The sequence below is a fragment of the Phascolarctos cinereus genome, unplaced genomic scaffold (genome assembly GCF_003287225.1).
Source record: "Phascolarctos cinereus isolate Bilbo 61053 unplaced genomic scaffold, phaCin_HiC Scaffold_4;HRSCAF=312, whole genome shotgun sequence".
NCBI classification, from domain to species: Eukaryota; Metazoa; Chordata; class Mammalia; order Diprotodontia; family Phascolarctidae; genus Phascolarctos; species Phascolarctos cinereus.
Window position 1 is genome coordinate 717,452,895 of NW_027555847.1, and position 127,632 is coordinate 717,580,526.

General features: G+C 49.2%; 3 protein-coding genes across 10 annotated transcripts; 2 read left to right on the forward strand and 1 right to left on the reverse strand.

The window, feature by feature from the left end:
- Positions 1-4,650: 4,650 nt before the first annotated feature.
- On the forward strand, positions 4,651-67,052 carry EMID1 (EMI domain containing 1). 3 transcript variants are annotated; one of them, XM_020996471.2, is made up of 16 exons: positions 4,651-5,017; positions 19,984-20,097; positions 22,839-22,942; positions 36,239-36,316; positions 37,546-37,607; positions 42,886-43,027; positions 43,431-43,481; positions 43,661-43,768; positions 44,950-45,069; positions 50,933-51,022; positions 51,275-51,327; positions 51,720-51,782; positions 52,594-52,638; positions 52,918-52,962; positions 59,102-59,186; positions 64,747-67,052. In XM_020996471.2, exons 1-16 carry the CDS (start codon positions 4,818-4,820, stop codon positions 64,884-64,886), a joined length of 1,500 nt encoding a protein of 499 aa, XP_020852130.1. In that variant the 5' UTR covers positions 4,651-4,817; the 3' UTR covers positions 64,887-67,052. The 3 variants fall into 3 exon arrangements, with proteins under 3 accessions (XP_020852130.1, XP_020852129.1, XP_020852132.1); XM_020996470.2 differs by lacking the exon at positions 59,102-59,186 and adding an exon at positions 61,440-61,533; XM_020996473.1 differs by lacking the exon at positions 64,747-67,052 and adding an exon at positions 61,440-61,527.
- Positions 67,027-83,081, reverse strand: RHBDD3 (rhomboid domain containing 3). Of its 3 annotated transcripts, none has more exons than XM_078154401.1 (6): positions 83,059-83,081; positions 81,343-81,593; positions 68,600-68,977; positions 67,957-68,119; positions 67,564-67,833; positions 67,027-67,480 (listed from the first exon to the last, which is right to left on the reverse strand). In XM_078154401.1, exons 2-6 carry the CDS (start codon positions 81,500-81,502, stop codon positions 67,276-67,278), a joined length of 1,176 nt encoding a protein of 391 aa, XP_078010527.1. In that variant the 5' UTR covers positions 81,503-81,593; positions 83,059-83,081; the 3' UTR covers positions 67,027-67,275. The 3 variants fall into 3 exon arrangements, with proteins under 3 accessions (XP_078010527.1, XP_020852134.1, XP_020852133.1); XM_020996475.2 differs by lacking the exon at positions 83,059-83,081 and adding an exon at positions 82,511-82,637; XM_020996474.2 differs by lacking the exon at positions 83,059-83,081 and adding an exon at positions 82,511-82,637 and having other exon boundaries at positions 81,343-81,596.
- Positions 83,082-90,153: 7,072 nt separating this feature from the next.
- Positions 90,154-117,894, forward strand: EWSR1 (EWS RNA binding protein 1). 4 transcript variants are annotated; one of them, XM_020996354.2, is made up of 17 exons: positions 90,155-90,260; positions 96,079-96,115; positions 96,266-96,317; positions 98,550-98,673; positions 103,555-103,741; positions 105,919-106,086; positions 107,493-107,704; positions 108,671-108,860; positions 111,715-111,752; positions 112,292-112,324; positions 112,673-112,791; positions 113,574-113,703; positions 114,400-114,522; positions 115,020-115,182; positions 116,610-116,707; positions 117,043-117,295; positions 117,489-117,894. In XM_020996354.2, exons 1-17 carry the CDS (start codon positions 90,248-90,250, stop codon positions 117,526-117,528), a joined length of 1,980 nt encoding a protein of 659 aa, XP_020852013.1. In that variant the 5' UTR covers positions 90,155-90,247; the 3' UTR covers positions 117,529-117,894. The 4 variants fall into 4 exon arrangements, with proteins under 4 accessions (XP_020852015.1, XP_020852016.1, XP_020852013.1 ...); XM_020996355.2 differs by having other exon boundaries at positions 111,718-111,752; XM_020996356.2 differs by lacking the exons at positions 111,715-111,752; positions 113,574-113,703; positions 114,400-114,522; ... (2 more) ...; positions 117,043-117,295; positions 117,489-117,894 and having other exon boundaries at positions 90,154-90,260; positions 112,673-112,794.
- The last annotated feature ends 9,738 nt before the right edge of the window (positions 117,895-127,632 follow it).

Consider the following 127,632-nt stretch of genomic DNA (forward strand, 5'->3'; position numbering starts at 1 on the left):
CTCGCTGTCTTCCATCATAGCAAATACCTTTGTTGACCAGACTCTCTGCATTTTATGCCTCACCTGAGGTTTATGAGCAAAGGGCTGAGGAACAACGTTATTTCTGTTGTTTCATCTTTCAAAGGAATTTCAACTAGATTTGAGGAAGCTGGTGGTGTTGAGGATAGAATGTTAGTCTTGGGGTTGGAAGGACTCAAATTCCAATCCTGCCTCAAATGCTTACCAGCTGTGGGATCTTGGGGAAGTTACTTAATCCCTCTGTGCCTCCATTTTCTCTCCTATAAAATGGACTCAATGGCCTCTGCGGTCCCTTTCAGCTCAAAATCAGTGATCCTGTGATGTATGAATGGGAGGCACTTTGTTGTAAAATAGCCTGTAAAAGCATGTAGTTCTACCACGAGAAATGCTTTTTCACGATCAAAATATAAGAAAAAGAAGAAGAAAGAAGAAAAGGAAGAAGGAGGAAGAGGAAGAAGAAAGAAGAGAAGAAGAAAAAGAAAGAAAAAGGAGGAGAAGAATAAAGAAAAAGGAAGAAGGAAAAAGAAAGGAGAAGAAGAAGAAGAAGAAGAAGATGATGATGATGATGATCTCTGCATCTTTGAGTTGATTGTGAAAAGATGGTAAAGAAGTGGTCCCTGGTGGTTCTGCAGAAGCCTGCTTGTTCTGCCCTCCCAGAGGACATCCTTGGCCTGGAGCAGAAAGAAGAGAAGAGGCAACAGGTGGGAGCCATCGTGGGCATTTCCTCCTTCCCCTCTCTTTCCCTTCCCTCCTCCCCTCCCTTTCCTTTCCTCCTGCCCCCTCCCTCCCTCCTCTCTTTCTCTCCTCCCTCCTCCCTCCTCCTTTCCTTCTCCCTTCCTCCCTCTCTCCTTTCCTTCTCCCTTCCTCCCTCCTCTGCCTCTGGTATTAATGAGGTTTGAGATGTTTTCCATGATTTTGGTGTCATCTCCTACCAAAGTTGTAGTCCCAATTCTACCATCTTTGTGACCTGTTAATTAGGAAAACTTGTAGAACAGCCTTTTGGCTCACCCAGCTACCTTATTTAACTTGAAAAGGCTATAAGCCAAGAGTAAAGTGGAGGGACAGTTGGTGCATGACTTTTTGTTTGCAGATGATTGTGCACTCAATGCATTCTCTGAAGCTGAGATGCAACACAGTATGGATCACTTCTCTGCTGCTTGTGCTAATTTGGACCTAACAATTAACACCAAGAAAACACAGTTACAAAAATGGAGGAGTTTTGAATGCTGTGGATAAGTTTTGCTTATCTTGGCAGCGCACTTTCCAAGGATGTATACATTGATAATGAGGCTGACGCACTCATTTCCACAGCTGGCTCAGTGTTTGGGACTTTCCGAAGGAAAATTTAGGAGAGAAGGGGTAGGTATTAGACTGACTAGCAAATTGAAGCTCTACAAAGACTTCGTGCTGACCTCATTGTGAAACCTGGACAGTCTACCAGTGCCATGCCAGGAAACTGAATCTCTTCCATTTGAATTGTCTTAGGAAGATTCTGAAGATCACCTGGCAGGAGAAGATAGCAGATACTGAGGTCCTTTCCCTAGCTAACCTGCCAAGCATTCAGACTCTGCTTCAGAGAGCGCGACTCCAACGGGCTGGCCACATTGTTTAAATGCCAAGACTATTTCACAGGGCGCTCACCAGGACAAGTGTTCATACAGAGGTCAGAAATGCGATACAAGGACACTCTCAAGGTCTCTCTGTAGAACTCTGGAATCAATGATGAGATGTTGGAGACACTGGCACAGAACCACCCAGCATCGTGTACCCACATCAAAGAAGGCTCTGTGCTCCATGAGCAAAGTAGAATTGCAGTAGCTCAAAACAAACATCAGATGTACAAATTTAGAGCCATCTGCACTCCAAATGTGACTGACCTGTGGTAAAGCTTTCTAAGCCTGTATTGGTCTGCTCAGCCCAGTGGGTACCTTAACCCCAACACAGTGATGCCATTTTGGTCCTTTTAGAGAATGAAGAGCAACCAGCCAACCACCCAGCCTCCACGGAGCATCCCAAGCCCCTGCTGCCATGCCCCACCCTCACATCTTCAGCTTTTACAGCCCGGGTCTGTCCTTCATTCAAAGGTCCTTGTCGACTCTAACATCCTCTGTTCTGAGACCCCGCTGTGGAAAGGAATGGGAAGGGAGGCCTTGAGTGAAGTGCTGGGACACAACTGTACACAACCCACATGGTCCCTCCCGTCAGGTACCTTACATTCTAATGGGGGACCTGGATTTGTTTTCTGTTCTCAGAGTTAGCACAGGAGAGGTGGGGATTGGGGGCAGAGGGAAGGAAACACTATGGTGGCTTCCTGAAGACGAGCAGAGAATGGGGGGCTTGATTGGATCTGCCTCCCTATGGTGAATACTCACATCTACAAGCTGAGTGTGGGATAGGTTAGACATGTAATACTGTAATATTCTCTGCTTTAAATAGGGCCCTCCCAGCCCTGACATCCCCTGTTCCCAGGCCCCTCCAGCCCTGACATCCCCTGTTCCCAGGCCCCTCCCAGCTCTGACATCCCCTGTTCCCAGGCCCCTCCAGCCCTGACATCCCCTGTTCTAAGGTCTCCCCCAGTTCTGACCCTGGGATCTGATGAAGCAACAAGGAGAAAGCTGGGATTAAGACCCTTGCTCACACTCTGGGGAGAGGGGTGTGTTTGAAATCAGGCTGAGGATAAGATTACACAATCAATCAATCAACAAACATTTATTCTGTGCCTGCTGGGTCCAAGGATCTGGAGAGGAGGAGGAGGAGGCTGGGAGGGAAAATATATACATGAGAAGACAGCATGCCATACAAGGCAATATATGATGAGAGGCTGTACGAGAGCTTGGATGTGTGTGTATGTGTGTGTGTGTGTGTGTGTGTGTGTGTGTGTGTGTGTGTGAGAGAGAGAGAGAGAGAGAGACACACACACACACACACACACACACACACACACACACACGGCTAAATATAGAAGGAGGTGGGATTTTAGCTGGGCCTTGCAGGATGGGGAGGGCTCAAGAAGGCAAATAGAAAGAAAGATCAGGGGAGCCGCACATGGACGATTAGAGGGACAGTTAGTTCCCTTGACAGGGAAACAGAGAAGTCCTAGGGTGATGTGACCCACTAGGGCTGCCCTGGACCTGCCACTGCTGCTCCCTTCTCATAATTCCCTAGCTCGGAAAGACCTGAGTTCAAATCCTCAGAGGCTTACTGTGTGGCTCTGGGCAAGTCACTTAACCTGCCTGCCTCAGTTTCTTCATCTGCAAAATGGGGATAATACTAGCACCTACCTCCCAGGATTGTTGCGAGCTGCAAATGAGATACATGAAAAGTGCTTTGAAAACCTTAATTCACTACAGAAATACTATCATTATTAATATTGTTATTATTGCTATTACTACTGTATCTCTCCCCAAGGAGGACTTGGGGAGGAGCCAAGAGTGTGTGGTGGAGGGAAGATGCTAACTCCTCCCTCATGATCTTGCCTTTGGGGTTGCCAGGGCAGGGAACATTCATTCTGCTTATGAGGATGCTGCCAGCATCTGGGGGACGGGGAGGTGGACAGAGTGTCTGCCGGTCATATCTACCTCCAGACCTGTTCTGGACCTGGAGAACCCAGTCTGAATTAGGGAGTCCTAGCAGGGACCTTCTGGTGTGGAAGTCTGCCTTCTGCCTTTCTTCCCTGAAGAACACTTGGGAGAGATGTCAGAGAAGGACCACAGGCACTTAACTCTAGACTCAGAAGGGACCTCAGAGGCCATTTTAATACAACCCCCTCCTTTTACAAAAGAGGAAACTGAGGCAAAGAGGGCAAGGCATAGGAAAGGGCCCTGGATTTGGAATCAGAGGACTCAGTAGACGACAGATGCATGGTGGAGAGGGTGCTGGGCTTGGAGTTGGGAAGACCTGGGTTCAAATCCTGTCTCACACACTTCCTAGCTGTGTGGTCCTGGGTAAGTCATCTCTACGTGCCTCAGTTTCCTCCTCTAGATGGTCTCTGTTGTCCTTTCCAACCCTAAATCTACCATCCTTTAAACCACTCAGTGCCTCAGTTTCCTCCTCTGAGGTCCCGGTCTGCTCTAGCTCTTGAGCCCTAAAATGTGGGTTCAATTCTCAGCTCTGCTGCTTATTGAGAGACCTTCACGGATCGTGTCAACCTCTCGAGGCCTCAGTTTACTCGTCTGCAACAGGCTTGGGGTTAGAGGAGAGGATCTTGCAGGTCCAGGTGCAGAGCCTGTGATAAGCTCCAAGGTCCGACCCAGCTCTTGATGCCAAGACTAAAAGGTCGAGGAGCAGGGCACTGGGTGACTGGAGCTTCCTTACCACCCCAAGCCTCAGTTTCCTCCTAGGTAAAACAGGAGGATGGGGGATGTGCACGGTTCCTTCCAGCCCCGAATGCCCTCACCGCTTCTCGTCTCCGCTCTCCCGGGGCAGCTCAGGCTCCGCCCCGCCTCTGGGCGCCGCGGGGGTCCCCCCAGCCTGTGCCAGCCCCCACCCCCAGGCCTGGGAGTCGGCCGCCCCTCGGAGCTCCCCTTCCGGGTTGGGGCGGCCCCGGCGGCGCTGGGGGGCGGGGGTGGGCAGTGCCGAGGGGGCCGTCCCCCTGGTTCGTCCCCTCCCCCCGGAGCTGCCCGCCCCCTCCGGGCTCCGGGGGGCTGGGAAGATGAAATCGGGCCACGTCCGGGGGAGAGGAAGGGGCTGAGGCTGCGAGCGAGGCAGGGAGCCAGGCAGGCGGCGTCGGGAAGCTGGGCAGGAGGGCAGCGGGGCCGCGGCGGCCAGAGGAGGGCTCGCTCCTGCATCCCGCGCCCCACATGCCCCCCGCGCGGGCAGCAGCAGCAGCGGCAGCGGCGGTGGCGGCCGCGGGCACGGGCACCATGAGGAGTGGGCGGCATCAGCCTGCCTTGGGAGCAGCCGCCTGGGGGTGGGCACTGCTCTGCCTCTGCGCCCTGCTCCCCGGGGGCCACGGCACCTCTTGGAGCTTCGGAGGAGCCGCCCAGTTCTCCCGCCGCAGGTAAAGCCCGCCCCCCACCCTTTCTTTCCCCGGAGGGAGAGCTCGGAGCCCCTACTCACCCCACTCTCGCAGGGCTGGAGCTGCAGCGTGAGAACGGAAGGAGCCCCGGGCAGGGAGAGGAGGGAGCGGGGCAGATCCCCTTCAAAAATAAATGGGGCTCCTGACCAATGGGGGCTCTCAAAGTGGGGATTAGCCCACCCCTCAAAAACCCCAGTCACCAGCCTGAGACTTGCGGCTGATCAAGAGATTCCCCAGCCTTACTTTCTGCCCCTCTGGGGAAAAGAACGGACCTCCCCTCCCCCAGCTAACTGGGGAGGGAAATTGATGCTCCAGCAGTGATGGGGTTAAAGGGACCCTACTTGTCACACTAGCTCCATGGGTGACTGACTGCCCTCGGCACACCCTCAGACTCCCCACTGTCTGATCGAATGCTGGGACTAGAGAAGAGGGATTTTGAGCAGGTGACTTAGGGAGAAGGTGACCTCCCCCACCCCACCAGGGGCACAGACAGACGCCCTATAGGTTCTCAGACATGGGCTGGGGGAGGAAGGCCCCGAAATGGGTCAGTTCCCCTGGAAGTGGAAGGAGAGAGGGGTTGGTGGGGCCCCTGCCTCCAACGTCCAGCTGCTCCCCTGCATCGTGGGAAATGTCTGGTAGTGACCTCCCCATGAGGCCACCTCCCCTGGGTCCTATCGGCTCCCTCCTCCCCTTGCAAGGCCCCTGGACCTTCCCTTAGTGCCCTCCTCCTCTGGGGTTTTGCTGTTATTTTAAACTTTGGACAGAGGGATTTCTTCCCCAGAGAAGTGGAACCAGGACCAGGGGTCACAGGTCATTAGAGCTTAGCCAGGACCTCAGAGACGTCTAGTCCATCCCCCTCTTTCTTCAGTTGAGGAGACTGAGGCTGGGACAGGGGATATGCCCAAGACCCAACACTGGTAGAGGCTGGAAGCAAACCCCAGTCTCCTGCCTCCCCTTGTTAGAAGCCCCGTCTCCTCCCATCCAGTCAAGACACTGAGCCACGAGAGGAGGGGATGGGAGACCCTCTGATCTTCTTGGGAAATGCGCTTTTCCCAGGAAAGGGGTGGGGGGGGATAGATTAAGAGCCTTCCCTGACTCTCTAGAATCATGCCCCCCTCCCCTGCCCCTGCTTTCTTTTCCTCCTGGTAGGTGCCAGAGAGTATTTTCAATTTCTGAGCTGCCCACCTGGCCTCTATCCCTGATTTGAAGAGGATGTACATTTAGAAACAGAAGAGACAATTAGAGGCTGCTTGGGCCAACCCTCTCATTTTAGACAGCAGGGCAACTCCCTTCCCAAGAAGTTGGCTGATTTGTCTGGGGTTCCACCAGACATTCATGACTGAACCAGGATTTGAACTCGGATCCCCTGACTCCCAATCCAGTGTAATTACCATTGCACAGTACAGCCTCTCAGTACACATCTGCACTTTTAAATACATGTGCGGAAGTGTTAAAAAAAATTACCAACATGTACATGTGTGGTGTTAACAAAAAAAAACCCAAAACCTAACCAACCCTGCCATACTGGAGGGCACTACGATTCCATGGGCTGCAGCTCAGTCATGTAAAGAGTCAAGGTGGCTTAGAGAATAGAAATACGGAATGCGCGTGGACAAGGGCAGTGTGGAGTAGTGGCTACAGGCTTGGACTCAGGAAGACCTGGGCTCTGGCACACACTGGCTTTGGGACCCTGGGCAAGTAGGTCACTTAACCTTTCTGTGGCCCCAGGCAACAGTGTGAGGCTGTAAGGTGTCAGTCTCCTTGGGGAAAGGAAGCTCCCTCCCTTACCAACGGAGTCACAGGTTCAGCCCCCGCCCCACCCCCAAAAAGCATGGTGCATACAAATGGCTCTAATAAAATGCTTGTGGAATGAAGTACAATCCTACTCCTGGTTGGATGACCCCAGGAAAGTCCCTCCCTGTCTCTGGGCCTCAGTTTCCTTTTTTGTAAAATGGTTGGACTTGATAAGCTACAGGGTTCCTCAGTCCTAAATGAAATCTTACATCCTCCACTAAAGCCCTCTGAGTGTGGGATTGAGCTCAGGTTCTCCGAGGTTGGACAGACTGAGGCAGGATGATGCAGTAGAGAGAATGCTGGCTCAGCAGTGAGAGGACCAGGCCTCTGATGAATCCATATGACCTTGGGCAAGGCCCTCTGCCTCCCTCAGCCTCAGTTTCCTCATCTGTAAAATAAAGCAATTGAACTTGCTAGCCTTTGATGTCCTTCCAGGTCTGGTTCTGGGACTTTTACAATTGGGAAAGGCAAAGAAGAGCATTAAATATGCAGTGAGCAGGGACACTGGGATAATAAAAATTTGCACAAGTCTGAGTCTAGAGGGGTACTGGGGTACAGGAGAGACATCTAAGAATCCCAGCTGACTCCTAGGAACTACACTTTTCCCATGCTGACGTTGGGACTGAATTGGGAGGTAAGATTAGGTGACCCCAAATTCAAAGCCCTCTCTCTCTGGGTCCCCAGGAGAGCCAGGTGATCCTCAGCCTACAAGGCCCCCTGGGAACCGGTATCTTGTCTTTTGTAGAATCTGTCGGCCAGGATTCCAACTTGAATCCAGCCCAGGAGGCCCTAACCAGACCCCTGGCTTCTCACAAGATTCTAGCTTCAGAGCTGAAAGGGACCTTAGAAATTATGGAGTCTAAACCTCTCATTTTACAGATAAGGAAACTGAGGCTTATGTGGTGGGGCCAGGATTTAAATCCAGGTCTTTTGGATGACTGAGCCAGGACTCTTTCCAAGGAGCCCAGCCTGATCTTGGAAGACTAAACTGAGACATTCCTTGAGATGTAGTTAGAGCTTATCAAAGCTGGGACCACTTTGCACATCTTTTGGCCCAACCCCTGTGCTCCTTTCCCCAAGGAAGGCTGTTATGACAGGCCTGGCCCTGTGGTCCGGAAAGGGGAGAAAGATAATCTCTCAGAGAACTCTGGCCTTGCTTCTTTATCTCTGGGGTCTCCATGCCTCTCACCTGCTCTCCCCTCTCAAGGGGCCCCTTACAGCCACCTAGACAATGAGGCTGACCCTCTTCCCAGCTTTTTCATCCCCTAGTCAAAGAGTCCGGCCGTGGCCTTCCCACCCCCCACAGATTCTATTCTCTTCTCCTTTTCAAAGGAAGGCCTTTCCCTTGCAAGCAGGCAGGGGCCCACTCTTCAAGATCTGTTAGAGACGGAGGGGAATACGGAGGAGGAATGAGTGATCATGGGAAAGGGAAGGGTATGTAGGAGGTTTCTGTCCACCCCATATGGTGTGAGGGGGGCATAAGGCCTCCTCCTTCTGGACAGGAGGAATAGATGCTGCTGAGAACATGTACGATGGTCACACTTCAGAGCTGGAAAGGGCACCAAGGTCATCTCTTCTTTTTACAGAAGAGCAAACTGTGGCCAAGTGATGGGGAATGAATTGGCCAAGATCACACAGCAAGTGACCTGGTCACCAAGTCAGAGCCAAGACTCAAATCCAGGCTGTCAGCTTATAAAAGGGACCTTCGAGGTTATCTAGTCCTTACCGACAGACTGAGGCCTGGTCATAACATGACTCAAATGATTTCCAGTGGAGTCAGAGGAGCTGAGTTCAAATCCTGTTTCTTTCTTTCTTTCTTTTTTACTTTTTTTGGGGGGGCATTTGGGGTTAAGTGACTTGCCCAGGGTCACACAGCTAGTAAGTGTCAAGTGTGTGGTCTGAGGCTGGATTTGAACTCAGGTCCTCCTGACTTCAGGGCCGGTGCTCTATCCACTGCCCCTCAAATTCTGTTTCTGACACTTCCTAGTGGGCAAGTCACTCGCTGCCTCAGTTTCCAGAGGTCTAAAATTACTTGATGGTCTATAAGGTCACCCCTGGTCATTGGGGTGTGATTCCGGATGTTTATTTGTTTATTTTTAAACTATATCCTATGGTCTCTCAGCTTCCAGAGTCCTTTTCTCACAGTAGCCTGTGAGAGAAGGAGTGGAAACATTATTACCCCCATTTTACAGATGGGGAAGCTCAAGGCCAGTCATGGGATACAGGGCTGGAAGGGACCCTAGAAGTCAATGAGTCCAGTCTCTTTCTTTGTGAGTTGGAACTGCCTCTCTGATATGAACGTATCTGGGGAAAACAACAGTGGGTGGCTGGAGGTAGTTAGCCATCCTGAGGGTATCTGGGTACTTTGTTCAATTTGGAAGAATGGTTTTCTGGGGGTCAAGCTGCCGACCTGGAGCCAGGCAGTCCCAGGCTACTAGACCTATTGCTCAGTGACCCCTGGGTCTCGGGCTCCTCCACTTTGGTCTTGGACAGAAGAAATGGACCCAGTGGCAGGCCAGACTTGAGTTTACTTCTTGTTTCTGACACTGGTGGTGGGTAAGTGACTTAATTTCTCCTGTCCTCAGTTTCCTCTACTGTAAAATGGGGTCATACCTACCCACTGAGCTGGTATGAGGCTGAAATGAAATAAAAAATTGTTAAATAAATAAAATAAATAAAAACTGTTAAAAATATCAGCTACTTTATTTTACATGTGGGGAAACTGAGGCTCGGAGAAAATAGTGATTTGGCCAAAGTCACACAGTTGGTAAGTGGCAGAGGGAGGATTTGAACCCAGGTCTCTTGAGTTCCAGCTCAGTGCTCTTTTCACCTGTCTCCCCCAGGGGTTGTGAGGATCATGTCACATAATAATTGGTAAACTGCTTTGCACAGTGCCTGGCATGCGGTAGGCGAGATAGAAACGTTAGCTATTATCCTTATTATTTTCAGTCCCCTCCACTGCCTCCTAGTCAGCTTCCTTTTCTGGAAGAAAGCTTGAATTTCAGTCATTCACTGTCAGAGGCTGGCATTCCCAGGCTGGCACATTCAGAGGAATGGCCCATCAGCCCCTTCTTCCACCTCCAAACTCGCAGCCTGAGGCCCCCATTTCTGAGTGGAAGGAGGAGCATGGGGTCCTCACCTCCACTTCCCCCCTCTTCCGGCCCCTCCCACACACCCCCAGGGCCCCGAGGTTCTGTCGGTTGGCAAGATAAGGGGCATAAAGGAAGCTTTGTACAAGGGGAGGGGGAGGCCTGGGAGCAGCTCCAGCAGCCCAGAGGGGCCGTGCCCCCTGCCCCAGGAGTATGCCGGGAATGTGAGAACCATAACGGTAGGCCCCAGCCCCTGACGGTGCCAGATCCCCTGTGGGCAGAACCAGAATGAATACCAGTGGGAGGTGAGAACCCCAAAAGCTGCTCTGTCCCTGCCCACCACCCCTGCAAGGTTGACCAACTGCAGCCTTGTTTAAACTGCCCACTCAGGCCTTCCGTCAGTGGCCTCTGAAGGACTTTCTGCGTTCTCCTAGGCAGAAATGCTCATGGGTATTTCCGAGATGGAAGGAACCTCAGAACCGTCCCATCCACCCTGTGCCCTAAAAGCGAGTGACTAGTGGGCTTCCAGCCTCTGCAGCCTCTGGAGGCAGCCTGGCCCCTTTGGGATGAGCTCTCATTGTTGGTGGGTTTTTTCTAGACATGAAGCCTAAACCTGCCTCGTTCCCACTTCCGCCCATTCCTGGGACCAATGAGTCCAGAAGAAAGCTCGTCCTTCCTTGTGACAGCTCTACAGAGCATTGGAGAGAGCAAACGTGTTCCCTCCCCTCAAATCTTCTCTCCTCCAGGCTAACGGATCCTTCACCAGATCCTTGGGGGGCCCGTGGATATCCTGGTGTGCTAGGGTGGAAATTGAAGATTTGGAGTAAGAGAACATAGTTGAAATCCCACCTTGGTCATGAACTACCTGGGGGACTTTTGGGTATTGCTTCCCTTCTCTGGGCCTCAGTTTCCCCATATGTAAAATGAGGGAGTTTGACTATTTGACCTCTGAGGTCCCTTCCTTTCATGGTCCTAAATCCATGAAAATGTGATTCCTCTGACGTCTTCCCTAAAATGTGAATGCAGAACTCCAGGTGTGATCCACCCAGAGGAGAGGCCCACAGCTCTCTCACCTCCCTCACCCAGGACCCTCTCACCATGCACCCAAGAGCACGCTAGCTTTCTTGAATGTCATTCCTGAGCTCATGAATCCTCACAGAACCCTTTGAGGGAGGGCAGGGTGATTAGCCCGGTTTGAGAGTGAGGAAACTGAAGAGCAGAGAGGTCACTTTGCCCAGCCTGGGTGAGGCAAGGAGAGGATTTTAGGTCTCCTGACTTGTAGTCCAGGAAGGTCTTTCCACTTCAGCATGTGGGGAATCTTCATTGTTCCCTGGGGGCCTCTGGGAACTGGGTAAGGAGGCAGGGCCAGGAAGAGGTCTCTGCTACCTGGAGGAGGAGGTTGCTGCTGCCCAGCACATTTTTACAAGCTGGGGAACTGGCCATGGTCAGAACCTATGGCTCCACTCCTCAGCCGATGGCCTGGACTTTCTGAGGCCCCCTCTGATTCTGGCCACCTCTGACTCCGAGTTAGCCCAGAATAGCAGAAAAAGGGGATCTGGACTTCCTGCCTCTTTCCAGCTGTGTGATCTTAAGCACCCTCAAGTTCTCTGGGCCTGTGTCCTGCTCTGTAAAATAAGGATTTGGACTGGGTGACCTCTCAGGTCTGTCCCGCCTCTGAGTCTAACCGTCATCTGAATGCTCTGTCAATGGGCAGGGTGGGTTTGTCTCCCCTCTCCCCCAACTTTGCACTCAGCTTCTCCAACTCTTGTCTCTCGCTCATAATGGGTTTTGGCCCCCAGCCCCATTGGCTGCCTCCCTCTGCTCTTAGCTCATATCCATGCTCCAGATCTCAGCTCCGGGCCAGGCCTCTGTTGGGATCCCGTTCCCAAGGGTCCCAGGAGAGACAGGTCTTCTCTTGCCAACATCCTATGTGCCACTCATTCCAGGGGAGGTGGGCAGGAGAGCTGCCAGGTGGCACGTGGATACCAGGCCAACTGGTCCTTCCAGTCTTATCAGCCGCCATCACTAGCCTCTGGTATAGGAGCGGGAGGCCCTGAGAAAGGGGCTGGGGTTGGCTCTGACACCCTGATCTGGCCCAGCCCTGGTCCCCCTCTGCCTTGTTGCAAAGGAATCTTCCTCCCGCCTCCCCTCTCCAGGGGGGCTCTGTGCCCTGGCGCATCCCCAAAGGCTCGTACTGTGCTCATAGGGCAGCTCAACTCAGCAAGGCTCTCCAAGACGCTACCTCACTTGGCGTCCCCCCCACCAGCCCTGGCTCAAGGGAGCGATGGGTGATACCAAGGTGCCAGGATGCAGGCTGATGGGATGATCCTCTCCAACCCACCGAGATCAAAGACCTAGCTCAGCTCCCCAGCTCTGGGTGGGAAGCAGATGCTATTCCACAGGCAGGATGTCTAGGAACATCTGGGGGACCCACCACCACCACTGTAACCTTGGCACATCTGTTCATACAGCTGTCTGCTCCCAAGGCAGGGTGGGGTGGGGTAGAGGGGTTCTCTCCCCATAACTCACAGTGAGAAACGGGCTTCATATCCTGGCTCTAAAATCTCCTCCCTGTGAAACCTTGGGGCAATTCCCTTAACCTCTCTGGGCCTCAGTTTCCTCATCTGTAAAATGAAGGGGTGGGATGAGCTGGTCCTCTGAGGTCCCTTCTAGTCCTAAGTCTGAGCTTATGAGCATCTGATCCAGGCGCTCAACCTGTTTTGAGTCAGGGACCACTCTAGCAACGTGGTGAAGCCTAGAAACTTCTTCTTCTAAAAATTTTCTGAATAATTAAAAAAAAAAGCTTCTGAGGCCAGAAACAAATGCCCTGCTCCCGTCACTTCCTGACAGGGAAGCTGGGTGCCAGCAGGCGCCACCCTGGGGACTTGACTGGCCTGTGCTCTAAGCCAAGCTCTCTCTGGGGGATGAACTAACATGGTTTCCCTAGGTGTCCGCTATGTGCCCTTGAAGTACCTCGGGAGGTCTGCTAGGGTGGAAACGGCCCTGGCTCTGGAGCTGGACCTCTCTGGGCCTCTGTAAAATGGGGAGGTTGAGCCTGCTGACGTCTGGGGCCCCTCCTGGGTCCTGATCTGCGGTCCTAAGAATAGCAGGGATTCCTGCCCTGCAGAAGCTTACGGTCTAGCAGGGGAACGAATGCTGATGCTTATTCACCTACTGAGAACTTGTTAAGCTCCAGGCCTTACCCTGGGCGCTGGGGATACAAGGTCAGAAATGAAATATTGCAGGGGGGGCTGGGTGGCGCAGCGGCTAGAGCCCCGGCCCTGAAGTCAGGAGGACCTGAGTTCACATCCGGCCTCAGACCAAACACTTGACACTAGCTGTGTGACCCTGGGCAAGTCACTTAACCCCAATTGCCTAAAAGTTAAAAAAAAATATTGCCTGTCTTCAAGAAGTTTACTATCTACAGGGGGGAAATACCATGAACACATAGGAGTAAATATAAATACCTACCAAGTAATGAGCAAAATGTCCAAAATACAAATACCTGCTGAGTGAGGGGGCAGCAAGGTGGCACCATAGTGGATAGAGTACTGGGCCTGGAGTCAGGAAGACCTGAGTTCACATCCGGCCTCAGACCAAACACTTGACACTAGCTGTGTGACCCTGGGCAAGTCACCTAACCCCAATTGCCTAAAAGTTAAAAAAAAATATTGCCTGTCTTCAAGAAGTTTACTATCTACAGGGGGGAAATACCATGAACACACAGGAGTAAATATAAATACCTACCAAGTAATGAGCAAAATGTCCAAAATACAAATACCTGCTGAGTGAGGGGGCAGCGAGGTGGCACCATAGTGGATAGAGTACTGGGCCTGGAGTCAGGAAGACCTGGGTTCAAATCCAGCCTCTGACACTTTCTAGCGGTGTGACCCTGGGCAACTCATTTCACCCTGTTTACCTCAGTTTCCTCATCTGTAAAGTGAGCTGCAGAAGGAAGTGGCAAACCACTGCAGTATCTTTACCAAGAAAACCCCAGATGGGGTCAGGGAGAGTCAGACACGACAGAAGAAAAGCCCAACTGAGTAATCTGGGGAGGGCTGAGCTGGGAAGAACCCAGACACTGGGGAAATCAGGCAATGCCTCACATTTAAGGGTTACGAAGTGCTTTTTACTGTGTGACTTTGGACAAGTCCCTTACCATCTGGGAACCTCAGTTTCCTCTTTTGTTAAAAGAGGGGAGCACCAGGGATAGCACAATGATCTTGTAGTCAGGAAGACTTGAGTTCAAATCTATCACTGACTAGCCTGTGTGACCCTGGACGAGTCACAATTTCTGCTTGCTTCTGTTCCCTCGACTCTACAGTGGGGATAATAATAGAGCCTGAACCTCCCAGCGTTGTGGTGAGGATCAAATGAGATAATATTTGTAAAGTGCTTAGCCCCTAATTGGCCCCTGATCAATGCTTGCTTCCTCTGAGGTCACTTATAGCGCCTCTGAGCCTTGTCTGCCCTCTCCGCTACAGCCATCCTAGTCTTGATATTTCTCATTTTTGACTCCCCATCTCCCACCTCCACGCTTTTGTACGGGCTGCCCCCCCAAGCCTGGAATGCCATCCCTCCTCATGTCCAACTCTTGTAGTCCCTGGTTTCCTCCAGGACTCACCTTAGGTGCTGCCTGTCTCAGTGAATGAATGAATGAATGAATGAATGAATGAATGAATGAATGAATAGCAAACTATTTAAGTACTTTTTTTGTGCCAAGCCCTCTCCTAAGGCCTGGGGATACAGATACAAAAAGCAGACAGCCCTTCCCTACATGAAGCTCACGCTTTAGGCCCTTCTCTGTCCCCCACCTGCCAGGGCCCTCATTCCCCAAAAGGGGACCAGGGTTGGGCCAGATCAGGGTGTCAGAGCCAACCCCAGCCCTCACTTGTTTGTGAATATTTGTATGTGTTTGTCTATGGACATCTTGTTTTACCTGATAGAGTGTAAGCTTCTTGAGGGCAGCCATGATTCAGGGAGGGGTTTTTGCCTTTGTATTCCCAGTGCCTAAATACCTAACACAATGCCTGGCACATAGTAGGTGCTTAATAAATGCTCATTGATTGATTACTTGGTTCAAGAGAAGAGAACATTTGAATAACTCATTTCCAGTGACCTCTAAGGGTGATAGCACAAAGATTGTTATCTCTCTTGCAGGTGGGGAAACTGAGGCCCAGTTGACCTCCATCCCCAGCTGGTAAATGTCAGCAGAGAGGTTTGAACTAGATCCCTCTTGGCCCCTGAGATACTCTCAGTTAAATTGTCATGTTATCCTGGGTGAAACCCAATTGTAATCAAAGCAGCCCCAAAATTGGAATCTCAAGACCCAAGTTCAGATCCCATCTGTGATACTTCCCCTCCATGCAGGACTTTGAATAAACGATTTAAGCTCTTCTAGTCTTAGGTTCCTCATCTGTAAAATGAAGCAGTTGAGCTAGACCACCTGAGGCCCCTCTAGCTGTGGATCTGGGAGGCTCCAGGGCTCCCCACCCCCAGCCCGGCCCCGAGCTCGCTTCAGTGTCTGCCTCCCAGCCACTCTGGTCTCCAGGAGGTCGATGGCTTGGGATTCTCTGCCCAGACAGCCAGGCCCTGCTCTGGTCCCAAAGAGTAGATCTCAAGTCCTGGCTCACCAAAAAATAAACAGGGCAGCCGCAGGCCTGGGCGGCACAGTGGGTATGATTTTAATTACAGAAGAAAAGATGGGAGAAATGTTTTCTCCTCCCCTCTGGTAAAGAGAGAACATGCCACAGTGGAAATTCTGAATAGACACGCACGCCCACCGAGCCAGCTGCTGGAGACCCAGGAAGAGTGTGTGTGTGTGTGTGTGTGTGTGTGTGTGTGTGTGTGTGTGCGTGCGCGCATGCGCTAGAGTGCGGGTGCATGCATGCATGCAGTCACACCTGAGAATGGGACCGGGAGGTGTGTATATGCACAAGCGTGGGCTGCCCTGTGCATGAATGAGTCACAGTGTACATGGGATGGCATCCATGGGTATGTGGGTGTGTCATCTAAGAGAACAAGGAGCCAAGCCAATAGAGCCCTGCCTAGGAACTAGCCATGTGACCTTGGGCAAGTCCCTTCCTATGACAAGGAGCCAGTTCTTCCCTCAGCTGTAAAATGAGGAAGTTGGACCAGACCCATCTTTTTTCCTTTATTATTTAAATTTTTTTTATTCTGACCTTAAACACCAAAGACAGAGCACATTTCCATAAGCGCAGCAGAACATGAAGAGGATTGTACATGAACCGCAATCTCTGGTTCCCATTCCACACACTCACTACTTTCAAAAGGATCCTGCTTGTTTGGGTGCTGTTCCGAGCTTTCTTTTGTCCCCTTCTGTGGACTTCTAAGAATGGTTCCACGGCACTCGCCCTCTCCCTCTCCCTCTCTCTCTCTCTCTCTCTCTCTCTCTCTCTCTCTCTCTTCTCTCTCTCTTCTCTCTCTCTCTCTCTCTTTCCCTCCCTCCCTCTCTCTGTCTCTCTCCCTCTCTCTTTCGGTATCATTATTGTCAATTTTCCCTCAACCCCTTCCGGTAAAAACTAAGAGAAAGAAGGGGGGAAACCCCTTGTGCCTAATAAGGTGTGTCTCCTCCCACCCTTGAGTCCATCGCCTCTTTGTCCAAATGTGTCCCATCATGGGTCCTCTGGAGATGAGGTTGACCATTGCATTGATCAGAGTACAAGTCTTTCAAAGCTGTTTTTCTTTATGATTTTGTTGTCCTTGTATAAACTGCCCTCCTGGTTCTGCTCCATCCACTCTGCATCAGTTCATGCTACCCAGGGTTCTCTGTAGTCATCTCCTGTCGAGTCTTATGGTGCAATAATATTCCATTGTATTCCTGGGTCACAATTTGCTCAGCCATTCCCCAGTGGATGGACACTCCCTCACATTCTAGTTCTTTGCTTTGCTCTTTTCCCCCATTTTAATCCCTGCTTCAAGACCAGAAAGTTTATTTTCCTTCTGGCTGTTCCCTCCCTAGTATCATCCTTCCCCTTAACCTCCCTTCCCCATCCCTGGTTGCTTCTTTGCTGAGTTTGATGTATTTCTGCACCCAACTATTTGTGCACACGTGTACTCAACCTTCTTTTGTCTATTTCAGATAAGAACGAGTGTCATCTGATGCCTACTCCCCCACCCCTTCATCCATGTTTGTATATTCTTCTCACATACCTCAGTTATGAAAAATAGTAAATTCCACCTCTTTCTTCCTTCCCATACAAGAGTATTCCTCTTACCCTCCCTTCTTGTTCTCCTCTTAAAACCTCAAAACAGAACCAATTTGTCCCCAGGTCCTCTGTTTTAATATTTAATTCCCTCAGTACCCTTTGAAAACCCCAAAGTTCTGAAGAGACACATTTCTTTTTTCTCTACAAGACTTATTAGCCCTGCAATATCATACAACCCTTTCCAATTACTCAAATAAATTTACCTTTCTGGATTTCTCTTAATTCCTATGTTTGCACTTCAAAGTTTCTATATAATTATGGTCTTTTCATTAGAAATAATCGAAAGTCTTCTATTCCACTAAAGATCCATTTTCTTCCTATAAGACTCAGCTTTACAGGGTAAGTTAATCTTGATTGTAAGCCTATATCTTTTGCCTTCTGGAATACTGCATTCCAAGATCTCCTCTCTTTTTAAGTACAAGTTGCCAGCTCTTATGTGATCCTGTCCTTGGGTCCTCGGTACTTGAATTACTTCTTTCTGGATCCTTGCAGCATTTTTTCTTTGATGTAGCAGTTCTAGATTTTGACTCACATTCTTGTGACTTTTTCTTTAGAGGATTTGTTAGGAGGTTAGTGATGGACTCTTTCCATCTTTGTATTTCTCTGTGGTTCTAAATAGATTTGGGTAGTTTTCACTTGTGATTTCTTGAAATAGAGGTTTTTTTTAAAAAAAACTTAGGTTTTTAGGGAATCTGATGATCCTTAAATTATCTCTCCTGGACCTTGTTTTTAGGGTCTTACATTTTCTTCTACTTTTTTCAATTTTTTAATTTCATTCTACTATTTCTGGCTGTCTCATGGAGTCACTGATTTCTGTTTGTTTCTAATCTATTTTTCATTTACTTGGGTAATGTTTACAACTATTTCTTCTGAATTATTTGTTCTACTTCCAGGGCTTCTCTTCATAACTTTTCTTTCATTTTTTATCCCTTGCTCATTTCTTCTAGGTAACAATGTTTTCCTTCTGGAATATCCGTTCATTTTTTTCCTCCTTTGCGTCTCTGCTTGCAGTTGTTAATGGAGTTGTTTGCTCTTTCTTTGGTGGGGAATTCTTTGTTGTTCAAGTTTTTCAATTGTGTCCAATCTTTGTGACTCCATTTGGGGTTTTCCTGATAAGGACACAGGAGTGGTCTGCCATTTCCCTCTCCAGCACATTTTACAGATGAGGAAACTGAGGCAAATAGGGTTCAGTGACTTGCCCAGGGTCACATAGCTGGTAAGTGTCTGAGGCCAGATTTGAATTCAGGAAGTTGAGACTTCCTGAGTCCAGACCCAGCACTCTCTCTACTGTGCCCCCTGGCTGCCCTAGGGTGATCTCTGGCTCTTCAAAATTTTGGTACTGGTCAGTGTTTTCTTTAGTTTACTCATCTCTGCAGCATTAGTCCCTAATTGGGGCTTTGTAACAGGGCACCAGGCTCTGCTGTCTGCTGCGCTTTGGGGTGGAGTGATGGGTCTTGCTTGGTCTTTCCCTGGGTCTCCTGGTCCACTCTGATCTTCATTTCCAGGGGTTATGCCCCTTTGGGTCTTTGAGATTCAGAGGTCTGGGTCATCAGGGCTTCTCTGGTGTCTCAAGACAGAGTGCTAGGGACCCTGGCTCCCCTGGACCTGAACTGAAAGGGTCTGAGAGCCGCCGCCTTGCTCTAGAACCGGTCATTATCACTTAGTGAAGATTCCAAGGTTCCCCCATCCTCTGGGGTTTTCTCAGAAGGCCCTCAGCTCCTTGGGAGAAAACCCTGCAGCCTAAGTTGGCTTCAGTAGTAACCCAGCTTCCTAGTGCCTGTGGGCTTGGGAAGACCTTTGTGTACAGTTTTGGGGTGGAAGATGCCACTAGCTCCACTTTCTCTTTGGATTTCTTGATCATTATTTGGTCTTGCACAAATTTCAGGGTTTCGCTGGAGTTGTCATGGCCAGAAATCCACAGTGATTGTTAGGGTTCTCAGTTCTGACATTCTCTGTTCTAAAGCCCCTCCCAGTCTGACATTCCATGTTCTAGGTTCCAAAGCCCCTCCCACCTTAGACATTCCATGTTCTATCATTCCAGAATCTCTGACTTCCTTGGCCATGCCCCTGGGTCCAGCCCTGGCCTCCTTGTCACAGTAATATCCCCTTTTGGTTTTTTTTTCATATTCTTTTCAAGTCTCTCTCTCCTCCCATTCAATCCTCATAATGACCCTTGAGGGAAAGGCATACTCATTCCTATACCACTGATAAGGTCCAGAACAGGGCAGTGACTTTCCCCAAGGCTACCTGGGTGGTCAGTGGGTGCTGCTGGACCGTAGGTCAGTGTGGACCTGTCCATCTTCCAACCCACTACTGCCCCAGGCTAGTGCAGGGCTGAGGGCTACCCTCCCAATGGCCAACTGAGTGTCTGTGTCCTGGTAAGCTGTATCAGGACATTCCTAGCGCTCAATGAACCTCAACCTTCTCTGAGTCAGGGGGCCCTGCCCTGTTCACTGGAGGAGGGAGGGAAGATGAGCGCTGAGCCTCCCACCCCTCAGGCCCAGCCCAGCTGGCCTTCATGAGAGCGAGGACCTTACTCTGAGGAGTAGACAGTAGAGAGAAGGCTGCTGGCCCAAGAGCCTCTGCGTGTCCACATCCATGGCATTCTGGGGATCGGGGTGTTGTCCTCTCTGGGAAATTCCACTTCTGCCCCCAAGGAGTTGTGGGAATCCAAGCCAGACTCAGAAAACCCATGTGAGATGGGGGAAGGGCTGGGCATTCTCAGAGGGGATGGAGGTGCCTGTGGTGGACGGAGCAGGGCCCTGCAGGGACGCTGAGGCCCTGGGGTGGGGGCAGGGAACGGGACCTGAAGCTTCTGCTGTGGTCTATTTTTCAGAAACTGGTGCTCATACATAGTGAGCCGGACTGTTTCCTGCCACGTCCACAATGGCACCTACCTGCAAAGGGTCCTACAGAGCTGCCGGTGGCCCATGAGCTGCCCTGGGAACAGGTAAGAGAAGCGGGATCCTCGGACCCTGACACGGCTCAACCTAACCCAGAAATCACTTACTAATCTCCTGCTGCATGCACATTGGACTGACCGAGGCACTGGAGATACAGAGCCTCCCCCAGCCACCCAGCTTAGTGTGGACACTGCTTCCTCTCCACCATCATCCTGGTCACCCAGGCTCACAGCCTAGATGTTGGTCCTCAATGCCGCTTTCCTCTGCCTCTCCTCTACCCCATATCCAATCAGTGCTTGAGGCCTGTCCGGTTTACCTTCAAACATTCTCTCCTATAGTCATTCATTCATTCATTCATTCACAGTGCTGGTGCATTCATTCAGCAAGTCATAAAAGATACATTCATTTATTCACAAGGAAATAGATGCCTTCAGCCAGGGCACCCATTGTCAATAAACATTTGATCAGCCCTCGCTGTTCCCCCAATGCCATCCTGGTCATTGTGAGGGAGATAGATGATTCCTGTCCTCAAGACACTTCCAGTCTCTTTGGTGAGGTGATATGTAGACCTGGAAAGAGCTCTGCATTCAGTAGGTGCTTAATACCTGTTTAGTGATTAGATGATTGTTACAAGTTAAATAACAATTAGAGAAAGTAGGTATACAGAATGTAAGCATGTTAAGGTCAGGGACCAGCTCATTTTTGTATGTCCAGGGCACGTAGCAAGCAGGAAGGAAATGTTTGTTGAGTACAGTGATAATGATAACTGACATTTCTATGGTTTCTATAGTCTTCTAGTATACTGTTGTATATAATAGTTGTGTATACTGTCTTATATAGTCTAACCAGAGGTATCTAGTTCTATAGGTTTACATGGTGAGTGTATAAATTCTCTCCCTTGATTTCAGTTCTCCAGTGAGTGGCACAGACAGCGAGTATGATGGGAGTTCAGAGGAAGCGGTTCAGGGTGGTAGTGAGAGAGGGCTTCCCAGGGGAGGTAGGACTGTATGGTGAACCTTAAAGAACAGGCAGATGGCTGGGCAAGAGGAGGAGGTGGACGGAGAATCTTTCAGGGGGTTGGGGAGGGTCAGCACCCAGTCCATTCAGGGATGGCCAACACACCAGTCCAGCTTCAGAAGGAAGGGTCTTAGATGAGGGAACCAGGTATATGTAAGTGCAGAGTTGGGCTGGGTCTGATCCCCCTGGACGAGTGTGGTCCTCCCCCCTCTCATCTTCTTCCTCAAGCCACGTCTCTCCTTTGCCTGTCGCCAGCTGCTCTGGGATCCATGTGGGCACCAATAGTCAACTCCTTCCCCCACCCCCCACCCCCCACTCCGGTGATCACAAGCCCTTCTTGAGGCCAACGTCATGGGCAGTTTTTATATTGGTAACCCCAGCATCTGGCATGGGGTCTTGACCACAGGAGGCCCTGAATAAATGTTTGTCAGACTGAATTGAAGCCAGATTGTGGCAAGCCTTGAATGCCCTCATGTAACATGTGAAACAGAAGCTGGACTTTCTCCAGCATCCATACAGGTCGGTTTGGGTGTCTGGACACAGATAGAAGCAAACAACAAGGCTCCTGGAAGCCATTTCCCCTTCCCCTTGCCCCCAAATTTCTCTCATCTTTCTCCCCTCTCTCTGTCTCTGTCTCTCTCCCTTTTCTCTTTCTCATCTCTCTCCTCTCTCTCATCTGTCTCTTTTCTTTCTTCTCTCTGTCTGTGTCTCTTTCTCTCTCTCTCTCTGTCTCTTTCTTCTTCTCTCCCTCTCTTTCTGTCTCTCTGATTCTCTGTCTCTCCCAGTACACACGCGCACATGCACACACACACACACACACACACACACACACACACACACACACGCGCGCGCGCGCGCGCGCGCACACACTAAGCCCAGGAGAATAAAGTGCCGTCAGCATGTGTTTATTAAGCACCGCTGGTGGGCTGAGTGCTGGGAATGCCAGAATGGGTGAGCCCTGGTCCCTGCCCCGTGGGAGCTCCCCATCTCGTGGAGGGGCCAGGACACAGAGGAAGGCAGATAATGCTCAGGACCAGATGAGGGATCCAGGCTTGAAAGGAGCTCCGGACTTGGAGCCAGGTGAGACCTGAGTTCTAACCCCATCTCTATTACAGGCCACTTACCCTCTGAGCCTCAGTATTATCATCTGTAATATGGGGATAACAGTCCCTGCAGATCTTTTTTTTTTCAGAGTTGTCAGGATCCAGATGAACTAGGGCCTGTAAGCTGCCTTGCAAACCTTAGATCTCTGCGGATATCAGCTGTTATAGCAACAACGGTTGACGCAGAACTCTCAGGTTTGTAAAGCGCCCTAACAGGAGCATTTCCTAAAACATCCTGATCAGGATCTTTTGATCCTGACAAAAATTCTGAAAGGAAAGCCTGCAGGAATTATTACCCTCATTTTGCAAATGAGGAAACTGAGGCCCATAAAGGTTAAGTGACTTGGCAGTCGACAGCCAGTAAGTTTCTAAGGGAGGAGGATCTGAACTAGTCTTCCTGACTCCCAGCCTGGGGCTCTCTCCACTGAGCCTCTGTTTCCTCTGAGGATGACACTGAAGGTGGGGGTGAGGACCCAGGGCACAGGAGGGTGGCGGTTATCTGGGATTGGGGCCCATCACTATGGGTTGGGCACAAGGAGCTGTCATTCTCTTGGCCTGTGATGGAGTGGTTACTGACCAAACAGCACAGGGCAGTGGTCGCTGACCAGAGAGGAGGTTCCTGAACCCTTCCGAGCTAAGCCACGTTGGGTTCCATGACTGTGTTGCAGCTACAGAACGGTGGTGAGACCGACATACAGGGTTGTGTACAAGACAGTGACCTCTCTGGAGTGGAAGTGCTGTCCGGGTCATTCAGGCACCAACTGTGAAGAAGGTAGGACCCCCAGCTAGCTCCCCTCCCCCGATGCCCTGGCCCTCCTCGGCTCCAGAGCCGTCAGCTGAGGGGAGGAAGGGGTTTGGAGTGGGTGGGAGGCTGCTGCCTCAGAGAAGAGCAAAGTCCAAAGAAGGGAAGGGAAGGGAAGGGAAGGGAAGGGAAGGGAGGGGAGGGGAGGGGAGGGGAGGGGAGGGGAGGGGAGGGAGGGGAGGGGAGGGAGGGGAGGGGAGGGAAGGGAAGGAGGGAAGGGAAGGGAAGGGAGGGGAGGGGAAGGGAACAAACATTTCTTAAATGAGACAATATTTGTAAAGCCCTTAGTGCAGTGCCTGACACACAGTAGGCACTTAATAAATGCTTGTTCCCTTCTGAGGGGAGCAGGGCTGAAGAACAGAAGGCAAGCTGCTGGGGCTGGGATCCAGACCTAGAATTTCTAGCTCACTGGACAGCTCACTGGTTCTGAAGTCAGAGGCTTGGGTTCACATGCCAGCTCTGCCATGTGTGTGACCTTGGGAAAGTCATTTCTCCTTGAGCTCCTGTAAAAGCAGGAGATTGAATTAGCCTCCAAGGTCCTTCCAGCCCTGGATCTGGGGTCCTAAGATCTTTAATCTGCTCTGAATTGGCCTGTTGATGTAGAACCTGGAAAGAATGGTAGAGCTGAGTTCCACTCTTGGCTGTGCCCCTGACTAGTGGCCTGACCTTGGGCCGTATCCCTTCTTTCCTCAGCTTTCCCATCTGTAAAATGGGGTTTCTAATGCCTGTCCATTAGTACAACTCCTCTCGCAGGGTCAATTGAGGTGGCATGTTTATAGTTACAGTAACAAATACTAATTATTGCCCCCCAGTATTTTATTGGGTAAAAGATGAGAAGCAGTGGAAAGAGCACCAGATCTGAGATCAGACAACTTGGGTTCAAATCCTCCTACCTAACAACCTGTGTGACCTTGGGCTAGTCCCTTCCCTTATGCCTCATATTCCTTATCTGTAAAATGGGGGATTGGTTCTGGATCTAGGATACTCCTCCAGGCCTCAGTTTCCCAATCTGTAAAATGAGGCACTCTCCCTCTCAACCCATGATCCTCCATGACCTATCTGGGTTCCCCATCTGTAAAATGAAGGGACTGGATTAGATAATTCCTGAAGTCCATTGTAGCTTTTGATCTAGGGTCCCTCTCTGGGTCTCAGGTTCTTAATCTGTAAAATGGAGGGGCAGGACTAAATGAGCTGCCCTCTGCTCCAGGGGCCTCCAAGGTTCCTCCCAGGTCTCCAGATGGAAGCCCTGATCCCTGGAGGGATGAAGGATGGGGGGGGAGAAGGGGGAAGAAATGGGGTGGGTGGATGTGCCATGTAAGAGGGCCCCTGAGGAGGGGTGAGGCTCAGAGAGAGAGCTAGAGAATTGTGTAAATGAGCCTCAAGCCCTTCCTGGCCCTAGGCTCTCCAAGGACCAGCCCTGCCTTTAAGCCTGACCTCCAGGGACCCGAGCCAGACCAGGAGCCAGTGAGAAGGAGAAGGGTGAGGAGGAGGAAGGACAGGGCAGAACAGGGGAGCGCTGGGCTCTGCGCAGAAGGCCAAGGAGGGCAGGAACCCTCCCCCTCTCAAATATCCTTCTTCTCTCCCTGGCCACTCCCCATAAGGGACAGGAAGGGACCTTGGGGAGGGAGGGAAGGAAGGCAGAGAGGCCTGTGGAGACGGCTCACCTCACATTCAGTGCCCAGCTCCCAGGGGCCAGCATGCCTAGATGCCTAAGGGATGGACTGGGGAGCCACACCAGACTGGGGGTGGGGCTGGGGCTGAGGAAGGTAGGAGGGGTTGGCAGTGAGCAAGGTGGGGAGAAGTAGCTGGGGGAGGGAGAGGAGAGGGGATAGGGGTTGGGGGGCAGGGGAAGGGAAAATCCTTGGAGACTTAATGGGCTGCCCCCCCCAACAGTGCCTCCATGCCCTGGGGGGACAGGGAAGGCCCAGCCATGGCTGTTCTCCAGGCCTGTCTTGTGATCTCCTTCAAGGATCCGACCTCCTTGGAAGGGGAGGAGAGGGGGAGGTGGGTCAGACTGAAGAGGGGGTAGCCAGATGGGAAGGGTCCTTCCCTCCTCCCCTCCCTCTCCCAAGGTTCTCCCCCTCTTCCTGTCTGGCTGGACCAGAGCTGGTGGAGAGGCCACGGGGCCAGGGCAAGCCTGGTGTAGGGAGGACTGGGGAGATCAGAGCCTGGAGCTGGACAAGCCTGGCCCCGAGTCCCCTCCCCCCCACAAAGCCCACTGCAAACTGAGCAGAGAGGCCTGGGAAAGGGAGAAGGGGCCAACCCCTTGTTCTCATGGCAACCCGGCTGGGGACTGGACCCAGGAGTCCTAGCAGGGTGGCCCAGGAGCTGGGTTCAAATCCTGCCTCTGAGGATGGAGGAGGAGGATGGGGAGGAGGAGAAGGAGGAGGAGGAGGATGGGCTGGAGGAGGAGGAGGAGGAGGAGGAGGAGAAGTGGGGAGGAGGAAGAGGAGAAGGAGGAGGAGGAAGAAGAGGTAGAGAAGGGGGGAGGAGGAGGAAGAGGAGGAGAAAGGGGGTAGGACGAAAGCCACAGTCTGCCCATGGCATTTTCCCTCTCTCCCTCCTGCACCTGACTGCCCTATGGTCTCACTGAGCTCAGATAGGGCCCCCCTCCAGCTGCATCCCAGATAAGCAGTCTCCAGGTGGCCCCCACAGCCCAGCCCTGCATCCTGCCCCCTACACTTCAAAGGCCCCTGACCCGCCTCACAGGGGAAGGAGGGTGCCTGACAGTGATGGCACAGCTTAGGACATCCCATTACAGCCTCGCATCCTGCGGCCATCCCCACCCCAGTCCACGAGCTCTATGAAATGTCCATCACATCAGGACTTGGCTTCCCAACAGGGTCCTACATCTAGGACCAGGGAGGACCTCAGAGGCTGTCCAGTTGGACCCTCTCATTTTAGAGATGAGGAAACAGGCCCAGGTCTTACCCAAGGTCACACAGGTAACAATTATGAGAGGCAGGATTTGAACCCAGGTCCTCTGACTCCAGAGGGGACTTTTCTCACTGTACCATAGGAACAAGGTTCTACAGCCAGCAGGGACCCCTTCATTTTACAGAAAAGTGAAGCCTCAGCTTCTCAAGTGATCTGTAACTGACAGGTAGCTCAGTGGTCACTGAAGGCCTTCAGTGAGAGGAAGCCCTCTCCCATTCTCCTGTGACCCAGCTCTAATGATGGAGCTTCAATGGGCCTCCTCTGCACCAGCCTCCCACCGTCCCTGGTTCTGCCCTCCAGCCAAGTAGAGGAAACTGAGCCTGACCTCCCAGGATGGCAGAAGTTTGAAGAGGAAGGGCTGACTGCTGTGAGCCAAGTTCTAAGGCCCACTGAACCCTCAGCCATCAGGGCCACCTCTGGGAGTCTGAGCACTCTCAGTTCTGTCTGGTCTCAGATGAGATCCCCATGGGAAGAAGCTGTGGAATAGGGGGCCCACGGTCAAGGCCACTCACAGCTGTCTCAACATGGTTTCCTCATCTGTAAAATGGGGAGAATAATTCTCATTTTTCTACTGACTTGGCCTTGGCCTCAATTTCCTTGTCTGTAAAATGACAGGGTTAGACCAGGTAGTCTTTCTGGGGTCCTTTCTAGCTCTTGAGCTATGACCCCATTATCTGAAACTGTTCTTTTTCTTACTGCGTCTAAGCCTTTGAGACTAGAGTCTTCGAGAAGATGGAAGGGATAAACCAAGATGGACTGGGCTGGGCTGGGCTGGGCTGGCCTGGGCTCTCTCTAGACCTTAGCCTGGGAGGACAGTCAGAGTCGGAAGAGGAAGGAGGGAAGGTCCAGCCCCTCTCACCTGGGCTGGGGCCCCATCTCTCTCAGGAAACAATGGCTCCGGGGCCTCCAGTGCCAAGAATGTGGGGCGTGGGTAGGCTGCCCAAGGGGAAGGGCGGGGAGCTGCCAACAATGGGCTTTGGCAGGGGCTGGGGTGGGGGCAGGGGGCTGGGTGGCCCTTGCCAGGCTAGGAGAGGGGGAGACTAACTCTGAGGATCCAGTTCCCTAAGGCTCCCTCCAACCCCAACCTAAGCACTTAACCCTTTAGTCTCCTGCTCATTAAACAGGCAGGCAAGATCCTAGAATTATAGCTGGAAGAGGCCTCAGAGGCCATGTAATGCACCCCCCTCGTGCAGATAGGGAAACTGAGTCTCAGAGAGATTGTCATTGGGATCGCAAATTTTGCTCTGGAAGGGACCTCAAAAGGAGTGCAGGGGTCACTGAAACCAGTGCTCCAAGGCCAGATCTGGGCCTTTTTGTTTGCGGGCCCCTGATCTAGTCGAATCCTCTCACTTTACAGGTGAGAAAACTGAGATTTAGGGAGGGGAAGCCTTTTGCCCAAGATCATGCAGGTAATAAGAAGATGAATAGGATTTGAACCCAGCTCTTCTTACTAACAATCCCCAAGTCTTACTAACTTTGGTTTTGCTAGGGTGGTGTGGAAATGAGTTCAAACACCAGGGCTGTGGACAGGATAGAAGTATTTGCGATATCAACCACCTTTTCTGGAGTTAAGTGCTTCCCACTGCCTGTGTCAGGGCTAAGTATAGGACAGGTGGCAGCATTCTGGGCTGCAGCCTGAGCCTCCCAGCTCCCTGGGGCCTGCCCCTGGAGCTCTGTTCCTCGAGCTTGCCTTGTGGCCTAGAAACCCTGTCTCCAAGCCCTCTCCTCCTTCATCCAGCTGTGATGCGGCCCCTATCTCTTCCCTTCTCTCAGGCCAACCTCAGCCCCCTCCCCCCCCAGGTGACACATCAGGGAACCATAAATCCCCCCTGTGTTTATTGAATCCTTCCTGCTTGGGTCAACAGGGCAGATTCCCTTTCCCCCTTGCCCCCACCTCCCTGCTGGACCAGCTATTCTCAAAGGAAGTGCTCCCCCCACCCCTAAATCAGGGCCCTCCTCAGAGGCCTAGGGTACACTGGGGCTAGGCCTAGCTGAACTGGGCTGAGCTGGCTGGGGCTGGGCTCTGAACAGACCTGGGCCAGGTCTACTTTGGGGAGACTTCACCTTGTTTTACCCTGGACCCCTTTGGAAATGAGTCTGGTGAGGCCCACATACCCCTACCCAGATTGATGCCAATTATATTGAAATACATTTATTAAAATATTGTTCCATCGGGGTTCACTTGGAGTCTGAGGTTAAGAACCCCTGAACTGGAGTCTGGATTGAACAATAGCACCAGGCTCTGAGGTAGGCTTGTGGCCCAGGGTCACACAGGTAGGTCAAATTTGAACCCAGGTCCTTCTGACTCTAAGGCCAATGCCATACCCATTGCACCGCCCTACCTCTGTCTTTGGTGTCGTTGCATGGTGGTGAGTCCAAGAATATCCTACTCTCTGAAGATGTGCAAATGAGGACATTGGCAAGGTCTTTGGTGGGTGTGAGTAGACCTTAATATGGAACAAAGAGATTACGTATAGAAGTCTAAGGTGTCATTAGGGAAATATGTACAGGAAGAAGGAGGAGGAAGAGAAGAAGAAGAAGAAAGAGGAGGAGGAGGAGGAGGAGGAAGAGGAGGAGGAGGAGAAGGAGAAAAAGATAGAAAGAAAAGGAAAGGAAGGAAGGAAGAAAGAAAGAAAGAAGGAAGGAAGGAAGGCAGGAAGGAAGGAAGGAAGGAAGGAAGGAAGGAAGGAAGGAAGGCAGGAAGGAAGGAAGGAAGGAAGGAAGGAAGGAAGGAAGGAAGGAAGGAAGGAAGGAAGGAAGGAAGGAAGGAAGGAAGGAAGGAAGGAAGGAGAGAGAGAAAGAAAGAAAGGAAGGAAGAGAGAGGAAGGAAGGAAGGCAGGAAGGAAGGAAAAAGAAAGAAAGGAAGGAAAGAAGGAAGAAAGAAAAGAAAAAGAGAGAGGGCAAGGGGTAACCAATGGATAGCCCCAGTTTGATGCTGGTATCCTTTCCAGGTTGGAAGAAAGCAAGGGAAGCCCCCTACCATATTGGGTAGACTCTTTGCCCTTGGGTGAATCTATAGGAGGATTGAACAAAAGTGGCCCAGGACAGGTAGACAAGGCTGGGGCACAATCTTCATCATTGGAGGAAACGTCCATAAGTAGAAATAGCAGATCCATGGGGATCCTTGTGTACCTCTAGAACTTAACACAAGGCCTTAGATGAATCAAAGGTTAAAGAATTGAATTGAACTGTTACAATGGGCAGCTGAGGTGGTAAAGTATGGGGAGCACAGGGCTTGCAGTCAGAAAGACCTGAGTTCAAATCCAGGCTCAGACACTGACTAGCTTTGTGACTCTGTGCAAATCATTTAACCGCTGTCTGCCTCAGTTTCCCTGTCTGTAAAATGGAGATAACAATAGCACCTACCCCTCAGGGTTGTTATGAAGATCAGATGAGATAATATTTGTAAAGCTTTACTGTATTATAGAAATGCTAGCTATTATTATTATTACATGTGTCAGCCAAAATTGCAGGTGGGATCCAGAGCTCCCAGGTAAAAGGAGGTGTCCTCTACCTTGGTCAGACCACAGCTAGAACCCTGGGTTCGGTTCCATGTGCCACATTTTAGGAAGGACTTGGACAAGTAGGAAAATGATGCCAAGATTGGAATCCCCAGGGACTCCTGCCCCTTGGGTCCACCAACCTGAATGTTGCTCCCCACCCTCCTCATACTACCCTTTTATATTACCTTAGAGATCTGGTGTGGACTAGAGGTGTTGGTCTAGGTTTTGCTTTGGGTTGGGCTGGTCTAGACTTTGGCCTGACTGATCTAGATTGTTCTGGGCCAAACTTTTGGTTTAGTCAAGCTGGGTTTTGGGTCGAGCTGCTAGTCAAGCTGGGTTTTGGGTCGAGCTGGCCTAAACTTTGGGTAAGGCTTGGCTGGACTTTGAGTCAGACTGGCCTAGATTCTGGGCTGAGCTGTCCTTCTTCTGAGTTTCCCCTCTAGTCTTCCTGACTGGACTAGAGTCCAGAGCCGAGTTCTACCTCCCCATCCTGACCCATGACCCCGAGATCCACGAGCTGTAAATATTTACATTTGTAAAGTAAACTCCTGGCTGGAGACACATAGGCCTTTGGAGGGTTGGGGTGGAGGAGGGTCATGGGGAAGATCGGAGTCCAAGGAGCCAGGCCCCTGTGATCGCTGACCTGAGCTGACCTCGGTCAGAGCAGCAGGAGGGGGAGGGGCCAGGTTTCCATGACTGTGGGAGCTGCCCTCATCCTGCCCACGCTGGCTGGGGTGGCTGCCTGGGCGAGGACTGGAATTAACCCCTCAGCAGCCAGACTGGCGCTACACGGGGGAGGGGAGATCCATTCCATTCAGTCCAACCAACAGAAATGCTGGGCTACAATTGGAGCTTCTAGGAAAGAAGTCTAGAAAAGACGGGCCCCAGTGAACCACCCTGTCTTCTTTGTAGAGGCGAGGGACAATGGGTACAGAATACCGCATACACTCATTCTCTGTCAGGGGCTGGCAGGTTCTGCTGCTCTGCTTTGGTCTTCTTCAGTCTTTGGTCAGCAGGAAGGACCCTGTGTAGGGCAGGGAGGGCTGTGCCTGAAAACGAGCTGAGCTCTGTCACTGGCGTGAGGAACTCCCTGAGGAGGGGACTCCCTCCTCCAGCGCAGGTCAACACTCTTCATCCACTGACTTGATCAGGGTCACGCGGTCAGGAATTATCAGGGGCAGAACTTGAACCCAGATCTTTCTGGCTATCAGACCATCTCTCTGATGCCATGATGCCTCTCTTTTTATAACATGGGTTAGAATTCAGCAGGCATCCCTAGGGTTAAACATTTTAAAAACAAGTTCGTGGATCTCATGTTAAGAGTCCCTGGACTAGGTGATTGTAATTTCTATTGTAATTTCTCCCAGCTCTGACATCGCCTATTCCAAGGCCCTCCCAGCCCTGACATCCCTAGCTCTAAAGCCCCTCTGACATTCCCTGTTCTAAGGCCCTCTCAGCCCTAACATCCCCTGTTCTAAGGTCTCTCCCCGCCTTTTGTATTACTTTTATTACAATTGATTCCCTTCTCTCCTCCCCTCCTCCCATCTTATAGACCCCCTCCAGGCAGGGTCAGTAAGGGTTTGTTGAGTAGAAGGTAGTGACCAGGACCTGAGGACCCTGAGCTTTGAAGTCTCCCCACTGGAAATGTTCTATCCATTTTTGTGTTTCCAGGCAAGTGTTCTGTCCAGCACCAAAGCCAGGAGAGGGGCCTGGGGCTTCCCTCTGGTCTTGGTTTTTACCTCCCCAGAGGAGTTCCTAGGTGGGAGAGGGGATGGATCAGGGACAGCTTCCTGGAGGAGGCAGCAGCTGAAGCTTCATCTCTCCTCCTGCCCTGTATGCAGCAGGTGGTTAATCGGTGTGAGTGGAAAGATTAAGAAGGAATGGGCTTGAGCTGGACTTTGAACGGTAGCTAGGATTTCAGCAGGTGGCAGTCAATCAACTAAGCAATTATTAAGCTCCTACCATATCTCAGGTGTCAAGAACAGATATATTCAAGTATCCTAAGCAAGGTTATGGAGGCATAAAACCATGGGAGGTTACAGAGGGTGACAAATGGGGTGTACCGAGGGTGCTGCAAAGGGGGCTGCTCCTGGGCACCCTGATATGAAGGGGGAGGGAACAGCACTTTTAATTCTTCAGTAGCTTAGAAACCACTTTTCTTAGCATTGGGCTGGGGAGAATAATTCACTGAACTAGGAAGCCACCCCGTGGTACCTCTCTATCTCTCTTCCCGGCCTCCACAACAATAGCTGTACAGTAGCTCACGTCTCTGCCAGCTAACCTAAAGGCTGGTTTCAGGCCATGTGTCCCAGGCCAAAAACAACATCGGCCAACAGCTCAGTGTCAGATACGTCTGCGAAGGTCAGGGCCTGATTGTGAAGGGCCTTGAATGCCCAAGTGAAAGCGTTTGACCTGGACAGATCAGAGGGTGACCTGGGTTTAAATGCAAGCTGTTCTTCTTACCACCTCTACGGTCTTCCTCTCTGCTGGCCTCAGTTTCCTGATCTGTACTGCAGGGGGTGGTTAGATGGACATCCAAGATCCTTCCAATTTTAAGTCCCATGTTCTGAGGAAATGTGTTTAATAGACAATAGTGAGTGAGTGGCTCTCTTTGCTAAAGGCAGTCCCTGCCCTCAAGGAGCTTACAATCTAATGGATTTACCATTAGGCCTTCAAGACTCCCAGTCTGGCTTTCTGCCCACCAGGCTGCTTCGGTGTGTCAAAGAGATGGGTGTTGAAGGAGAATGCCCTGTTCCTGGTTTCCAAGCCTGTTCTCCATGGAGCCATGATGACTTGAGAGGCAGGATAGTACAGTGGAGAGGATGCTGGACTTATAGTCAGGAAGACCTGGGTTCAGATCCCACCTCGGACCCTTACTAGCCCTCTGATGTTGGCCAAGCAATTTAATTCTTCTGGGTTTTGGGACCATCCTTTCCCCGGCCTTCAGTGTTCTATCATAGGGTGAAGGCATAGACTTGGCTAGATGCTGAACATGTGTGCCCCATCTGGAAGGCAGAGTCAGTTTTACAGTTCGCTGAGCCTTCCATGTTCAGGGAAGGGGGGGGTGGTCTCCTTGAGGATAGGGGAAGGACAAGGGCAGAGGAGTTGGGATTTAGCTTTTCTTCCTTCCCCATGAGCCAACTGTGGGAGCCCCCTCCAAGACAGGGCCTGGATTTGTTTGGGGGTTTTCTGGTTCTTGTGATCAGTGAGGGGTGGGGGCTTTGCATGGCTGAGCACTCCCTCCCATCCCCAGCTGACTCTGTGGAAAGGGACCTCAGAAGGCAAATGAGAGCAAGAGATAAGAGCCAAGTTGGGTAGTTTAGCCCCTGGGGTGATGGAGGGGCCCCCAGGGCAGTCAGCACTGAGGAGTCTGGGGACAGAGAGCCCTCTCCCAAATGAAGCCCAGAGCTGAACTCTCGGGGTCCTCCCTAGCCCAGGAACCTGGGATGCTGGGGGTGGGGGGAGTCTTCTAGCTCCAAAATCTCAGTCTAGGACAAGAGACAGCTGGGGCTGGAGAGCGGGGTGGGTCTTTCCCATTAACAGCTGGAAGCAGATGGGCGTTCTTGTCTGTGTCCCCCTGCCAGACCAGCTCTCCAGGCCTGTGGGTTCAGATTTTGTAAACACCCTCCCCTGGCTTCCCTCCGTGCCCTGCTCCTTCCCCCAGTCCATCCGTGTCCTCAACTCATCTCCTTAGCATCCCCACCCCTCTGGTCTCCCCATTCCCTGGGGTGTCTTTCCACCACCTCTGACCTGGACTTTGGTCTCAGCAGGCTGACAAAATAATAATAGTAATAACAAGCTATATTTATATAATAACAATAATAACAGCTAGCATTTATACAACACCTTAAGGTTTCCAAAGTGCCTTACAAATATTTCGTTTGGTCCTTATAGCAACCCTTGAAGGTAAGGGCTGATTATTTATCCCCATCGTACAGATGAGAAATCGGAGGCAGCCAGTTATGTCCCTTGCCCAGGGTCACACAGCAAGCAAGTGCCTGAGGCTTGATTTCAATCCGGATCTTCCAGACTCCAGGCCCAGTGCTGTCCACTGAATTCCCCCTTAAGGGGCTCACCCCATGCACCTGGAAACTGAGAACTCCATTTCCTCTGTCCGTTCCCCATTCCTTCCCAAGCATGGCTACAGCAGCAGCCTGTGGTGATGGAAAGAACACTGGCCTGCAACATATTCTCCACGTGACCTTGGGTTAGTCACCTGTACAACGAGTGGATAGAGTTAGATGACCAGAAGATCCCAAGCTCGCAGTTCCGATGCTCTGCTCTAGAGATCCTAGTCACTTGCCCTCAGTTTTCCCATCTGAAAAATGGGAATGATAATCAGGCGGCAGTGTGTCATAGTGGAAAGTGCTAGAAGGACTTGCATTCAAATATTGCTTCTGACCATTACTACCCGTGTAATCTTGGGGAAGTCACTTGTCCCCCGAGTCTCAGATTCCCTTTCTGTAAAACAAGAGGGTTAGAGTAGGTGACTGTTCAGGAACCTTCCGGCTCTCAGTCCGGCTCTGCTTCTTCCTGGTTGTATGGCCATGGACAAGTCACTTTGCCTGTCAGAGACTCAGTTTCCTTATCTGTGTGATAGGACTTGCAGTACCTTGTTGTGGTGTGGTGGGGAAAAGCATTTTGCAAACTTTAAAACTTGATAGAAATTTGAATTATTTTTTCCATGCAAGGTCTTCCACTTTACGGCCTTGGGCAAATCATTTCCTTTCTCCAGGCCTCAGTTTCCCCATCTGTAAAATGAGGTTGGGCTGTCTGATTTATGACATCCTACCATATTCTTGGCCTTGTGTGTTTGGGGGGTGCGGGGGGTGGGAGGGAGTCGGTACACTTTTTCTAGATAATCTATACCTTATCTAGGCAATTCATACCACATCCAGGCAATTCCCACATTGGCAGGAAATTTCTACCTTCTCCAGGTAATTCACACCTCATCCTGACATTTACACCATATTCAGACAATTCCCACATCATCCAGGGAAGTTCCAACTTCTCCAGGTAATTCACGCCTCATCCTGACATTTACACCATATTCAGACAATTCCCACATTGGCCAGGGAAGTGCCACCTTCTCCCGGTAATTTACGCCTCATCCTGACATTTATACCATATTCAGACAATTCCCACATCATCCAGGGAAGTGCCACCTTCTCCAGGTAATTTATGCCTCATCCTGACATTTACACCATATTCAGACAATTCCCACATCATCCAGGGAAGTTCTACCTTCTCCAGGTAATTCACGCCTCATCCTGACATTTACACCATACTCAGACAATTCCCACATCGGCCAGGGAAGTTCCACCTTCTCCAGGTAATTCACACCTCATCCTGACATTTACACCATACTCAGACAATTCCCACATTGGCCAGGGAATTCATACCTTATTCAGAGAATTTATATCTTACTGAAGAAATGGTAAAAAGGGAGGGATTTACCTCAGCATGCCTAGCATTCCCATAGTGGGCTTCCAGGCTTCACTTGAAGCCCCCTAATGATGGAGGACCCACTATCTCCTATTCCATATTCCTCAGATGAAAAAGCCACAGTCTGCCACAAAGAGTTTGGGAACAGACAATGCCAATAGTTAAATATAAACAGAGCCCAAGAAGTGACTCCAGGCACCACGTGCTAAGTGTCAAGATTAGACACAGGCATTAAACTCACTGAGCTGGTCCTCGGAAGGATGGGCAGGACACAGACCTCTGCTCCACCCAGCTCGGGCCCTACCCCCACCTCCTTCCAGCCAACTCCTTCCAGGCCCCAACTTCTGTCACCCACCCCAACTCTGGGAGCCTGATCCAGCTGGGCACCTGCCTTGCTGGCCCTGGCTCCGTCCAGCTGTGGCCTTCGGCCACATGAAGGGGTAAGGTGGCCAAGTCTAGGCCTCCCCTGAGTGTGGTCTGGGCTCTTCAGGGATGTGGGGCCCAGATGGCATGGCCTGGGAGGAGGGCTGGGGCACGTGCCAGGCTTGAATCTCTCTTCACTCTGGCCCCGCCCCAGTGCCAGCTGGTGAGAAGGCTACCAGCCCCTGCCCAAAATTGGCTCTTGCTTTCATGTGAAAACCTTGACTCTGGGTTCACCAACAGTCACTTCCTCCCAAGAAACCCAGTTCTGGGCAAGGCTGTTTACGGCTGGAGGTGTTCGAGAAGAGTCTGGGTGACCCTGTGTCGGGGTGTGGGAGAGGGACGGTCTTGTGCAGGTCTGGGTGGGGCTGCGTGGCGGCTGAGGTGATGACGATGATGATGATGATGGTGAAGATAATAACAAGAGCTGACATATGGCACCTACGAAGTGCCAGGAGCTGTCCTAAGCGCCTTACAAATATCATCTCACAGCCTTGGGCATGAGGTGCTATTATTATCTCCATTTTACAGAGAAGAAAACTGAGGCAGACAGAGATGAAGTGACTTGCTCAGCTAGTGTCTGAGGCAGGATTTGAACTCAGATCTTCCTGACTCCAGGCCCAGCACTACCCACTGTGCTACATAGCTGAGATTCCTTCTAGATCTGAGGCTCTGTGATTTTGTTACCATGTGTCTCGGCCCTTCCCAAGGGATACCTCAGGGACAAATCGACAGAACCACGGAGGGGTCCTTGATGAGGCCCAGACAATTCCCAGCCCAGCCGACAATGTGGCATGAGATTTTGGGGCCTCTCTGGGACTCAACATCCCCATGGGTAAAAGAGGACAACTTCCTCCTGAGTGCTTGCATAGCAGGAAGAAGCGGGGCTGCTAGAGGCTCCTGGCTCCTGGGGTGGGGGCAGCGGAGTCTGCTGCTTAGGATGACGCATTTCTGATCACAGATGTCATCAGTTCCCTGGAGCCCGGCTGGCACGGCCCCTCGTTACGACGAATGGCCCTTCATCCCACGGCGTCTTCAGGTGAGTCCCCCCAGCCCCTGGTGCAGCAGGGCAGGGGACAGGGACGGCCTCTGTCCTACCTCTGTGGGAGCCTTCCTCGGGAGGGGAGAGTGGGGCAAAGGTGCCTCAGGCCTTCAGGCAGGAGGGGGCCTCTGAAGCAACACTAGACTTTCAGTGATTCCATGCATGCCCAGGTAGGCTGGGGAAGGTAGCGATACAGGCAGACCCCTCCTTGTCCTGGTGGGAGCCCTGGAAGGGGCTAGAGGAAGCCGAGAGATCCCTTGGAAAGGACAGCCCTGCCCAGACCCTCTCCACCCTGAGAGGAAGGTGGCAGAAGGAGGATTCATGTGCCCATTGCACAGAGGGGAAAGCTGAGGCATAGAAGGGAGGAATTAAAGCAGCCTGGCCAATAAGATCTCAGAAACAGGGCATGAAACACAAACCTGGAACCCGGAGCTTGGAGGGGGGGGGTTGTGGTTTGGCCAGGACGACAGAAACAATGGGGTCTTCCTTCCCCATCCAAGCGAGGGGAGGGTCAGCCAAGGCCAGGGGTGGGGAGGAAGACTTTGCATCTTTACAAGGGCTCACACAGCCTGGTATAACCATGGAGACCCGGCAGCTTCAGCAACAGGAGTGTTTCTGTGGGTCTGGAGGAGAAGCAATTAACCCCCAGTTACCACTGGGAAGTCCGAGGGCTCCTGGTCCCGAGAGTGGCGGGCCTCCAGCTCAGGCCCAGTCTTCCAGCCAGCCCCCACCCCCAGCCCCAGCTGCTGGCCTGGAAGGCAGGCAGCCTTTTCTGTCCTTGGAGCTGGAGAAGGTTCGCTCCATCGCTTCCCCTCTTTCAGACCCAGATCCGAGAGCCCAGTGAGACTCTGGGGAGGCTCCCTCAGACAAGGAGGGCCCTGGGGTCGTTGGTCAGAACACGAGTAGATTTGGCCAGGGAAAGGAGGGCAGCTCTAGGCCAGGGCAGCCAGCCAGCCACAGGAAATGGCAGAGGTGGGGGATGTAGGGGAAAGAGCCATGGTCAGGGAGGCCTTGCCTGGCTCTGCCACTGACTCACCGCATGACCCTAGCTCAGTCACATCCCCTCTCTGGGCCTCAGTTTTCTCATCAGTAAAATGGGAAAGAATGTCACAGGGAGCCAAGGGGAGAAAAAATGGGGAAGGCTCCCCCTTACCTCACCCCCGGGAACAGAGAAAAGGTGGTGGGGTCTGAGCAAAAGCTCAGCCCATGTCCTTGTCCCCCCTCAGGTTGTTTGAACTGCAGCAAGGTAGCTGAGCTGACGGAAAGGCTAAAGGTGCTGGAGGACAAGGTCAGTGCCCCACCCCAGAAGCAGCTGCCACAGTCTCCCAACTATCCCTCAGGTGCCGCTTGAATACCACCTGTGACGGGCAGCTCATTATCTTTCCTCACTTCCTGCACCCCAGGCTTCCCCTTTGCTCCTCCCTCAGCCTGTCTCATTGGTTACTTAAAGGTGAGGAAGGTCTTCCTTATGCTGAACTAAAATCTTCGATGTGAATACCACTCTACCTTGTGAGTTGGGGGTCTGCCAATGCAGATTAAGTCTGCACCTGCTCTGCAGGTTACAGACCAGAGCACTTCGGGGTTATGTGATTTGCCGTCATCGGTCAGAGGCAGGGACTCGAACCCAGGTCTTCCTGGCTCCAGTGCCAGGTCTCATCCACGACACCATTCAGCTGGCTTTTCTTTTTTTTTTTTTTTTTTGGCTAGGCAATGGAGTTAAGTGACTTGCCCAGGATTACTCTGCTCACTTTTATGTCTTGGAATATAAGCTCCTTGGAGCAGCTAGGTGGTGCAATGGATAGAGCACCGGCCCTGAAATCAGGAGGACCTGAGTTCAAATCTGGCCTCAGACCAACCATTTGATACTTACTAGCTGTGTGACCCTGGGCAAGTCACTTAACCCCAATTGCCGTAAAAAAAAAAATTTAAAAAACCGAACCAAGAATATGAGCTCCTTGAGGACAGCACTGGCCTTGCTTCTCTTATGTTGGTATTGCCAGCACTGAGCACAGAGCCTGGCACAGAGTAAGCCCTTAGTAAACATGGGTTGACTTGTCGGTTCACTTCTTGATAGCCACACAGACATTTGGAGAGACCAATTGTGTTCCAAGTTCAGTATTTAAGTATCTGATTCCCTGTTCTGGTCATCTGGGCAGTTTATATTTGGTCGCTATCGATCCATCAGTGCAGGGTCGAGACCCACAGTGTAAGAAGTGCTGAAGGGGTCACGAGTGGAAAACGTTTAAGCCCTGGACTAGATTGTCAGTTTTATTACCATGTAATTGGGCAAACCAGCTCCTAACAGTCACCTTTATTACTTTTATTTCATCTTCATTGCTTGTGAATTCACTCTTTTCATATTCGATACTAATAACTTAGTACTATTACCAATAACCGTCGCCGTCATCCTGACTTCTGTCTTGCCACTGGCCTTCAATGACCCAGGAGGAGAGAGTGAGGCTGATGACTGTGCCCTGCACAGCCCTGCCTCACTTCAATCCAATTCACTCACGAGTCAATACATCACCCATCACACCGGGATGTCTTTGGCCTTCTTTGGGAGCAAAGGACAAACAGCCAGTTATTTGGATTTCTTCCTTCTCTTCGTAGCTGCCTCTTTCAAAGCTTCGAGCGGGGAAAGGAAAGAGAGATAGACATAGGTGGATGGTAGGATCAAGTGTGGACTTTTTCAAATATGGGGATGAGCTGGGTTTAATGGTAGGCGGTTGGAAACAGCCAATGGAAAGAGAGAAGCTAAATGAGAGCGTGGGGGATGCTATAGGAGGCAATCTGCTGGAGAGGATGGGATGGAAGAGGATTGCACGTGGACATATTGCCTCGGCAAAATTCTCTTCATCAGAAAATGGAATTAAGGAGATTTTGTTGTGCAGTCATTTCCAACTCTGTGCCCTCATCTGGGGTTTTCTTGGCAGAGATACTGGAGCGCTTTGCCATTTCCTTCTCTACTCATTTTATAGATGAGGAAACTGAGGCAAACAAGGTGAAGGGACTTGCCCAGGGTCACACAGCTGGTTGTTGATGACCCTGGAAGAGAGAGTGAGGCCGATGCAGCTGATGCAGCTTTGTGCAGCTCTGCCTCACCTAAATGCAATTCATGGGCAAGTCAACACATCACCCTGTGATGTCATTGGTCCACTTAGAAAATGAAAGACAACAGCACATCAGAGGCAGGATTTGAACTCAGGTCCTCCTGACTCCCGGCCTGGCACTCTGTCCACTGTGCCACCTAGATGCTAAGGAGGAGATAGTGGTGGGTTGTTTCTGAGTGATGTGAGATTGGGAGAAGGGGAGCTCTTTGCCAATGGATGGCCAAATGAATTAGGAGGTGAGAAAGGGGAGGAAAGGTAGGAAGGAGTCAGCCAGATTAAAGACAGCTGTAAATGCCGAGTTCTAGTAACTGTATTTTTGTTAGCGTGGCCCAAGAGCCAGCGGCCTTCCTCACAGAAGTCTTGCCACTCGCTACCTGTCTTACCTTGGGCAAATTGCTTTTCTCTGGGTCTCAGTTTCCCCCTCTGTCCAATGAGGGAAGTTGATCTGATGACCTACAAGGTTCCTTCTGGCTCTAGACCCATCATTCTCTGAATTCATTTAATCTCTCTGGACCTCGTTTTCATTAGCCGTAAAATAAGGAGATTCAATTAAATGACCACTGAGCTTCCCCCAGTTCTAAACTGATGATTCTCTGACTCCTCCAACACATCAGTGTCTTTACTAAAAGTCTGAAGCACAAGGGATTAATATTTGAGCATCCCATGCCCTCTCTGTCATGCCCTTCTTTATCAAGAGTAGCCCAGTGGGCAGGCCAAGTCATCAACTCTGGACTCTTGGAGTTGAGTCCCATGGTTCTCAAACTTAAAAATCGTTGGGAATCCTCCAGAGATCTGTTGTTTGTGTGGGTTCTAGCCATGAATATTTATTTTATTAGAAATTAAAATATCTTACTATGGTTATTAAAATCATTTTGAGCCTGCAGGCTCCCTGAAGGGTCTGGGGACCTCCGAGGATCCCAAGACTGCACTTGGAGAACCAGTGCCTAAGTCTATGGCCCTCCCCCTTGCCCTCCCTTGGGTAGGGCTGACATTGCTGAAATATCCTTTGCCAAGGAGAATGACCTTTGCACTGGAAAAAAGCAGAGCAAAAATGGCAAAGAGGGATCAAATACCCCAAATAAGTAAGAAATAAAGTTAGATGGAATATATGCTTTTAATTTTTAGCAAGCGTCTGCAGCAGCAGCACTTAAGCCTAGGTCTTCTGGCCAAGGTGAATTATAGCATCTAAGACAAAGAACTGGTAAATATGAAGACTGAGCTGCTGTCAGGGAGATCATGGAGCACCAAGAGTGGTGATGCTCACCTGCCTTCAGGCCCCACTACCAGGGAGGCTGAGGCTGGGGGAACTCCTAGGCTCAGGCAGTCACCTGTCTACACTAAGTCTGACACCAATCCGATGAGCCCCATGGAGGAGGGAGCTAGTGTGTTGCCTTAGGAGGGGTAAATCAGTCTGGAAACTGAGCAGGTCAAAGCTCCTATGCTTGTCTGTAAGGGGCATTCCCATGAATAGTTCCTCTACTTCCAGTCTGGGTGAGATGGGGAGACCTAGTTAGAAGGAAGAAAGGAAGGAAGGAAGGAAGGAAGGAAGGAAGGAAGGAAGGAAGGAAGGAAGGAAGGAAGAAGGAAGGAAGAAAGAAAGAAAGAAAGAAAGAAAGAAAGAAAGAAAGAAAGAAAGAAAGAAAGAAAGAAAGAAAGGAAAAGAAAAGGTAGGAAAGAAAGAAAAGGAGGAAGAAAGAAGGAAAGAAAGAAAAAAGAAAAGGAGGAAGAAAGAAGGAAAGAAAGAAAAAAGAAAAGGAGGAAGAAAGAGAGAAGGAAAGAAAAGTAAAGAAGAAGGAGAGAGAGAGATCTCAGAGAGCAGGAAAGGTGAAGCAAGACTAGAAGAGGCCACATATGGTCTTGACTTTCAAAAAGAGAAAGAGAATGGAACCTACAAATCTAGGCAAATGGGCTTGACTTCAATTCCTGGCAAAATTCTAGAGCATATCATTTAAAGGAAGGTTAGTGAATGTCTCAATAAGGAAGCAATGATCACATAGAGCCAATGTGGCTTCATCCAGAGCAGCTCATGCTGGACAAAGCCTCTTCTTTGTAGGAGGGTCCTGAGGCAGAGGAGCAGAAGGTTGTAGAGGCCATCTACCTAGATCTCAGCTGAATGTCGAAGGCATCTCCCACTCTTGTAAGCCCATCACTTGGCCCTGTGCCTGGCACAAAGTAAACACTCGCTAAATGCTTGTCGACTTGACTATTCTTGAGCACAAGAGGACTAGACAAAAGCAGAATTATATGGATGTAGAACTGGTTGAATGGCTGGATCCAGAGAATCGCCGTTAACAAATCCATGTCAGTTTGAAAGGTCTCTAGCAGAGTCCTCAGGGATCTGGGCTTGGCCCTGTGGTATTTAGCATTTTTATGAATGATTTGGATTAAACACCTTAATATCACGTACTGAATTTTACACGATCGTGCGTGTACAACATAACAGATTGCTTACTGTCTCGGGGAAGGGGAAGGGGAGAAAGGGAGGCAGAGATAGAATTTGGAACTCAAACCTTTAAAAAATGTTAAAAATTGTTTTAACATGTAATTGGGGGAAAATATCTTTTAAGTTATGCACTGAAAGGGATAGCTGGATAATAATCAGGATCCAAAAAAGGTTATGACATTCTGGAGAAGTGAGCTGAATTTAGTGGGACCTGATTTAATTGGGATAAATATAGGCATGAGTTCAAGAAGTCAACTTTATAAATGAAAAGATGGCTAGCCAGCAGTTCATCTGAAAAAGATCTGGGGACTTTAGGGGACCACAAGCTCAGTACGAGTCCATAGCATGTCAGGCAGCCAAAAAAGCTAGTGTCATCTTGGGCTGCAGCGAGAAGTTGAGGACTAGAGAGGTGCTGGTCTTTCTGTACTTGGCCCTGGTCAGACCGCATCTAGAGAGTGTTCAGTGCTGGGTGACACGGATTGGAAAGGATATTGATAAGTTAGAAAGTGTCCACAGAGGGGAGACCAGGAAGGGGAAGGGCTCTAAATTCATACCAAATGGGGATCAGGGGAAGGGATTGAGATGGAAAAGAGCGAGTCCAAGGGTACCATCTCCAAGCATTTGAAGAGCAGTCACACGGAAGAGGGATTGGTAGCCTTGTCCGGTCTGGCCCCGGAGATTGCAAAGGGGCGGACAGATTCAGGCCCCATGTAAGGAAGAACTCTAACAATGAGCACTCTCCCAAAGAGGACCGAGCACCGCTGCCTTGGGGGGTGATGGGCTGACTCTCAGCAGATTTTTCTTCCAACAGTCTAGATGACCACATGTTTGGAATATGGTTTAGAGAATTCTTGTTCATATCCTGGCTGCTCTAATTGACCCAGGAGGGCCCTTCTAGCTCAAAAATTGGGTGATTCTGAGTTAGTTACAGAAGGTTCTCCTCTCCCTGCCCCGCTCTGAGGCCTGGGCCTCCACCTGTCCACCCCCTGTCCATCTCACTCCCTTCCTCCCAGGTGTCAGTGCTGGCCCTAACCGAGCCGTCGTCGGCATCCCTGCCCCTTGGGGCTCCGCGGGAGGCCAAAGGGAGTGGGGACCCAGCCCTGCTGTGGGGGTTGCCAGCTGCCCAGGGGAGCCCTGGAGATGAAGGAGGCAGAGGTGAGTAAAGGCAGATGGATCTGAATTCAGATCCCACTGTAGACTCCAGTGGGTCAAAGGTAAGGGTATCTCGGGAAGGGGCCAAAGGAAAGAGTCAGAGCAAGGGAGTGGTTTCCCTCTGAAAAAAATGTCTCCCTCCAAGTGACTCATGGGGGTATAAAGGAGAGGTAGCAGGTGCCAGGCCCGGAGATCCGGAGGGGAAAGGGTGGGTTCTGCTCTGAGGATGGGCTGGGAGGAAGTTAACCAGAATAGGTCAGTCCAGGCTTCCTCCCTAGGGGTGGCTGAAGGGAAGGGGAGCTAATGATTCAAAGGGGATCTGGTGCTGAAGACCCTTCCCAGGCCCCCTGACCAGGGCACAGTAAGAGCAATGATGGATAAGCCCCCCATTCCCTCCCCATGCCAGGGCCTCCAGGAGCTGGAGAGCGACGGAGGGGAACCATGCCCACCCGGGACGGTAGGTATCATGGCCTTTTTAAGACTGGGGAGAGGGGTGACCTTTAGCTGGATCCTGGGGAAGGGAGAGACTATGGAGGCCAAGAAACCACAGGACACCCCCCCACCCCCCCAAACACTTCCTGGCTTATATCCTACGCCTCCTAGCTGGGTCCTGACAGGCGTTTCCCTCCTTTGTAGGCCTAGGAGGTGTTCCTGGGCCACCAGGCCCTTCTGGCCCCAAAGGAGACACAGGGAGCCGGGGCCCAACCGGAGTGCCTGGGCTGAAGGGCCCAGCTGGGCCGCCAGGTGAGTGTGGGGCACACCATACCAGGGGCCCTGGAGGCCCTGGCAGATACAAGGACCTCATCCTGGGTGGATGGGGCTGGACTCAAGAGGGCGGCATCGGGAGCTGGGAAGGCACAGCTGAGTCTTGGCTGTCCCTCCTGCCCACCCCCAGTGTCTAGCATAGTGCCTCACACACAGAGTATATCAACCTGTCAAGACCTAGGCTTCCAGGATGTGAGAACTCCCTCCCCCAAGGCAGATCACCGGTCTACACCTGGCCTATAACTTCAGGCTTAAAGAGCTGCCTAAGGCTTAGCGAGGGGCGCGAGTGAGTTACCCAGAGTCACACAGCTGGTGAGTGGAGACAGGACTTGAACCGTCCTCTGACTCTCAAGTTCAGCACTCCATCCATCATTACACACAGTAGTCAATCGACAGGCACTTATTAAGCACTTACTGTATGTGCCCAGCGCTGGATGGATGGATGGATGGATGGAGGAAAAAGCATTTTATTGAGTGTTCATTGTATGCGAAGCACTTAATGTAGTAGGCACTTAATAAGTGAAAGCTAGCTATTCAAAGGAACCCCATGGGGAGTTCTTCAGAAACACCCTCTGCTTTATCTGTTGTCCAAAGGGGACTTCTCCGCTTGGATGTCCCATGGACATCTCAAACTCAATGTGCCAAAAAAAAAAAAAAAGCCCTCATCATCTTTCCCCACTAATTCCAACACAACTGGACTCCTAGCTATTCCCCAGACTTGACCTGCCATTCCCCACCTCCAAGCCTTTGCTTAGCTTGTTTCACACTCCTGGAAAGCTCTCCTTCCCCACCCCCACTTCTTAGCCTCCCTGGATTTCCTCCATTCTGGTGCCACCCCCAATCCAGTGGTTAGTATTCTCATATGACTTTGTATTTACTGATTTGTGTGCATATTGTAAACCTCCCCTCCTCCCCACCAGGGTTACAACAGGGTAAATTCCTTGAGGTCAGGGATTATTTTGAGGAACTCAATAAATATTTATTGAATCGAATAATCCCATCTCCCCAGTTAGACTGCAAGCTTTCTGAGCTCAGAAACAATGGTTTCTGCTTTTTTCCCCCTCTCCCCACTCTCCAAGGTGCTTAGAGCAAGATTCTATGCACATGGTATTGATTAATTATCCCTGCAGCTCACTTCTTTTCTCATTATTATTTTCCAGGACCCCAAGGGCCACCTGGCAGCCCAGGTCAGGATGGGGCTAAGGGAGAAAGGGGCCCCCCAGGACCTCCTGGGCCCCCAGCCCCAACTGGACCCTCCACAGCCCAGATCTCCGAACAGGGTGAGTTTCCCAAGTAGGGGATGGGATGTGGAGCCCCTAGAGTTGAGAATGGGAACCAAGGGTGGGAACCAGCTGAGAGGGAGGGGAGAAACGCCACTTTAGACACATTTAGAACTGAGGTGGGAACTGAAAGCCAAGGATAAAACTCTACTTCCCAGAGTCCCTGAGAAGCCAGAATCCTGGCTCCTTCCTGCCTCGAGCCTGGAGGCTTCTGAGCGCCTGACCCTTAACAGCATGCAGAGAGAGTTCAAAGGCCACTTCTGGTGCCATCTTCTTCCTCTGAGCTCCCTTCCAGAACTATCCCAGGAGCCCAGTGACCCAGGCTGGCCCAGGCCCTCCTCTGAGTTGTCTGACCTGTTCCCTTATACGCACACACCCCAAGAGGCCTGGAAGCCTCCCATGTCAGAACCAGAAAGATTATAGAATCTAGAACAGGGCTGGGGAACCTGAAGCCTTGAGGCCCACATGTGGCCCTCTGGGTCCTCAAGTGCCATCCTTTGAATCCAAACTTCACAGAACAAGTCCCCTTAAGGTTCCCCACCCCTGATCTAGAACACTGGAGCAAGAAGGGACCTTAGAGAATAGAACATAGAATATTAGGGCTGGAAGGGCCCTTAGAACAAAGAACAGAGAAAGCCAACCTTTACTTTGACTTAAGGCATTGAAAGGCCCAGTGAAAATAGGAATGTTCCTAGGGAGGGGACACTCCTAAAGCCCACTCCTAAAGCCTTGATTTGCCATGGACACCTGGGTGAGAATTTCCTGTTTGTCAAAGTACACGATGGGGGATGAGCTGGGAAAGATGCAGGAGGTCAGGCCTGGGAATGCGCCTCCGTGGGGGTCTGCAGGGAGGGGCTGAGCTCATAGAGATCTGAGGTTTTTAGATCTGGGAGTTCTAATCCAACCTTATCCTTAACCAAGGAGGAACCTAGCCCAGAAAAGGGAAATAATTTGGCCAAGATCACAGAGGAGACCCAAACAAGCTTTATCTACTTTCCAGGATGGTCAAAGCCTGACCTAGGTCTGGAGTTCGAAAGGACAGGGTCACAGAACTAGAGTTGGAAGGGACCTCAGAGGCCATCTGGCCCAGCCCCTCATTTTACAGAAAGGGAAACTGAGGCCAAGGAGTTAAGTGACTTGCCCAAGGTCACTCAGGTAGTAGGTGATGGTGTCAGGTGCTCTGTCTCCATGTTTTACCATTCCAAGGTTTGAGGCCTTCTTTGCCAACCAGCATGGGGGCTTCCGGCCCTCCCCTCTCCTACACCTACACACTCATACAAAAAACCACCAGTGGCATAGACTGAGCTAGGAAAGCTTCGCCCCCTGGTGTCCAAACCTGGTTCTGCTTCCAATGATCTCCCTGAAAGAAATAGACCCAATGCCTTGTCCGCCATGTCTGAAGCTAAGAGCTAAGAGACAGGGGTGGCTGCTAGAGGGTCAGGGACCTAGCTTTGAATTCTGGCTCTGCTGCTCATTAGCGAGGGGGCATTGGGTAAGCTGCTTCCCTTCTCTGGGCCTGAGTTTCCTCACCTGTAAAATGAGGAGGACTGAATTCAATGATGTCTAAGGTCTCCTACCGCTCTAAATCTACAACCTTGTGTAATCTCTCCTGGCTGCTGTCTCTGTCCCAGAACACACCAACCAAGGCCCTGTCTGGCTCGCAGGTAGTTGGTTATAAGGGGCTTAAGGTGCCCCCTCCCTAAGAGGCATTTGTATTTTAGCATGCAACTCCTAAGGAATAACTCTCTAATAATGGAATTTCAGGCACTGTGACATCATAGAGAAAGGGGAGTCTGCCTCGAGGCTTTATGCCAGAGTGCTGGACTTAGGGTCAGGAAGGCCTAGGTTCAAATCCTACCTCTGGCCCTTATTAGATACATATTAGGCCAGTCACTTAAAATTCTTCAAGCCTCAGTTTACTCATCAGCAAAATGAGGTGTAATAACTATAGCCATAGATTTAGGCCTGACCCCTGGTGAAGCGCAGACCATGCCTCAGGATGCTGTAACATGGCATGGGATCACAGATTTGGAGAGGGGCCTCGGAGGTCATCTCCACCTGCCCCTTCATTTTGTAGATAGGGAAACCGAGGCCCGGAGAGGCGAAGGGTTCACCAGGTCCTGTAACTCCAGCTCCAGAGCAATGAGACATCAATGAGACGTAGCACACCCTCAAGTGTCAATGGAAATGTCAGATGGCTCTTCTTCCTATCATCGCCATCCTCGTGATCTTTACAAGGTGGCCGCCCGCTCCACTAATGCTTTAGGCCAACCCAGCTCAGGGCACGTGTGGCAGAATTGTAAGATTTCAATCTGGGACGGAATTAGGCAATATTTGGTCCAACCCCCTCATTCAACAGAAGGGGAAACTGAGGCCCAGAGTGGGGGAATACCTTGACCAAGGTCACACTCTTGGAGCTAATGATAGATGACCTTTTTTTTTTTTTTAGGCAATTGGGGTTAAGCGACTTGCCCAGGGTCACACAGCTAGTAAGTGTTAAGTTTGGTCTGAGGCTGGATTTGAACTCAGGTCCTCCTGACTTCAGGGCCTGTGCTCTATCTGCTGCGCCCCCTAGCTGCCCGGATGATCTTATTTTAAAAAAGAGAAAGGGGTCTGAAAACTCTAGGTCAGTGAACTTGACTTCAATTCTTGGCAAAATTCTCCAGTGTGTTATTAAAGAGATGGTTAGTGACCAATAGGAAAAGGAAACATTGATTACAAAGAACCAGCAAAGCTTTATGGAAACAGGTCATGCCTAGGCATCCTGAGTTCAAATCCTGCCTCAGACACTTACTAGATGTGTGACCCTGGGCAAATTGCTTAGCTTCTGTTTGCCTCAGTTTCCTCATCTGCAAAATGGGAATAATAATAGCACCTACCTCCCAGGGTTGATGTGAGGATCCGCTGAGATAACATGTAAAGCACTCTGTATAGATGCTAGGTATTATTATGCCACACTAACCCCCATTTCTTTTTTGGACAGGATTACTAGACTGAGAGATCAAGAGAATTCTGTAAATTAGATGGCATTTACTTAAATTTTGGCAAAGCTTTAAGAAACTTTCATGCTCTTCTTGCAGATAAGATGGCGAGAGGGGATTAGAAGATAACACTATTATGTGGATTTGGAATTGGTTGAATGGTTGGACTCATGGAGAAGTCACTAATGGCTGGTTCCATGTCACTTTGAAAGGAGACTCTAGTTGAGGGCCATGGGTCACCCAGGGCTATTTAACATTTTTATCTGTGAGTTGGAAAGATGGCAGGCTTACAAAATTTTCAGGAGACACAAGACTGGAAGGTATAGCTAACACAACAGATAATAGTTAAGATTCAAGATGTTATTAACAGTCTAGAACATGGTGTAGAATCAAATATTAAATTTAAAGAAATGTGAAGTCTTACACTTGGGTTCAGAAAATCAACATTGCAAGCATAAAAGCAAGGGGCATGGGGGAAGATATGGTACATAGCAGTTTGTCTGAAAAAGACCTGGGGGTTCCAGTGGACTACAAGTTCAATATGAGTTGGTAGTAGAGTAAAGCAGCCAAAAATGGAATTTTTAACTATATTAAGAGGGTAGAGCTTCCAGGAACAGGAAAGTAATAGTCCCACCTTTCTCTGTCCTAGTCAGATCATATATGGAGTATTGTGTCCAATTCTGGACACCGCAGTTTATGAAGGATGTCAATGAGTTGGGGTGCCCAAAGGAAGGCAGCCAGGATGGGGAAGGGCCATGAACTCATGTTGTATGAGGAGCACTTGAAGGAAATTAGTTTATTTGGCCTGAAGGAGAGAAGGTTCGAGCCTGAGAGTGGGGATGGAGGAGAAGAAATTTTGTGATGCCTTGTTATAATGATTAGCTTCCTTAAAGCCCTGGGACAATAAGTGGCCCCATAAGGTCCACATGATTCCTTCTTCACCTTTAGAGAGATTACTGTAGTGGAAAAATTATGAGTTCAGTCATAATTGCTCTGAGTTGTCCCCCGTTAGAAAAATTCCTAACATCTAGGCAAAGGTTGGGCTTTCTGTCTAACTTTACTTTTATATCTATCTCTAGAATGCTGGGCCTATAGTCAGAAAGGCTCATCTTCCTGAGTCCAAATCTGGCTTCAGACGCTTATTAGCTGTGTGATCCTAGGCACTTAACCTTTGTTTACCTCAGTTTCCTCATCTGTAAAATGAACTGGAGAAGGAAATGGCAAACCACTCCAATATCTTGGCCAAAAAAACTCCAAACAGGGTCACAAAGAGTTAGATACAACCCAAATGACTGAATAGCAGCCACTGTCCTCTTTGTGGTTCAGATGAAACTCAGTTTACTGTAAACATTAGGGTTAGGGTTGCTATATATTTACATAATATCATTAATGTTTCAATTAATTTATTAATAATGATTATATATTATAATGATTATATAAATGTTTATACAAATATAATTATTCCTTTTATATATTATACAGTATATGATTTATGTAAGTATTTGTATGAATATATAAATTATATAAACAATAGTATTAACTTTTTAATTAATTTATTAGTAAATAACAATGTATTGTATAATAGTGGCAGTAGATGGGCAAGTACCAGGAAGGAAAGTTGAGGAAAGAGCCAACCTTTTATTGGGACGCCCCCCAAGCTATTGTCTTCTGATCACCAATGCTTATACCGCCATTGACCCTCCTTGATGTCCCCGTTCTCTCCCATAGTTCAGTCTTCTCTTGGCTTCTCAGAAGTGTGTTGGAAAGCCGCTTGCTCCATCCCCACTCTAGATAACCGGATGGTTTTATTTATGAGCCAGGGGTACAACAAATCCCCCAGCCAGTTGGAAAAGACCTTTCTGTCTGTCTGTTAGCATTTCACTTCACCAATGGCTTTCAAAGACTTTTTGCACTTACTCTGATAAGACTTGTTCTTACTGAGTTAAGATTCTGGAACTAAAATGGAGTGGTTTCAACCCCACCCTTACAACAGAAGAGTTATGTTGCCTGTCTGTGTATTAGATCTGTTATATGAAAGAGAGATCAGCTATGTTCTGCTTGACCACAGAAGGCCACACTGGAAGCGATGAGAGAGAGTTACAGAAAGGCAAATTTGGACCTGACACAAGAGAAAACTTCTTAGTGCTTAGCGTTGACCCTCTGGGGAACAGGTTTTCGTGGTATGTTGCCCCTCTCTGGAGGTTTCAAATAGAAGCTCGAAGACTAGTGGTTGGAGCCCTTGTAGAAAGGATTCTTGGTGGGCTCTGGATGACATCTGAAGTCCCTTCCTCCTCAGAACTTGTGAGAGAAAGGGAACCCAACTCTGAGATTCTGTGATCTGCCTGACAGCCCTTCACACCTTTGAAGACAGGGCTGATCTCCTCCCCCTGTCTTCTCTACTCTACAACAACTGTCTCTAGTTCCTTTAACCAACTCTCTCATGGCATGGTCTCCATTCTTCCCCTTCTCCCATTCTAGTCCCCCTCTTCTGAATAAAAAATATGTCCCCCAGAACAGCTGCCCAGGGCAGACCTTACTCCCCAGCCTGGTGCTGCTATTGCAGCCCACAATGTCATGCACTTTTTGGCCGCCATGTTGCACCATTGACCCCCACTGAGCTGGCAATCCAGTCCCAAAAAGTTCCTCCGTACCACCCTGCCCTCGAAGAGCTTACATTCCACTGGGGAAGAGAGAGAAGGAAAGGCTGGAGTGCCAAGCCTCAAGGAGGTGAGGCTTGAGAGTGGACCCTGAAGGCTGAGCAGGAAGGTTGTAGTCCCTGCCCAATGCTACCCCATTGTCACTGTCCTCTTCCTTTGAAGCCCCCTGATAGCAGCCAGGATGCCAGTGGACCCTGGCATTCCTCACCTCCTCTCTCCCTCCAGGAGATCCACTACTCTCCAACACCTTCACTGAAACTGGGGGCCTTGGGATCCAGGGGCCTGCGGGCCCACCAGGCCCCATGGGGCCCCTGGGTAAGTCGGGTCCCAGAGCTGAGAAAGCTGGGTGGGGCTGATCTCCTGAGGGTGGGGATGGGAGGGTCCTGGGCCCCTGGTGAGGCTGGAAGGACAGATGAGAAAACAGGGGGGCACGCAGACAAGGGGAGTAACTCGGCCATCCAGGAGGGACATCAAGGACGGTGTAGTCACCCCTCTCTTGGACTTGGTCCAGTCCAGAGATGGGAGCTTATCTGACACAGTAAGGGGTCCCCTCTTCTCTCCTTCCAGGTCCCCCAGGTCCTCCAGGCCCAGTGGGCATTCCAGGCACACCTGGCCACAAGGTGAGTAAATCATCATGTATGTATTTATCTGTTTATATATTGTATCTCCCCCCTCCCATTCCTAAAGGTCAGGGATATACTTTGTATCTCTAGTGCCTAACACACAGTGGGCGCTCAATGAATGCTTATTGAGTTAGACTGTAATAAACATGAAGTTCCGCTCTTCTGGGAATTTGCCGAATCCTGAGGGCTCTGCTCCTGCCTACCCTACCCATGTTCCTCCAACAGACCCCTTGCTCAGTCAGTGAGCGCTCTCTCCAAACCCATCAGAGACCCTTCTCTTGAGCCCCGGCCCCAGCTATGCCTCCTGAGTCCCTCATCCCCTGGGGAAGGCAGGGAGCTGGAAGGACAGGGAGGCTGCCTAGCCTCTAATGCCTCCTCTCATCGTTCAGGGTTCACCAGGCCCACCTGGAGCTGATGGAACCAATGGCCTGCCGGGGGAGAAGGGTGAGCGAGTGAGTACCTGGACCTGCTATAGGAGGCCACCCAGCACTGCCCGGGCCGGAGGACTATGGGATTGGGGTGGGGGTGGGGGGGGACTGCAAATTTAACATGTGATATGACAGCCAAAAACTGAGGACATTTTAGGCGGCAGAAGGCTAGGGAGATGATGATGATAATAATAGTAATAATAATAATAATAATAATAATAATAACAGCAGCTAATGTGTAACAGAGCAGAGTACCACTGTCCTCTGCCCTGGGCAGACTTCAAATGCCTTTAGGGTCATCCTGCCCATCCCCCTTCATTTTACAAAGTGGGAAACAGAGGCCCAGAAATTTGTGACCTGCCCAAGGTACCTAACTTAGTAAGTGGCAGAACTGAGGTTTGAGCCAGGTCATAGAGTTGGAAGGGAAGTTAGAGGTAATTTAGCCCCCTGCCCTCATTTTACAGAGGTGGAAACTGAGGCTCAGAGAGGGAAAGCTATTTGCCAAGGATGTTGCACCTTAGTAAGTGACAGCTGGAATTCAAACCCAGGTCCTTTGCTGCAGACTCTGCTGTTTCCACTGTTCCAGAGCTGCTTCTGGATAAGCCTGGGTATTTCCAGGGGTAGCGTGAGAACTTCCTGAAGGCCCCCCCATCCTCCTGACTCCTCCAGGGGGGCTAGCGAAAATGCTCAGATTTAGGGCTGCCCTCTGGGTACCTGGGAGAAGGAGCTAAGGATGTCCCTGAATGGGGCCGGGCCTCCCCCGCCCAGCCCAGTGACAGCCCCACCCTGCTGTCCCTCAGTGCCCTAACTCTTCCCATCTTGTCCTTTTGCACAGGGCTACCAGGGGGAGCCGGGCCCCAGAGGTCTAGCAGGAGAACGGGTAAGTGAAGCTCCCTCTACCTCTTCCTCTACCTCCCTTCACCTGCTGATTGGCCTTCTCAGAGTCAGTCCCAGGCACTTCTCCCCACAATGGACCCATGGGCTGAGTAGCCCCAAGCGACAGGTTCTCTGGTGAGCCTAGCCCTGTCCCCAGCTGTCCCCGTCCTTCCCTCTCTCCCCCCAGGTCCCCTGGGAAAGGGCCGTGATGCCCCAGACCTAGGAGGACCTCTTTTATTGGGCCTCAGAGAGTTCACTTCTGTCTGTCTGTCTCTTGTTTCAGGGTGAACCAGGCCCCAAAGGTGACCCCGGAGAGAAGGGCCATTGGGTAAGATTGGTCCCCAGCCTTGGTTAGGAGGGCTCCTGGGCATCTCTCCCCCAACCCCTCTCCCCACTGGGCCCACAGGGAAGATAATGCCTGTCCATCCCACCCCCCACCCCCTGCCCCTAGACTCTAAGTGAGTCAGAAGGCCCCCGCCCCTACCCCAGGAAGGGGGAAGAAGGAGAGGGGACTGCTGTGGGGCCTAGGCCATCACAGAGGGGCCTGGCTCCGAGGGTCCCATAGACAAGCCCAGGTCTAAGTCCCTGTGCCCGGGGGTCAGTGAGAGGAGGGTCCCAAAGTGTGTATGTGTCACGGGGGAGGGGATGCACATAGGATTGGGACCTGGCAGGTCATTGCTCTCTGTCTCTGCCTCTATCTCTCTCCCTCCCCTCCCACCCCCCTAAACCCTTCAGACCCAAATGAAGGACAGAGCTGGGCAGCAGGCCTCTCACCCTAAGCAGGCCCAAAGCCAGACTACACCGTTCATTCGTTCAATCAGTCAATGAGTCAGTCAAGAAACACAGACCCAGCACATACCTAGTGCAGAGCCCCTCATCGGGATACCAAGAGATAACGGCCTTTCGATAAGACACAGGCCCTGCCCACAGTCTGATGAGGAAACAAGACCCAACCACAAAAAATTCCCATCCATCATACGAGCCGAGTTCATTAGAGGTGCCATGGAGAAGGGCCCATAGCTATCCAGCCGGGCATGGGCACCCCCCGGCTCTGGGGGAAGTGCCTCAGGCCAGTACATTGGGGTTCCCCGATCCATCCATCAATCAACACACACTTGATAGGGTTCAAAACCTAGAACAGCAAAGGACCCCAAAGTCCAACCCCCCATTTTACAGAGGAGGAAACCAAGGCTTGCCTTGGCCAGGGTCACCCAGGAAGGGTCATGGGGTCAGGACCTCAGAGGCCATCTCGAGCCACCCTCTCATTATACAGACAGAGAGGGGAGATCACTTGCCCAAGAACAGGGGTAGTAAGCTCCTACTATGTGCCAGGCACTGTGCTGAGCAAGTGCTGGGGATACAAAGAAAGGCAAAAGCATTTCCTGCCCTCAAGGAGCTCACAGTCCAGTGGGGAAGATCACATGCAGACAATCAGGGACACACAGACAGAGACAGAATAAACTGGAAATTATTACCGGAGGGAACACTCTAGAATTCAGAGAGCTCTGGAAAGGCTTCCTATAGAAAGTAGAATCTAAGCTGGGAGGCAGAGATGAGGAGGGAGGGCATTCCAGGCGTGGGGCACAGCTAAAGAAAACGCCCAGAGTCTAGACATGGAGAAACGGCAGAGAGGCAAGTGTTACTGGGTTGCTTCTTGGATTGGATAAGACTGGGCTGGATTAGAGTCAGAGAAGCTAAGAAGCACTATGTCCTGGGGAAAAAGCTTTGTCTGCCTTGGCATAGATCACAGAATACAGGGAAGGCAGTTAAGCTGAGACAAGCCTGGGAAGAACCTGCCAGGCAGGGGGTATGACACTTGGCTCAGCAGCAGTAGGGAGCTACCAGAGATGTTTGAGCACAGGAGAAGCATAAAGCGCTCTCTAAAGCTTAGCTGATATTCTTCCTGAGAAGGCAGAGGTCTGGAGGATGGATGGAAAGGGGAAATAGGAAAGGCCACAAGACCTGGCCAGGGACCGTTCTGACAGTGCAGGCAGGTGGTAACGAGGGCCCACCGTGGGATAAAAAGCAAAGGACAGAATGAGAGCTATTGAGGATGGATTGGGGGGGGGGGGCGCCTAGATTCACTGGGAGCCAGCCTGGGAAAAAATGCTGGACTGGGAAATAGAGGCTCTCAATCTGATTCCTGGTTCAGCCCCTGACTGGGTTACCTTGGGCAGGTCCCTTCCCTGGCCTCTGGCCTCAGTTTCCTCATCTGCCAGATGAAGCAGGAGACCAGATAGACCCAGCCCATCATCTCACAGAGAGGGAAGCTGGGGCCCAGAGTGGGAAAGGACTTGCCCAGGGTCAGCCCAGCAGTCAGTGGCAGAGCTAAGATAAAGGACAGGAGACAGTCCTCACTCCCTCATCTCTACCCCTCTTCCTCCATCTCAGAGCAAATGCTCTATCCTTTCCAAGATTTACAGGGATCAAAGGACCCCAGGGCTACCAGGGTCCTCAGAAGCCCACTGAGTCCAATCTCCTTATTTTACTCAGGAGGAAACTGAGGTACAGAGAGAAGTGACTTGCCCCAGGTCACACAGATAGTAAGTGTTAGAGGAAGGATTAGAACTCAGGACTTCAGACTCCCAAACCTGTGTTCTCTCTACTAGATAAAAGGGACGGCTGGAAACCCTCACTCACTCCTGCACACAGGAAATAGGAAGTATTTTCCATTCAGGAGACACAGTAAAAAGGGGAGCAGGACCCAGCAACACACTAGTGAGCAGACGCACACACACATGCACATATGCACACACACAGATAGATACATACACATGCACACAAATACACAGCACTCTGACCAGTGGTGGAAAGGGAACCTGAAGACCATCCAGGAAATGGCTTGGAATGGGGGTGGGGAGTAGGGATTACCCCAGAGGGGCCTCTTCTGCCTCCTCCACTCCCAGAGAGGGAATCAGGCAATACCAGGGCACCTTTCTCTATTCCTGGTGGTGGGGATCAGGGATTGATACAGCTGTGGGAATGGGCTCCTTCCCCAACTCCAGTCCTGCACGCCACCCCCTCCATCTGCTCAACTCCCCATACCTCCATCCCCTCTGGGAGGTCCCTGCTATCTCTTAGGCTTCCCTGGGAATGGGGGTGACCCCAGGACCTTGCTTTCTGTACCCTTCTGACACCTGTGACTCCCACAGCAGACACAGGTATCTAGCTAGGCCTCTCTGCTGCCTTCTTCCCACCCCCAAAATCTCCCATTCCTTGGGCATTGTCCACCCCAGCTTCCCCTATGATGTATGGTGCTCCCAGCATTTCCTGTGCCTCTAACCCTCAGGTAGGCCTGCACCCAGGCAACATGCATTTTCTCCTGTATTTATTACTCATAGTGTTATTTTTTTGAACCAAAGCTACAAATTTCATCAGTATAGAAAACCCTCCACTGATACAAGTTAGCACCTACTCAGCAACTTGTATCTTAAGAGTAACTTGAAACCCTGAGAAGTTCAGTTACTTAGCTAGGGTCATATAGCCAGTATGGAACAGAGGTAAACCTGGAACCCAGGGCTTCCTGCCTTCGAGGCTAGAGAGCTCTCTAATACTCCATGCTGTCTCTAAGTATTATTATTCTCTTATCATATGGTACTATAAGATTAACAATTCCCATTAACATTCTAAGATCATGGTTTTAGACCTAGAAGGGACCTAAGAGGATATCTAGAGTCTAAGCCATCTTGAACTTTTTCCACTTGCAGCCCACAGTTTAAGAAGCACTGAATTCTAGACTAGTCCCCTGATTTTATAGATGAGGTGACTGAGAAATGTTAAGGTGACCTACCCATGGTCACACAGCTAGTAAATGTCTTCAGCAGGAATTGAACTCAGGTCTTCCTGACCCTGAAGCCCACTCTCTCCAATAGGCAACACTGCCTCGATAATAATAGTTATTATACATCTCCGTCATATCTTTTGGTCTTCTTTGCAGTTGTGAGAGGGGACAGGAAGGAATGACTATCTCTAGTTTACAGATGAGGTCACAGAGGCCCAGAGAGGGGAAGCAAATTGTCCCAGGTCACTCAGCAAATTAATTGCATTACCAAGCTGCGATCTGTCTGCTGTACTACACTCCCCACACATGGCCCTCTCTCCTCTTCCCAATTACATCCCCACCCACTTTCATCCCCCAGTCACCCCCTCCCCAACTTGCCTGATAGGTACCAGGGACCCTGGCTCATGCCTGTCTACCTGCCCGCATGCCCTTTGTACCCCTGCCTGTGCCCAGCCTGCTGCTCCCCAGGAAGGCTGATGGAAGGGGGAGGCATGACAGGGGTGCATGGAGGTCTGTGGGGAGGGGTCCTGTGAGGAAGAAGAATCCCATCTCTGGTGCTTTGAGGTTTACAAATCACTCTCCCCAAAATGACCCCATAAGGTAGTTTGAAGATTATTATACCCATTTCATAGGGGAAGAAACTGAGGCTTAGGGAAGGGAGGGGACTTGCTCAGGGTCACACAGCTAGTAAGAAGTAGATCAGGGACTCCAAACCAGGTACCCCGACTCCCAGTCTAGCATGTCAGCCCTGGAAGGCAACTAGAACAAGTAGTAGATTAGAGGTGGGACATTGAGGATGAAGACCTGAATTCATAAGGAGATCCATCACTTGGACGCTTTGATTAACTTGACCTGAGTGCGCCCCTTTGATTTCAGCCCACCGCCATTCGGTACCACCTGCTCAACCTTGCTAGGGGGCCAGCTCTGCCATCTCCCCAACCACAGCTGAGGCGAAGGAAGGCCTTAAAATGAATTCCCCATCCCCAGCGCCGCTGAAACTGCCCTTTGGGGAAGCCGTCTGACTCCTGGCCTCCCCTGTGCCATACGTCACCCTGAAATAAATGAGGGAGGGCCAAACAAATGAGGGAGGTGTGATTTGTCCCAAGCACTGTAGGGACCCTAGGGACTCTCTGGACCCCAGACCCTTCTGGGGACAGTCACTCAAGACCCAGCTGCAGAGATTTAGAGCTAAAAGGCATCCAACCGAGTCATGTTACAGATGAGAAATCTAAGGCTCAGAGAGGGAAGTGACTGGTCCAGGGTCACACAGCTTTCTGAGACAGGATTCCCACTCAGGTCTTCCCCAGGACACATCCTAAGGAAAGGAGGGAGGGGCTGCCTCGGGAGCCAGGGAGGATGGTCCTTCTTCCCAGAATGATGCAGCCATCAGGACCCAAGAGCTGAAGTCCAGTGGAGTAAGACCTGTAGACACACCTGGCACCTCGCCATTAGGGAAGATCTGCGTAAAAGGCCTTCTGCCCAACGGCGACACCTGGTGGCCTTTGGCCAGCCCTACACAGAGCTGTAGACCTGTCAGAGTCCAACCGGAAGGGGCCTTACAGACCAGCCCAGTCCTGCCCCTTCATTTTACAAAGCAGGAAACTGAGGCCCAGGGAGGGAGATGTGACTTGCCCAGGGCCACACAAAGGGTTCGATCATTGAAGAACTGCCCTGGAGGCCTGAGATAATTGTAAAGCACTTAGCATGGTACCTGGCACACAATAGTGCTTAATAAATGCTTGCTTCTCCACCAGCACACCCAGCCCCAGCAAAGTAGTAGAAAGAGCTCTAGCTCTAGAGCCAGAGGATCTGGTTCAAATCCCTGTTCTCTCGCTTGTCACCTGTGTGACCATAGGCAGGTCACTTGTCTCAGCCTCAGTTTCCTCACCTGTAAAATCATAGTTTCATCCATATAGAGCTGAAAGGGACCTACTGGGCCATCTGGTCCAAACCTCCATCCCCATTTCACAGATAAGGAAACAGAGGCCCTTTCCAGCTCTAATCTTTGTCCCTATAATCCTCACCGTGTGACTTTGGACAAGTCACTCCAGCCCGGGAGAATTTCAGCTGTGTACCTGTGGCAGAAGCGGAGGAAGCTTTGCTGTGCCTCAGTTTCCCCCTCTGTAGAATGAAGGGGTTGGATTCAAGGTCTGTCCTGCTTTGGGACAGCTCTCCTTGATCATTGGGAATTTTCCCAGCCATCCAGGCTGAATCTGCCTCTTTTCCCCCTCCCCTGCACTGCTCCTGGTTCTGTCCCCCGCCCCGGGCCTCAAAGGACAAGGTTAACCCCTCTTTCCACCTGACATCCCTTGCAAGTCTTTGCCAATGCATCCTCAATACAAATGGGTCTGGGGTAGAGCTCAGGATCAGCTTCAAAGCACCCCCATTAGAATATCTGTGTGTGATTTGGGGGGGCTCACCAGGTCTGCTTGTCCTCTGTGCCCCCTCCCACACCCTGCCCCAGGTCCTCTGCCCACCCTTCTGTGCATCAGTCCCTGGGCTGTGGCAGAACGCTGAGGGAACCTGCCTGGAATGCATGGCCTTGGATGGAGTGGGGTCAGGCCGGGCTTTGCCAGTCTCTTCCCCCCTCCCCCATTTCCAATCTGTCCTTAGACTGGAATGGAGCCAACCCCTCCCCCAGCCTGGGGACCCCCTTCACGGCTGTATCTGTCTCTTTCCTCCACAGGGGGAGGGTTTGCACCAACTACGCGAGGCTTTGAAGATTTTAGCAGAAAGGGTTTTAATCTTGGAAACAATGATTGGGCTCTATGGTGAGTAGAGACAGACAGGCTGGTAACAGCCTGCTCAGTGCAGGACACACGGAGGGAGAGAGGGGTGCCCGGGCTCCCCTGGCCTCTGTCACAGGCGCACAGCTGGCAGAGGCCAGGGGGGGCTCGGAGCCCAGCCCAAGGGCCCAGCACGTGGCTGAGGGGAGGTGATCGGGCAGCCAGGGGAGCCTGCCCATGACGTGTGTGACTGGACCAGGTGGCATCCTGGGGCATGGGGCCCCTCCCCACGTCAGAGGTCTTCCTCCCCTGCTACGGGGCAAGGACCCTCACCCCAGCCCCTGTATCTGTTGGGCAGGACTGAAGCTCCTCAAAGATAACAGGGCCAGATCCCAGGGCACTAGGTCTGTGGAGTTCATAGGACCAAAGCCTGGTGCTTTGTGGGTGATGGATCCAGAGCCCACAACTCCAGGTTCTTCTGAGTGATAGAGCCAGATCCTGGAGCTGCAGGGCTCTGTGAGTGACAGACCTGAAGTCCAGTACCCTACAATTTTATAAGTAATAGAACTAGATCCTGGAGCCACAAGGCTTTGTGTATGACAGAAACAGAGCCCCACTACTCTAGAATTTCATAAGTGATAGAGCCAGATCCTGGAGCTGCAGGGCTTTGTGGGTGACAGAACTGGAGCCCACTACTCTTGATTTTTTTTATAAGTGATAGAGCCAGATCCTGGAGCTGCAGGGCTTTGTGGGTGATAGAGCCAGATCCTGGAGCTGCAGGGCTTTGTAGGTGATAGAGCCAGATCCTGGAGCTGTTTTGTGGATGACAAGAGGGTTTTGTGGATGACAGAACTGGAACCCATTACTCTAGAATTTTATAAGTGATAGAGCCAGATCCTGGAGCTGTAGGACTTTGTGGATGATAGACCTGGAGCCCACTACTCTTGATTTTTTATAAGTGATAGAGCCAGATCCTGGAGCCACAAGGCTTTGTGTATGACAGAAGCAGAGCCCATTACTCTAGAATTTTATAAGTGATAGAGCCAGATCCTGGAGCTGCAGGGCTTTGTGGGTGATAGAGCCAGATCCTGGAGCTGTTTTGTGGATGACAGCAAGAGGGTTTTGTGGATGACAGAACTGGAACCCGCTACTCTAGAAATTCATAAATGATAGAGCCAGATCCTGGAGTCGCAGAGCTTTGTGGGTGACAGAAGCAGAGCTTGCTACTCTAGAATTTTATATGTGATAGAGCCAGATCCTGCAGCCATGGAGCTTTGTGGATGACAGAAGCAGAATCCACTAGTCAAAGTTTTTATTAGTAATAGAGCCAGAGCCTGTGGGTGATAGAGTCAGAGCCCGGAGCTGCGGGGCCCTGTGGATGGTAACTGATAGAGCCACACTGTTGGATCATAGAGCCCAGCCCTGAAAAAGGGCCAGTGGGCTGGGAGATGGCAGGAGATCTTGCTGGCCCCAACAGGATGGTAACAGTTTCACCTGTATAGAACTCTCAAATCAGTCAAGTGTTTTCCAGATGTTGTGGGGGTCTGGGTCGCCATTTTTCAGACAAGGCTCAGGAGGGTGAAATCACTTGCCCAGGGCTTCACAGTGAATGTCTGAGGCTGCACCCTTCCAAGGGAAATGTTCTATCTGTTACCATGGGGGCTCAGGGAGCGGGCAGGCCCTGCGGCATGGGCATCAGTGGAGGCGTGTCATATCCCAGATTCCTTCTTTCAAAGCCCCTGCCCCATGGGACACTAGACTGAATACCTGCCTTGGAGGGCCTCCACGGGCCCATGGGGTACATAGTTCATCTCTGTGGCCTTCTGGTGCCTTGATGGGCCTTGGACTTATCCCCCCACCCAGAATCTCCTCTAGCCTTAGGCAGACACTAAACACAGCACCTTTCCTTGGAGGGGCCCCATCCATCACGCTCCCATTCGCACAGGGGCCTGGATAGTGTCAAATGCGAGGAGTCATCCATCCCACGGTTTGCCATTGTGGCATTCACACCAGGTGGCTAGGGCAGGGATTCGTATCCCTCTTTTACAGCTGGGGAAGATGAGGCTCAGATCAGGGTAGGGATGTCACCAGGGTTGCATGCCTAGTGGCAGAGACAGGACTGACTCTCTGCCAAAGCCACACTTACCCGCGCTGCCAGCTGCCGGTGCCCACCCACCCCAGCAGAGGACGTCCCAGGTGTCCGGGGCCTCCCCACCTCCCTCCCCCGCCCTTGTCCCCCGCGGAGGCCAGAGAGCGAGGATGAATTCGCACTCTCTGCTCTTCTCGATCTCCCATTAGGCCATTAGCTTACAAACCTTCCTACAGCAGCAGCAGGCTCAGCTGGAGCTCCTGGCCAGACGGGTCACCCTGCTGGAAGCCATCATCTGGCCAGGTAACCGAGGAGAGGCTGCCCCCCCATCTAGGGGTCGGGGGGCATGGGGAGGGCCAAGGACAGGGCCAGAGAGGCCCCGCACCATTGGGGGAGCCTGCTGCAGGGAGCACCAGAGAGCAGGGAGGTGTGCAAGGAGGCTTAGGGAGGTCCTGCTGGTGCCCAGCCAGGACCGGAGAGGGAGAGGAGGGCCCAGAGGAGCCCTAGAGCAGAGAATGGCAGAGCTTGGAGGGGCCTTAAAACAGGGGATGCCAGGGCTGGGAGGGGCCTCAGGACAGGAAATGTCAGGGCTGGGAGGGGAACAGGGGATGGCAGGGCTGAGAGGGGCCTTAGAACAGGGGATGGCAGGGCTGGGAGGGGCCTTAGGACAGGGGATGACAGGGCTGGAAGGGGCTTTAGAACAGGGAGGTCAGGCCTGGGAGGAGCCTTAGAACACGGAAGGTCAGGGCTGGGAGAGTCCTTAGAACATGGAAAGTCAGAGCTGGGAGGGGCCTTGAAACAGAGACTGTAACTTCAGCATTCATTAAGGCCAAAAGAGGAAATAGAAACCATGACTGCATTGTCCTTGAAAGGCAGATAAACTTCCCACAGGGGAGATATGAAGAATTCTCCCTGAAGAGTTTAAATTCTTGTCTCATGGAGGGAATCTGGTTGCCCAGCCTGGGACCTCCAAGCTAGGCTCCTGCCCCTCCCAGGTGACTGAGCCCACTCCCTGCCCCCCTCAGATCCCTGAGACCTGAGAGGAAGCCTCACCAGAGAGAGAGAGCACGGGTCATCCTGAGTCATATGGACAAACCCTTGTTTGTCCTTCCTACCCTTAGCCCCAGTCTTAAGAGACTTTTATTTTCAGCAAGTATGACCTCCCTGGGTGTGATGCCTGTCATGCAGGCTTTTCCTTTACATTGATCTCCAATTAGACAATAAACAGGGGCTGGTACATCCCCAGCAGTCAGGGGAGTGATCTGGGGACAGGAGGCCTTCCCTGGCCCTGAAATTGAATGATTTTTCAAAATGCCTTCCTCACCACAGCCCCCCATGATGGCGAGTAGGTGAGGGTCTGGCAAATTCTTTTCTGGGCTACCCAAGAGGAAGGAGCCCTAAGGCTTCTGGGATTGGATGGGAAGGCCTAGTTTTCTGTGTCCTTGGCTGTCTGCTGGGGATTTTGAGGGGTCTTCTGCTGTCTGACTCCAGAGCTATCTTTATTAGGCCAGTGGGTCACAGACTCCTGCTCCTTTGACGTTCCCTGTTCTAAGGCCCCTCTCATCCCTGACATTCCCTGTTCTAAGACCACTCTCAGCTCTGACATTTTAGGCAATAAAGGCCTTCCCAGACCTGACATTCTCTGTTCTAAGACCACTCTCAGCTCTGACATTTTAGGCTATAAAGGCCCTTCCCAGACCTGATGTTCTTTGTTCTAAGGGCCCTCCCAGCTCTGACATTCCCTGTTCTAAGCTCCCTCAGAGCCCTGACATTCCCTGTTCTAAGCTCCCTCCCATCCCTGACATTCCCTGTTCTAAGACCCCTCTCAGCTCTGACATTTTAGGCTATAAAGGCCCTTCCCAGACCTGATGTTCTCTGTTCTAAGATCTCTCCCAGCCCTGACATTCCCTGTTCTAAGAGCCCTTTCTATGTAAGCAGTAAGGGCATTATTTTTCCCCTTTTACAAGGGGGAAACTGAGGCTGAGATGTCAAAGTGGGATGAACTTGATCCTAGGATCAGAGGTTTCTCACTGGAAAGGATGTGCCAAGTCCAGCCCCTCATTTTACAGAGGCCCAGAGAGGTGAAGTCCCTTGCCAAGATCACACAGCTAGTCAGCAGCAGCTCTCCTGACACGCAGCTTTCTCTCACTCCCTGTGGGGCCCCAGAGCGTGAGTCTTCTCCCCACTGCTTAGTAAAGATGCCTCGGGAGCTCGCCGACAGGTGGCCCTCTCAGCCAGCCCCAGCAACCCCTGGCCTGCGTCCCTCTGGCAGCACAGAAGGAATCGGCCACCTCCCCAGCTCTGCATCCATCTCCAAGCGCAGGCTGGGCCGAGAGGTGCCTCATCCGTTCGCTATCAGCAGGCCTCTCCTCCATGAATCAGCCTGAGCACAGTTAGCACTGAGCATAATGAGCCGCTGGCTCCAGAAGGCCCCTCAGAGGGGACACATGCAGTACACGAGTCTGGACTTATTTGACAGGTGAGTCAACTGAGTCTGGTCCCGAACGGACGTGTTGACACAGCACCGGCCACCTAGGGGGCCCAGGCCTGCTATGAGGGCCTAGCACAGACCTGGATACGTAGAAGGTACTCCAAATAGACAAGGACCCTCAGAGTTCACCTAGTCACAGAATCTCAGACCTAAAAAACAAACCTCAAAGGCCACCGGTCCTCCAACTTGTGCCCAGATAGGAATCCCCTCCAATACCATCCTAGACAAGTGATGTCATCCAACTTTTGCTTGAAGACCTCTGGTGATGGGGAGCTCACTACCTTGCGAGGCATCCCATTTAGTTCATTAGGAAGGTTTTCCTGACCTCAAGCCGAATCTACCTCCTTACGCTGGTCCTGGTTCTACTCTCTTGGACCAGACAGAAAAGTCTGCAAACACTTGAAGGCTGCTTCTACATCTTCTCTTCCCTAGCCCAATCACCCCCAGCTCTTCCAACGGCTCCATCCTGGTCATTCAGACAAGTGCCTGGGAGAGGGAACTGTCCAAACTCCTTCTGTCTTCAAGGAGGAATGTGATGTCCAGAAAGTAATGTGCCCAGAGGCAGAGGAGGCTCACTTACAGCCTTGATTTTCCCAGCCATAAAATGGGGATAACATTTGTTCTGCCTTCGCCCTTAAGAGGTAGAGGAAAAGAGAAATGGAAATAGAAACTAGTAATAGCGAGAAAAGGGGGACCCGGGCCCTTCTAACTCAGTGAGTCCTGGGAGAATGCGTTTGGAATCTCCTACAGATGAGTTTACCAACAGTGGGGCTTTGAGATCTTCAGATAACCATCAAAGGCTCCAATTGTTCATTCAGCAGGCTCTGAGCGTTCTCCCTGCTGGCCTCTGGCCTCGAACCTGCCAGAGGTCAGCTCAGCAGCCCCCCCCCAGGGCTCTCTCCTCCGGTATCTCCTCTGGCTCTCCCACATAGCACCCAGAAGAGGGACCCGCTGGGAGACCCTCCCTGATAACGGCCCTGGGATCGGGCTGGAGTAACCCTGTTTCTCTTGCCTTCCTCTGGCAGAACCGGACCTTGGCTCCGGAACAGGGCCCCCCAACACTGGAGCCTCTGGCTTTCCTCGGGGCAAGCGGGCAGGAGGACCAGCCACTTACCGGATCGTCTCCCGTCTACTGGCCCAGGGCAGTGAGGACCAGAAGGACTGAGCCTGGTCTGCTTGGGTGCCAAGCGGAGCTCGGGATGGAACCCCTTCCCACCTTGGACTCCTTCCAGGCTCTCATCCCACACCCTGGTCCCCAGGGATGAGCTATTTATTGGAGTGAACGAGCACCGTGCCCAGGAATGCAGATAGCCACCTGTCCACCCTAAGTGGTAGCCGGGAGACTGTACCCGAACCATCTCCTCCGGCCGTCGGAAGGTGGGAGGGCCCGGCTCAGAGCTGGGGGGCTGGCCTCTCCCCTCCCATATCCTCTGCCTAGCAGGACTGCCGGGGCCACTAAGAGAGGCTCGGCCTGGGCCCTGGGCACAGGGCCTGTGGGGAAGGGGGGGTCCAAACCCAGCCGTCACCAGCTTGTCCCCTCTGGGCCTCAGGTCCACATCTGGACTGGGAGGGGGTCTCAAGAGCTGGAAAGGACCTTTCTGGAGCAGATCTACACCATGTCCCCTCATTTCATCTAGCCTTCCCCACTCTCCCTCTTCACTTTACAGGGGAAGAATCTGAGGCCCAGAAGTCAGGGGAACACAGGGTCATAGCTTTGAAGTTAGGACCCTTACAGGCTATCTAGTCTAACCATCCTCTAGAACAGGGAAGTGACCAGTCCAGGGTCACCCAGGCGCCAAATCCAACGTTCCTTCCCCCACTCTGAGCTACTTCTGGGGGTTGAGGGGGACCCAGGATTATCGTGGGGAACAGGTGTAGACATGCCCAAGCAGCGCCGGGTGGCACCCTCCCTTAAGCCCAGGGGTGGCCTCTGAGGTTGGCTGCCCTGGCCCAGGAAGCCCCGCAGTGAGCCTGCTGGTCTCCCCCCCCCAGCTATCTCCCCACCTGCCAGCATCTCCCCCCCACAGCTAGCAGGGAGCTGCCTTCAGAACAGGGCTTGGTAGCCGACCACGCAGCAGAGCTGGAAAGGCCCTTGGAGTCTGCCCGCCCCCCGTTTATGCAGGCTAAGGCTGAGCACTGTGCCCAAAGGCACCCAGCCTTCTGGGCCTGCTTCTCCTCCCCCCAAAGGCGGTGCTGACCCCCACATGGTACTTGCGGTGCTATATCCCCCCCCAAAACTGTAAGGTCAAGTACCAGCTACCCTTTGACAGAAAGGGAAGGGCAGGGCAAGGGGCCTGTGTCTGACCTAAGTTTCCTCCCCCGAGATCAGGGAGCCCCAGGCTCCCCGACATTGCAGCCTGTTTCTTCACGTGTTACCCCATGTAGTCCCTGGGGTGCAGGGGCCAACAGGGGGAGAGAGGGGTGGCCTTCGTGTTTTATACGGCAGGTAGATGCTCATGGCCGTTATGAGCTGGGGTCCCGGCAATAAAGGTCCCTCCCCCTCCGTCTGGTTCTCCTGGGGTGGACGGGGTGAGGGACAGGTTGCTGCTGGCAGGGGGCACATGCCGTAGCTTGGGGGTGGAGGGACGGAGCAGACTGGGACCCCGGGCTCCTGGCTTCTACCCCCATTGCCAGCACTGACCCCGAACCCCCTTTCTGGAAAGAGCTTCCTGATGATGGAGGCTGTCTCAAAGCGGTGCGATGGCCTGCCTTGGTGTGCGCCAGGGGGAGCCCCACTTGGTCTGGCTGGGGTGACCTCTGAGGTCCCAGGGAAGCAAGGACTAGAGCAGCCCCTGGCATCCCTCCCTTCCGCGGCAGTTACCCAGAGGCCCGCATGCCTGGATGGGTTTTCTGCTTTTGGCTCAGGTTTCTTTCTGGCCTTGGACCCTGACTCCTAGGCCTTGTTCCGCCTCGTTCTCCTGGCCTTGGCCCCCAGGGGGTCTGTCTTGTTCCCACCACCCAGCCTGGCAGATTGTTCCTGACCAACTTTATCTGGTTCCTCCTTAACTGATGGGATGCCATGGAAAAAGGCCAGACTTGGCATCAGAGGACCTGGGTTCAAATCCAGGCTCTGCTACTTTCTGTCTGTGGGTTCATGGGTGAAGGACACAGGCTCCCAGTATCCTCTGAGGTCCCTGCACCTCTAAGTCTGTGGTCCATCTCCAGAGCCATAACTAAGGTGCGCACAATGAGACTTTGCCCCAGGGTGCTGAAATCTATGCCACAAGCGCTCGGGGACTTGGGGTCCCAGATGTCTACAGCTGAAAGGGTGCCCGCTCACCCACTTCCAGAAACCAAGCATCTACTTCTCTTTAAAGATGAAATGAATTTATTCGGCAGGGGGATGTTTGTGTGTATGTGTGTGTGTGTGTGTGTGTGTGTGTGTGTGTGTGTGTGTGCATGTGTGTGTGTGTGTGTGCGCGCGCCCCCGTGCACGTTGCTGGGAGCTGATCGGATGGCCTCTGAGAGTAGCCTGCGCCCGGACACACCCCCCCATACACACACAGGCTGCCCCTGCTGTTCCCACTCCAGTGCAGCCATCAGAGGAACGCTCCTTAAGGCCTGGCAGGCTCCTGTTTCTGGGCAGGTGGAAGGGGGACCTCCCTGGAAGGCTCACTTCTGCCCGCCAGGGTCACCTGGGCTGCATCTCCCACCTGCCCCTCAACCAGAAGCGAGACGGCCCCTTCCACGCGCCCTGTGGCTGCGAGCGCCACCACCGCCTGCTCCATGGAGAATCCCATGCGCTCCAGCTGCTGCAGCCTGTGTGGAGGAAGGGTTGATGTCAGTTCCCAGGACTCTGCTCCATGCCCACGCTCCTGCCGCCGCGGCCCACCCCGCCTCACCTTAGGGAAGAGACAGCCGACTTGGACAACCTCAGCTCCTCCGTAGCCCGCAAGCGCTCGTCCTGAAGGGAGGCATGGATGGCGGCCTGCAGCAGCTCCTCGTTCACAGTGTCGCCCTGGCTCCAGAGCGGGGTCTCCAGAGGGAGGCTGGGGGCATCCCACGACGGGGCCCCTTCAAACAAGGAGGGCCCAGCCCCCAGGCCAGGAGACAGGGGGGCTGGGGCCCAGAGTCCTGGCACCAAACTCCCAAGAGGTCCAGGACCTGGATGTCTGGAGAAGCAGGAGCCAGTCACGGTAGGAGGCTTGGCCTCTGCCCTGAGCCCTCCAAGAACCCCCCCAGGGAACCAAACCATTTCTGTTCCCCCCACCCGGCTCCCCAGGCCAGGGGCTCACCTCAGCCCAGCAGGGTGGACTACGGGCAGCTCCAGCGGGCTGCCTGGGGCTGGGATGAAACACAGCAAGCAGCCCCCCTCCAGTGCCCTGCAGACACCAGCCTTCTGCAGGGCCTGGAGCCGGCACTCGGAGAGCTCCAGCCGGCGGAAGACCCCAGTAGAGTCTGCGTCAGCCCCCAGCAGGGAGGCCAGTTAAGGGAAAAACGTGCCAGGAGGCCCTGCAGCCCCTCATTTTCCCACCTCTGCACCTCTGCCTGCCTGCTGGGCCTCCCTGCCCAGAACCACCACCTGCCCACTAGACTCTCCCCCCTCCACTGGTACGTGGGTCCAGAAGAGCTGGTCAGATGGGCCAAGTGGCTGGACCTACCCCCTCCCCCTCCAGGCTTCCCCGCCCCCTGAAGTTCTGGCCCTAATCCTTCTTCCCCTTCATCTATCATGCCCCCCCCCCTTACTCCCAGTGTTCTCATCTCCAGGCTAAATGATGCTGGTGCCCCCAGTGATGCCTCGAGGTTCCGGGCCACCTCGGGACATTCCCCGGCCAGTCCTCCCTAAACTCTGGCACTCAGCCCGGGCCCCAGGTTCCAGGCACGTTCCAACCAGCGCAGAGGCTGGCCGGCCCAGCCCCGATGCCCACCAAAAGATACAGGCCAGGCCCGTGAGGAGGCCGCACAGCTGAAGCAGGAAGGGGGGCTCAGAGCTCACAAGGTGCATGAGGGCCAGCAGCAGCAGAGGCGGGACCACCCCCCCGGGCAGCCTGGTCCGGCTCCGGTGCTGGGCCGCCAGCAGAGCCAGGTGGACGGGCGCGTAGCCGCAGCCCCTGCTCCCTGCCCCGGGCACCCCGAGGCTGGCCAGAAGCAGGTAGAGCAGCCCGGTGGCCAGGGCGCCCAGGGCCGAGGCGTGGACGTAGCGCACGGTGCCCAGGTGGCTCTCCTGATACCAGCCCAGGGTGGGGAAGAGAAGCAGGCTCAGCAGCAGGGCCGGGAGGGCCGTGTGGCCCAGCGGGAAGGTCAGCAGCCGGTACACTGACAGGACAGGAGACAGAGAGTTCGTGAGAAGAGCCCCCGCCAGCCCTCCCCCAGCAGCCCAGGGCGACAGCTCCCCATTGATCAGCAGCACTCAGGAAGCTCTTACTGTGTGCCAGGCACACGCCCCTTCTCAAAAGGCTTACAGTCTGTGGGGAGGAGGCGGCGTGCTCACACATAGGTACATTCAGTCAATCGGCAGCTCTCAGGAAGCACCTACTGCGTGCCGGGCAGTGGCCAAGGGCTGCGCAGAGCAAAGATTTTTAAAATGGAACAGAAGCGCACAGTCTGCTGGAAGGCGTCAACGTGCCCACATACGGGGTGTTAAAAACGCACCGTCAGCAGCACTTCTTTATTAAGTGCCAGTCCCGGGGCTCGGTGTCGGAGCTCCACACCAAAATAAATTATCATCGCTGGCATATATGACGTTGGGTTTTACAAGTAGGATCTCATTTGATCCTGGCAACTCTGGCGGGTCGGGGCTATTATTATCCCCTTTCCATTGTACAACTGAGGAAACTAAGGCAGATAGCGGTGAAGTCAATTGCCCAGGGTCTAAGGCAGGATTTGAACTCGGGTCTTCCGGATTGTTGGCCCAGAGCTCCACCACCTTGCTGCCTAAACAATCCTTGCTCTCAAAGAGCCGACGTTTGAAGAGGACAATGGCTACACATAGCTACAAATAGATGTAGAATAAGTACATGGTAATTAAACACAGGGGCCGCCAGATGGCGCCATAGTGCATGGAACACCCGGCCAGGAGTCGGGGAGACTCATCTTCCTGGGTTCAAATCTGGCCTCAGACACTCACTGGCTGTGTCACCCTGGGCAAGTCACTTCACCCCGTTTGCCTCAGTTTCCTCATCTGTCAAATGAGCTGGAGAAGGAATGGCCAACCGCTCTAGTATCTCTGCCAAGAAAACCCCAAATAGGATTATGAAGAGTTGGAACTGATGGAAAATGACTGAACGCCAACAATTAAAATACAGAAATAGTCTGGGGAGGGGGAGGGCCCCAGCAACTGAGAGGGATCGGGCTTCCTCCAGAAAGTGGCGCTCGAGCTGCCTCCTGAAGGAAGAGAGGGAGTGCCTGATGTAGGGGACAGCCAACGCAGAGGCCTGGAGGTGGGAGATAGAGGGCCGTGTGCACGAAACAGAGAAAGGTCCATGGAGCTGGACAGTGAGCCGTGGGAAGGGGAGATCCAGACGCTGGGCGGGGCCCCTGGAGTTTACTGAGGGCCAAGGGGATGGGGGACCATTCAGGAGAATCTCTCTGGCAGCCCGGGAAGGAAGGACTTAAGGCCAGTAAACGGTACAGGGGGAGATGAGGAGGCCTGAGCCAAGGTGGAGGCCCAAGGGGTCCAAGAGGAAGGACTCAAGTTCTGCACTGAGAGGGCACTTAAGTGAATGAATGAATAAACGAACAAATGAATGGATGAATGAATGAACAAAGGAACGAATAGGCCTGTTCAAGGACCCTCCTCCCCCCAAAAACTCAGCATTTCTTCTTCTTAGCCTTTATTAGATGCTGTGTTCAAAAACAAAAACACAAAATCACAGTCTCCAAACTGAAAGGGACCCCAGACATCCTCTCCGCTAGCCCTGAGAAGGCATTGCTTGAATACCCCCGGTGACAGGGAGCTCACCCCCTCTCCCAGCAGCTCACTCCTCTCATTGTTAGAGGGCTGGCTTGGTAGGTTGGAAGGAGAGCTGCCATCGCCTCCTGGCTGGGTGACCCTGGGCTAATCACCTCCCTCCCACAGGTGTAGACAACGTGTGTTTCCTTCCCAAAAATCTCTCCAAGGCAATGAAATCAAAGGTCACATCGCCTGCCTGCCTCAGTTTCCCCATCTGTAGAATGGGGACAATAATAGCACCTCCCTCCCGGGGTTACTGTGAGGATTGAATGAGATGATATTTGTAAGATGCCCAGCACATAGTAGGAGGTATATAAGTGTTAGCTATCATTATCATCAAATCATTAAGAAGTTGCCCCGCTCCAGGCCTCAGCCCCCCTCAGGTCAGGCAGAACAGGACTGAGCTCTGCTACTGGGAGAACCCCTCCAAGATGCGGGGACAGCCTGGCATGTCTCCCCTCAGGCTAAGCACTCCCAGTTCCTCCCACTGACCCTCCCATGGTACGATCTCCCAGGACCTCCGATATGGGCCTGGGAGAACCCGGAGCCCCCCAGCCTGGGATGGAGAAGCAAGGCCCGGCTTTGCTGCGGTGACTCAGCCAGGCTGTGGCAGAAACAGACCACCTGAGCCCGGGGCCTCCAACTCTCCATCCCCTCCTTCCTCCTGAGGCCCTTTGCCTCCTCTGATAGCCGTCCTCTAGCCAAAATTACAGGAGCAGACTGAGAGCTGGGGGGCTCTCGGAAGGCCCCGTGAGAGGTGACCCCCTGCCTGAGCTGCTGACCCCTGGCATCCCCTCAGTCCAGGGCCATCCCCATCAACCGTAATGGGGGGGGAGATGTCCCGGGGAGGCTGATATCACTCTTCCCACCGTAATCCGTCCTCCACTCAACCTTCCAGGTCACCTTCCTTAAGCCAGGCCACACTCCAGGCCTTTGTACCAGTGGGGCTCCATGCCTGGAATGCCCTCCCTCCTCAAACTCACCTCCTAGCTTCCCTGGCCCTTAAGCCTCAGCTCAAATAACCCCTTCTACCACCCCAATTCCCACCCCCACACCCCCACAGTTACCTTTCATCTACTCTGTATAAATCTTGTCCATACCTAGTTATTTACATTAGATTAGACTGTAAGCTCCTGGAGGGCAGGGTCTATTTTTGTCTTTCTTTGTATCCCTGGCACTTAGTAGGATAACAGGCATATAGTAAGTTGAACAAACTGACTTTAATTGACTGACAAAGTGAAAGTACGTCTCTCCTTTCTATTAACAACTGGAAGAATGTACTCTGTAGAGGACTTTCTTTGGGAGTCAGCTGGCAAGTGTCTATTGTGTCAAAACAATGTATTAGTAGGTTAAAAAAGTAAAATAAAATATATACTTTAAACAATAATTTGTGTCTTTACAGTGCTACATCACATATTGACAAAATGCACCTGAAGGAACAAAATTAATAAATATAAGAAAAGCAATGAAATAGAAAAAACATTTGCCTCAAATGTCTCAGAGAAGAATTTGATGTCTAAGACATATAGACAACTAACAAAAAATACGTTAAGACCACGAGCCATTCCCTAATAGATAAATAATCAAAGGATATGAATGGTTCTCAAAAGAAGAAACGGAAACTAGTAACAATCATAGGAAAAAATGTTCCAAATTACTTATAATAAGAGAAATGCACATTTTTTTGAAACCAGAAAAATGGCAAAGATCACCAAAGATGGGAGTCGTCAATGCTGGAGGTGTGGAGGAGTGACAGGGCCACTGGTGCACTGTTGGTGGAACTGTGAATTAGTACAACCACTCTGGAGAAGAAGTTGGAACTACGCAAATAAAGTGGCGAAAACATTCATGTCCTTAACCTAGAGATAACACTTCTGGGTCTACACCCCAAAGAAACCATTTACAAAAAGGGATTCATATACACCAAGATATTTGTAGCCACACTTTCTTGGAGTAGCCAAGAATTGGAAACAGAAGTAGATGTCCCACAACAGGGAAACGGCTAAACAAATTGTGGTACATGAATGAAATGGGCAGCTAGGTGGCGCCATAGTGCATAGAAGGCTGGGCCCGCGGTCAGGAAGTCTCACCTTCCTGAGTTCAAATCTGGCCTCAGACACTTACTAGCTGTGTGACCCTGGCCAAGTCACTTAACCTTGTCTGCCTCAGTTTCCTCATCTATAAAATGAGCTGGAGAAGGAAATGGAAAACTCCTCCAGTATCTTTGCCAAGATAACCCCAAACGGGTTCATAGAGAGTCAGACATGACTGAAAAACACATGAATATGATGCAATATTACTGGGCTGTCAGCAATGATGAGCAGAATGAACACGGAAAATCACTTGAAGGTGCACATGATCTGATGCAAAGTGAAGTAAATAGAGCCAAGACAACAACATACATAATGGAAAGAATGACCACTCACAAAACAAAAGAATGTTGAAAATGACCCAGAAGAGGACCCCAGCCCCCACTGCTCTGCAGCCAGGGGAGTGAGAGTGTGGACTGCTATGTATACTGTCAGATCCGTCCAATGTGAGATCAGGCTTGCTGGTGGTTTTTTCTCTTCATCTTTTCTTTTCTTCCTTTCTTTCTTTCTTTCTTTCTTTCTTTCTTTCTTTCTTTCTTTCTTTCTTTCTTTCTTTTCTTTCTTTCTTCTTTCTTCTTTCTTTCTTTCCTTCTCTCTCTCTCTCTCTCTCTCTCTCTCTCTCTCTCTCTCTCTCTCTCTCTCTCTCTCTTCTTTCTTTCTTTCTTTTTTCCTTCCTTTCCATAATCTTTGTCATGGGATAGCTCTCTGGGAAGGGTCAAGGAAGAGATACAGGAGGAAATGCAAGCAATGTAATAACCCATGATATCAATTTTTTTTATTTTGAAGAGCTATGAGAAGACAGTCCCACCACAGTCCTTTGCAGAGGTAGAAGATACGAGGGTGTGAATGCACTGTCAGATTTTTTTGTGTCTTATGGATTGGTTTTCCTCTTTTTTTTTTCCATTTTTTGTTATATGGCATAGCTCTCTGAAAGAAGGGGGAAAATTTTGGAAATGTTAAAAAAAAAAAAGCTATCAACAAAAACCAGTATTTAAAAAGAAAATTACAAAGACCAAACTTGTAAATGCAGTTGAAAAACAGAAAGAGAAGCAGAAAACTGGGGGGGGGGGGAATCTTTGCAATGAGTTTCTCTGATAAAGGTCTCATTCCCAAGATATAGAAGGAACTGATCCAAATATAAAACTAAGAGCCATTCCTCATGGATAAAAGGTCAAAGGAAATACTAGGGGGGCAGCTAGGTGGTGCAGTGGATAGAGCACTGGCTCTGGATTCAGGAGGACCTCAGTTCAAATCCAGCCTCAGACACATAACACTTACTAGCTGTGTGACCTTGGGCAAGTCACTTAACCCCACTGCCTAGCTAAAAAAAAAGTAAACAAAGGAAATACTAGGCAGTTTCCAAAAGAAGAAATCCAAGCTATCAACAACCATACGAAAAATGCTCTGAATCACCAATACTCAGAAGAATGCAGATTAAAGCAACTTTTGGGGACCTACTTCAAACCTATCATTCTGGCAGAAACGGTAAAAGAGGAAAATGACAAAGGCTGGAGGGGCTGTGGGAAAACAGGTACGTTGCTGGTGGAGCTGTGAACTGGTCCAGCCATTCCGGAAAATAGTTTGGAACCATGCCCCCCAAAGTCATTACACGTGCCACTGCTAGGCCTCTCCTCAACAGCTGCCCTGACATCTGTCCTGCCATCGGACTTCAACGTCTCTGGAAGAGAGAGAGGGAGCCTGAGGACTGTGCGACTAACTTAAATCCAATTCACTGGCCAACCAACCTGGAATGCAATTCCTTCTCCGCTGACCTCCCTGGCTTCCTTGAAGTCCCAACCAGACTCCCATCTTTCACTTCCCCAGTGCCTCTTCACTCCAGTGCCTTTCCTCCAATTCTTTCCTATTTTTCCTGCATATTGCTTATTTTGTATAGATGTGTTTGCATGCGGCTTCCTCCATTAGCCTATAAGCTCACTGAGCGCAGCAAATGTCTCTTGTCTTTTTTTTTTAATCCCACTTAACACAGTGGCACACGGTAGGCACTTAATAAATGTCTACTGATTGTAAACTTGAAAAAGGGCAAGATAGACAGTTTCAGAGCAAACTGGGAAGACCTCTGTGAAATGATGCAGAGAGCAGAACTAGGACACTTTATCCAATGATAACAACATCATTATCATGAAAATCAAACTTGAAAGACGCTAGAGCTCTGATCACTGCAATGGGAAAACATGAGTCTCGGACTCCCAGCAGAGTTTTTTAAGCTGCGGGTTGTGACTCCATATGGGGTCACAAAAAATTTGGCAACGATAAACGGTTTCTGAACAAGCAATGACCAAAAATTAATGAAAAATCTAACTCGTGATGGCTCCAAGGTGTTTCTTGTCCCCGTTGCACCAGACGACTTCACTGCAGCCTTGGCTCTGAACACTGAGCATGCGGACTTTGCACTGCGCAGGGCCTCAGGCCACGCGACGCTAACGAAAGCTGCCCAAGTAGGAAAAGGGGTCAAGAGTGGAGAAGAATTTAAGAAGGCTGGTCTAGAGGACCCACCTCCTGCCAAAAAAAGACACAGTTCCGGACATCACTAACTTGGGAATTTGTTTGGCTAAACTACATACCTATGTCCTGGGGGATTTGTTTTTCAGGGTGTCATTTTTTCCTTTAATTTTCACAATTAGAAAAGAAGTAGTGAGAGGGACAGATTAATTTTGAAAATATTTGTTATTTGAAAAATAAAAGTAATAACCTTTTTTTAAAACAACAAACTTGACCCCAAAGAAGGACTGTGAGAATGTGTACTCCCCCAACTCTTTTGCAGAGATTGAGGTCTACAGGTATATAACATGGAATACATGGTCAGGCTGGCAATGTATTGATCAGTTTTGCTGAGGTTTTTTTTTTTTACCTTTTTTTCCTTAAAAAAAAATCCTTCATTATAAGGGATGATTCTTGGGAGGAAGGAAGAAAGGGATACAGGATGACATCTAATTAATATTTAAAAGAGAAAGAGAGAAAAGCTACTTAAAGATACAAAGTTGCCTTATATGCTTCCCCATCTACTTCCTTCTTAAACAGAGTAGAGGGAGCATGATTTAGCCTTCTCCATCATCATTAGCAAGAGATAGGAAGGCAGATCATTTCCTTAGAGACCAACTCACTTCAGCTTTGGACTGACTGGCTGGACTTTTGGCTTTGTTTTTTTTAAATAGCTTTTCTGGCTTTTCTCTGGTTGAGAGCAGTCATACCTCTCTGTGGTCAGTGTGATTGCTTCTAGTGGCCTCCCCCCAACCCACCCAATTTCCCAGTGTGTCTCCTCTAAGAGTTCATAGTCTGAGACACCAAATTACCAGGCTAGTAAAAACTGTATGTAAAGTAAAAGTCAAGAGGCCCTGAGTGAGGGCCAAGGGGTTTTTCCATAAGTAAAGTACATGAGTTTAGTAGATCTCATGACATACAGACACAGCATTGTATAATGAACCAGAACCCGAGTTCAAATTCTGTCTCTGCTATTTATTATCTAGATGACCTAGCTTCCTCCTCTTTAAACACGGGGATAGACTAAGTGTTCTCTGACATCTAGGGCTGGAGCCTGTGAAACTTTTTCTGCATCTCTGGCTCTTGGGCTTAATTTAACACATTCACATTTATCAACCTGAAAAAAGAGCATTAAACATAAAAGAAAAAAGGTGGTTTTTATTTATAATTTTATATTAGTTTATATTTATATTATGTAATAATGGCTTTTATTTATAATTTTTTTATTTTATATAATAGTTTTTATTTAGAATTTTATTTTATATTTTATATAATAATAGTTTTTATTTAGAACTTTATTTTATATAACATTGCATATTATTTTTACATTTTTTATTTTATTTATAAAAGCACGACTGTTTTTATCTGAACTCCACTGCATGTATGTGTGTGTGTATGTGTGTGTGTGTGTGTGTGTGTGTGTGTGTGTGTGTGTGTGTGTGTGTGTGTGTATAAAACTTGCTATGTATATTGTATCCACTTTTCTGTGTACGTTTCTTACATTCAACAGAATGTAAGCTTCTTGGATACAGCCTGTTCCCTTTTTGTCTTTAGATACCCAAAGTCTGCTTAGCACACAGGAGGCATTCATTTTTGTCAATGCAAAAAAAACCAAGGCCTAATCAATGAATGAAAGGAAAAAAAATTATATGAAATATGTAATTTCCAGAAGGAAGACAATGAAAATTACATGTTATACATTTAGTATTTAATTTTCTGTGTAATAGATAAAACAGCTAATCTGATTTAACAGGAAAGGAAAATCAAATTGTTCAGGTCAAAAATGAAAAAGGAGAAGTCACAATGGAAGAACAAAAGAAATTATTTGAAACTATTTTGCCCAATTATATGCTAGCAACACTGATAACTTACAGGAAATGGATGAATACATAACAAAACTGATAAAAGAAGAAATGAACGAAAACTTACAAAATTACAAGATACTCAGATTTTTAAAAAAAAGAAAAAAGATCCTATTAATAACCAACATTAGAAAAAAGAATTTGAACAAGCTGTAAATGAACTCCCAAAGCAAAAAAAAAAAAAAACCCTCAAGGACCTGATGTATTTATAAGTGAATTCTACCAGATATTCAAAGAACAACTGATTCCAATATACACAAACTGTTTGCAATGAAAAAAAAAAAGGTACCCTTCTAATCTCTTTCTATGATACAAATATAGTCTTGATACCTAAACCAGGGAGAAATGAACCTTGATGCAAAGAAATGTTAAATAAAATTTTAGCAAGTAGACTAAACAACATAGGAGAAATTTACCCTATGACAATGTTGGGTTTGTACCAGAATGCAGGGATGCTTTAACATAAAGAAGGCTATAAATATAATAAATAATGTTATTGATATAAATAATGAAAACCACTTTCTTATATCAGCCAAATGCTGAAAAAGCTTTTGATAAAATCCAGCATCTTTTTCTATTAAAAACTCTAGAAAGGGGGCAGCTAGGTGGTGTGATGGATAGAGCACCAGTCCTGGAGTCAGGAGGATCTGAGTTCATATCTGACCTCAGACACTTGACACTTACTAGCTGTGTGACCCTGAGCAAGTCACTTAACCCCAATTGGCTTGCCAAAAAACAAACAAACCAAAACACTCTAGAAAGCATAGGAATAAATTAGACTTTTCCTTAATATAGCAAATGATATCCGTCTAACACCCAGCAAAAAATCAATGTTAAGTATCTACTATGTGCCCAGCACTGTACTAAGTGCTAGGAATACAAAGAGAGGCAAAATTCAGTCCCTGCCCACAAGGAGCTTACAATCTGACCGGGGGGGAGATAATATGCAAACAAATCTATACCAGGCAAGCTACGTACAGGATAAACAGGAAATAATTAACAGAGGGAAGGCACTAGAATTAAGAGGGGCTGGGGAAGGCCTCCAGGAAAAGGCAGGATTTTAGTTGAGACTTAAAGGAAACAGGGAAGTCAGTTGATAAAGTCAATAAAAATGATATGCAATGGAGAAAGGTTAGAGACCTTCCCAATAAGATCGGGGGTAAAACAAGTGGGTCTGCTATTTCACATAGCACTAAAAATGCTAACCGTAGCAATAAGCCAAGAAAGGAAAATTGAGGGAATTAGCCTAGGCAAAGAAGAAATAAAATTATCTCTTTTTACAAATGATACCATAACTTAGAAAACCCTAAAAGGTTATTTAAAAAATTCAAACAATAAATTCAGCAACGCTTTAGGATGTTAAAAAAAAAAAAAGCTGATATAAATCATTAGCAATCCTATTTGTTACCAACAAAATCCAAAAGAAGGTAGCTAGGAAGAGAAATTCCTTTCAAAATAACTATAAAGGCTATAAAATATTTGGAAGTATATCTACAAAGATGCTCCCAGGAACTATAAGACTCCAAATATAAAACACTATTTACAGAAATACAGAGCTAAATAATTGGAGAAATATTCATTGCTCATGAGTAGGTCAAGCCAGTATAATAATAATGACAAAACAGCCTCAATTAATTTATTTATTCACTCTTATACCAATCAAACCACCAACGGGACATTCTGTAGGTCTACCAAAGTAATATCAACAGCCAGCATTTATACAGTGTCCGCTACGCCCCAAATACTGTGCTAAGGTCTTCACAAACCAAATCTCATTTGATCCTCACAAAAACCCAGAAGGAGGTGCTATTATTACCCCCTTTTTACAGGTGAGGAAACTGAGGGAAACAGAAATTAAGCAACTTGCCCACAGTCACAAAACTAGCGTCTAAGGCTGGATTTGATCTCAGGCCTTCCTGACTACTACCTAGCTAATACAATAATATAGCTACTAGAATAACAAAATTTATAAGGGGGAGTATGAGGTCAAGAATCTCAAGGGTAATAATGAAACAAAAAGTGGAAAAGAAGTGGGTCTATCAATACCAGACCTCATACTGTACTACAAAATGGTAATCATTAAAACAATGTGGCATTGGTAAAAAAATAAATTAAATTAAAAATAGGTCAATCAGTGGAATAAATTAGGTATACAACATAAAGAAATACACAAATACAGTAGCATAGTTTTTGATAAATCCAAGGGAAGGACTAACCTAATTTGACAAAAACTGCCAGGAAAGCTGGACGGCAGTCTGGTGGAAATGAGGTTTAGACCAACACCTGACACCACACAAGAAGATAAAGTCCCAATGGAGCTCACCTTCATAGTTACACACACAGTTGTACATAGTTGTTTGCATGCTGTCTCCCCCATTAGACTGTGAGCCCCTTGAGAGAAGGGACTTTTGTTTTGGTCTTTCCTTGTATTCTCAGTGTTTAACACAATGCCTGGTGGCATACGGTGACCAAAAATTGGATATAAAAAGGATATAAAAAGATCATTTTCAAAGGAAGAAATCCAAACTACCGACCAGATGAAAACTAATAATTAAAGAAATGCACATTGAAACAACTCTGAGGTTCCACCTCACATCCATCAGGTTGACAAAGATACGCCCCCCCCAAAAAAAGAAAAATAACAACTGTCGGAGGCACTAAGGGAAAAGAGAAACATCCATGCACTGTTGTTGAAGTTATGAGCTGGTCCAGCCATTCTGAAGAGCAATCTGGAGCCGTGTCCCAAAAGTTACTGAACTCTGCATAGCCTTTAACTCAGGTTTACCACTACTAGGTGTATATCCTAAGAGATCAAAGACAGAAGGAGAAAAGACCTCTTGGTCCTTTTATGGACAAAAGACAGACAGATAGATAGATAGATGAATAGATGGATGGATGGATGGATGGATGGATGGATGGATGGATGGATGGATAGATGGATGGATGGATGGATGGATGGATGGATGGATGGATGGATGGATGGATGGATGGATGGGCAGATGGATGGATGGATGGGCAGATGGATGGATGGATGGATGGATGGATGGATGGATGGATGGGCAGATGGATGGATGGATGGATGGATAGATGGATGGATGGACAGATGGATGGATGGACGGATAGATAGATGGATGGATGGATGGACAGACAGATGGATGGATGGACGGATGGGCAGACAGATGGATGAATGGATGGATAGATGGATGGATGGATGGATAGATGGGTGGACAGACAGATGGATGGATGGATGGATGGAAGGATGGAGAAATAGATGGATTGATAGATGGATAGATAGAGGGATGGATGGATGGATAGATAGATATAAGGATGATGGATGGATAGATAAAAGGTAGATATATAGATATGCATATACATTTGTACTAAGTACATATGTACTTAGTATATATAATGTACATTTATATATGTAAAATATATATATATAATATTTATATGGACAAAAATATTTATAACCATTCCTTTTAGTGGTTGCAAAGAACTGGGAACTGAAGGGGTGACCCCCTCTTGGGGAATGCCTAAACAAAAGGTGGTATATGAAGGTAGTGAACTATTACTGTGCCAAAAGCAATGGATGAAATGGACATTTTCAGAGGAAACTGGGAATCTATGAACTGACACAGAAAGAAGAAGAGAACAATTTATCCAATGACAACAACATTATAAAGAAAATCAGCTTTGGAAGACTTCAGAGCTCTGATCACTGCACTGATAAAGCATGAGTCTAGAGGACTGAAGATGAAACACACCATTCCTCTGGAGCTGGGGAGGTGATAAACTGAAAATCCAGAGACAGATATTCATTTGCAGACTTGGCAAAGGCTGGGATTTGTCTTGCTGGTCTATACATGCTTAGGATGAAGATTTTATTTCAGGGTGGTTTTTGTTGCTGTAGGTATTCAGGGTAGGGGAGGGCAGAACACATGCAAAAATAAATTTTAAAAAAATGTATATGTGCATGTTTCCCCCAGTGGAATGTAAGCTCCTTGAGGGCAAGCACTATGTTGTTTTTGACTTCATCTCCCCAGCACCTCGAGCAGGGCCTGGCACCAATGTTTGCTGAATTTGATTGAACACTACAGATGAGAAAACTGAGGACCAGAGACATCAACTGACTTTCTCAAGGTCCAAAACCAGTAAGTGACAGCACCAAGCCAGGTCTCTTTCCATTACTCTATACCCCCTACCCTTCTCTCCAAGGTAGGTCCAGGAACACTCAGCCAAAAGAACCTCCCCTCCCAACAGGGAAACCAAAGTTCTCACCCTGCCAATGTCCAAGCAGCAGGTCCAGGTCCAGGGCCAAGCTTGGGCCGGCCCCCAACACCCACAGACAGCAGAGCAGCAACAGCAGCAGGGAGGAGGCCAGGGGCAGCCCTCGGACCATCTGGATCATCGGAACCTGTCGTTCTCTGCTGGGGGCCATGGCTCCCAGGACTGGACTCTGGCTAGATGGAGGGAGGGCTGGCAAGGCTCCCTAGCTGGGCAGTTCAGGGCCAAGTAGGTGCCAGGGCTGGCTGCTAGGAGCAAAGAAAACAAAAACTCAGTCCCAGGAGAGATCGGCAGCACCACCACCCCTCCCCAGCCAAGCCCAAGTTTGCCTCAGTTTCCTCCTTTGTAAAAACGAGGTGATTATGAGATGGCTTACAAGATCCCTTCCCATTCTGGAACTACAGGTCCTGGATCATGGGATTGAGAACCAGAAAGGGCCTCAGAGGTCATCTGGCCCAACCCCCCTTCATTTTACAGAGAAGGAAACTGAGGTTCAAAGAGGTCACAGAATCACAGATTAACAAAGTCATCTAATCCCATCCACACTGGAAAGGAACCCCACTATAATACCCAGCAAACTGATGCTCCTCTTATTTAGGGGTTCAAAAGGAACCTGGGAGGTTATCTGTTCAGCCCCCCCATTTTACAGGGGAGGAGAGAGGAAGAGGAGACCCTTGGTGCCCCAGGGATCAGAGAGACCCACAATGTCAGGCATGAAGCACAGTGGGGAGGGGGCATCCTCAAGGGCCTTCTGGCCCCCATCTCCTTGGGAACAGGGGGTGTCCCTGCCCCAGGAATCCTAGGCTGAGATGAGAGGCCGGAGCTCCCCTCTCTCGGGGATGGGGAGGGGGGTGATGAGAAGCTGGCCCAGGAGGGAGAGGAGGGAAGCATAGGGACCCCCTGCAAGGGCAGAACCCCCAAACAGACTCCCACCCCAAAGCCGGGGCTGCATCAAATCCCTGGGGTCCAGGAGGGGCAGGAAGTATAGAGGCCTAATACAGGGGAGGGACCCCCCCCAAAACTGCCCTTCGGACGCCCCCTCCACGGGTAACCTCCGGCTCCAGCTCCGGGCACGGTCCACCCTCCCCACCAGGCTGCCCGCCGTGCCGGCCCAGGCGCTCCGGGCCCCCGCGCCCAGGACCCCCCACACACACACACACACCAGCCATCTTGCCATGCCGCCCGGGAGGGCCCGCCAGCCCCGCGGGGGGCGGAGGCGACGGGCTAGGGGCTCGCCAGGGAGCGTCTACAAAGGGCGGCGGCGGCCCAGCTCTTCAGGGAGTGTCTGCAAAGTGCAGGCCGGCAGAGAGGAGGCGGGGGAGGTGAGGGGAGGGAAGAGGGGAGAGGGGGGAGGGAGGGGGAAGGGAAGAAGGAGGGAAGAGAGGAAAAGGGGAAGAGAGGAGGGGAAGAAGGAGGGAAGAGAGGAAAAGGGGAAGAGAGGAGGGAAGGGGAGGGGAGGGGGGAAGGGAAGAGGGAGGGAAGAGAGGAAAAGGGGAAGAGAGGAGGAAGGGGGGAAAGAAGGGAGAGAGGGAAAGAATGGGGGGGGTAGAGGGAAGACCAGCAGGGCCCAGGGAGGAGGGGGAGAGGCTCCCTGAGAGGGAGGGGTCCTCGCAGGCGCAGCCCATCCCACCCCAGCGCACGTGGCCATGGTGAGCTCTGGACGTAGTGGGAGCCCCGAGCCAGTCCCAGCAAGCCCCAGCCCCCTGTGACCTTGGGCCTCCCGCCGGGCTCGGGGTCTCCTTGGTGACCCCTGGCTACTGCCTCTAGTAGGAGGAATGTTAATCCTAAGAGAAGACGGGAGCCAAAACAGAAAGCCTCCTCCTCCCCCTCCTCTTCCTCCTCCTCCTCCTCCTCTCCCTCCTCCTCCTCCTCCTCTCCCCCTCTTCTTCCTCTCCCCCTCCTCTTCCTCTCCCCCTCTTCTTCCTCTTCCTCCTTCTCTCCCCGCTTCTTCTTCCCCCTCCTCCTCCTCCTCCTTGATCCAGGAGTCCTAGGAAGCATTTCCCTCCTAATTTCCTTAAAACAAAAAGCCACCTTTGTACCTGGCCAAAATTCACTTAGCTCTCTTCCCCAGGAAACCTGTGAGCCACTCTTCCCATCCCTCCCCTGCCTCTTCTCAACCCTCCTCCAAGAAGCCTTCCTGGACCAGCCCAACCCAAAGTAAAATCACAGAGCCAGATATGGAAGCGGCACCGACTCTGGAAGACCTGGGTTCATATCCTACCTCTGAGGTTTACTACCTGAATGAATGAAAAAGCATTTAGTAAGCTTTGACTGTGTGCCAGGCCCTTTGATAAACATGCAAGCCATTTCACCTCAGTGGGCCTCAGTTTCCTCATCTGTGAAATTAAGGAGATTGTCCTGAGTGGCCTCTGGGGTTCCTTCCGGCTCCAGATCCATGTTCTCTTGGGCTGTGAGCCCTGTGGGAAGCTTGGTGAGCTCAAAGGCCCCAAATCATCATCTCCAATGATTTCGTTTTATTTACTAATTTAAGGCCCCAGAAGCCTGGCTCTCTTAAGCTGTAAACTCTCCCTGCCAGGGCCCCATGTTTTAAAGGGTACCAATGTTTATTTCTTCTCCTCCATTCAAAATCACAGAATGATTGAGCTGGAAAGAACTTTAGAGATGATTTCTAATGTTTAAAAAAAAAAAGAAAGGGCAGGACAATGTGACAGAAAAAACCAGGAGACCTGAGGTCAAGTCCTAAGCCTGACACTGATTGCCTCTGTGACCTTCCCTGAGTCAGTACTTCATCTGTAAAATGGGGATGATAATAATAGCTTACAGTACCAATCAAAACATCAAAGGGATGCTTTGTAAAATTTGATAAAAAATACTAACAATTCATCTGGAACAACAAAAGATCTAGAACATCGAGGAAAATGATGAAAAGCAGTGGGGACAAATTGTATGGAATAGCACCTCCCGACCTCAGACTATACTATAAAGCAGCAGTCATCAAAATGTCTACTATTGGTTAAAAAATAGATCAGCGGAACAGACTAAACAAGAGAATCAGAAATGATAGAACAAGAACGTTTGAGAAAGTGGAAAGCATAAATTACCTAGGAGAAAACTCCCATTTTGATTAAAAAAAAATCTACTGGGAAAACGAAAACAGTCTGGCAGAAATTAGGGTCAGACCAACAGCTTACAGCACATTACACAATGTTGTTCCTTGATGTTGTTTGTGTTTCGTTTTCAAAGAGGGCCAACAACATGCCAGGGTGACATCTTAACTTGTACGGGAATTGGATTTAAGTGAGGCAGAACTTCACAAAGTTTTCAGCCACACTCCCTCTTCCAAAGTCACTGAAGTCGAGGCAGGGCAAAGTCAAGATGACTGGCAACCTCGGCATCTTAACTGTCTGACCCAGCACCCTCATGGCCATTGGAACAAACTGTTCTCATCTGCCCATTCTGCCAGGGGACGTCTTCACGTGCTTGGGGTAGACACCCCCTAACTCACCAAAGGGTGAGTCCTCGACCTGGTCTACCCATCTCCTGAGACAGTTTTACCAGGGGGTGGCTGCTGGGCATGCTGGAGCCAGAGGTGAGAGTTGGGTGAAGGCGGAAAAGCATTTGGCAAGTCCATCAGAAATGTTATTTCTTCCCTAACACCCCATACAGCTGTACAGAACGTATTCCACAGTATATTCCAAATGAATACGTGACCTTAATATTACAGAGCATATTAAAAAATTAGAACAGAAACATCATATCCCTCTCACAGCTATGGGTAGATGTATTCTTAACCAATTAAGAGATAGAGGCAATTTTAAAAAGTAAAATAGATGACTTTGATTACTTGCAGTTGAAACACTTCTGCACAGACAAAAATAATGCACCTACAATAAGGGGAAGCGATGGAATGGGGAAAAAAATTGTTTCAAATTTCTCTGATAAGGGTTTAGTATCCAAGACAGATAAAGAGATAAACAATTTATGTGTGTGTGTGTGTGTGTGTGTGTTTGTCTGTGTTTGTATACCTATAGGTATACATATATATATATATATATATATGACTAATAGCCATTCTCCGATAGATAAGTGGTCAAAGGATATGAACAGTTCTTAAAAGAAGAATTACAAGATATTCACTACCCGAAAGAATAAGAATCAAGAATAAGAAAAATGCAAATCAAAACAACCCTGCAGTTTCACCTCACACCCTGTAACTTAGCAAAGATGACAAAAGATAGGAGTAGTCAACATTGGAGTGGTTGTGGGAAGATCGGCATACTGATGTATTATTGGTGGTGCTGTGACAATCTTTTTGGAAATCAATTTGGAATTATACAAATAAAACTACTTACTATAAAATAAAAAAGAAAAAAAACTACTGACTAAAATGTCCCTACCCTCTGACATAAAGATTTTATTACTGGGCTTTATGCCTCAAGGCATACCGCAGTGGTCACTGATAAGAAAGTCCCCATAAACACCAAAATATTTATAGCAGCACTTTTTGTCAGAGCAAAGGTTTGGATATAAAATAGATGCCCATCAACTGGGGAATGGCTAAAAAAGCCTATATGTAGTCTTGGAGAGTCTGGAGCACTAAAAGATTAGCTGACAAATGGGGAAACTGAGGCCCAGAGAGGGGAATAGACAAGCCCACAGTTACACAGAAGCAGAGCTGAGGCTGGTCCAAGTGTTGCTCTTGCCCACTACTCGGGGAGGTCACTCACCTGGTTGGGCCGGTTTTCCGGGGAACACAGTCATGCCAAGTAATCATTTGCTTTCTCTGTTTTTGCGGATCTTACCCACTGGCAGTTAGCTTTCTTCCAACTTTTACATACTTAAAATCCAGGGGAAAGTAGTCTCAGCCTTGGAGCAGACAATATGGCAAAAATCTAATTCCCAGCCCCTGGTTACTGGAAGTCTTTTTTTCATGGGATACTCATGACATTCCCTTTATAACTTTGTTATAACTTTTTTTTTTCCTGGGCTTCTAGAAAAGTATTGAATCTGCCTTTCTTCTTGGAGTCTTGGCTTGAGAGGCAGGAACACAGCCAGCCATTGCTGCCCCTGGCTAGCTGCTAATAAAGTCCCAAATCCCCTGGACCTCCAAAATTCACAACATTCTCCTTCATCCCAGGCGAGGTTATCTCCTCCCTTCCCACCCCCCCCCAAATCATTTCTTCCCAAATGTTTTGCTAGAATGAATCTCTGGGTCTGGAAATTGGGAAGGGACTTTAGAACATCAATCAGCACTTGATTAACACACTAATTAACTATTGAACTAAGAATACACAATGCAAAGGCAAAAATGAAAACAGGCCCCTTGCTCAGGGAACTTACATTCTGTGGAGAAGATACCACAATTTCACAGAGGAGCAAATACATGATTTAGAAAATAAATACAAAGTAGTTTTGTCAGTCAGTCGATAAGAATTTATTTATCAAGCACCTACTATGTTCCAGACACAGGTGATACAAGAAAAGGAAAACCATGGCCCTTTCTCTCAGGGAGTTCGTGTTTTAATGGAAGAAGCATCATTTAAATGGAAGGTGGTCTCGGACAGGAGGTTTTCAGCTTTTTTGTGCCACAGAATCCTCTGGCAGTCTGTGAAGCCTGTGCTCTGAATCATGTTTTTCCAAGCATAATATACATTGTATTACAAAGGAAACCTATTATACAATTATGCTAATTAAAAGTACAGTTATTAATTGAAAGTAAATTAAGAATTCCTCCCTTAGAAGAAAGGGGGGGGTGAGAGGGAGAAACAGGAAAGGTTTCCTGCAGAAAGTGAGCTCAGTGTGAAGGAAGCCAGGAAAGCTGGGCAGAGGTAATAAGGCAGAACACTCCAGGTGCGAAGTTAATAGATGGAGAGTCACCTGGAGGCAAGGTGAGGCAGGAAAGTCTTCCTGAAGCCAGGAACACTTGAACCCAGTTTATGAGGCAGCTAGGGATTCCAAGAGGAAGAAAGGAAGGAGAATATTCCCGTTACAATAATTAGCTGATTTCAAACGTAGGAAGCAAGAGAAGGGCCCCTAAAGTTGGTTTGATTCCCTCCTCTTGAGTTTCAAGAAGTTTGTTTCAGAAGACAAGTTCTTTGTTCAACCACAATTACTCCGAACCCCCAGTTTGGAAAGTATCTAATATCCCGGCAGAGGCTAGGTTTCCCTTGGCTCTTCAGGGGTTCAATAGAAATGCCAGACTTGCTTCAAACCTGTCCAACCCAGAGCCTCTGACTCTCTCCCTCCTAGTTCTGAGATGACTTCTTTCTTTAATTCACTAAGACACAGTGCCTTTGATTGAGGCATACAGGTGCTGTTCACACTCTCTGATTGTTTGTCTTTCTTTCCACCCTAGCCGAGCAAAGTGCCAGGCACACAGTAAGCTTGAATCAATGCTTGGCGTCTGATTGGTCAAATCCTTTGATTCGCTAAAAAATTGATCCTGTCTAACGAAGGTAGTTACTTTTGAGTGACAGAATGCTCATTGGAGTCCTTTCCCGCCCACAAGTGAGGGGAGAGCCACAGGGTGTGAGATGGAAGTCATAGACGAGGAACGAGGAGTGAACCAGTTTGCCCGGAGAGCAGAGTGTGAGAGGGGGCAAAATGTGAACTATCTCTGAAAGTTAGGCTGCCACCAGATTGTGAAGGGTTTTAAAGACCAGAGGTCTTCTGGCCAGTTCCCTCTTTTTACCGGAAGAGAACAAAAGCTTGGTGCCAAGGCCCTTAACTAGAAAGCATCAGAACCCAAATTTGAACCTAGATTTCTCTTCATTTAATACAATTCAACAAGCCTTTATCAGCCAATACCATGTGGTGCTAGGGTCTTGGACCAGGGTGGGGGCAGGGTCAGAGGGGAGAAGGGGTACATTCAAGATATGTACAAAGGTAGAAACATCAGGCTTTGGCAATGATTGCATAAGCTGGGTAAGTAGGTGAGTGAGGAGGTAAGGATGAAACCTAGTACCATGGAGAGTAATAGGAATGGGGGAGGGTTTTTATTGGGCAGCTAGGTGTCAAAGTGGATAAAGACTCTTCTTCCTGAGTCCAAGTCCAGCCTCAGATACTTACCAGCTGTGTGGCCCTGGCCAAGTCACTTCACCCAGTTTGCCTCAGTTTCCTCATCTGTAAAATGAGCTGGAGAAGGAAATGGCAAGCCACTCCAGTATCTTTGCCAAGAACACCTCAAATGGCGTCATGAAGAGTCAGACACAACTGAAAACAAACAAGGCTTTTTATTAGCACATTCTCCCTTTTGAAATTGCTTTAAAATTTCCAGGGGCAGGGAACCTTCTGCCTCGAGGCCACATGTGGCCCTCTAGGTCCTCAAGTGTGGCCTGAGTCCAAGTTTTACAGAAGTTTAGATTCAGTCACCACGATCTCACTGTTAATGTGCTGCAGAGAGGTAAAGGTCCATGAGGGCAGAAGGCTGGAAATAGCATCGTGTTCTTTGCATGCAGTGATTGGTTTTGCTTTTTTTTTTTTTTTTTTGGTTACAAAGCTTGGCTCTCCGGGGAGAGGAAGAAGGATATAGGGGGACATGTAGGTGACAGAAAAACCAAAATATATCAATAAAAGCAATTTTTAAAACGTGGAGACAGCTTGCATCTCTCAAAGGACAATGAATAAACAGAATTTGTTACAAGGGTTTTCTTTTTCAATAGGGCAGGAGAGAAGGGGAATTTTTACTCATAGCAGAAATCAAATTTTACTTAAATTTAGAAAGTAAAAGTTTAAGAGTGGGAAGGAACCCCCGAAGGAATCTAATCCAATTCTCCAACCCACATGTTAGGGTTGAGAAAGGCTAGAGGAGTTGCCAAGATCACACAAAGCACCCTACATTTGAACCCACGTCTTCTGACTTCACCTCACAGACTCCTTCCATTGTACCGAGGGTATCAGAATAGGGGTCCTATTAACCAGCTATGGGCCCCCGAGTCGTTTAGTTCCCCCCCACACACCTGTAAAATTAGGCGGCTGCATTAAAAGACGTCTGCGGGCTAACTCTGTGAACCCGAGAGGCACGCATTTGGAGATGGAGTGGCACTGAGCCTGGGTTCTAATGCTGATTCTCTTTATTACTTTGGACATGACCCGGGCAAGACATGCCCCTTGTGGGTTTCCTCTCTGTCCCTTTCGCTTCCTAATACCCTGGGCGAACTTGGGCAAGTCCTTCATCCTCTCTGGGCCTCAGTTTCCTCATCTGCAAAATGGGGCTTGGCCAGGATGGTCCCTCCCAGCTCCAGATCCCAAGGTCAGCTCTCTCGGAGGGGGATGGTCTCTGGAGGGGCTGCACCCCGAGCGTCCAACCCAGACTTACAGAAGCAAGGGCACAAAGACCCAGGGGTGCCTGACCCCCAACTATTTCAAGGCGCGGAAACTGATGTGCAAAGTAAAGTGCAACTGAGGCCGGGCCAGGCACACGGCTTCTCCCCCAGGCCCCGCCCGTCCCAACCTGGCCCCCCCCCACTCCAGACTCCCCCTCCAGGATTAGTCAGCAGTTGTGCCTCGGCCCCAGTATCCCTTCCCCCAACGCTCCCGCTCGTCTTCGTTTTTCCTCGGGGAGGACTATTGTGGGACGGTCCCTAACAAACCCAGGACTGAACCATTCTCCAAATCCCCGCCTAGTTGGGGAGTAGGATCAGTGACCGCCCCACCCCCGGGGCCAGTCCGTAGAGGCGGCTCGTGGCGCTTCCGGAGACACTTAGACGCCCCCAGCCTCCCGACCCCACCCCCTCAGGACTCAGGCGAGAGTTGGGTCTGAAACCCCTTCCCTCGTCTCACTCCACCTCATTCGCCTCTTCCCCTCCCCCCCCGAGGACCAATCCGAGTGGTAGAGCCCGAGGTTGTGCGGTCCGCGCCTGCGCAGTGCGGCACCGAGAGGGCAAGCGACCGAGGGAGAGACGGACGTTGAGAGAACGAGGAGGAGGAAGGAGAGAAAATGGCGTCCACGGGTGAGTATGGCGCCGGGGCCGCAGGACCGGCTCGGGGGGGGGTCTCGGGGCACGCCGCGCTGGCGGCCGAGGGAGCCGAGGTCTTCGGGGATGGGGGCGTCACCGCGGGGGTCTTCTCGGGGACTTGGGGGCGGCGGCGGCGGCGGCGCTGCCCGGCTGGCCGTGGGACGGGCTTGGGGCCTACTTTCGCTCTCTTCTCCCCTCCCCCCGCTGGCGGGTGGGATTCTGGAATCTTCCGCCGCCCCTCTCCCCCCCTCCCGGCGTGCGGGCGGATGGGCCGGGAGCGGGCCGGAGGGGGGGGGCTCGGCTCGTTCGCCGCGGGGGCGGGGAGGGGGCGCGCGGCGGCGGCGGCGCGCGGCGGGAGGGGGTCGGCCGTGCGCGCGCGCTCCCGCTCCCGCCGCTTCGCTCCCCGGCTCGCGCTGGCCCGGCTGGGCCGCCGTCCTCCGCCCGCCGCCGCCTCCATTGTGTCCCCGGGCGAGGCCTCCCCGCGGCCCGCGCGCCCTTCCCGCCACGTGGGCCGGCCGCTGCCGGGGCCCGCAGCCGCCACGCCCTTGGAATGGCAGCTCCTGGAGGCCAGGCGCCGTTTGCTTTTCTGCCTCTGTCCCCCGGGGCCTGCGAACCCGGCAGGCGCCGCATTAATGCCGGTTGGAGGAAGCTGAAGGTCTCCTCCTGCGCATCCTTGCGGGGACCTGCCCCTGACCCCCTTGGAGGGCCTCGACCCTGGTTGTCCCTGGCGCCAGGCTCCCCTAGTGGGATTCTTCGGGGGTAGGCCTGGGTTTGGTTCGTCGGCAGAGGACCTGTCACCTCCTGTTTCGCGGGACGGTCGTGAGCCACCCCCCCTTTCCCCGCGCTCGGTTACGTTCTTGTCTCTCTGGAGCTTCCCTTTTATCTCGAGGGAAACTGAGGCAGGCCGAGGCCGGATCTCTGCCCGCTTCTTCCGGACTCCGGGTCCGGCTGTCTCAGAACCTCTTCCCGCTAGACGGAGCCGAGCCCCTGCCTTCGAGGAATGACCGGGGGGGGGGTGTCTCCCTAGGGCTGGCTCGGGTGCTGCGTCTGCGGCCACACTAGACCCGTGACCCCGGGGTCACGTCTTCCTTCTCTCTGAAGTGAGTTGGCTCCTCAGTCCCCGAAACCCTGTGAGTAGCCGAGAGCCCGAGTCGGCACGGTCGGCGCAGCCTTTGTCCACCCCCACCCCCCTCCGGGTGCCCGGCAGGTTGTGAGCCGCTCCAGCCCGGGGTCGTCGCTCTTGACCGCTCTCTTTGGATCCCTGGCCTAGATAGGAGAGGTGCACAGAGAGGCCTCGTTGGGCCTTTAATCCTGGTCTTGCCGGATGCTCTTTTAAAAATAAGCTGAAAAGGGAAATGCTGAGTTCACAGTTTCTGATAAGGGGAAGTGGCTTGTTCATTTGCCCAGATTTTGAAAGGGAGCTCGGATCACGGCTCCTTTTGGAGGGGTTGTGTGGCTTTAAAACCTTTTGCGTGTTCTTCCTGGGGCTTCATGCGAGATTCTAAAGAGGGCATGTGTCCGGCCTTTTGGAAGTTCAGTACCGAGCAGAGACTCTGAGATGTTTGAATGGAACAAAATAATAGAAATCTTGTTGACTTCCCGGCTCTGCACTTTATTGGAGCATAGGCTTTAGAATGGGAAGGGATCTGCTTTGAAATTTAAACTGTCTCCACAATTTTCCATTATTAGAAAAACTTTTAGTTATCTTTTCAGCTAATTTGTTTTTGAAATTAGCAAATTATAGGTGGGTAGGGGTACCCAAAGCCAAGTATCTAAGGAGCTCAACTTAATGATGTTTCCCTGGATTACTTGGAATTCCTGACCTAAAAAGAACAAAAGGCAGGACTTAGCTTGAATTATGGTTAAGAAATCTTTGTACTTTTTGGCCTCCAGGATTGTTGGAAAACCTGGGTTGATTCCATACTGTATGAAGAGAGAATTTTTTAGCTTGCTTTTGGGCTTAAGGAAGTTGTTGACTTATTAAGCTCGGTGCATCAGTTTAAAATATAATTGCAGTGAAGGATTTCGTGCACTTAGAAATAAGCCAACTCAAATGTGATTAAACTGTTTGCTCCAAGTTTCAGTGTATTTGTTTTATTTCCTGGGGTACTTGGAGCCTCTTAAACTTAATGGCTAGTGGGAGGGGATGGGGGAAAATGGCACTTTGCGTGGGTCTCTACCCCCTATTAGCCACTGCCCTGAGGCACTTTGGCTTCTTGGGTTGAACAGTGAAACCTAGGTCTTATATACAGACCTGAGTAAGATGTGAGTGACTCTAGAAAGAAATCTGTGTGTGATGAAATGCACAAAGAATGGTAGTGGTGAAGGTGTTTTTCTTTGCACCCTTTCTACAGTTATCCTTCATGACTTTGGAAGAGGAATTGCTCCTGCTAAAACTCCAGAGAAGGGGGGAAATAAATTTTGAAAGCTTTCTCTCCCCACATGTAGCATAAGATTTTGATAGCTAATCAAAAGATATCCTTGTCCTTGGATTCAGTCTGTATAGGAGCAGTGGGTGGGTAACTAATAACTCCCTAGTAGTGGCTCAGTGAGTACTTGTTGGCTTTAATGTGTTTTAAAGTTCTCTCCTTTGCCCTACTTAGCCTGGGTGAGAGGGAGAAATATCCTCTGCTAAAAATGTATGAATTATCTGTGTGTCTTTGAAGTCATTCTCTCTCTCTCTCTCTCTCTCTCTCTCTCTCTCTCTCTCTCTCTCTCTCTCTCTGTCATCCCCTCTCCCTCCTCCCATCCCTGAATTTGTGGTCTTCTGCAAAGTGAGATTGGATTAGAGCAGACCTTTTTTTTTCTTTTTTGGTGTTATGGTCCCCATTGGTAATTTGCATCCCTTCTCAGAATGTTTTTAAACTGATAAAATGAAATACAGAGGATTACAAAGGAAGGCAATTATTGTTATAACATCATAATCGCTAGCATTTATATGGTGCCTCTATGTGCCGGACACTATGCTAAGTCTTTCACAAATATTGTCTCATTTGATCCTCACAACAACTTTCAAAGGAAGGTAGGTGCTATGCTATTGTTATCCTCATTTTACGGATGAAGAAACAGGCTGAGAGGAGCTAAATGCTTTGCCCAGGGTCACACAGGCTCAATTGGAGCTCTGGTTTTCCTGACTTGAGGCCTAGTGTTTTATTCACTAGGCCACCTAGCTGCCTCAATTTGTTATAAAAAGCCCATTGTCTGAAGACACTAGATAGTTTGTATATTTATGGCAAATCTGAAAGCCACTGTAGATTTGATTACTATATAGTGTGATTAGTATATGAACACAGTAGAGGCTGTGTAACATTTTGTGTTTGTGATGTTTTGTTTTTGTTTTGTTTGTTTTTTGCTAGGCAGTGGGGTTAAGTGACTTGCCCAGGGTCACACAGCTAGTAAGTGTTAGGTGTCTGCGGCCAGATTTGAACACAGGTCCTCCTGAATCCAGGACCGGTGCTCTATCCACTGCACCACCTAGCTGCCCCCGTTGGTGATGTTTTGTAAAAAGCCTGTGGAAGAAAACTACATTAAATGACAGGGACTTGACTTTTCAGTATGTTTTGCTAAATTTTCTTAGCAAAGTAGAGAATTTTCTGATGATACTTTTAGGATCTTTAAAGACTTCAGCAATAGTTTGTTAATTTAATGCTTTGATAGAAACAAAAAAACCCTATTGTACAAAAAAAATGCACTTGTAAAAATATATTTGAGATGTTAGTGATTTCCACATTGATGCTGTGGTGGAGATCACAGATCAGGTAGTTGGGTTTTTTTTAATATAGCTATGGTGAAAATATTTGATTTTTAGATTATTTTATTTGGTCAAATAGAAGAAAGTGAACCCTAGGAAGCATAATGGATATTGTTACTGGAAATGCTTGAGATTTTATTGAATAAATTGATTTCTGTTTTTTGTAGATAGCTTAGGCAGATGATCATGAAGGAGTATGGGGGGAAAGATGAAAAGTTACATATTACATACTGCGAGATAAACAGACTTGAAAGATGCTCAAAACAAAAAAAAAACCTTGAGAAACGATTCTCCCTCGAGGGCAGAGGGTTTAGGTGGACTGGAATCCACAAAGAGCAGTACTGTTGCCTTTAAAGGAACAAATCTCTGTCTTACAAGAGGAGACTTTTTTGTTCCAGCCTTAATGACTGTACCCTCCTTAGAACAACATGTGCATTCTTCCTTGTGGAGGAAAGTACTTGCTTGACAGGCTGTTTTGCAGTTGTTCTTATACTTTGCTTATTTTTAAATCCATCACCTCCCCACTCCCACCTTTGTTGTAGTAGTCCACTTCAAATTTAATAACTCAGCCTTGCTATTTTTTCCCCTCATCAGGACAGTCGTGTCTCAGTAGAAATTCCTTTTCTTTATTGCACTGCTTTGCTTGCTGATAAAGATGGAAAAAGAATTGGAGACTGGTGGTCTTGGTAGGCCAGGTTCCACTAGTAAGAAGTGAGACAGATTTCTCTTGAATGACCCACATGATTACCACTAGACTATTTCAAGTTGCTGGAAAGTTAGTTTTAGGTTTTTTCTAAAAAGATTTCTCCCCTCCAGTATTTATGTGTTTCAAAGGTTATGGGGATCAACTATTAGTTGTTTCAAATAAGGCTATTACTATTAGGGAAAATGAAATTTTCCTTACCCCCCCCCTTCTATAACATGGCAGATGAAAGATTGATATAAAAACCTGTTGAATGAAAATTATGATTTCTTTGCTGCCCTCTGTATGTGCCTACTATGTGCTAAGCCTTGTGCACTTAACAAATACCTCGGTGCCTGGGGTTATGAAGCAAGTTAGTGTCTGAGGCCTAGATCTGAACTGGGCTCTTTCTGATTCCAGGCCTGGTGCTCTGTCCCCTGACAACCACTTGCAGGGTCATGGGCTCCTGGCTGGAAGGGGCTTTAGAGATCCCTTAGTTTAACCCCCTCATTCGTGAGTAAGGAAATGGAGGCTGGCCCATGGTCACTTAGGCAGGAAGCAGCAGAGTCAGGATTTGAATCCATGTCCTCTGACTCCAAATGCAATGCTTTTTCTACTCCTCTCTACCTCTCCTCACCTGCAGCTTGAATTGAGGGGGCAGCATGGCGCAGTGGCTGCCCAGACACTTTAGTTCTCTCAGACTCTGTTTCCTCATCATTGTAAATAACTGCCTCCCAGGTCAAATGAGATATTTGTGACGTGCTCTCTCTGGAAACCTAGATAGAGTGCCATTTAAATATGAGCTCTTACTAGGGTCTTGGCTCTGAGGGTCACTTTGTGACCAGAGGGTGTGCATTTGAGATCTGTAATCTGAGAGCACTTTTTCTCAGGAATCTAGAAGGGGTTAGACCCCATGACCTTGGCTTTAGGAGCTGGTGATGTGTTTTATTCAGTTGAGCTAACTCTCTCAGAATTAAAAAATGTTTAGTTAGAGACAGGTAGGTGGCATAGTGGATAAGCTCCAGCCTTGGAGTCAGGAGGACCTGAGTTCAAATCTGGCCTCAACATGACACTTATTAGCTGTGTGACCCTGGGCAAGTCACTTAACCCCGATTGCTGTACCAAAAAAAGGGCAAAAAATTAAAAAATGTTTAGTGACCTTGATTTTTAAAGGCCTCTTATCAAGTAATTGGACTCCATTTTTAGTATGGTATATGAAAATGTGACCATTCTGTTCCTTGTTACTCTGTAAGTGAACCCCACTGTCAGAATTGCGGGTTTCCCTGCTGATACTTGACTTCCTTGCCCGTTTTTTCTGTCTTCATCGCTATTCACCTCTGCTTTATTTAACCTACTCTTTTCCTCCTTTTCTCCTCTAGACTATAGTACCTACAGTCAAGCTGCAGCCCAGCAGGGGTAAGTAATGTTGATCTCTCTATTACCATAGACAGTAAGAGGACCCTGTATAGCATTGTCTTTCATACTGTCCCCCTTAACACTCACAGGCTGGAATGATAGACTCTTGATCTTGTATATTCAGTATTTGCCTTCTGTCTCTCTTTACAGCTACAGTGCTTACGCAGCCCAGCCAGCTCAAGGATATGCACAGACCACCCAGGTAACCTTGACACCTATGTGTACTTAGATCTTCAAGGTAAAATACAGAGGTCAGCCTTCCTGGAGTTCTTTTACTGAGCTTCAGCACAGACAGACTTTAGATTTTACACCTGAGCTTTCGTTGGACTGATTTTGGTAAAAATGTAGGCAGTTTACTAAATGCGTAGCAATTTTTTTCCTGAATTTGTAGTATTCCTGTGGTCATCAGTGTACCTCAGAATGATTTTGTTTGTAGAAGTGTAAGATAATTGGTCCACAACTACAGGCAGTACTAAACCTCTTTGAGTCTCTTTTTTCTTGACTGAAAAAATGGGGCTCATATTGCTTCAGGAACATGGGAAGGAGCCTTAGGTACCTGACCAAGCATCTCTGGTGCAACATTCCCGAAAATTAGTTATCCAGCCTCCACTCGAAGACCAGAGAGCTCAGCTTTGAGGCCGCTCTTGTTAATACATAGAACTGAAGTCTGACGCGGCACCTTCTCCCGATGGCCTCTAGTTCTGCCCAAGATAGGGAGTCTTCCCCCGTGACGGCCCTTCTGACTCCCTCTTCTCCGAGCTGAGCGCCCCCACTTCCTTCATCCGGTCCTTGTATGTTGTGTTCTTGAGTCCCTCGATCATGTTGGTCACTCTTTTTTTGACTACTCCTCAGCTTATGAATGACCTTCCTGTATGACAACCAGGCAATAACAACAGACATCGATACAGTATTTTAAAGTTTGCAAAGGGCTTTCCATAATGTTATGCTACTGAAACCTCAGTTACTGTATAGGGGAAATATGAGAACATTATTCAGGACCCCATCTGTTTTGGGCAAGGCAAAGTATGTCAGGTCTGTCACCTTTTTTTTTTTCCCCAAACAGTTAAGAGCACATTAGGTTTTTCAGCTGCCATAGCCCCCTGTTGACTCTCTGAGCTTTGTGGTCAAACCACACACACACCTTGTCTTTTCCAGATGAATTGCTGTCTAGCTGTGCTTCTCCCATCTTGTACTTGTGAATTTGATGGACCCTATTATGAGACGTAACATTTTATTAGCTTCAGCACAATATGGTATAGCAGGTAGATTGTTGGACCTGGAGACAGACCCCTCAGATGGGCTAGAGGAAGCAAATGGTTCACAAGCTGGGAGCTCCTTCACTTGCCAAGTGACAGGTCCTTTTGTATTCACATCCATCCTGGACTTTTTGGGATCCTGTCAGTCTGAGCTTAGCAGTCACACCTGTTATTCTTTGGGTGCCCAAGGAAGATACCTCTCTTGGCAAGGCTAATCAGGTGTTCATTCACTACTTGGTTTTGGTTTCAACTCCTTGTGAGTCATTTTTGTTCTCTGTAGTTCAGACTCCTCAGCAAGGGCCTTCTCCCTCTCTTTGACCCCACAGTGTTGGCCTGCTCCCTCCTTTGGCCCTCCCCTTTTTCTCCTGGGTAATTGTTGGGAAGAAAGGTGAGCTACATCTTCTAAAGTCTAGCACCAAATTTGAAATGTCTGTGACATCAGGTTAATTCCTGATACTGCACCATGAAAACCTGTCCTGGGTACAATCATGATGTACTGCCTGGAAATTCTTGTATAACTGGTCACTCACATTAAGCCAGTGAGAATGGTCACGCTCAGGGCCAAAAGAACAGTTAATTCCTTTCCTGTTTTTGAGTATTATTGAATGTTCTAATTCAAAAGCTAGTGCTCTTGCAGCTGACTTGTTTTTGTAGGCTCTCACATGTTCACACTCATTTTCTTTGAAGTGATTATAACTGTAAGAGTCAGTGCTTTTAATCCGATGCATGCCCAGGTGACCAGAATATCCTCTGGTGGACTCACAGTCACTTTCATTCCCTCTCTGGGCTTTTCTTGTATCATTTACTTCTGTCTCCTGATCCAGCTCTGGCAGGCTGACACCTGGGCCCTCATTACTCTCCCTTTGGGCACTTTCCTGCTTCAGAGGTGGCTGATGAAAGAGGCAGCGCCTTGACTTTAGGGTCAAGAAACTGAGTAATAGATAGCAAGCACTCATTCATGTCTGCCTCGGAGATTTTGCCTAGACTGCAGAGTGGGTTAAATGGCCAAGCTCAGGTTCCACCTGACAGCACGTGCGTCTTCGTGTAGCTCTCCTTCCTAGAAAAGAGCTCCTCTGGACTTTGTCCTTCTGTGTAACATGTTAGGAACTGAATTGTGGCCTGCAGGGCTCAGCTGGAGGTTTGATACTTAACCTGTGTGGCCTTTCTCTTTGGGGCAGGCATATGGGCAACAAAGTTATGGAACCTATGGGCAGCCTACTGATGTCAGCTATACACAGGCGCAGACAACTGCAACGTATGGGCAGACTGCATATGCCACCTCTTATGGACAGCCTCCGACAGGTAAGACCTGTCATGCAGATCCTTTCCTCCATCAGTTAGGCTAGTCTTGGCCCAAAGCTTGTTAAAATTAGGCTCTTTGGTAAACGGTCTGGCTCACGACCACATTGGCATTTGATCAACTTTGGTGGTGGTTGGGGAGAGAGATTTTTTTTCTATTATTTTTTTTAATGCTCTGATCAAAGTGTAGGGGGGATAAATTCTAGGGAAGAGAAACCCACCCTTGAAAAATATTTTTAGAGCATTTTGGGTACTGGCTTACGGCTTTGGGATTAGGTAGCTATGCAGAGCGTTTCAAGGCTGCAGTAACACTAAGGAGTCTCAGACGCTGATGCTTTAGCTGCTTTCAAAATTAAACAGGTTAGTTTAATCTGGCTGCTGACTTCATCTGATGGTGTACCCTCTACTTTGTGTTTTGTGCTTTCCACAGTAGAAGGGGCCGGTACAGGTTTGAGTTTCCTGCTCATTCTTGCACGGGGAATGCTTTGTCATCTTGTCTGACCCTGTGATGTTAATTAACCTTTTAGGTGTCTTTGTGTATTTATCCGTAAAACCTAACACCACATCACTCACAGCAGCGTTAAAAGGTGCTCTCAGGTGCCATTTACAAACCCTTGTGTTTTCAGTTTGGTTTGGGGAGGGATTGCTTTTCCTTTTTTCTTAAATATAATAGTAGCTGCCCTCTTCCCTAAGGTATTTCATGTGATGATTATCCAGCTGACTTCTGTTCTCTCAAGGGCAGACTGCATGGTTAGACATGTTTAGAGAATCAAACTGCTACCCTGCTTGGTCCTTGTTTGTCTGTGATTTCTAATACAGACATACATTTAACTTGGTCTTCGTCGATTTGGTGAGTTTAATTTCAAGTCCACCTTCAGTCATATTTATGGCTGTTTTGGGGAGCTAACAATAAATTCAATAATTAGAACAAACTGTATCTTGACATTTGGGTTAAAAGTGGAATAAATGAGAACATACACGGTACACGGTGTTTGACTCTGCTCAGTTTTGAGGTAACATTTCTGGCTTCTCTTATGTTCTGTGTACAAGGTACTTAAGTCCATAAAATTCATAGAGGCCCAACCTCAAAATCCATACAGTGGGTCCAGTGCTGTTTCTTTGGTGTCAGAGATTTTGGGGGAGGAATCTTAGAAAAACCCATCTGATTGTAGATTATACTGTCCTGATGTTGAGAGAGAAGCATTTTGTAGTCTGCCAGTTGGTGTGTAGCTGATTAACTGTGAAAACATTCACTGCAAATTTTCCCTGCTGGGGGCAGCTAGGTGGCGCAGTGGACGGAGCTCTGGCTTTGTAGTCAGGAGGACCTGAGTTCAAATCCGGCCTCAGACACTTGACACTTAGTGACTGTGTGACAACCCTAGGCAAGTTACTTAACCCTGTTGCTTCTGGTTGGCTTACAAAAGTTTTAGAAATTCTTTGGCCTCTAATTTTGTTTCTACTTAGATTTAACAGCCTTCCCTTAATTCAGTAGCTCTTCCCAATCCTTGGCAAGGAGATACTGGACTATTTGAACTGATTTTAGGCAAGCTGTTTAATAATTCCAGGATTTTGTTAATATAAATAATTCTTATGTTATAAGATTTTGGCAAATTCCCTCACCATTTTAATCTATTATTTTGCCTAATGAACCAGCTACTCATGATTTCTGAGAAAACTGAATGCCTTACAGTGAGATGGTGGTTTTCAATTTCTCCGTTCTCCGGCATGTGGAAGAGAACGCTCATGCTGCCAAGGAAAGTGTTAGAGCAGAGTCTGTTAGAACTCACAGCAGGGAAAGGAAGGTTGATTCCTTTTCAGAAGATCCAGCATCATGCCCTCTGATCCCACAATACCATTGCCCAAAGACATTCCCCCCCAAAAAGGAAAAAGACTGTTTGTACAAAAATATTTATAGCAGCTCTTTTTGTGGTGGCTAAGAATTGGAAATTGGGGGGGTGCTCATCAATTGGGAAATGGCTGAACGAGCTGTGGTCTGTGATTGTGGTGACATATTACTGTGCTATAAGAAATGATGAGCAGGATGGTTTCAGAAAAACCTGAAAAGATTTAACATAAACTGATGCAAACTGAAGGTACAGAACCAGAAGAACATGGTACACAGTAACAGCCATGTTGTTTGATGAAGAGCTGTGGATGCTTAGCTCTTCTCAGTAATGCAGTGATCCAAGACAATCCCAAAGGACTCATGCTGAAGCATGCTGTCTGCCTCCAGAGAAAAACTGATACTGCCTGAATACAGACTGAAGCAGGCTATTTTTTCTTTCTTTCTCCATTCTTTTTCTTTTTTCTTTGGGTCTTCTTGTATAAAGTGACTAATGTGGACGTGTTTTACCTGATCGCACGTATATAACTTAGACCTCTGATTGCTCACTGTCTAGGGGCGGGGGAGATAGGGAGGGATGGAATTTAGAACTCAGAACTTAAAAGGAAGTTCTTAAAAATGGTTTTAACATGTAATTGGGGAAAAAATAAAATATATGTAAAATAACATAAGGAAGGAAAAAAAGAATAAAACTCTTTGATTAGATTTGCCAGATAGCTTTTAAAAAAAAAGATCCAGGATTTTTGATTGCTTCTCAGTGACTATTCTCTGTGCTGATAGAGAATATAACCCCCCCTCTGCACCTCAGTAGCTTTTTATAGTTGTGTGGCCCCAAAGGCTCCAAGCAAAACAAACCGACACTTGACTGCCATCCTTCTGGTGGCAGGCTGGCTTGGCACAGGCAGTTACTAGACTCATAATCCAAACCTTTCCAGTTTGAGAAGACCAGCCAGAGCTTGTAGTCCATTGGCCTAACTCAGAGTCATCTGCACAAGGCACTGAAAGAGGAGTTTCATGGAACTTAAAAATCAGGATTTTCCCAAATAGACAGGAGATGAATAACCTTGGTCTGATTGTTTTGTGTTAATGCCCCTTACTCTCCTTTCCCTTAGAGCCTTTTGGGTGTGTCGTTCTTTGCTGTTTCTATTTCTGTAATCATTTTGCTCAACTTCTTAAAATTAATAAGGAAGATTAATTACCTTGGTCTTTTACCATGATCATTGAGCAAAACAAGGCACTAATTACCACCGTGCAATTTGGTGTGATAAATTAGTCTCTGGTAAAATGTCATTTCTTTAAATTGCTTTCCTTAGAAAATTTTGTAGAGGGCTTGTCATGGTGGGTGGGAGTAGATCTGTAGGAGTGGCGGGATAAATGGAATTGTGTTCTGGCTAAAATGAAACCGATTTGGACTTTATATGATTCAACATAAGACTCTCCTAAGACCACAGACCTGACAAATTGATTGTTACTAACGTGCAAGCTTTGTGGCCTCGTACCTACCTTTTCCCCAAAAAAATATTGCTATTGAACATCCTGCATCTCAGAGGGAATAATTGTATGATTGGAGAACAAACAGGTTGTGGGTGTGAAGTAGACCTAGCAAGGGTGGTGGCTGGGGGCTGTAGTGGGACTGGGGCTACAGAGGTCCTAATAGCAGACCCACTTAGAGATAGATCTTGGTTAGAGGTAACTGAAGTCAGGGAGAGGTGGAAGAGTGACAGAAGACAAGGCTCTTGTAGGACATCACCAGTGAGGTAGGCTTCTCTACTCCATGACTGGGAAGTACTAATTAGAGCAGCCTCAGAGAAGTGAGTGCTAGGTGTTACTGAATAGCAGAGAAAAACTTGAGTCCTAGATAGTTGAGAGGAATAATTAAGTAAACTTAGTCTGGAATCTCAAACAGGTTTTTTGGGGGGAGGGTTTGTTTGTTTTGTTTTTAGAATATTTGTTTGCCTTTTAATGGTGTGTCTCCAGGTTTCAAATTCTTTTTTATGATTGTGGTCAGATATCCCTGTGGCGTGCTTTTACCTTTCCTCCTGTTCTGACATCAGTGTACATTCTTCTGTTGCCCAGTTTTCTGTCCATCATTCTTCAGACTTGAGTTAGCCTCTGTATTTTTTGTGGGGAGAGGGGATCACAGGTGCTGATCCCAACCACTGTTTTTATGATGTTTAAGTTAAGTCCATTTCTTAAGCTCTTTAACATTTGAAGATGGAAAACTTGCTCTCTGGAATTTCCAGAATAACTCATTTAAAGCTGCTGCTGCAGTGGCTATTTGGCAGTGCTGGAATTTAAGGTGGAATTTAAGGAAAGCCATTAAGTGAAGCATTATTACCCTTATGTGTATATTTGAACTAGTGACCCAATTGGAGTTTTTGTTTCTTTCCTCTATAAATGCTTTAAAATGCACTGTCACTTTGCCTTCTTCCCTAGACTTGGCATTCTTAAGGATAGCAGTGGTATGTTTCTTTTAGAATAACTCAGTAATTAAGAAAAATGTTAGGAACTATTTTGCTGGAAGGTAAAGGTTAAAACAGGCAGATTCTGTTATTATTTTGAAGTGATACTGAGAGAACTGCTGAGTCTTAAAAGAAACAATCCTTTTTCTCTAGGAATAGTTTTAGAAGAAAACTTAAGAATTTCGGACTGAAAACCTCATTCTACCCAGGAGCCTTATTGAGCTGTATACTTTTCTGTGGTCACTTTTTGTAGTACATGATTGTTTAACCAAGTACCTTTGTAAACAGCAAAGCTTAGGCACTTAAAATTGGCCTTCACCTTAGTAGCCCGTTCACCAGGTACATTGTAGGTCACTGATCATAACTTCAGAGCAGGGGGGACCCTTAAAAGACCATTGAGCCCAATTTCTTTCCTTCGCTTCTTCGTGAGCAAATTGAGATGAGGCACAGAGAGATGAAGTCGTGTGCCGGGAGGCTTCCTGACGCAGGTCCACTCTCCTTTCCACAATGCCACATGGGTTCAACAGCTGTCCTTCTCTAGGGATTCTGGAAGTCTGAGTGGGCTCTTGTTTGTTTCAGGTTATACTACACCAACTGCACCCCAAGCTTACAGTCAGCCTGTCCAAGGATATGGGACGGGGGCCTACGACACCACCACCGCGACGGTTACGACCACCCAGGCATCCTATGCAGCACAGTCTGCATATGGCACCCAGCCTGCCTACCCCACCTACGGGCAGCAGCCAGCAGCCGCCGCACCTGCGAGGTAATGACATGCTTACCTGTTGCTAGGTTCTGTAAAGCACCAGTGTCAGACTCGCAGAATAGTGCGTGCTTTGGGGGTTAGCAACTAGACATATTGGTTAATTCCATGGGCATTTTAACCCAGCGTATGACTTTTCTTTTAGAGAAGTAGTCATCTGTTTGTATGTTGTGAGCACTGGACCCCTCCAGAGAATTACAGTAGAAAGAAATCACTAAACCTTGTGCTCATTCTAAGGGCTTTTCCACGTCTAGGTTTAAAAAAACAAAGCAAAAAACCACACGTGCCATTGGGTGACTACATTGGGTAGTGGTCATGAGCTGGGCTCTGTCCTCAGTGGTGAGGGGCTTTGAGGGAGTGGGGTATTGATTCGGTTTACTGAAATACGTGATCTGGAACCCAGAAGAAGAGTCTGATTCGTTTTTCTCACAGTGGGATGATGGGTAAAATTGTCCTTTTAACCTAAGTTTGGTTTCAGTGACCAATGTAATGTGGTTTTCCCTTTTCTGAAAACCGCTAACCGTGCAACAGGGGTGGTAGCATGTGACCCAGCAGTCTGAGCACCACATGCCTCCGGCTTAGAAGACCGGGCCGCTACACTTGGCAGTTAACTGCTAGAGACCCAGAGTCGGGTGTGGCATCAGCTGGGTACCGTAGCATGTATCAAACAGTAGGGGAAACGGTTCCGATCTCTGTGCCTGGTCAGCAGTGGGTAAACAGTATTACTTGTTGCTTAACAGAGGACTGAAGGTCTTTACTTTAGCCAGTGTACTTGGTGGCTGCTACAGCGTTGAAGGAAGTAAAACTGAATTGAAAGAAAAGCTTGTAGGGAATAAAGGAGAGGTCGGCTTGTAACCTAGACTTACTGTCTGCTGTAGAGGTAAGAAATTAGCTCGGGCAGAGACTGGTGAAATTACTTCTGACACCCACAGTGAGTAAGCAGCACCAATCGGGGTCATCACAGTGGCTCCTACTGGAGCAGCGTGAGCCAGCTCAGTTTATGAGAGTTGGGTCTCCCTAGGAACCTCTTCGAGTAGCTGACTGGTGACCTGTGGCACCCCGTGTCACTGACTTCAGCATTCCAGGCAATTTGTCATGTGCCATTTTTCAGTGTACTTTCTCATTTCAGTAAGGCCTTTGAAGCCAGATGCCTCACTCCACCCAAGAGTGTATCCACCCTATCTCTGAAGTATCTCTGAATTGTGATGAGATCGGTCACTCTGCCTCGTTTCCTTCTTTGACGCTGTCTACCTTCATAGTTTCTCACTCCTGATACTTTTTAAAACAGCCATTGAAACAAAAACCAGCTCTCTTTTCCACCCCACGCCTCCCGTTTCCCTCTTCTTGTGGCGACCATGGGAATAGTGGAATGATCTCTTGACCCTCTGACTCGGACAGGCCACCATTTCACACCAGCTCTCAGGGCCTAGCTACAATAGTTTGACCCCATTCTACCGAATCCCTGGCGAATGGCTGATTAGTACCAGGGCTGAATGAAGAGCTGATAGAAAGTGCTGGCCTTTCCAGGGTTTGGATTGGTTACTTAGCCCTCATGAAAGATGGGCCAGCTTCACCTGACCCCATTTTATCTGGTGTGGTCTTGGCTGGTAAACAACTGCCCGTTTCCATGACTGCTCTAGAAGGATTTGGGGAGAGACAGCCGCCAGGCTGCGGGCAATAGCATTTGAGGCAAATTGAGATGACCATCAGCAAATTAGTGTCTGTATGCGCTCACCCTAATTTCAGATCATGGCGATGGAAAGCCGTTTTTTAAGAAATACACTCATACGCTTTTGTTAGGTTAGAATATGCCAGACTTTGGGCTTGCATAAACGTTAATGTAACTGAAGACTTGTGAAATCCCCCTTCTCCCCTCTGTCACCTCTGTAGCTGGAGAGAAGCCCTCTCCCCTCCAAACCACCTTCCTCCCCAACCCAGCAAACCTTTTTGTTAGGGGACAGGGTAATGTGACTGAATCAGATGCATTTGGGAATGTTGCCCACCCTCTCTGGAATATTCCCTTCCAGCAAAAGCATTTATGAACTGACTTTGAGGAGCCTTCTTATTTCCAAGATGGTCTTAAGGATGTGTGCGGCTCATGTTTGGAGAGTTGTTAGGGGTTTGTAATCAAGTGTGCCCATCAGAAAGGTGGCTTCTTACTTGTACGTTTCTCCTTTTAGACCCCAGGATGGTAGCAAGCCCGCTGAGACTAGTCAGCCTCAATCTAGTACAGCAGGCTACAGCCAGCCCAGCCTGGGATACGGACAGAGCAACTACAGTTACCCACAGGTGCCCGGCAGCTACCCGATGCAGCCAGTCACCGCACCGCCATCCTATCCTCCAACCAGGTAACTCTTGGGATGCGACTGGATGTGACTTGTCTCATCCTCAGGGATGACCCGTTCTCTGAAGCTCCAAAAGCCGAGTCCGACACCATTGTGTCTGCTTAAAAAAGGATGATGACCTTAGTATAGGATTGTCAAAGTAACAACAGCAACCGCTGGGGGCTGGGGAGACAAACACACACCAGTTCAAGAGATTTGCTGGTGTTTCTGCCTTTCTGTTCTCCTTTGGTGTGCCTGGTTTTATTGTTGGAGCCAGACTGGACCTCAGAGCACATGTAGTCCAGGAGCTCCCTCCTCATTTTGGCCCTCTGGGAAAGTCTATCGACCCCATTGCGGAATAGTGTTTTTAAATGCATAGAAGTTAGAAAGAAGGCCCAGGACATCGAGCCATGAGTTCACAAAACCCCTGAAATGGAAATGTACCCGACATTGACCTCGTGGGCATTGATGAAATGGTTGAAAACCTGTGGTCTAGACCAGTGCTCCTCATTTTACAAATGAAATGATTGAAGCTTGGGAAGTGAGAGAAATCAGATAATTTTACTCTTTAGAATTCTGGCAAAAGATTTGGTTGGGAAGATTTTGCCTCAGATGGGGAAGTTCTGTGTGTCTTTTTCTATTCTCCCCCTCCCGCCACTTTATCAACCTAGCTGTCAAGGATTATAAATTTTTTTTTAGGTCTTGGTTCTGTTGCTCCTCTTCTTCCCAAATGTCTCATTTTGTGCCTAAACTTCTGAAATTGGTGCTTATCAGGTTTTTTTTTTATTTTCCATATTTTCTTTACATATTTTAAATTTTTGCATTTAAAACTTTTTTTCTCTATGTAATGGAGTTAAATGACTTGCTCAGGGTCACACAGCTAGTAAGTGTCAAGTGTCTGAGGTCAGATTTGAACTCAAGTCCTCCTGACTCTAGGGACAGTTCTCTATCCGCTGTGCCACCTTGCTGTCCCAGCGTTTAAACTTTTTTTAAGCACATCCAGATGTTTAGAGACAGAGTAATGAGGAATACTTTTGAGAGGCTTTGAAGAACGAGTATTTTATTTTGTGCCCCCAGCCTGGAGAGTCATTTGAGACCATCCGAGGTGGTTAAAGAGAAGTCAGTCCGCCTGATGTGTCTGTGCTGGACAGCTCCCGAGGCTGGCGCTGTACCTGAGCTAGAGCTCAGTGCCCCTGGGCAGTCCTTGAGCCCGAGGCCTCCCCAGCACAGTTTTGCTTTGTAGAAACGCTAGGGTGGTCCTGAGGCCTAAGTTTTCTTCAACATAGATTTACTGTCCTACAAATGAACTGCCCCTGATTTCTTCGGAAACGTGGTTGGGTTGTGGTCCTCATTGAGTAGGCAGTTTCCCGTTTGTTCCCGTAACGTTAACTGCTTTCTTTCCTAAAAAGCTTTTAATTTTTGTCTTTCAGCTATTCCTCTACCCAGCCGACTAGTTACGATCAGAGCAGTTACTCCCAGCAGAATACCTATGGGCAGCAGAGCAGCTATGGACAGCAGAGTAGCTATGGTCAACAGAGCAGCTATGGGCAGCAGCCCCCCACTAGTTATCCCCCCCAAACTGGATCCTACAGCCAGGCTCCAAGTCAATATAGCCAGCAGAGCAGCAGCTACGGGCAGCAGAGTGAGTTATTTGGAGAACATGAGTGTCCCAGGGTTGTTCTGAATTCCTGGACTGGGCTGGCTATTGATGGGGGTCACGCAGGTGGCTCCAAGGATGGATCCTGTGCTTGGCTCACATGACCTCTGGAGAATTTCCCTGTTAGCTTATATGATACCTTGCCAAGAAAGGGCGCGCAAGATCTGTAAGACACAAGAGTGGTTAAAGGAAGCCAGCCGCCCGGGACAGATGCAGCACGGGAGAGTGGACATTGACTTACGAGGCTGGGGGTGTCTGTCGGACAGTCTAGGGAGGCTTTGGGGACCGTTCCCACGGTGTTCATATCACCTTATCAAAGGGGCTTTATTGTTCATTGGTTTGTTTTAGCCTTAACATGGAGAGCTAGTGATGCGTTTTGGAAACGTCACTACAAACTGCAAACAATTCAGTGGTTTTTGTCCCCTTAAGTGAAATTCTATCTTCATGAGAACTCCCCCTCCACGTCCTATACGAATTCTGCTGATCGCCCAGCCACACAATTTAATCAGATACTTAAGTGCTAGGACACCCATGCTTTCCCTATTGGAAAAGGAATGGGGCGATTAAGAGTTAGGGTTTTGACCCGTGTCATTTGGAGATAGCATTTTTCCCCCTCTGTGATACTGAAGCCTTATGTTGGGATTTGTAGGGTTTAGAGCTGGGACCCCAGCTCTAGCCTCACCCTGTGCCTGGGACTTCTCTGTCTTTGTGTGAAACACTCATATCCGCTGAGGAGGGTCACTGTGGAAGTGACTTGAGTTTTTGTGACCTTGCAGCCTCCGTGGCTGGGGCCTACGGTCCTGGTACCGTGAGAGCTCCTGACCTGAGCACTCAGCTGACACTACAGAGTTGGGACAGTTCCCTGGCTCTAAAGAAAGGGCAGTGAACTGAAGCAGAGCAGGCAATGCCAAGAGGCTGTTCTGAGCCTTACGGGTGTGACTTTCTCTTCAGGTGCGTTCCGGCAGGACCATCCCAGTAGCATGGGTGTATATGGGCAGGAGTCTGGAGGCTTTTCCGGACCTGGAGAAAACCGGAGCATGAGTGGCCCTGATAACCGGGGCAGGGGAAGAGGGGGATTTGATCGTGGAGGCATGAGCAGAGGTGGGCGGGGAGGAGGAGGAGGAGGACGCGGTGGAATGGGGTAAGAGCAAACCTTTTCTCCTTTTACCTAATTGTGTTTCATCCGTAGGATTTTCAGTGGAAAGAAGGGACTGAAAGATATAAGAAAAAATTAAATCTACATTTCCATGGACAATCTGTTGATCTCAAGTCACCTTCCAAAGCATGGAAATGGCATCTTGGTGGCAGAAATGGCAGTATGCGTTTATCCTGCCAGTATAGCCCTTTGGGTTGGGGAGGGGCAGCAATGGTTTGGAACCTAGAACTTTCAGTTCCCTTCATGGTTAACTACAGAGGTAACAAAGTGTCCTCTGCGGGTACTAGAGCTCTGGGATGGAACACACACAAACCTTCTAACAATCCTAGGTCTAACTGATTGCCTCTGAGTGCTTGTCTTGAAATGTCCGATGTGTGTGTAAATAAGTGTATAGAGATACTAGATGCTGCAGAACTCTAATGTCACCTGTTTGAAACGGAGGTTTGTCCCCAACATCCGTTTGTGTTAAAAAGTTATAAGAGTTATTAGAGCTTTTCACTTTTGGGTGAAGATCCAGGTCAGATAACTAAGGCCACTGAAAACGTGGCCGTAAGGTGAAGGAACCAAAGGTAGAGAGCTTTGGTTGGTGTCATTCATTGATTTCAGGACAGCTCCCCATTGGAGCCTGGGAGAACCCCAAAGCAGCTTGGCTGTCTTGATTGATGGCACAATCTGATTTAGCACATCTTGTTTGTTTCTATCGGTAATGTTATAGCCCTGTTCCCCCTCCCCTCCCCTGCCCCAGACCCTACCCTCCCCCCTTCTGGTGTCTGTGCTTTAATGAAGGTGAGGATGGTACATTAATATTGGTGCTTAATGTTAATATACAGAAGGCATAGCTCTGTGTGTGTTCTGTCCCTATGTAAACTAGTTAAAAGTTATGCAGAGTGTTGTACAATGTACATACATGTTGGAGACCAATGTCTCTGTCCATGCCGGCTCAAAGAAAAATTGAGTTGTTTTCCAAATTAATGTAGTCCTTCACAATTAGAATGGATAAACAGCTAATCATTCATTCATGCCACACATCTCAATGGATAAATGCCTTGATGATTAGAAGCTAACGGAACATGTTCACTGGGGCATTCTGCATAACTTTAACAGAAAGTAAATCTGAAGGTTGTGGTGAAATCTTTATTGGAGGTGACAAATTGAGATTCGTGCAAATCTACATACATTTGGGGGGTGTTTCATTTGAATCCAAAGAAAATCTAAACCAATTGGCGGGTGGGGGGATGGGATTTTGTTATGTCCCATTGTAAAGGTTTCACCTCCTTGATGAATGTTCTAAAGTAGACCTAGACACTTGAAATGACTATCATCACGTCTCTAATCCCCTAGAAATTTTGGTGCTTTTTTTGATTGCCAACAAAATTCTCAAGTTGTTATTTTTTTCATTTTAATGCTATTAGAAGTAAAGTAGACTTGACTAATAAAGGGAGCCCCTCTTTGTGGACGTAGTTTGTCTACGACCAGAGCCATAGTACAGAGCCTGGCTTTCCCCACGGGTTTCCCACTAGACTGAAGCAGTCTTGTGGGGCCGTAGGGGCAGGATAGGGGACCTCCCCCCCTTTTTCGTGGTGTGGTGATGGCTTTCAGTGTCTTCTGCAGGTAAGGCACTCAAATGTTGTTAACATGCCCTTTTTCATTGCCTCAGTATTTTGATATTTTCATTGGCTGTTAAACGTGGAAACTTTTTAACATGCTTTGTCGCATTTATATGCTACAGGTTACAAAGTGAGAGCCTTGTATACACTTCAATACTTAAAAAGTACCCGTACTCAGTACTCAGCCGGCAGCATAATGAAAAGTGGGACTAGACACGGTGTCCATATGGAGAGGAAAAAATATACATAGAATATTTTAAACAAAATGTATTCATTGTATAAATGGAATCCTTCTGTAACTTTGGTAACTGCATACTTGTTGTTTGGTAATGAAAACAGAGGAGGTATAATACTCTAGAATTGTGTAAAATTAAAGTGTAAACTTTTGTGTTTAAAAAGAGAGAACATTTTATGGTGTGTATTTTTAAGAAAGGAAACAAAGCTGCATGCAACAGCTTGAAATTGTATTTTTAAAATCCTCCGGTATTAAAGGTGCAATACTGGCTAGAAAAACCCTGTGAGAACAGCTTTTCTGCCCCAACTCTTGTCTCCTCCTCCCCTTAATTGCAGGGTGGTGACTTCAGGCCGCCATATGTGAAGATCGGATTGACCCTGACCAAAATGTCTGTAAAGCTGTACCCCCAGTCCATTGAGCCTTGGCCTTATTTGTAAACTCTCCTTCCACAAAGACTGTTAAATCCATCAGTAACCTGAATTGTACGGCTTTATGCTGAAGATTCGATGGAAGTGCCCTCTGATGTGTGTTGTAGGCCTTGATGTGGTTATCTCCTGCTTTATTAAACTGTTAACTGGTTAGGGAGCCCCGAGGCTCAGTTGACGCTCCTCTTGGGAGAAAGCGGGGGTGCACCTTTATGTACATAGCAGAAAGAGAGGGTTCAGCAAAATGTTGCCCCACGTTTCTTGTACTTCCCAAGCTCCTCGTCCAGCTGATGATTGATTTTTGTCTTCCTTATTTGCCAAGTATTGCACTATTAATACCCCACCCCCAGAACTGAAAGGGCCAGCCAGACTGGTGTGTAAGATCAGACAAGCAAGGTTGTGTATAAAGAGCAAGCTGAGCTGCCCGGAGCAAGGCCTAGTGACAAGCTGAGAGAGATGCATTGTTTGGAGATGGGGTTAGCCAGTGCCCTTCTTCCCACGAGCCCCCGGGGCTCCGAGCGGCACTGGCTTTGTAAAGGGAAAGGCCTTCATTTCTTCGTTTATCCCCCCAGCAGCGCTGGAGAGCGAGGTGGCTTCAATAAGCCTGGTGGTAAGTTTTTGAGTATTACAATGGATAGTGTTTTAAAAAAAATGCAGTCAGTTCTTAGAAAAATATGATTTTTGTTAGTTTCCTAAGTGGTTTTAAAAGTGGCCTATACAACAAGACTGTAATGGGTACTGCCGGCATTGCATTAGGGGTAATAAGGTTAACCTATGGTTACAAAACAAGGGTAACATGGAAGTATTGAGCGACTGCTTCTGTAATTTGGGGGAACATTTTTACAATTTGGTTTGTTTGGAGGAAAAAAGTTAATTTAAATTTAACACCGATTGGCACGTTGAGCATTAAACAGGGTAATATCGGTTAATGGTTTAAAAGCAAACTTGTAAAAAAGAAAAAAAAAGCCCTAGCCCTCTGATCACCAATGTTTAAAAGGGGCACTGCTGCTTTTTGGCAGTGCGGGTCAATTGGAGTTTAATGAAGCCCCATCACATGGTGGTGTAGTAGATAGTGATGTGTGTTTGTAAGATGTACGGTGTGCAAGGCGTGCACTAACGGCCCTCTGTGTGCTCTTTCCTGATTGGCAGGACCTATGGAAGAAGGACCAGACCTTGACTTAGGTAACTTGGACTCCTTGGGCCTGTTTCTGCTCTCCTTCATGTTGCCGGGTTTAGTGGCATGGTGAATTTTGCTCCTGTGTCCTTCCCAGGGCCACTGGTGGGCTTGTTAGCATCCCTTTTACTGGCTTCAGGCCTCCTGAGGAGTGAGGGTCTCAGGGTTGGAGGGAGGCCTCAGATGATCCAGTCCAGCCCCTCCCTCCCTGAGGCATGAAACCTTTGCCCACAAGTCTGATAGCACACAGTGCTTCGATCGATCGATCGGTGCTGATGGGCAGATACCTACTGGTCTGTCCAAAGTTTCAGTGGGAACTAGGTCTGCTGATATGTGTTGGCTTTTTTACATTTTAGGCCCACCTGTAGATCCAGATGAAGACTCGGAAAACAGTGCAATTTATGTACAGGGACTGAATGAGAATGTGACTGTTGACGAACTGGCAGACTTTTTCAAACAGTGTGGGGTTGTCAAGGTGGGTAAAAACGTGGTCTCTCCCAGCTCTGCCCACTCAGCAGTGAGAATGGAAGCTTCTGATTCTCAAAGATGTCCGAGGCGCTCAGAAGACAAGACCTAGGTTCAGATTGATCAGGACCTGCTTTGGTTATATTTGGGTTTCTGAATATTGGCACTTGTTGTTTGTATGTAGCTTGGTGTTGCTGTGCAGTGTGTATTTACTGAAAAGATGAATTCATTCTTTTAAGCACCATGTCTTTTTTTTTATCTTTTTCTAACGGAAAATTTTCTAAAATGTATTTCTGCCCTTCTTCCCTATCTTCATAAATTTCACCTTTTCCTAATGGGAGTACTGTCCTGAACGCAATCAGGCTTTGAGTTTTGCAGCCCAGGGATTATTGGGGTTCAGAGGCAAATGTCTTGTGGCTGAGCTGCCTCCAGGTTCTTTCCCCCCATTTGTAAATTGTGGAGTTGGCAGTGAAGCCAGAAGTTCTGCTGAATATTGAGCTCCCCTTTGACTTGGGACCTCGAGGCCTCTCTGGAAAGCAGAATACTGCATGGGTTTTGTGACAACTGGTTTTTCGGAGGTCTTTAAGGGTTCACCAGTTGTGTATGACCTGGATGAGTGAGGCGTGGCTGTAGAGCATGAACCTGGTGTATCTACCCAGACGAGCCCAGGATCCTGGGGCTACATTCTTGGTACAGGGATTTACTCTGTTGAGCGTGGATTTCCCTTTTTTTTTTTTTTAAATCAGCAGGGAACTATTCAGCCACTGCATAAGTGTTGTCTTGTTTGTCTAGATGAACAAAAGGACTGGGCAACCGATGATAAACATTTACTTAGACAAGGAAACCGGGAAACCGAAAGGAGATGCCACAGTATCTTACGATGACCCGCCTACTGCAAAGGCTGCAGTAGAATGGTTTGATGGTGAGAATGGAGACCCAGCTTGGAGTGATGTCTGATGGTGCTGTGGGTAGAGAGGGAAAGTTTGGGGGGAGTGAAGAGGCCCATGCATTCAAAGTGAAAATCACATTGATACCAAGTTGACTCTTTGTGTAGACTTTGATCTTGTAAATGGTCACCATGACATTGGGGAGGTTTGAGTCTCTCCCTGCCATAGAAACAAATCTTTAACATGTAGAAATTTTTATGCAGAAAACCAAACATTTGTTGGGGCACTTGATAGAAGCTCCGTCCAGTTCTTTGGCTTTCAGAGGCCTGCCGAGGAAGCCGCATGTTCTGCTCCAATGTGAAACCAAGGAGGGATTTCCCCAAGTTGTAGAAGACAGCTCCCATGGGGGTCGGTCTTAGAATTAGAACTGTGGCCAGCAGCAGTGCTAACTGCAGTCACCCAGGCAGAAGGGAGCAGTGTGGCCCCGGGGACCCAGCCCTGGTCTTCCTTGCTTTTTTATCATATGCCTCCTCTAGAGTGTTGAATGTGGCACACACACACACACACACACACACACACACACACACACACACACACACACACACGAGGCAAACTTAGCATAAGGTGTTGGGTAATGTTAAGGTAGAGGGTGACCAGCCAGATGGCTCTCTTCATCATGAGGAAGAAGCAGAAGTGAACAAGAAACATGCTTGCCTTTCATCTTATTTCAGGGAAAGACTTTCAAGGGAGCAAACTCAAAGTGTCTCTTGCTCGGAAGAAACCTCCAATGAACAGCATGCGAGGCGGCATGCCACCCCGTGAAGGCAGAGGGATGCCTCCTCCTCTCCGAGGAGGTAATGTGCTCTCCACGGGCTCCCTTCAGGCTTCCTCAGCGGTCCTGGGCATGAGACAGTCACAGGCTCAGAACCTGCCGTTGGGGGAGAGAAGGGTATGGCGGTATCCTGCCCACTTCACTTGGCACAGTACTGGAGCAAAGAGCAGCCTTGTGAGGCAGCCATACGAGTGTCATCATCCCCATTTTAGACACTACACAGGGGCCTCAGGGCTTGTGACTTATCTAAGGTCACACAATTGTAAGCAGCAAAATCATGATGCCCCTAGCAAACAGAAATTGGGCAAGGGAAAACCAGTGAGATTGGAATAGTCCGAGAATCTTCACAGAAGAGGAAGCAGAGGTTGGGGTGAAGGTGTGATGTCACTGTCCTCGTGGGCATTTTATCCCACGGTTAGACTTAATCTTCAGGAATCATTTTGTTCTGTAGAAGGCCTAGGATCAGCGTAGCCTTTACTGCTCAAGTCAGATGCTCCAAGGAGTTAATTTTCATTGCAGGTCCTGGAGGGCCAGGGGGACCAGGAGGTCCTATGGGTCGGATGGGAGGCAGAGGAGGAGACAGGGGAGGTTTTCCACCGAGAGGACCCAGGGGTTCCCGAGGAAACCCTTCAGGAGGAGGAAACGTCCAGCACAGAGCAGGAGATTGGCAGTGCCCTAATCCGTATGTATTTTTTTGAGCAGAATAAAACCAAGCTTACATATATGTGATATTAATAGTGAGTTAGTAGCAACTTAAAAGTATCTGTGTGCCATTGTAATGAAGGTGGGAGGTCATTTTTAAATGGAAAAGGTGGTCAGCCAAGCATTCATTAAGCGCCTGTTATGTTCCAGGCAGTGCAAAGATCAAAAAGGGAAAAAAAACCCTGTTCCTAATGTACTCCCGGTCTGATGGGGGAGATGGCAAACCCCTATGTGTGACCAAGATCTATGCAGGATAGGTGAGGGGTGATCTCAGAAGGCACCTGAGATTGAGGAGGACTGGGAAAGGCTTCTTGTAGAAGGTGGGACGTCAGCACACATTGGGAATAAGCGGGGAGAGCTGCAGGCATGGGAGGTGGCCACATCTTGTGTGCGGACCAGCCGGGAGGCCTGGGTCACTGCACCAGGAGCATATTGGAGGGGAGGAAGGTTTAGAAAGACTGGCAGGAAGGTCAAAACAGGATTTTGTATTGCATCCCAGAGGCAACAAACTGGGAGCCACTGTGGTGTGGTCAGAGCCACGCTTCAGGAAGATCACTGTGGTGGCTAAAGTGCAGGGAGGGACCACCCCCACACCCCAGCTGTTGTAATGGCCTGGTGGTGAGGATGGGGGGACGGGGCACTGTATTTGAGAGATATTAAGGAGGTAAAACCGACAAAACTGGATGCCAGCATGGATGTGGGGGGTGAGAGTTAAGAGTCCCGGCTGACTCCTAGGTTGTGAGAGGGTGATGGTGTCCTCCACAGCAGTAGGGGGAGGTAGGGAGAGATCGGGGGAAAGAGAACGAAGTTTGTTTTGTTGTTTTTGTTTTTGTTCTTGGATAGAATCGTTGGGTTTCAGATGTCTCCTGGGTATCTGGTTAGAGATGTAAGATTGGAGGTAGGCAGGGGTCAGGGCAGCACAGGTAGCCTGGACGATCAGCAGCCTAGAGAGGGTGATTCTGTCCCTGGGATTTGATGAGGTGATGAGGGAGGAAGGAGAGGAAAGAGGACAGAGCCTCGGAGTGCCCCCCCACTGGATGGCTGGACCTGGATGAAGAGCCAGTGCAGGAGACGGACTGACACGGAGGTCAGACGGTGCACGTTGTCCACGGCGCCGTCGGTGTTGCAAGTAGAAGGAAGAGGATTTGTTCCTGTGTTGGGTTAGTTCTGTGCATGAGGGTCACATGTTCTTTATCACGTGACCTCCCAAGGGCCTGCCCGTGTTGGTTCTGCTGCTGCTTTGTTCAGTTTGGGTTCAGTGAGTTGGCTGAGCCTGAGGCTTGATTAGTGTCTGCTGAGATTCTGATTGGGTGACAGTTGTCCCATATTGTACCAAAGTGTTGTTAATGTGTCACCTGCCGTCCTCAGTGCTGCTGCTGATTTCTGCTGTGCTGCCTTTTTGTGCAGAGGCTGTGGAAACCAGAATTTTGCCTGGAGAACAGAGTGTAATCAGTGTAAGGCCCCTAAGCCGGAGGGATTTCTTCCACCACCCTTTCCACCTCCAGGTAGGTGCTGGGATGGTATTTTCTAGTTCCCTCTGCACAGTTTCCCAGGAAGGTGAAAATTAGTGTTAGATTGATGAAAACAGTGATGGTGGTTGGGGAAGTCAGTATAAAATGGTGAGTGGGTGGGTAGGGACCTGAGTTTGGAGCCTGAACCTTCTATCCCAGGCCCGCGATTTACAAAAGAAGAGAATGAGGTCCAGGAAAATAAAGGGACTTTGTTCCAGGGTGCACACCTGAGATTCAGACCCTGCTTGGTCAATTTCCTCCTTCCCTGAAATTTATTGTTAATTAGAAGCTCACCCCTATCTTTGCCCCTCCCTAATCCTTTTTGTCAGGTGGTGATCGTGGCAGAGGTGGCCCTGGTGGCATGAGGGGTGGCAGAGGTGGCCTCATGGATCGTGGAGGACCTGGAGGCATGTTCAGAGGAGGCCGAGGCGGAGACAGAGGCGGCTTCCGGGGAGGCCGAGGAATGGATCGAGGAGGCTTTGGTGGCGGAAGAAGAGGAGGACCCGGAGGTCCTCCTGGGCCTCTCATGGAGCAGATGGGAGGCAGAAGAGGCGGGCGTGGAGGACCTGGGAAAATGGATAAGTATGTGTGCAGCCAGTTATGGAGGGGGGCTGGGAGGGAGAGTGCTGGGTGAGCAAGCCTGGGCCTGAGGCAGAAGCTGCACGTGTGGGGAAGGTGGCCAGAGTCACCCTCTCCCCTGTCTGGGAATCTGCTGTGCGGGTGCGCCTCAAAGCGAGCCTGGCTCTTTTAACCGCGACCTCTTCTTGCCTTACAGAGGCGAGCACCGTCAGGAGCGCAGAGACCGGCCCTACTAGACGCAGAACCCCCCGCAGAGCTGCATTTACTACCAGATTTATTTTTTAAACCAGAAAATGTTTTAAATTTATAATTCCATATTTATAATGTTGGCCACAACATTATGATTATTCCTTGTCTGTACTTTAGTATTTTTCACCATTTGTGGAGAAACATTAAAACAAGTTAAATGGTAGTGCCCTGAGTTTCTTTTCCTTCTTTTAAGATGGTTGTTTAACGAAGACTAATAAACCAATGAGAAACCATTGTTGTGAGCATGCTCAAATATCATTGTGTGGAGACCCAGGAGGAGAACTAACTGTAACAATGTTCATGGTTGTGATGTTTTTTTTTTTAAATAAAATTCCAAATGTTTATAAACTTAATACCTCTCGGACTCTGTTCAGCCGTAATTTGCAGTGTCTCCCCCTGGAGTCGAGCTCTGCATTTGTCCATGAAAGGGATTTCAACAAATTCAGTGCTGTTTGGTGTGCATCACCTATTTCTCAATGGGAACACAGTGGAAGAATCTGAGCTGGGCTGACTGCAGAAGAATGTTAGTTATGGGGCTGCCACAAAAGTCATACCTGGTTAGGAAGCCCCGGGCAGAATCTTCAGAGTTGGACTGCAGACTTCTGAGGGCCCTCGTGGCCCCAAATGTCTGCTTCTGGTATGACTAAGGAAATCGTGCTCTGGCCCTCAGGCCTCTAGCTAGCACCGGGTGATGATTTGATTTGATTCGATTTGGTTTTTTTCCCCACTTAATAGTATTTTATTTTTCCCAATTACATGTAAAGATAGTCCTCAACATTCACTTTTATAAGATCTTGAGTTCCAGATTTTTTTCTCCCTCCCCAAGACAGTGTTCAATTTGATACAAGCTATACGTGTATTAAGCATATTTCCACATTAGTCATGTTGTGAAAGAAGAATCGGAAAAAGGGAAAACCACAAGAAAGAAAAAAAAAACAAGAAAAAAGTGTGCTTCGATCTGCATTCAGACTCCATAGTTCTTTCTGTGGATGGGGACAGCATTTTCTATCATGAGACCTTTGGAGATGTCTTAGATCCTTGCATCGCTGAGAAGAGCCAAGTCTATCAAAGTCAGCTATGGCTAGGGAAGTTATGTAGCCCTAGTCTCAGCGGTGTCAGAAAGGGAGAAAGAGAAGAAGGAATAATAGGTGATGACTCATCCCCGGAGGTTTGTGATTTCTTCACAACCACCCTTGGCGGAGCAGGAGGAATGAGACGCAATGGAGGGAAAGGAGAGTGAGACGCCAATTTGAGATGTGTGCAGGGGCAGCCTGGGGAGACGGTGGGCTCATCCTCCTTGGGGGTCTTCCAACAGGCCAGATGGCCACCTGTCAGCCTTGCTGTGGAGGGGATTTTAGTTTCCCTTGTGATCTTGAGAAAATGGCCCCTTGACGTCCCTCGTAACTTCAAAATCCTGGCATCCTTGGGTATGTAGTACAAAGATGTTCATCTTAATTTTTACAATTGAAGAAATGGTGGTTCCGAGAGGGCAACTTGCCTGCAGTTGTCCAACTATCTAGTAATGGAGGTAAGATTTGAACCCATGGCCCCAATTCCAAGTCCCAAAACAGTTGTAGGGCAGAGGGAAAGGTGCAGAGTGGTGATGTTAGCTATGGGGCACTAGGCATGCATTACCCTGTCTGATCCTCACGGATTCTCAGAAGTGGTTGTGAAGGCCTGCATCTCCATTTTACTGATGAGGCGAGGGAAAGGGACTTAGCCAAGGTCATATAGCCAATAAATAGAGCCGACTCCAACCCCCTGCTTCCCACTTTCCCCTATGACATGTCTAGGCACCCCAATAGATGTGTCCAGTGTGCCTGAGACTGCCTGTCCTTGCCCTAGTAGGGGAATGGAACTCAGGACCCTCCTTGGACATAGGATCGACTGAGGGGTAAGGGTCTCATAGCTGCAGCCGGTGTTGCTGTGCCAGAGTCTTGCAACTCCATTTGGGATTTCACTGGTTGACAGCCAAGTGCTGATCGCAGGGCTCTGGGTCATTCTTAAAAAGATGGTTGCCTAACTCAGGTCGGGTGGCTGAGTGTGGCCTGAGGGTAATGGAAGGACACAAGCATTGAGAGTCCATCGGGAGCGCTGCAGCTCTGCCGGAGAAGTGAAGGGAGCAGCCGCTTTGGGCCCCTGCAAAGCAGACAGGTGGGAAGGAGAGGGCTTTGGGTGGGAGCCAGGGCTGCAGGGGGAGGCAGCGTCCTAGAGCATCGGCGTCAGTCGAAACAGCAGCTGAGTTCTAAAATGTAACATCAGTAATATTTTATTACATACGTAGTTATGAATTTTGGCAAGTATTTCCCACCGATGATTTAATATGATTCAGGCTAGGCGAGCCTGCGTTTGACACATCTAGCTGGGCTTGGAGACAAAGAATTATGGATTTGGATCTGGAAAGGACTCAGAGAGCATGTCATCTAGCCCCCTCATTTTACAGATGAGGAAACTGAGGCCCAGAGGAGGGAAGGGACGGAGCCATGCTGAAAACCAGAGTTTGGGATGCAGCCTCCTTTCAGCTTCTGCTTGCTTCTCTGTTAATGGGGGACGATGACACCCGTAGCACCCTCCTCGCGTGAGACCATGCCCTTCTCCTGGCAGTGGGCATCTGGGGAACCCGGATTCTGCCTTGAGTGTGCCCCATATTTATAGTTTGGCTGCAGCCAAGATGTCTGTCCTTCCCGGGCCTCAGTGGCTCACTCTGTAAAATGGCTCTGTTGATCTGGATATCCCACAAGGTCCCTTCTGAGATTCTATGACAAGGACTTTTGGAGCTGGCTGGGACCTTAGGAGATAATTTTACAGGACAGTCTCCAGCGTTTCTTTCCAGCTGTCAGGTTCTAGGATTCCAAGTCTTTTTTTTTCACTTATTTCACTTTTTTCCGATTACATGTAAAGATAGTTTTCAACATCCATTTCTATAAGATTGTGAGTTCCAGATGTTTCTCTCCCTTTCATCCTCCCTTCCCAAGACAGCAAGCAATCTGATACAGGTTATACATGTACAATCATGTTAAACATGTTTCCACATTATTTATGTTGTGAAAGAACAATCAGGGGGGCAGCTAGGTGGCGCAGTGGATAAAACACCGGCCCAAGAGTCAGGAGGACCTGCGTTCAAATCCAGCCTCAGACCAAACACTTGACACTTACTAGCTGTGTGACCCTGGGCAAGTCATTGAACCCTAACTGCCTGAAAATAAAAATTTTAAAAAGAAAGAACAATCAGAATGAAACAGAAATACTATGAGAAAGAAAAAAACAAAAAACAAACCAAAAAAGTGAAAATAGCGTACTTCGATCTGCATTCAGACTCCATAGTTCCTTCTCTAGAGGTGGGTAGCATTTTCCATCACAAATCTTTTGGAATTGTCTTGGATCATTGTATCGCTGAGAAGTTGATCATTGCACAATGTGACTGCTACTGTGGACAGTGCTCTCCTGGTTCTGCTCACTTCACTCAGCATCAGTTCACGTAAGTCTTTCCAGGTTTTTCTGAAATAGGATTCCAGGTCTTGAGGGAGTAAATTTCAATGTGTAAGAGACTGGGGCATAAAACAGGGAGAAGCTCACCACTGTCACGAATGAGATCCGTACAAAATCCAATCTCAAGAGGCATTCCCTCATTCCCTATGGAAGGTGAGAGTGCATCAAGCCCTGGAACACTAGAGAGCTTCCTAAAGGAATCGCTCAAAATAATTTGACCTAACTATCCACACAGGAAAAAGCAAGTGGATGAAAACTGTTACTATCTGGACCAGAGGTATCAAATAAATGGTCCAGCCCACCACCTTCCTAAGTGCTGCCTGAAGCAGATTAAAATATGGTTCCTATCTGATTTTTTAAAAATTATTTTTTGGGGACAGCAAGGTGGCACAGTGGGTAGAGCACCAGCCCTGAAGTTAGGAGGACCTGAGTTCAAATGTGGCCGCAGACACTTGGCACTTACTAGCTGTGTGACCCTGGGCAAGTCACTTAACCCCAATTACCTCACCAAAAAGAAAAAAAATACATTTTTTATTTCATTAAATATTTCCCAATTACATGTAAAAAAAATTTTAATCATTTAAATCATTTTTTAAAATTTGAGTTCTAAATTCTCTCCCTCCTCCTTGAGAAGGCAAGTAATTTGATATGAATTATATACATGAAGTCATACAAAACATATTTCTGTATTAGCCATGTTGCAAAAAAAAATACAAACAAAATAAAAAATAAAGAGTTAAAAAATATGCTTCAATCTTCATTCAGAGTTCATCCATTCTCTCTCTGGAGGTAGACAGCTTTCTTCATCATGGGTCCTTCAGAGATGTCTTAGATCCTTGTACTGCTGAGAAAGGTTAAGTCTCTAAAAGTCAGTCATCGCACAGTGTGGCTGTTACTGTGTACAATGTTCTCCTGGTTCTGCTCACTTCACTCAGCATCAGTCCATACAAGTCTTCCCAGGTTTTTCTGAAGTCAGCCTGCTCATCATTTCTTACAGCACAACAGTATTCCATTACATTCACATACCACAGCCATTCCCCCATTGCTGGGCATCCCCTCCATTTCCAATTCTTTGCCGCCACACCAAGAGCTGCCATGAATATTTTTGTATGTGTGGGTTCTTTTCCCATTTTTATGATCTCTTTGGGATAAAGACCTAATAGTGGTATTGGTGGGTCAAAGGGTATGCAGCTTTAGAGTCCTTTGGATATAGTTCCAAATTGTTCTCCAGAATGGATGGACCAGTTCACAACTCCACCAACAATGCATTAGTGTTTTTCCGCATCCCCTCCAGCCTATTTAATTTTAATGTTCAGGTGTGTTCACTTAAAAAAATACGCAAACATGCATGGTTTCTAAGTTAATGTGTGGCCCTCGGGGATCCTCAAGTCTGGCAGCCCCAGAAGCCATCTCTTGTCCCCTCCTCATCCCAGGGCCATCTCAGAGCCTACCCCTGACAGATGCTGAGGGGTGGGAATGCCTGCCCCCCCCGGGGGTGGCCTTCTCCCTTCCTTTCACAGGGGCTACTTGACTGCTTCCTGGACTTTGGATGAGATGGGAGTAAACAACTATTCCTTCTAAGGAGATGGAGGACCACCAGGCTTTTGCACCAACAGTTCCTCATGCCTGGAATGCCTTCCTTCTCCTATCTGTTTCCTAGACTCTCTGGCTTACTTCAAAGCTCAGTTCAAGTAGAATCACCTCCGACATGGGTCAGACAGACTGGACAGGTCAGGAGAGGTGTTAGGAGGTGCCCTGCTGGGTCCTGGAGAAGGGGAGCTGGCTGGCTGGGCCCCCGGGGACCCTGCCTGGAACATTCAGGCAAACACAACTCGATTATTGCCTGGTTTCCGCTGCTTCATCGTGTCCCAAAGAGGAAAAACCACTTTGGCTGTTAATAATTGATGCAGGGTTTTCCTGCTGGGAGGGAGGGAGGGCGCCGAGCCCGGGGAAGGCTTTTCCAGTAACTGGCCTGCTGGACTGGTGCTCTGGGTCTCGGGGCTCTTGGCCTGAGGCGGCTCTTCGCATTAGCATCTGCATGGGCTGCAGGTGAGCCTTGGTCAATGTGACTGCAGCTGGCCCCATCCTTCCCTGCAGCAGGTGTGTGGTCCCCGTAGCAACGGGCTGAGCCTGGCCCTTTGTGCAGGGACCACACCCTGGCGGCTGCCAGGTCGGCAGCTCCTCCTAAGAGGGCCCTGGATTCCACGCTGCCTCCCATGCAGAAGAAAACTGGCTTTTAAGAGCCTTGGCTCGGACCAGAAGCAGAGAGTCCTTGTCTTCTGACTCCCGGCCCTGACAGAGGAGGAGACTGAGCTCAGAGAGGGGAAGGAACATCGGATGATCTCAGAGTCGGGAGGCCCCTTGGAGGCTGGCTGCTCCATCCCTCTCTTTTTTTACCAATTTGGCAACTGGGTTCTAGGGATTTTGATCCCTAGTCTCTGAGCCTCAGTTTCCCTATTCACCAAATAGGGGCTGGATCTGACTTATCTTCGAAGACTTACCACACCGCCTCCCTCCCTCCCAGGAATGCTATGAAGATCCACTGGGATAATTAATGTAAACTCCAAGGGAGTAAGTCACGTCACCCTGTCTGCCTCAGTTTCCTCATCTGTAAAATGAGCTGGAGAAGGAAATGGCAAACCAGCCCAGTCTATTTGCCAAGAAAACCCCAAATGGGGTCACAGAGAGTCAGACATGATTAAAAAACGGCTGAACCCACTGAGGAGGAAGGGACCATATCTGAAAATTGCTTAGATAATTTTCATTCTTATATCACCTTTATTTTCTTTTTATATTTTTTGAGTCTCCCTCTCTATTTATATCTATCTATCTATCTATCTATCTATCTATCTATCTATCTATCTATCTATACATTTTGCATGAGGCAATTGGGGTTAAGTGACTTGCCCAGGGTCACACAGCTAGTAAGTCTGAGGTCACATTTGAACTCAGGTCCTCCTGACTCCAAGGCCAGAGCTCTTTCCACTGCCTCACCTAGCTGCCCCTGTCACCTTCATTTTCAAATATATGCCTCTTCCCTGCCCTACCCAGTGACCCAGCCATTTTAACAAAGGCTAAAAATAAAAGGGGAAACAGGAAACATTTCAGAAAACCCAATCAACATATCACCTGAGTCTGATTGCATATGTAATATTCCGCATCCCTGGTCCTCCACCTTTGCAAAGAAGGGAAGGAGATGCATTTTCTCAACATTTTTCCAGCTTCCAGGTTTAAGGTTAAAGTACTTCACCCAATAACCCTGGGAGGTAGGTACTACAGGCATTATGCCCATTTCACAGGGAAGGAAACCGAGATTGACTCAGGTGACTTGTTCACAAAGCTAACGAGCCTCAGAAGCACAGATCTAAAACCAGGCGTTCCTTGTCTCCAAGTCCATTCCAGCTTCCTCTTTGCATCTCCTCTCCACCCCACAGCTAAAATTCGCCATTCAGTTGATTCAATGCAGAATGAGCATTTAAATGATTAATGAATCCCTGTACAGACTCAGGTTACTGACACTGTTAGTTCAAAGGCAGAGGGACCCAGACAGGAAGCCTCGCTCAGGGATCACCCGGTGTGGGCCACCTGGAGCACCTAGAGTACTGGGTCTGGTGTCCGAAGACCCGAGTTCTAATTTGACGTCAGACACTTACAAGCTGTCACTGGGGAAGTCAGTTAAGAGGCCCCATTATCCAACAATCCTTGATCTCTGCAGCGCACACCCAAACGTATATATGTGTATGTGTAGACATGTGTGCATACATATCTATTTTCTGTGTACAATACAGACACACACACACACACACACACACTTGGCAAAGCCACCACATTCATGTTAACTCTTTATGGCTGGGCACTGGAGGAGATGGGAGGACCCAGACCTCTGGGTCCTCACCCAAGGCTCCAAGTCAGCCAGCCTAAGTTAAGAGCTGCCTTCCCCCTAATCTCTGATGGATTCTGGGTGTCCTCCAGCCATGCCTGTCCTCCATGACACCCTTTCTCTGCTCCTCCACAAAGGTCCAAACCAGAGCAGTGGTCGGGGGGAGGGTCCTCTACAGCTTCTTCAGAAGAGAGATGTTTCCTATTCTTGGCCCCTAGTGCTGGGTAGTGCCTTGTATACAGCGAGTGCTTAATAAGTGCTCGTGGGGTGATCAGCTGAACTCTTGCCATCGTTGGCACCCACGGAGCCCATCGTCTTTTCGTCCTCCTCCTTTTACCCCAGTTTGCTTCTGCAATACCTGTCCGTCATGGGGTCCACCCTACTCATGGCCACAGTGGCTTCCTGGCCCTCTGGGGATCCTTAGTTCGCGCCTGAACTAAGAGCCAGAAGGGTCCTGGAGGACACAGAGAGCCCTCCCTTCTGCTGGACAAGTAGCTGGGTCCAGAGGAGAACGGGCTGGACCAATGGCTGGACGACGGGCCGGTGCAGTGCCCTTACTGACTCCAAGGATGCACCTTTATCTTTAAAGTAAATTTGATCGATTTCGTTTGTTTTCGCATCACCTGCATCTTTTCCCTCGCTGCTCCCAGGAAGCCACTCTTCATAACAGAGAAGACAGAAGGAGGAACAAAATATTAATCCGAACTAATCAACACAGCAGAAATGTCTAACGTTGTGTAGAGTGTTCCACACTCACGGTCTCCCACGTCTGTGAAGGAACAAAGGCAGTATGTCCCTTGGCCCTTTCCGTAGGCAGTGGTGCAGTAGATAGAGTACTGCGCCTAGAATCAGGAAGAACGGAGTGCAAATCCAGCTTCAGACACTTACGAGCGAGATGACCCTGAACAAGCCATTTCACCCGTCTGCCTCAGTTTCCCCAGCTGTAAAATAGTGATGACAATAGCATCCCCCTCCCAGGGTTGTTGTGAGATAACGTCCCTAACGTACTTTACACAGCATCTGACACATAGTAGGCGCGTAATAGATGCTTGCTCCCTTCCGCATTCTTCTTTGGGGCCATCTCTTTAACCATGACAGGGTGGTTGCTTGGGCTCCGAGTCGCGAACCATGGCTGTTCACGTAAACGTCCACTAGGGGCCACCACTGTGTAAGCCAAGATACCCCAGGTTTCTCTTCGGGGGTCCCAGCGCCCGAAGGGAGTTGGGGGGGTCAGCCAGTCCAACCCCCTTACTCTGCTGAAGAGGGGTCTGGGGCCCGGAGTGGTGACCCTCGTCCCTTCAGAGCCAGCATTCTTCTGTTGGTCCTGTGTCACCTCCCAAGGGACGTCAGCTCCCTTGGGCTCAAAGATAAGGACTTTCTTCAGTTCTCCCTGCCGAATGCCAGAGACAGCTGCCACGGCCCCGCCCGGCAGTGTCTGTGGCTGCCTGACAGGCAGGCCACAAGCATTTAGTAAGGGATTCTGTTGTTCAGTTGGTTTTCTGCCCTATCTGACTCTCAGTGACCCCGCTGGGGGTTATCTTGGCCATTTTACAGATGAGGAAACTGAGGAAAACAGGGTGAAGTGACTTGCCCAGGGTCACCGAGGCTGGATTTGAACTCAAGAAGATGAGTCTTCCTGACTTGAGGCCTGGCACCTGCCCCATTAAGTGCCTACTGTGTGCCAAGCACTGAGCTAAATGCCAGGGATGATACAAGCACATACAACAGCCAAGTCCCTGCCTTCAAGGAGTTTTCGTTCTAATGGTGGGGAAGCCTGGAGGGGAATGAAGCATGGACGTGGAGGCTATTGCCCAAAATGGAGACCTCCCCCCACGGAACTCCCCAGTGGGGAAAGGGGGCTGGGAAGAGGGACATTCCAGTATGGGAAGGGAGGTTCCAGGGTGAGACAGCAGCTGAGTCATGGTGGCTAAGCCCACAAAGCCAGAGCCCAGCTTGGAGGGAATGAGGACAGCAGAAATCAATACCATCCTATCAATATGCACAGGGCTGATGGAGAGCTTTTGAGAGCAGCATTGCATAGCAGAAAGAGGGCTGGATTTGAGGGTGGAGAACCTGGCCCCGGCTCCCACCCTCGGGCATCTAGTGCCCTGGGGCCAGCGACTGCCCTTCCCAGCCTCAGTTTCCCCATCGATAAAGTAAGGACTGGATTAGATCCATAATCCCTAAGACCCCCTTCCAGCTCTCAGCCTATGTATGTCCCGTCACAACTCTGGGCCTCAGTTTCCTCATATGTAAAAATGACCCCATGACCTCCAAGTCCCTTCTAGCTTGAAATAGATGATCCCAGGACCTCTTAGATTTTTTTGGGGGGGGGGCTAGGCAATGGTGCTTGCCCAGGGTCACACAGCTAATCAGTGTTATGTGTCTGAATCCGGATTTGAACTCAGGTCTTCCTGAATCCAGGGCCAGTGCTCTATGCACTGCGTCACCTAGCTGCCCCTAGAGGGATACAACAGCCCACAGGTAAGTCAACAGTGGCAGATAATTCCGGTGGTAGAGAGAGCATGGAGAATGGGGAAGAGGGGTAGAAGGGAGGTCATTGTGAAGGACCTTCTGTAGGAGATGGAGCTGGGCCCCGAAGGAAGCTTCAGAGGGGGGAAGAGTATTCTAGGCACAGGAAACAGCCTGGACAAAGGGGGACAAGTAGCCCAGCGTGGCTGGAGTGTAGAAAGCACCGGGGAAAGTAATAATACTCCCTCCA

What these genes read in the sequence shown, in the direction of transcription:
- EMID1 (XM_020996470.2), top strand. Translation starts at nt 4,818, where the DNA reads ATGCCCCCCGCGCGGGCAGCAGCAGCAGCGGCAGCGGCGGTGGCGGCC. An exon ending in GGGCCCAGCTGGGCCGCCAG is followed by an intron (nt 43,769 to 44,949) that starts GTGAGTGTGGGG and finishes ATTATTTTCCAG; the next exon opens with GACCCCAAGGGCCACCTGGC. An exon ending in CAGGCACACCTGGCCACAAG is followed by an intron (nt 51,328 to 51,719) that starts GTGAGTAAATCA and finishes CTCATCGTTCAG; the next exon opens with GGTTCACCAGGCCCACCTGG.
- RHBDD3 (XM_078154401.1), bottom strand. Translation starts at nt 81,502, where the DNA reads ATGGCCCCCAGCAGAGAACGACAGGTTCCGATGATCCAGATGGTCCGA. An exon ending in CCTCCTCACGGGCCTGGCCT is followed by an intron (nt 68,120 to 68,599) that starts GTATCTTTTGGT and finishes GGGCTGACGCAG; the next exon opens with ACTCTACTGGGGTCTTCCGC. An exon ending in GTCCACCCTGCTGGGCTGAG is followed by an intron (nt 67,834 to 67,956) that starts GTGAGCCCCTGG and finishes CTGCTTCTCCAG; the next exon opens with ACATCCAGGTCCTGGACCTC.
- EWSR1 (XM_020996354.2), top strand. An exon ending in GATATGCACAGACCACCCAG is followed by an intron (nt 96,318 to 98,549) that starts GTAACCTTGACA and finishes TCTTTGGGGCAG; the next exon opens with GCATATGGGCAACAAAGTTA. An exon ending in GGACCTGGGAAAATGGATAA is followed by an intron (nt 117,296 to 117,488) that starts GTATGTGTGCAG and finishes CTTGCCTTACAG; the next exon opens with AGGCGAGCACCGTCAGGAGC.